This window comes from Buteo buteo, chromosome Z (genome assembly GCF_964188355.1).
Source record: "Buteo buteo chromosome Z, bButBut1.hap1.1, whole genome shotgun sequence".
Classification (NCBI taxonomy): Eukaryota; Metazoa; Chordata; class Aves; order Accipitriformes; family Accipitridae; genus Buteo; species Buteo buteo.
The window spans coordinates 45,595,904-45,740,082 of record NC_134204.1 but is presented as its reverse complement, the minus strand read 5'-3'; the positions used below and the strand labels follow the sequence as shown (position 1 = coordinate 45,740,082).

The 144,179-nt window shown below is 38.5% G+C and overlaps 3 protein-coding genes across 13 annotated transcripts in view; 2 read left to right on the top strand and 1 right to left on the bottom strand.

Annotated features, from left to right (window-relative positions):
• GOLM1 (golgi membrane protein 1) overlaps positions 1-16,487 on the top strand; it is a 35,336-nt gene extending 18,849 nt beyond the window's left edge. For both annotated transcript variants that reach the window (XM_075020539.1, XM_075020540.1), the window contains 7 exons: positions 549-603; positions 921-1,023; positions 6,343-6,481; positions 10,359-10,488; positions 11,737-12,024; positions 13,408-13,521; positions 13,826-16,487. In XM_075020539.1, coding sequence (XP_074876640.1) covers positions 549-603; positions 921-1,023; positions 6,343-6,481; positions 10,359-10,488; positions 11,737-12,024; positions 13,408-13,521; positions 13,826-13,887 — 891 coding nt within the window. In that variant the 3' untranslated portion in view covers positions 13,888-16,487. The remainder of the gene's footprint in view (positions 1-548; positions 604-920; positions 1,024-6,342; positions 6,482-10,358; positions 10,489-11,736; positions 12,025-13,407; positions 13,522-13,825) is intronic.
• Positions 10,523-44,025, bottom strand: NAA35 (N-alpha-acetyltransferase 35, NatC auxiliary subunit). Of its 3 annotated transcripts, none has more exons than XM_075020535.1 (23): positions 43,894-44,025; positions 42,276-42,431; positions 41,257-41,290; positions 39,667-39,781; positions 38,479-38,553; positions 37,036-37,203; positions 36,170-36,236; positions 35,412-35,455; positions 34,757-34,807; positions 33,831-33,914; positions 31,978-32,092; positions 31,289-31,467; positions 30,133-30,192; positions 28,956-29,062; positions 28,642-28,708; positions 27,258-27,356; positions 25,748-25,926; positions 23,918-24,054; positions 22,500-22,567; positions 22,114-22,254; positions 20,252-20,374; positions 19,062-19,142; positions 10,523-18,407 (listed from the first exon to the last, which is right to left on the bottom strand). In XM_075020535.1, exons 2-23 carry the CDS (start codon positions 42,397-42,399, stop codon positions 18,348-18,350), a joined length of 2,178 nt encoding a protein of 725 aa, XP_074876636.1. In that variant the 5' UTR covers positions 42,400-42,431; positions 43,894-44,025; the 3' UTR covers positions 10,523-18,347. The 3 variants fall into 3 exon arrangements, with proteins under 3 accessions (XP_074876636.1, XP_074876638.1, XP_074876639.1); XM_075020537.1 differs by having other exon boundaries at positions 42,276-42,417; positions 43,894-44,016; XM_075020538.1 differs by lacking the exons at positions 39,667-39,781; positions 43,894-44,025 and having other exon boundaries at positions 42,276-42,342.
• A 5,159-nt stretch (positions 44,026-49,184) lies between these two features.
• On the top strand, positions 49,185-128,626 carry AGTPBP1 (ATP/GTP binding carboxypeptidase 1). 8 transcript variants are annotated; one of them, XR_012649117.1, is made up of 28 exons: positions 50,267-50,362; positions 60,801-60,932; positions 61,964-62,034; positions 68,788-68,918; positions 69,442-69,509; positions 69,925-69,988; positions 70,353-70,499; positions 70,770-70,901; positions 72,825-72,918; positions 74,344-74,381; positions 75,934-76,142; positions 76,613-76,790; positions 78,964-79,061; positions 80,105-80,221; positions 80,851-81,560; positions 85,072-85,155; positions 85,435-85,521; positions 85,617-85,765; positions 87,306-87,393; positions 88,089-88,233; positions 97,808-97,961; positions 98,725-98,905; positions 100,330-100,459; positions 100,823-100,954; positions 102,570-102,746; positions 108,168-108,328; positions 122,219-122,343; positions 125,081-125,213. XR_012649117.1 is itself a non-coding variant. In XM_075021490.1 (27 exons), exons 3-27 carry the CDS (start codon positions 62,003-62,005, stop codon positions 125,256-125,258), a joined length of 3,684 nt encoding a protein of 1,227 aa, XP_074877591.1. In that variant the 5' UTR covers positions 49,185-49,905; positions 60,801-60,932; positions 61,964-62,002; the 3' UTR covers positions 125,259-128,626. The 8 variants fall into 8 exon arrangements, 5 of the variants coding, with proteins under 5 accessions (XP_074877591.1, XP_074877592.1, XP_074877588.1 ...); XR_012649118.1 differs by lacking the exon at positions 122,219-122,343 and adding an exon at positions 106,549-106,691 and having other exon boundaries at positions 125,081-125,100; XM_075021490.1 differs by lacking the exons at positions 50,267-50,362; positions 122,219-122,343 and adding an exon at positions 49,185-49,905 and having other exon boundaries at positions 125,081-128,626.
• The last annotated feature ends 15,553 nt before the right edge of the window (positions 128,627-144,179 follow it).

The window sequence follows — 144,179 nt, the reverse complement described above, 5'->3', positions numbered from 1 at the left end:
GGAATGGATGAAGGTCACTCCAGCACTTTCTTATCAAAGTGAGGAGAGGATAGTTAGAAAAGTGATACAATGCAAGGGCTTTGTGTTGCTTTCGTAGAGTTCCTTTTACGCTCTATGACTAATACTCATCCTTGTGTACCTGAATGCACATGTATTGATTCCTTGGTGAAAGGGTAGTTGATAGCAAGCTGTGCTATGCTGTATTCTTCCTTCAAGGGATAAATACAGTAAATCTGACTGTGACTGCAATTGTGAGATTAAACTAGAGTAAAGCAGCAAGCAATCTTAGTAGCGGGTTCTTTAAATTCCTCCTCTTTTTATTTAAATGCAGTGATATCTTCCCCCCGTTTACTGGGTTAAAATGAGTGTTTGTTGTTTGTAATAGTAAATCTCTAGAGCAGCTAAAAATTTTTGGGTTTGGCTGTAACCCAGCACTTTGCAAAGAAAAGATCTTGTTACATGTGCTTTGGTTGATTGTGTAATATAATATTAATGGTAACACAGGTCCTTTGCAATTAAAACATTGTTTTCCATTTTGCTCCTTCCAGGCAGTGCTGATGAGTAACATCACAGTAAATGACCGAGTGATCCAGAGTCTACGAGGTATGTTGTAATACCCCTCAGAGGAAGGGTTTGCAAACAAGTTAAGAGTATTCCTTATGAAGAAAAGGAGGTCAAAAATTTATGCTACACCATTTTTGTTAGTACGTTAGGCTGAAAGGCTATTCTTACCCAGTCCTGTGCATCTTTGATGAAAAAATTCAACAATTATTTATGAATTTGTATACAAAAAGTGAGCATGACAGATGGATGAAGTTAGTGTGCTTACTGTCGATCTGTTGTTTGATACTTCTATTGTAATATATGTAGGTATATATGTGTGTGTATTTTAATATATATTTTAATCCTGTCTTGGTCAGAAAACTTGAAAGAGTTACAGACAGAATATGGAAAGCTACAGCTGGATGTTTACTGGTTTCAGAAGAACCAGACTAACCTTCAGAGGAAGTTCTCATATGACCTGTAAGTATATTCTTTCTAAAAGATGGCTTCCAGAGTTGTAGGTGACTTGATTATAACACAGACTATTCTTGTGATATCTATAGCACTGTTAGTAAATATACATTTTTAAGGAGAAAGTAACACCTGACACATCTTCTAAAATTGCTCACAGTTGATCTTGGAGAAGAGTGTAGACCTTGCAATGGTTGGCATCTCAGTATCCACAAACTTCTCCCACACTTCTTGATGTTCCTTCCTTTGCAGGAGGAGAAAGGTAGCAATATCCTCATTTAAGAGTGAGGGGAAAATGGAAACACAAGGAGGCTAAATTCTGAAGAAGTTTAAGAACTAAGATACGGGAATACCCGATGAGAAGCTGTACCTCATTGACCTGCCACAGGTCTCAGAAAATTTCTGGTGCACTTATGGTCAGAGCCATGTGTTCTGCATTACTACTCATACCTAGTCATGTTTTTTGTTGAGATTTCCCACTGAATTATACGGCATGGATAACTGAACACAAGTGCTTATCAGTATCCTTACACTAAATATATGTTTCTGGTATTTCTAGGAATTTCTCCTGGGTTCTTATGTATCAAGTACACTTTGCCCAGTGGAAAAATGCAGAGAGAGTATTATTGTATAATTGAAAATGTTATAAAAAGATGACAGAAGTCAAATGCCTTTTTTAACTGCGTACATTGTAAATTACTCTTTTTAAACAATCAAATATTGAACTGTAGAAGACAGTGATAAAATTGGTTGTGCATGTGGAATGCATAGAACAAAATTTGTTAACTTAGAAGGCACAATAGTAATTGTTTTTTCTCATGCCCAAGTCTTGAAGTTTCATCTTAGCATTTTTTGGGGCAAGCTTAGCGTTTTCTGCACGGAAGTCAGCAGGAGTTATGTGAGCTTACTGGTATTATGTGCAAAAGGAGTGCACGTTCCTCAGCAGTTGACTTACTGAGATACCCTTGGTGCACACTGTGGCCAGTGCTGTCTGCTTGTGGTAGAGCTTGTTCAGCAAAGACTGACTGACAGCACTGACCCTTCTCTCCTGCAGCAACCAGAGAGAAACGGAAGCCTCTGGACTGATCTTTTGAAGATATTTCAATATTCAGATGCATTCTGATTCCTAGGAGCTTTGTTTGTTATGTAGCTGCTTCTTTGGAAATTTTGCTACATGTAAAAAGTCTGACAGTTAGTTTGGTATTTGTAACCCTGACAAGTATAAGAATGTGAGTGCACGAGTAATATTTTTTTGGCAGGGATGAAAGCAGCTGATGATACGTGCTCCTGGAGGACAAAGGTGCTCTGTTTCTTATGGTGCAGGCAGGGGAAGCAAATTCAGCAGCCTGGGAGGGGAGAGGCTGCCCACGTGTTCCCATGCATGCAGAGCACACCTGTATGTGGCCAAGTACACAGGTTAACACGGACACACAAACCACTCGCATGAGCACGAACAACACCGGTAGCCTCCTCCCGCTCCCTGAGGGTGGGGGTCCGCTAGTGCAAAATGCGCTTGTGTACATATGTACTTGCTGGCACCACTCCTTGCGCCACCCACGCGCAGCCCTCCCGGCCCGGTCTGACTCCAGTTGCTGCACTCACACCCCCGTACATGGACACACACACACACACACACACTGAACAGAGAGTCCCTCACCCAGGAAAGAGTTAAAAAGGCATTTAATAAGAAATGGGACAGACTGTGGTGATCAGGTGCAGGGCAAGGCCAGACAAGCGTACCGACCAGCAACATGTTTATATGCGACCGACTGTTTATCGCCTCATCTCTCTCTTTTCTCGTGCTTGTTCCTGCCAGAGATCCATCCCTTTCCCTGCGTTTGATCCCATAATAAGTCTTGTGCAATCCTGACATGTTCTAACCCTTCATCCCATAATGTGTCCCCCACCCTGAGCAGGAAACACCTTGGTCTCGTTGACTCATCTTGATGGGTTTTAAGCCTGGACACAAGGTCTGAGGCTGCTCTGAGACAGCATGGGGCTGTGGGGTGGTGTGGACAGGGTGACCCTTCTTCTGAGTCTGTAATTTAGGCTCCCTGCTGCCCTTGTGCCTCTATGCTCCTTTGGGCTCATGGAGATGGGCCTTGGATGGGCTGATGGCTTCTGTGATGGGCCTGGGGGCAGCTGGGGAGGCTATTACTTGGGCACCTTTGTCTGTGCGCAGGTGAGCTCTTTATCACAGAAACTAACTCTTTTTGACCTTGTGATAGAGAAAACGTGCCACAGACACTGAATTCAAGAGCACTGTTTTTGCCCATTTGGAGTATGTCATGTTGATGGGATGAGGTGGAGAAAACAGTGCTGTTCTTGTTCTTCGGAAGTTGTTGTATGCATGAGCAGAGTATTCAAATCTCCAGAAATCCCTTTTACAAGAAGGGAATTCCTTCACAGATAATAAATTAAAAAGAAGGATTTGTCACAAATGTTAAATGAGCTTTATTTTCATGTGCAGTGTGGGATGAAAGAGCATTTGCGAAAGGTTGGTCAATCCAGCTTCAGGCTGTCTGTATACCACATCTTTCTCAAGCTTGCAAACTGAGGTGCAGGGAATGCTGATGTTCTTTTATTTCCTAGAAATTAGTGAATATGTGCATAAGTCAAGCCTATATTGTTTTATTGTCTCTGATGTTCACTGACTTAGGAAGCACTGCTTATTTTGATGACTCTTCCATGTATTAGCATTAGCAAAATCAGACCTGAGAATAATGTCTAGTCAAGAAGAAAAGGTAATACAGGTAATTGATTTGTCAGTTCATAAAGGTAATTAATTTGCCAGTTCATAGCATACCTGTCTGCCACTCTTCTTCCTTTCTTGGTGCAAACTACAGAACAGATTTTTTGCTTTTAAAAAGTGGGGGTGGAGAAGGATGAAAATGCCATAAAATGAGTGACTTGCTGTCATAGAGGGCATGTGCCCTGAGAATTCCTCTGGATTAGGTAGTAGCTTATTTGCAGCTTGAAAACTGGGATATACCTGTCTGAACCAGCTGCAGTTACACCGGGAGTATTAACACTGCCAGTGCCAGGCTCAGAAGAAATTAATCCCCCTTTCTGTCTTAGTGAGGGGGAGATAAAACTTGCAGCATGTTGACCAAGTTGTTATATGTACAAAGGATGGCAAGAGAGGTTTTGCATGCAGGAAGACATGTTTGCAGGGTCTGTAGCTAATGGTATACATTGAACTCAAATTTACCTTAGAGTGGAAAAAAACAAAGAGGAGAGAGAGAAAGGAAACAAAGGGTTAAAAAAACCCCCAACACACTCCTTTGCCACTGGGGCCAGCAGGGAAGAGAAACTGTGTGGTCCCCAGCCAAGCCTCTTCCTTGGGCACACTCTCCAGTGCAGTGGGTGCTGACAACGATGATGATTTTTCACATTTTTCCCTAGCATAATGCACTTCTCATTGGGGTCCACTCAAAACCACTATTGCTTGTTCCTGTTGGGATGAAAGCATACTTGGGGTCATATGATGACTGGTTTCTAAGCCCTCTACATGTGTGTTATGGGGTAATGCTTATGTCCTTTGTTATTCACTAGATCTTGGTCGTCTTCTAATATAAACCAAAAGTTACAAAACAGGTTATGAAGAGAGTGGGGGACAAAAGGTGGTCTTGCCCTGATGGCAGTCACTTCCCCTGAGAAACCCAGCTTGACAACACTCCTGGGGTTTGCACAGGATCCTCAGCACAGCCACAAAAGGGGAAAACACTGCCCTGGGAGCTTCAGGAAAAACACTGCTGCAGCAGCCTTGGGCTTACCTTGAAGTTAAGGAGCTGTGAGGGAAAGGCAGGCCACAGAACTGCAAACAGAAGACCCCTGGTGTCATGACGGTTTATGGACTAATGGCACTGTGTAACTATTGAAAGTGTGTAAAAGATATACAGTACTTGCATCTTGAGGAAATACTCCTTTTGGAACTTAGAGTAGTGTCGTGGTTTAAGCCCAGCTGGTAACAAAGCACCACGTAGCTGCTCGCTCACTCCTCCCCCATGGCCCCGGTGGGATGAGGAAGAGAAAATACACAGAAACAAGGTCGCGACAAGGACAGGGAGGGATCACTCACTGCTTATGGTCACGGGCAAAAGACAGGCTCAACTTGGGGAAAACACAAAATCAATTTAACTTACTACAAATCAAAATAAGGATACTGACAAGTAAAAACAAACCTTGAAACAATTTCCCCCACCCTTTCCTACTTCCCGGCTGAACTCCACTTCTGATTTTCTCTACCTCCTCTCCCACAGCAGCGCAGGGGGACAGGGAATGGGGCTTGCGGTCAGTTCATCACACCTTGTGAGGGGGAGGACTCCTCACTCTTCCCCTGCTCCAGCGTGGGGTCCCTCCCATGAGAGACAGTTCTCCATGAACTGCTCCAGCGTGGGTCCTTCCCAGGGGCTGCAGTCCTTCAGGCACAGACTGCTCCAGCGTGGGCTTTCCCACAGAGTGCGGGCCATCTTCAGGGGCCTCCCCTCGCTCCGGCGTGGGCTCCTTCCCGGGCTGCAGGTGGGCATCTGCTCCCCTGCTCCCCTCTACGGGCTGGGGGGGGACAGCCTGCCATCTCACCACGGGCTGCAGGGGCATCAACCCCCTCCTTCCTCACTGACCTCGGTGTCTGCAGAGGGGTTCCTCTCACATCCCACTCCCCTCTCCACTGCAGGTTCCCCGTCTTAACTCTGTTCTCCCAGAGGCGATACCACCGTCGCTGATGGGCTCAGCCTGGGCCAGAGGTGGGTCTGACTTGGAGCCGGGGAAGCTTCCAGCAGCTTCTCTCACAGAGGCCACCCTTCCTCCACTACCAAAAACCCTGCCACACAAACCCAAACCAAATACCTGCTGATGAACTCCATTTCTGTAACATATGTTTTGTAACGTCTTGCAGCACTGCACTTTGGTGAAATGCTGAGAAAGGGTGTTCAGTTTGCTAGCAGTAGCTTACACCTGTTTCTTATTTCAACTAGTTCCTTGCTGTTTTCTCTTCCTAGCTGAAATCCAAATACACATTTCTGTTATCATACTAGAAATGCTTAGTGGAAGACAAGAAAATTCATGTAGCTTGTTGAGCTGTCTAACAAAAGCAGTTTAAATTAATTTCTTCCAGTATAACTTGGACCGTCTGCACCATGAATTTGTCCTTAGGACGTAGGTTAACACCCCATTTTTTCCTACTGAGTTCTCAAATGTAAGCACAGATCGTAGAACTAAGAAAGTAATAAAAAGAGGAAGAAAATAAAAAAAAGGACATGTTACAAAAGAACTTTTTAGAAGAGTGTGGATGAAAGTTAACTGCTCACTTGTTCATGTTTTCTCCAGGTCACAGTGTATCAACCAGATGAAAGAATTAAAAGAGCAATGTGAAGAAAGCATAGATGAGCTTACAAAAAAGGGTAGTGATATACCACAAATCAAAGAAAACAAAGACTTCTCAGAAGATTCAAAAAGGAATAGCCAGGTATGGTTTGGGTAATTTCTTAAAAATCTTTTTCTTTGTAATTTCTAAGGGGTTTTTCACCTTTCTGCTATCTCCAACTAATATTAGCCCATCTCTGTAAGTTTTACACTGCTTTCTTTCACATTTGTTGAATGTTTCTGATCAATGGGAAATGGAGCAATTCTGAGGACAGAAGAGGCAGAGGTCCTGCAGGATACTCAAAATCACTGTGTCTCTGAGACAAGCAGAATTTGAGAGGTAATGCTGAGAGTGGTGTGGAGCCCATTAAAGAATATTTACACTGCCGAGATTTGGTTCACAACTCCTTTTACCTTGTTAAAGGACTTTTAGTTGCTTTGTGTGTTGAAGACGTGTTAAAAATGAGGATAAATTGTGAATCACATCAGAGTAGCAGCAAGCCTTGAATATGATATTGTAGTCCAAGGGTCTTTGAGGCCCATCAGCTATGAATTTTCACAGAAATCCTAACATCAGCCTTTTACTGTGGGAATGAGGGGAAGATCAAATGTGCTAGCTGTTTGCTTTTGGATATTTTGAGTCAAAGAACCACAAAAGGTGTTGCTATATGTGTCATGAGAAGGCTTACTAGGATGGGGCAGGCTTGCCACATAGGGTGGCTGTGTGCCAGCTGACTTTTCCTTCCTAGGGTACAGAGGGCAAGAGGAGATTCTGAGAAAAGGTAATTTCAGATCATCCTGTTGTGTTGGCATGTGAATTACTGGTGCTTCTTCAGTGAAGGAGGATTTGGTCAGGAATAGGACTTGATTGGTTAAGCTTGATACAGATGGCCCTGGAAACATGCAGTGAAGCTCCTGGGTGAGAAGGCAACTGATTTATTTCTATGTACTGAAGTAGCCCTTCTGTCAGGACTACAAGCCCAAGTTACAGAAGTCACATTTTTTACATGTGACTGCAATGGGACCCTTCCCCCCAACTCTCATTGCAAAGGCAGTGGGGATTTGGTGGTGTATGCCCTTTTCTCTTTGGCAAGGAAAAGGCTACTAGAAGAAGCAATTTGATGACTTAGAAGTGGAAAGGGTAAAGCAATGAGGATTGAAGCTGAGTTTTGCAAAAAGCTGGAAACTGGTGGGAGAAAATGGCTGAAACATCTGCCTAGAGACCCCTAGGTGTTCAGGTAATGGTTCCAGTCTGTGTCCAGTCCTTTATGTAAAACGGTGGGAGAGAGAACTGCTAAGTTTGTGACCTTTTATCCTCGGAACCTGCATTGTACGAAAGCTGCAAAATGACTGAAGCATTAGAGACAGGAAATGCCAGCCCATTATCCCTTAAAAAAAAAAAAAAAAAAAGTGAAAGCTCTTGTTTATCAATAGTTTTTATTACAGTGTCAAATAAGTAAATAAAAAGTAGTAATAGTAATTTTACAGTGAAAAGTAAATTAAAAGCCCATCATTTGAAGAAGATATATTTGTTTGTCACACCAATGTATCTTGTTTAATGTCAAGGTGTGAAATACTAACTATTTGGAAAGTTGATGTGGGGAAGACGATGAGGTGGTCAACTTAATTTCTGGTGTGGCTTTGCAGCTGATTTTCATTACAGTTACTTGCACCAGATGCTTTTTTGTTTGTTTTGCAGTTGTTTTGTTTTTTTTTTTTACCTTTTTGTTTGGAAGGAAAATCATCCCAAAAGGAACCTGAGGAGTTTGGCTGAAGCTCCTCTGCGGGACAATTTCAGTCTCCTGCAACAAGTCCCATAGCTGGAGGCAATCTTTACTCAAAGCAGGCAGTAGGTTAAGCAGGGCAGGTTACCCGTTTCCTTTTAATCTCTAGAGGGGATAGTCCCAGATGAGATAACCACTAATATAGCTACAGTCTAAATAAATTCTGTCTGCTTGTGTTCTCTAGCATCTGTGACCGTGTTTCTTACGTCAAGCTGTAACCTTCTCAGTTGTTTGTTTGCCCAAGGGTTGCAACTTTTTGCTTGTACAAAAGCTGTGTTATTTATCATTAGTGCAAGGGGACCCTGAGGAAATCTGTATACGTTTTTAGCTGGAATAATTCCTGTTTGTAAGATGTACATGCTTATGTAATGGGAAGGTCAGAGTTAAAATAAAACAGAGAAAGAAAATGGAGTGTTGGTTGGTTAATAAACAGCTTTTCTTACAGCTCTGTATTTTAAGGAATGATGTATACTTCTTGGCTGAGGAATACACAACATGTTCCAATTATTATCTTTTTATCCAACCACTTCAACTTAAAAAATTTTCAGCATACACCCTTTTAATTTATTTGACACCATCATTAAAAATTGCTGACCTAGAAATTTAAGATAATATAAGCTAAGGGCTTTTGCATATTTAATTAAGAGGTAATTTCTTGCTAGTAAGTGCAGGCTTAGTATTTTTACAGAAGAATTCATGCCCAGCATAAAGTGAAAAATAATCTTATGTTCAGTTTCTTATGATTTCCACTGTAGAGAGTGACCTCAAGAGGCTGAATTATTGATGAAACAGAATAATTTTTAAATACAGCATTTTTGTTTTCATGACTGAAGGAAGATGGAGTTCTTCTGAATATCCTTACTACAATAACCAAATATTCTGTGGTAATACTTGTTTCTCAAGCTTTCGCAAGAGTTAATGCTAGATTATTTGTTGTTGATGTTGGACTTCATGGTGTTAACCTGACAAGGTCTTTAGTTCTGCCTGCCTTTGACTCAGATTAAACATTTTCAAAACAGCCAAGTAATCATATCCTACAAATCCTCTACAACTTTGGCTTCTTGGTTATTAAACCATTTATTTCTGCAGACATTTCTCCAAAAGACTGCATGAACACTTGACAACCTAGTGTTTTATTGACCTGCTTAGAACAATGGGTAGCTACAGTCTTACCAACATCACAGCAGAAAACTTTGTTGACTATGACTTCCTATACCATAAGGTTTCCTATTCATATGTATAGTACCAGGTGTAAAAAGATTTATATCTCTAAATGTCTGTATGCTTGTTCTTTCTCTGTGTCTTTCAATTTTTATTTTTTTTTAAACAAAACAAAAAAAATGAGCAAAAAATCCCCATAGAACAAACAGTTCCATAATGGTCTGTTTTTTTGTGCCAAAGCTGGAATACACAGCACGGGCTCCAGGCACATTTCATGTTCAGTGTTTGTGTAAACTGAATTGACATAGCTTTCAGCCAATAAAATGCCAATATGAGTAAAAGTTGTACGTGGAATTTTAATTGCTAAATTGGAAGATCTTCAAGGTGGTGTAGATCTTAGCCATTAATCTTTAAGCAGATCAGATGCTGAGAACAGTCTAGTACCAGCATTTAATTCATTCTTAAGTGAGCTTCATCATGTTAAACAGATACTGTTGTCTAGTTGATTGATTTGTGTTTTTCTTATCTTAATCCTGCATTCAACATAGTTTCAGACCAGTTCTGTACAGGTTTGCTTAATTAAAGTCTTATTATGCCCAAACTCAGTTTACCTGTCCGTGAAGATTACTAACAGTAGTTAATGCCATCTGCTTTTTTTTTCTCCACCAACGCTGACATCGTAGCAGGGCAACAGTAGAGAAATGCGTGGTGTTACTGTTCTGTGACCCTCAGAGAATAACAGGTAGTGTTGTTTCTTGTGAAACACTAACCAAGAAAAGTAACTTTATTGTTAGCTGCCGTTACAATAAAGGTGTGTTAAATTCTCCCAATGTGTTGTGCTGTTATATAGAAGCATCACTGCATATTCAAGATTGTGTGGTACTTCCATCACCAATAAAAATTACAGTCCAAATATTTCCAAGTTTGTTAGGATTTTTCTTCCCCCACTAAATTCTTATCTAACTTCCACTTCCCTTTCCAAATCCAGGAGTAGTTACATAGACCAATGCTTATCTGTGTACATTCACTTTATAGGTCAATATTCAACTACCAGCCTTGAAGCAAACCGAGTTCAGGCAGACTGACTTGGAACAGCAGAAACCCAATGAAGATGTGCCTAAAGCAGTACCTACAGTAAAAAAGATAGACTTGCTGCAGGCTAAAGGTGAGATGGAAATCACTCTCTTACTAGCAACTGGTTAAGAATGTTTGTAATTTAATTGAATGCTTAAAAAAACCATTTTTGTACAAAAGATTAAGATGGAAAAAGTGACACCAGCAGACTGAACTTTATTCAAATTTCCAGCTGTGGAGAGGTATAATATCTATTCAAGCATTTTTATTACTAGCATTTCTACTGGTTTAGTTTTGTTGTAATTGACATGTTGCATGTAAATAAAAATACAAATATTTACAATTCTGGGATCACATTCCTCATCTAATACAGAGAAAATACCCTGCTTTTGGAAGCAATGATTTTCAAGCATGTTTAGTATTTGCTTTCTTAATAAGTTTGATACATCTAGCCTGCTACCCGACCCTACGGAATAGTTGCAAGTTAGGCTTTAACAAAACAGACATGCATGCTTGCCATGTGTTGTCAATGAGCAAAATGCAAGTAAAGGAAATGATACATAGGAGATCAGATTAGTTAACCTAATGGTTGCTCTTGGCACTAAACTCTCAGAAACTATTAATTTTAATGGATGTATCTTTGTGTGTCCGTCTTGCATAGTACTGTTTGTGATAGAAATTAAATTTCCTATTTAATTATTCCTACATGCTATCTTAAATTACAATCCTGGGAGCATGCAACTCTCATCTCAGAGAGCTAGCAACTGAAGACAACATCTATGTATAGTTTATTCAGGCAAATTTTATTGTGATTTTTTTCAGTAAAAATAGAGATACACAGGCAAAAAGATATGATAATGTCTGCTAAAAGTAATAGCCCTCCTGCACTTCCTCTTCATATTTAAAAATAAGAATAGCCTTGATTTACTTGCAAATATGCCCATGTGACTGCTTTGTCCTGAGCTACTTTTGAACACCAAATCAGTTTTATTATTAGTAATGAAATGTAACACACAGAAACCTGATGGTTATATAGCACACTACAATTTTTATTTAAACTGCTCTGTTTCACCTGCCCAATTTATTAACTGCACATACCAAAATTTTAAGTAGGTAGAAGCATGAATCTGTTGACAGTAAACAAAGTCTCATCCTTTAGCTGTTCCCAGTAGGAAAAACATGGGTTGTCTTGGAACTGATGTGGTTGGAAGATACTTTTTCAGAGAAAAAACAAGAATTGAATGAGAAAGATAAAGCAGTATTTATTAAAGGTTTTTAACTTGTGCCACCACTGAAAGGCATTAAGTTTTTTCCTCAGAATCATTTTTATTGCTTACAGAAAGAATAAGCGGCCTAGCTGACAGCAGAAGACAGGAGCCTAAGGCAGAAGAGGAGAAGCTTTCTAGTCAACTGAAAAACCCACAGGATTCACTCAAGGCTGCTGCAGGTCATAAGGAGATGCTGCCTGAGTCAGAGAAGGAGCTGACTCCATCTGAAGATGAAAAACATGTAGCTGGGCAAGATGCATTACAGCTGGCAGCAGAGCAGGCTGCTAGTGAGGAAATCGAGAGGGAGCAGCTCCTAAATTATGATGCTAAGCAGGATGACTCACCCACTGGAAAGGCTGGTAGGTAGCATGTCACATATTGTTAAGAACACTAAAAGAAATGAAAGTGTGGAATAGGGCACAATTTCTGCAACAGTGGTGGCAGCTGGCTAGACTTAGTATAAGGTTTCATAAAGGTTAGTGTGAGATGTAAAAGGTTAGTCGGTCCCCAGCAGTCTTCTACAGTCCATGGGTAAAGACAGAGGCTTCTGTTTGTGCAACATGGAGCTACCAGGCTGGGTTGTTCTGCATCACCGTAGCAGTCTTCCTGTCTCTTTCCCCATTGGCTGTACAAAGCATTTGGGGAAATCAGCCCTGAAGCTTTTAGGTATTGAGGCTCTATAAGAATATGATGCATTTGAAAAGGATGAGACGTTAACCATCCAAAGCATTGATGAGTAGAATGATACTAAGTATTGATGTTTTGCCGATAGTCCTTTTACAGTGTCCATGTGTAAATGCTAGCTATCCCTATTTCAAAATAAGCTAGCATAAATAAAACTCGACCTAAGACTTAATGTATCTAAAGTTTATTATTGTGAGTCTGCAAAATTGCAGATCAGATATTGCAAAGGTGCCAGTTTCTGGCATCTACCACACATGACCCTGAACCATGTGCCTCCACAGCACCGAGCAGCAGAGTATTGATGTGCCCAAACCTGACCAGAATCTAGACATCCTTCCATCTATCTTGAGGAACTTGGTCTCAGGTGGACCCAGTAGCCCAGAGTAATCAAGAGGAAGCCTTATGGCAGTCAGAGCAGGAATTGACGCCCACAAAAAATGCTGTTTATGCTTTTCTAGTAAATGCATTCATAGAATCATGAGTAATGATGTTAACACTGTTGATAACTTGGCAGGGATAAATAATCTCATCTGCATTGCTAAAGTAGTATTTTTCCAACTGCTCCAAAAAGATGCTGGCCAGAGCAAGCTGTCCCCCCAAAAGATGTGAATACAAGTTACCTAAACTGCTTCCATTTCAATGGAAATAAATAGCAGAAAGATTAGGTAAAAAAAAATCATCCAACCATTAGTGCAAGAAAAAGCTCTGCCATGTAGCCAGTGAAAAGCCAGGGTTTTCAGCATTGCCTTCAGGCTTTACTCTTCCTTAGGCTGTCCTTTAATGTATTCTGAAATTGTTTAATGCTTTTCCTTTCTGTCTGTCTGAGCGCTGGCTGAACCAAAGATTCTGTCTCTTATGTAGTTCTTTAGATAAGATTTACAGCAAAAGCTGCTCTGAAATTTAACACTCCAAAAGGAGAAATAATATGAAAACCTACACTAAACAGCAATTCATTCAGCAGCCAAGTAAATTCTGTGGAAGATTGCTACAGTAACTGTTTCTTGTGCAGATGACCTTATGGTATAGCATAAAACTAATTAATTTTAACGCTTTTGCAGACAAACAGGAACATGAAGCACTGAACCAGGACAGGGATGTTGCTTACAATTTAGATGAGAATGAAGCTGAATCAGAAATGGACAAGGAAGCAGCACTTGCAGGGATTGAAAATGGTAAAAAAGAAAAAAAAATTAAGATGATATTTTGAATGGTATCCTGTAGCAGATATAGCTAGCTAATTTGTTTGTTCTTTGAGCTTTCCCTCATGTTGACAGAGCGACCTATTTTACATATAACATCACTGAAGCTATTGTTTAACATGTGGTGGGGAGGGACAGTATCTGTAGCTTTTACTGTACTATAAAGTACTTAACAGTCCTTTCAGAATTTCTCCTGCTGTGTTCTAGATTGTTTTCTAGATGAAGAACTATCACTTCTGCCTCTTAAAGAGATTTCTGTACCTTTTTTCCTAATTAGTTCAAAACCCTGAAGATATGAAGAACCACTTATCTGTGCATGATGAACGACAGAGATTGTGAGCAAAGGAGGTTCATCATGCGACCTAGTCACCTCTTCATATAAATGCAGCAACGATGACAGCAAAGTGATCTGAGAATGTTTTGATTATCTTCTCAAGTCTTCAATAAGGGCCCAAATGAAGTAGTATTTTCTTGTGAAGTTTTAGTACTGTTTCAGTGGTGAAAAAAAATCATCTTAAATCTCTGGAGGCTTGTTTTAAAACATCTTGACCTCTGCAATGACTCTTTCCTTCCTACCACTTCCAGTATTGAAATTAACTAGCAATAAGTGTAGTAACTTTGCAGTTAGCCAACTTGTACAGTCATACTGCAGTAACAATATTTGCAGATTGGTATAGATGAAAAAGAGTCCTCTGCCAAGGATGACTCACTCCCCTGAGCAATGCAGTAGAGAAATCCCCAGCCTAGTTCTACGAGGAGCTTAAGACAAGCTGACTTAACCTTGACAAAACATGGGAAGGATGAAAAATGGCCCATGGTGCCTATTCTGCCACCTTTTTACTGCAATGTAGATAGACTCAGAAAGTGTGATTGTAGTCGTCAGATATTACACAGTACGATATACTTTCCTGGGCCTTCTAAATGAAATTGCTAGCTTACACTGTCTGTAACCAGGCTGAAACACTATCCTGGTTGTGTTCTCAGTGTTTAGGTTAAAAAAAAAAAGGATTCTGACAATAGTGTCTTCTCATTAAGAGATTAGTCAGGAAGATTTTTCTGAAAGCTTTGTTGGACCCCTGTTCACAAGATCAGTACTATGGTATGGTTCAGTTACCACTAACTTGCACAAGTTTAAAGTGTAAAAATTCAAACTCCTGAACTTTTTGTAACAAAGCCATCTGAATAGCTGTGCTAGGACTGCCCTTTACTCCACCCAGCCACTATCTTCTGCTAAAAAGTAGAAAGGCAAATGCTTGCCTTGTAGAACAGCAATCATCTCAGCTGTTCAAAGTGACTAATCTGCTCTGCCAGACTTTTGAAGAAGGTAGACCTGACTGCATTTACCACACATCTCAGTGGCTCCCACAGGTGAAGCTGTAGTTGGTGTGAAGTCCTAAGTTAAGCACAAGGTATAATGTTGTTAATGTTCTGTAGTCTTTGTCTTTTCTGTAACTTGTTGAATGTAAACTAGAAACTAGTTTACTTGTGATAACTTAGAAATACCCTCTGCTACCACTAAGGCACCCTTAACTGCAGTCCAGCCTGCATTGTGTCTAGTAAAAAGTTCTGAAGATTGTGTCTGTTCTCAAGACCAACACCTGTGTCAGGAGCGATCTTTGCAAGTATGAACCAACCTCTGTTGAGGCAGCATGGGAGCAGACAGACATGACTGACTTCCCAACCAGCAATTCCATTAAAGAAAATAACAAATTTGTCTTGACTTTCTCTTAATGCACTTCATTTTGTAACTACTTCTGTGGTGTGTCATTCCTCAGTCTACTAGTTTACAGCTCCTGTACCTGCAGATGTCTAAATATGCAAGCGGAAGGTTGGTTCTTTTGTGTATGAGTGTTAGTTATCAGAGTGAAAGGGAGAGCTCAAGTTAAATGGTGCCTCTTAAGCCTAAATACATAAACAGTTCATTGATAGACTTGCCATGTGTGACTTGAATTCTTCTAAGAAAAGCACTAACTTCCATTACTGAATTCTTGGTTACTCATTTTTTTTCACCACTTAAGTCAGACTTAACTGGTCCGAGCTAATACAGTCAATATAGCAGGGAAAACAAATGCCTGTAAGCAGGAGAGAAAAGGAAGTATAAGCATCTCTTCTAACTGACAAGCATTGGGCAACTTGGGCTATTAAGGTGGGTGGGGTTTTTTTTTCAAATAATGGCATATTTTAAGATCAAAACGTTTACCCATATTCTTAGTAGAAGGGGCATTTTCTTAGGACTTAATCTGTAGAGAATTATATAGCTGAGATGAAGTTAATCACAAGTTTAATAGTGATTGTTAAAGAGCATATATTCTAACAGTATAAAATGTACAGTGAAACACTGTATTCAAGTTGAATGAATGGCTTTAACTTGATACTGGTTAAATCCCAAACAAACAAACAAAATCCATAAGGTAATTAGTATATTGCCATAGAATTCTTTTAAAAATGAATTGTTTTGGCTGTATTTCTGTACACTGCCCAAACCTGACTGGGCTTCTTGCTAATCAGCTAGATGTTGTCCTCTCCATAAACAAGACTACCTTTGTACAAAGGACACTTGTTACACCTCTGACAGTAGTGGGTCTGAAAACCTGCATAAGAGCAATGTTCAAAACCATGAATGAATGCAGTCTTACTCTCAACAGCTTCAAGTGCTACAGGAATGTAACTAGGGTAGTAGATTGCTAGTAGACAAGGGGCCTGTATGTCTACTATACAGAATTAGAATTTTAAAATTAAAGGACTTTTAGTTGAACAAAACAAGAGATTAATTTGGAACTGTGGTTTACATAGTGTTGTCTTTCTCTAAAATTTTTAGTTGTGCAAGACAGGGAAAGCTTCTTTGCTGTAATCATCTTGGAGTTAAATTAACACTTGTCGTTGATGTTTTTTTAAAAACTAAGCCTGATCATATTTTAAAATAAAAATAATCTTCTCTACTCTGTATTCACCTTATTCTCTATACTTCATCCACTTTTAATGTTCATGAAAATGGGAAAGATGATCATTCCTGTTTTCTTAGTTCTATAAGTGACGCAGAACTTGGTTTCTCTTTTACTTGCTGCTTCCTTTGGAGAAATACCAAAGGCTGTCCTTGAGCTGCTGTCATGTAGTTCAAGATTTTTAAGACAGGAAAGATTTTTGTGATTGTTTACAAGGCGGCAGCAAAAGCCAGATGAATTCTCAGTGCCTTACACTAGAACCAGTTTGCCATGTTCACGACTACTTTTTAGTTTCCAGGATTTTCATTCCTTTGGCAACAATATAGAAGCATTCAAGCGTATTAGTCATGATGATAAGCAAACATATAAAATGGTATGCAACCTCCTTGGCAAAGAAATCAGGAAAAGCATGTATTCAGGGCAGTAATTCTGCTTCTTTCAAGAAGCTGCAAATTGCTGGCAGACAAATGGGTGTTCCACTTCAGAGTTCCTTCACTGTTTTCCAGCTCTAGCTCAGCAGCACTGCTGCTTAGGTGATGGAGTTGAAGTGGTATTATTCCACAGTACAACCACATGTTAGGAGAAACACAACTGTCTTGCATGGTCAAGAAAGAGTTACAAGCTTATCGCTATGGAGGAAGCCATTTTGCACCAAAATGAAGAATTGTCCTGTCCAACACAGGCAAACCTGGAGGATTTGCTTTTATGGCCCAGGTTAAGACTTGGCAATATGGTTTATCAAAGAGCAAGTCAGCTTTTTAAATGTTTTTTGTTTTTCCGATCTTGTAGCGGAAGGTTGCTCAACACATCAGCTAACCTATTATTTCACATCTGGAAGCACAAGAGGAAGACCTGTTCCAGGAAGAAAAAGGTAGGTTTGGAGCTCCTCCTGCCTGGGATTTCTACCTGCATCAACCATTAAAGAAGGCAGTAGAACCCAGCAGCAGCATTGCAGTCAAAACAAGAGAATAAAAGTCATGCAAGAGTTGACTCAGCAATGGAACAAATTAACAATCCCTCCTTTGCAATAGCAAAGTAACAACAGGATTGAAATAAAGTTGCAGAGTGGTTAACATACACCCCTACTATCTTATGTTCCTGTGTTGCTAGTGCCTATTACAGTATCAGCTATGCAGATTCTCCAGTACCATGAAGAATAAAGACAAAGAAAGAAACTGCAACTAGAAGTAACTTCATTTCTCACTGTCTTCAAGGACTTCTACATTTAAGACAAAATACCTCCTAGATAATTGACTTCAGTAAAACAAATATTGCTGAATGCAGTGCAGTAGGAGCTAAATGACTAGTTTTCATCTGTTCTTAATTTCTATAAAGATTGGTTTAGCTTGCAGGACTGGGGAAGAAAAGAACCCAGTCTTTCTACTTGCAAAGTGAGCAAATTTGATGCAATTTAGGTAAAAATATGGAAACTTGGAGTCTTTCCAAGTGGCTTTGTCCAAAGCAGAATTTCAGTAGCTCAGCTGTGCCTATCAGACATAAGGCTCTACTGCATTGTTCAGTCCCAAATGTTACTAAATCCCTAAACCACCATTTTCTGTCAGAGCTCATTTATAAAAATGATTTATGATTAAATCTTTAATAAAATCAACCAAGGTACAACATTCTTCAACAATACAGTTGATTAAAATCAGCTTCACCCATAAAGCTTTATACAAACCACTTTAAAACAGCAGTTGTCATTCAGATTACGTAAAGAAGGCAGACTATATATTCCATGTAACAGTACTTTTATCCTAGAGATCCCTCTCAGTCTGGGTACAGCACTAGATAATCCATCCTACAACTGGTATCTGATACACAGATTATGCTTCAGGTATCCTAACAATAATCTGTCTTTCAAACAAGCTTCACAACTGGAAAATATTTATGAGGGGAGAAGTCAAATTCTGGAGGGACCTAGAAAGAAAATATTTAAAACATTACACAGCAGTACTACTGAATTTAATATTCAAAATGACGGATACCCTGCAGAGAGAAGAAAAACTTTTAAACAGCAAAAGATTGAAAAAAGAATAATCCTAGCTATTTAAATTAGTATCTGAAAAATATTCCAACCCAGTTCTGGATATGCCAATCATTCTCCAGTAGTGATGGGCACAGAGCTGTAGGGTGCTGGTGTGCCTCTTCAGCGTGCTCCTTCATTCTTCTGTGCTTAGCTTCTGGCAGGAAGTCTGAAGGCCCTGTCCTCCCTCTGAGCCATGTGGCAGCCGCTAATCCTGACAGCCAGCACTCTCCCAACTGTTCACACAAGCTACTGATACACTGCTACCAATTACTTCTTCTTGCTCTTGAAGAATACCCATATTTGTACATGTCATCCCACATGCACTTCCCAATTTTTTTTCCAAAACATTTAGAAACGAGAGTTTTCCATATTTAAGTAACTACAACAAACTATTTCCAAGGGAAAAATGGATTAAGTTACTTTCCCAGTTCTTTTAAAAGTTAGTGTAACTATGGCCTGAATCTGCTCATTCAGCTGCAAGAGATCTGTGGTAGCACTGTGTGTAAGACTACATTTCACATCCAATTCAGTGGGCATCTTCTTACCTTAGAGTCCTTTTTGTGGCCTCCTGCCAGCAGCTTCATGACCACAATATTGGGTTTAGCAACTTTTAGAATTCGATTGACCTGAACACAAAACAGCAAGAAGTTTTCAAGTGAAAGCATATAACCTCAAAATTATTCCAAAGATAATACTCAAATTCTCGACATACAAAACAGCAGTCCTCTTACAGTATCAACTGAACAGAGATCAAGGTGTTTTGGATTTGCTTTGAAGTGTAACAGCTGGATTAATGAAATTTAATGAAGGGGGCATTTATTTTAATAGTCACTTTTTTTATTCAACAGACCATAGAAACCACTGCTCTCCATGCTTATGTTCAAAAATTGTTAAACTATGGCAAGTTCAGAAGCAGTCATCCAAATAAAGGTTTAGACAGACTCTAGGCATCTACCCTCCACACTGTGACGCGATGAGAAGGGGAAACTCAAGTACCAAACTGGTGGTTTTTTCTATGGAAGTGCTCTGGGCACACTCAACCTACCTCTACCTCAGTTAGCCTCAATCAGATAGCTCATGCGTGAATACCACCAGGATCCAGAGAACAGGCAGGGATTCCTAAATTCTCAAGAGAACCTAATCCCGTAACTGTTCTTAACCTGCTCAGATGCAACAGAATAAGCATCCTCCTTCCCCCAAAATACAGTCACAGACACTTAGTTTTTAGGCTATGGACAAAGAGGGAGAAATTCCTACCTGTGTTTACAGCCCAGTGCTGAGAAAACCGCTCCAGGAAACAAGTACTAGACTCAATCCTCTTTTCAGCCTGATGACATTGAAACCTATTTTTCCCGCCTTTCAGGAGTACATGTGAATTACCAGATTCCAGGTAAGTGAGGCAGGCATGCATCACCTTGTTAAAACTGATATGCTTTTAGAACAGGGCCAGAAGGCAACATGCAAGAAGGAACTAAACTGCTATCTAGCATCTAAGATAGTCATCAGGGAGAGGCTTTGGAACAGCAAGCACAACCCTGATTAATGTTATCTAACATATTAAAACAGACCACTGAGTAAGGTGCCACCACCCTCCTCTGATTAAGGAGTGGACAAAGTACTCAGCTTTGCTCAGCATTTTGACAAAGTACACTTTGGATCTCAAGCAGATCCAGCTGAAAACAAATACTTATTCTATTATGAGCAAATACTCCTTTTTCCAGTGTTTCAGTCTTACCTCATAGTCTGGATTAGGAATATTCTCAAGAATCATTTTAGCTTGCTGGAAGTGTTTGCTAGCTGCCATGTAGAGATCAGATGACTGAGGAGGTGGGCTGTACTTATTTAAATCAGACATTTCCTAGCGTGTTACAGAAATATAAAAATATACATTAAAATCAGTTGCCAACAAATTGTATATTTTTATCACCTTAAATGAAAACAAATTAGTATATTAAAGAAAAAAGTTATGTTGACTAAATAATATTTTATGAATATATACTGAAGATGAAAACATCTATTTAAAATGGCAAACACCAAGCAGCAATACAGTGCTTAACAATTATTTTAGAGTGCTGCAGAACGTGATGAACTTCTCATACTTTTTAGAAAACAATCCCTCTCCTGAATAAATTAGCATTCATTTGCTTTAATAGAGCCATGCAGCAGGGTGTGAAAATACAGGAAAAATAGGAGAGAAAAAAGTATGTGATATTGTTTACTCAAATCAAGTTTACAGCAAGTGAGATACTGACACTGTTCAAAACTTCATTTTACATAATTTTGATACTTCCAATTTTATTTTTTTTGTTCCCATTAGGGATAAAAATCTTCAATTGACAAGGAAGAAGCCATGATAGCCCTAATCTCCACTACAACTGTTCATAACACTAAAGTAGTAAGAGTGGGTGGCATACAAAATAGTACAGTTTGAGTTCAGACAGACCTTTAGAATCTTGAAGCCTGGCCACCAAAAATCTAAGTTCAACAAGAAATGCCCAAACTTCTGCACCTGAGGCAGAATAACCCCACAAATCAGTAGAGGCTGATAACCGGCTGGATGAGTAGCAGGGTTACTGTGAATACCAAGTTGAATACAAGCCAAGAAGGTGCTCTTAGTACAAATAAGACAAGCCTCATACGGGACTACACAAGCAGGAGTATGGCCAGCAGATCAAGTAAGGTTATCATCCTACATTCATTATTTGTGCTGTAACATCTTAAATATTGTGTCCAGTGTTGGATCCACTGAGTTCAAGAAAGATGTGGAGATGTGGAGATGGCTGGGGGCCTAGAGCACGTGACCCGCAAGGAGAGGTCAATGGACCTGGACTTCTTCAGTTAGACAAGAAGCATGCTAATGAGTAACCTTAATAGCAGCCTACAACTACCTGAAAGGCAGCTACAAAGTTGTCAGAAGACAATACTCCTTGTTAATGGCAGACAATATAACATGAGGGGAGAGACCACAAACTGGGGCTTGGGTAGTTCAGACCCGACATTAGGAAAGAAGGTGAATAGTGTAGCCCTCAAGCAGGTTATCCAAAGACTAACGGACCAGAAAAAGTAGTTGGATCAGGTTAACTAATCTTTGCCCTTCTGATTTTTTCAGGCTTGGCTAGACAAAGACACAGCTGATGTGATCTATAATGGATCTATAATGATCTACTACTTTAAGGAGAAGACTGGACAAGACAAGCCCCTGCTGGTCCCTTCCAACCAACACTTCTGTGATTTAACACTCAAAATTACTTTTGTTTCATTTTCCTGTTTGCTTGCTGCAGTGATATGTAAACCACAGACAAAAAGTCTGTCAATAGACTCTCAAGAGATTTTATTTACATGCAAACCAACACAAGTATCTCAAACTGCCACATCAGACCTATTTTTAAACATCTAAGGGTCTAATTTTAGTAAGAAGCCAAAGCAATATATTTTCCTTGCACACAACTAAAGCTAGAACTCCTTGCCATTTTGACTCATGCTTCAGTATTAACTTTGAGATGTCAAAGGGTCTTCTTACAATGACAACAATGTCTAAAGCAGGTGAGCAAACTACCTTTATAAATGCACGTGACACCGTGTTTTAAGATTACTCACTTTAAACTGCAAGTAGTGCACTGGGGGTGGTGTGATAACACTGTTGAATGGAGCAAACCTGTGCTCATATCGAACTTGTTCACTATCCAGTTCAAACTTAGGTTTTCTTACTTTGCCATCCATGTCAAATGCGATCATTGTCTAAAAAGGAAAGGATAAATATAGTGAAAAGCATTAGCTTTATGTCAGATTTTGCTGTGAGCAAGATGAAAGTTATGATTTAGCTATAACAGGAAGGATAGAAAAATAGTAGAGAATTTACCATATCACTTTATAAACTTGAACTTAATTTCCAGGCACACTAAAAACAAAGGCGGCATGCAATGTATGCTTGATTCCTATTACAAAAAAATTGAGCCATTGTTCAGCAAGCACAAATAAATTACCTTGTACATCCCAGCACACATATTTTGGTATGCTTGACTCATGGTGATCTCTCTGCTGAGAGGGCGAACTGCAAATTTCACATAAAAATATTTTTTTTTACTCAACATACGTACACATTTTAATTCCAGATCAAAACAGTTCTTTCAAGTTTTCAGAAAGTGACACAATTCTCAATTATATTTTAAAATAATGGAAGAAAACTGAAGCACAAAAAGCATGGTCATGCATTTCTGCTCACCTGGCTCCTGATTACACAAAGTATCTCAAGACATAGTTAACAGTCACATGAACATCATACTGCCATCAATGAAATAAACTGGTCCAGACAGTCAATGGTATTAACATGTCACTATACAACACTAAACAATAGTCTAGAATTTAAAGCTTGTAGTTGAGAGGCCTGTTTGCTTAGTTAATGGATTTTTTTAAACTTTTAAGACTAAAAGGTTAAAGTATTTTTATCCTAGTGAGAAAGATTTTTGTCCTGCTAATACTCCTTTAAGCTGCTCTCTAGCTTCCAGTGTTTAACTAGTGCCAAATTATCCCACACTTGGCAACTTCTTAAAAAGTAAAAAATACAGTAGTAATTTTCTGAATTTCTAGACACAAAGGAATTTAGTTCATATGACCTTGATCTAATTGCTTGTTCCCATTGAAAAGAAGACAAAGATAAACACAGCAAAAAGAAGGAATAGCAAAGAACAAAAGTGAGCTTCTGCATGGTGCTTATTTGCAATGTTAATACTAAGATAACTCCAACATACTACAATCTTAGTAGCCACTTAGGCATGGCAAATATGTATCAGATGCTCTTTAGACACCAGTTTTGGATGCCTTTTTGGTAGGAGGCTTACAGTCCTGACCACAGTGCCAGACCTCCCATATAGGAAGGGAAATTCTCATTTTCTCTCATGCATATACACCAGAGAAAGCAAGAGTTTCTAAAGGGGCTTTTGCACAACAGTACTACCACTGAATTGAAATGGCCCAACTCACCATTGTAAAATTAAGAAACATGCTTGAACACCTTCTGAAGCCAAAGAAAAATTGCACAAATACACTGAAAGTTTAGTCTTTGACTCCACCTACAGTCACAAAACCCCAAATTCTGCAGGAATTATAGACTGCAGAAAAGTAGTATTTTTCATATTTTTAATTACATCTCACAGGATCCAACACATAACACAACTGGTGAAGCTGTGAATATAAATGAGTTTGGGTTTTTTATAAAGACCTGTTTAAAATTAAGTAAATAAATAAATGGGAAATTCTTACACAGCAACTGACTTTTTAAAAAACTTCAGGATGTTTTTCCTGCCCACATCAGTGTTGACCCTATAAATTTTGAATTTTAATTCTACATGGCTGCATGAAGGAGAAAAAAAAAAAGTCTGAGTTACAGTCTACACCTAGATACCTTTTTTCTTTTTCTTTGTCTTCTTACTACTACGGCCTTTCTGTTGTTCTTCCATTATTCTTTCCTCTGCCATTTGAGAGCTGTCAGCGCGGCTCAGTGTTGACATCAACCAGGCATAGAGGAACTCTGATAGGTACCTACAGTAAAAACAGTACGTAGCTGTTACATACTGCAGTGCAAAATGTATTCGTAATGCACACACCTTCACTGAATGCCAAGTTGTTTACTCAAAGAACTAATAGTAAAGGACAACTTTTAGGGCAACTAAAACTCTTTGTTATGCATGGCTGAAATCAACAGATTAATCTGTGCTGGTTTGTTTAAAGAGACTACAGATTCAACCATAGACAGCTCAAGGAATGCAAATTTCTTATACGTTTACTAAGCGAAGTCTAACCTTCTTATTATTTCAAAACCCATATAAGATCAAATTTTTCTAGAATTTTTCCCCCAGCAAATGAAGCATTTTTTAAAAAGATACCTTTTTTAATTTTTTTAGGAGTTACTGTTTTGAGAAACAAGGTTATTACTGATTTTTTTCAAGCATTAAAAAGCCAAGCCCACAGGAACATGAGATCCACAGGCAATTTTTTAAGATTTAAAAGAAATCTTTAAGAATTATTTAAGAGTGATTTCTTAGGAAGTGGGTCCAATAAATCTCTTGACTGACCTCAAATCAAAAGGAAGAGGGGATAAAAGAGAATAGAAATTACAGATCTGGAGCACATGAAGAAGAAATAATACTTCGTAAGAAGTCATAATTCAGAAGGAAAAGTACTGAGAAAAAATTATGAGTTTCATTTGCACATTTCCCCTCTAGAAATTTCCTCTTTTTTTTGTTCTTCACTTACAGTAAGGAGATAAAGCAGCTGACATACCAGTTCCAATTAAGAGTGATTTTATTAAAATGGTGAGAGGAAATACAGGTGGGTAAAAAATACTGTCTTACAGGTATTACTAGGTATTACTTATTGAGGTATTACTTAAAGAATACTGCCATCTTCAGGTAACTATCTGGAGTATTAATTTTTCTCAATGCTTAATCCACTAACAGCATAGAAATATAATGAGATGCATTGAAGTTCAAGTCGTTTGAACTGGTCTAATCTCTCAGAAAGAAGGCTTACAGCTTACCTAATAAGAATTCATCGGTAGCTTTACAGAAGAAAAAACACCATCCAAACCCAAAACACCTAAGTACAAAAGCACTTTAACATAGGAAGGTTCAACATCAAATTTTTAATGCTGAATCAAAAATGAACCATCTAAAATCATTTACCTTTTGGAGCAAGCCATCAGTTATGAAAAATAATTAATGTGAACAGAAGGAGAAAAATAAAAAGTATTTTGACTCCATATATTGCAATCATTTTCACTAAGCAGATGTCTCTTCAAATATGCTCACAGAATAAGATGTTATTTTTACCTAGTCAACTTTCAGATTACCATCACAACTTGAAACTTCGCAGATCTTTTTAAAAATACTAAAGATCAACAAGACAGAAAAGAATAAAGGAAATTGCTTTCCTCTTGCATTCTCTTGTCTGCCAAAATTGGCATATTTTCCATTCATTATCATTAGAAGACACTGTTTTAAAAAGCTAGAGACCGAATTACTATTTCAGGAAAAAAAAAAAAAAAAAAGTACACTATTCAGTAAGTCTAGAAAAGAGACCAACAGATTTTTTTTTCTCCACTTGTGATTTTATGAATAGGTAAACTAGATACCGTGTTGAGCATGCTTGAGATTAAAAAATCATAGTTGAAGTCCCTCCTTTAAATATTTGCAATTATAGCTCTGTGGGAGCTGTCAGTAACGCATCCTCTTACCAATATATGTAGTAATATTCATGCATACTGTAAAGTTCCAACTCAAAGCCACTCAGAAGATACTGTATCATAATACGAAGGTTATGATATAGGACCCAGGTGCCCAAGCAAGCCAGATGTTGCCTTTGTGGTTCCTGCTTCAGTAACATACTATGAAGTGCTGCATCTACTTTCTCTGCCTGTTGAAAAACAGAGAAAAGTAACAGGGGAGGAAGAACATTTGACTGAAACAGCATCCAACTTCTGCCAGAAATAAAATCTTAACAGAATTGGGTCAGTAAAGTCATGCTCCAGATTAAAAGACAGAAATATGTTTTTACAGATTTTGGCACCTCTGTAGTCTAAAATTGTCAGAAAACTGGAAACTTACTCACATAACTGTAAGTAAATTCTGCTGCACAGAAGAAAAAAAAATATTCTATACAGTAACACAGCAAGAACATTACATTTTTTTAAATTCAAAATTTTAAGAAGTATTTGTATATACATTTTTAGCAGTCACGTGAGCACTGAAACTCAGAACCAATTACAAGCTGTTACACATTTTACTATATTGGCAATAATTACTTTTTCTTTTTTTTTAAAAAAAAACTAGCTGCATTGAAAAGTTAAATTTATGAGCTTAACATGCAAGAAACACACTGTGGCCCACCAGAGAAACTAAAATATTGCTGAGACCAATTCAGTGTTAAAAAGTAATTGTATGAAAGACATGAAGTCTCCCACAGTTGGAATATTATCAGTAGTCCTGAACAAATCAATCCATATAATCTGTTACAAAGTGAAAAATCAGTCTGTGTCAGCTGCAGTACTGCAACAAAGTCTCAACAAAACCATCCTGAGAGAAGCTAGAGCACACAAAATCTCCCCCTCAAGTCCAAGTTCCTCGACTGCTCTCCTTAGCCCACATCCTGGAAAATATTACTTCCTGCCTCTCACTGCTGAAGATACACATTTCCAGGAAGTGAAAGTATACCTTGACCTATCATCTTTCACTCCCCATTCTTGAGAAACGGTCAAAATCAGTTGAAGCACATATTTTTAAGAGTTATTATTTAATTCATGAGTATTTTTTAAAACCTTTATAAAATTTTGCTGTTTACATGTTACATAGCTGTAAGACCGAATTGTCAAAGGTGTCTTGTAAACATGGCTCATCTATCTCTCCCTGGTTGCACCTTGCAGACTGACAGTTACAAGCAGGATAGAGACTACAAGCAGTGGAATTACCATTAAATTCTAGATATCACAGCATGTTTCCCTGAAGTCTACTTATTGGGCAAAGTTAATCTTAAAAAAATGTAGTAACTTTTTGTTCAACAGATGTAACAGAAGTCTTTGGATATATCCCACAGACTTTCTGGGCTGCATTTTAGGAATCCTTGTCCTAAAGATTTTAGGACAAACAGAAAGGTTGCTTCATTCATCTAGAATCTAATACCACATGCTCAACTCTGGTAGGAATGTACCTGGAAAGAAAAGTTTGCTGGTCTGCTGCCTAGGACATTACCTCATCCTGGAGGGTGGCAAATTCCTCAAGAATGTGACCTAGTTTATCTCTCTGACGAGCTCTATTGTGTCCATGGATTTGAATCAGACTACAGAATGGCTGAAAGAAACAAAGTGTAGTTTTAAATTTTCAATGTAACTTTGAAACCACAGGAGAAGTACTATGATGTCTAGGCACCCCTTTTATACATCTATATCAGGAGGTGGGTTCCTTAAGGCTCCCTACAGAGTGCAAGCTAGCAGGCAAGCAAGCTCTCTGGACTGATGCAAGAGCCCTTTTCTCTGTAGACAAGTCAACATGAGATTGAGCGAGCATCCTTTAGGAATCTGATCAGAACAGAATGCTTGGGCTAAGAGAGATATTTCTTATGCCTAAATCCATGTGCCCAGGTGGCCAATAGCATCCTGGCCTGTATCAGAAATAGTGTGGCCAGCAGGACTAGGGAAGTGATTGTCCCCCTGTACTCAGCACTGGTGAGGCTGCACCTCGAGTCCTGTGTTCAGTTTTGGGCCCCTCACTACAGGAAAGACATTGAGGTGCTGGAGCGTGTCCAGAGAAGGGCAACGAAAGCTGGTGCAGGGTCTAGAACCAGTCTTATGAGGAGTGGCTGAGGGAACTGGGGTTGTTTAGTCTGGAGAAGAGGAGGCTGAAGGGAGACCTCATTGCTCTCTACAACTGCCTGAAAGGAGGTTGTAGTGAGGTGAGTGCTGGTCTCTTCTCCCAAGTAACAAGTGACAGGACAAAAGGAAATGGCCTCAAGTTGTGCCAGGAGAGGTTTAGACTGGATGTTAGGAAAACTTTCTTCACTGAAAGGGTTGTCAGGCACTGGAATAGGCTGCCAGGGAAGTGGTCACCATCCCTGAAGGTATTTAAAAGATGTGAGATGTGGCTCTTAGGAACATGGTTTAGTGGTGGGCTTAGCAGTGCTAGGTTAATGGTTGGACTCGATGATCTTCAGGTCTTTTCCAACCAAAATGATTCTATGGTTCTATGATTTTCTTAGATTTTCATTGTGCTGCATTCAAAACCTGAATCTTTTAAAACAATTTTTAACATTTTTAAACTGGAGAGAATGTAAAAATAATTTTGTTTATAGTGCTATGCATTTGCTTGGTGACATGAAACTACCCTATAAAGGGGTAGTAGGTGCAGATTTCTAATTAAGTTAAGTGTTTGTGAAAAATATGGAAGCATAATACAGGAAACAAACAGCAGTAATTCTACTGGCTTTTTAAAAAGTGTTTACCATTTTAAGATGGCCAACTTCTGCAGTTTTGCTTTCACATTAGGTGTCTAAAAAAACCTGGTCTCATTTTCAAACATAAGCAAATCTTGAAAGAGCTCATATACACATAAACATACTGTAATTGGAATGAACACTTACCCGAACGCAATGTGTGACAAAGGAATCAATGTAGTCCTTCGCCTGGTGATTATTATAAAGACAACACCTAAAAGGCAAATATCCACCTACATACACGTTTATAAACATGACCAGTCTATGTAGCACAAAATTAAAAAAAAAACCAAAAAAAAAAAACAACCCGAAAGCAGCAACAGCGACTGACTTCTTCATACATAAGCACTAATAAGTACAAAATGTGTATGTTCTTTACATGTCTGTCCTTGCTTTTGTAAGCAGAAATATTTTTTCATCAGACATGTAACCACATACAAGTAAACTCGAGATCCACTTACTTTGGAGAAAGTACTGGAGGACTGACAAAAGACCTTAAAGCATCTTTTACCATGTCTTGCATGAGGTGAGTGCCAAACACCTTCTTGTTATCTACCAGAAAAGTTGTCTGAAAGTGAAAATGTGATTTTAGAAACATGTTTTAAGTTGAAAGTAATGCTTTAGAAATTACTAATTGAAAGCTCTTACAGTACCTGTATTATATTAGAAACTTGAAAGACTGCCTTAAGAATTAAAATGGTTCGGCTAGGTACAAGGTTACAGGCTCAGAAACAGTGGCATATTGAGATCTGTCACTTCTGTGGTATTCCCATGACACAAAATACAGTTCTATTACTTTCATAACACAATGCATGCAAAATGATTTTATTTCTTGGCTTTAAAGATGATTAATCAGACAGATGTTTCTGAAGATTAACATAAAATAGGTTATATGGTTTCCCTGTGCTCTGTCCCTTTCTTACATGGTTCTTCAGCAGCTGGAGAAAAAGCTCTGCTGTCAGGCACTCAGAGACTGCACAAATGCATGTCGTGGAAAGTCAGAACACACGCGCTATGAAAACATTTTACTTGCCAATAGTTATATTTGATCAGCTCTATACATGGTTTAATTGGGATCAAATATAAAGGAGTTCTGATGTCCAGGGACACCCTATTCAAATCAAAATGTCCTATAAGGAAGTATATTTTACTCTTGAGTTAAGGATTATATAATACACATTAAAGGTAAGTGAAGCAGTGAGAAGAAAACTAGTAGCCTGTTCTGCCCTAACCATCAGTTTTACTGTTCTAGCAATAGAGGCAGTCTATACATGAAATTCAGTCCAAACAGGGAAGATGAATGAAAACACCAGCCCCAAACAGAGACAGCATACAGAGAACAGCATAAAGATGCATGTACAGGCCCAGCTTTATGGCAGAGAAAAAATTTTAGCACTTTCTGTTTTAATTAGCATGTACTAACATGATCTAAACAACAGTATTTAAAAATGTTTTAAAAAAATAGGTCAGAACATAAGCCTCCATATACCTAATACTTTAGTATCTCCAGAAAATATTTTACCACTTATATATTATTAAATGATATGCAAATACTTTAAATATTTGCAACAAGAAGATAAATCCATATTTGTAATGAATGCAGAAGTATTTTATTCAAAGACATAGATTAGGACTTGCCTGTAACAGGGATCTTGAAAGAACACACGGTGATTGCTCACTAAACTCACAGAAAAAATCCTAATTTACATTTAGGAAAAAAAAAAAGACAATTCAGGTTAACATGCCAATTTTTTATATACACACATATTTACAATTTTATACACAAATATGCATTTGCATTTTTATATAAACATATACATAAAATTGTGTAAATACACCTATATTTTGTACACACAAACATAGACATAGCATGGCTTATACAACTTGTAAGAAAGTAAGCATGAATCATTTGAGCAAAACAGAACATGAAGCTAAAATCTATTTTTTCTGCAATTACTTGTTATTTAACAGAATAAAACGTTTCTGAATTTTCTTCTTCAGATACAACAATTAAAAGGATAACAGTATAGAAAAAAGATACTGCGAAACACCTAAGATCACAACATAACTGAAGCAGGTATGTAACAAAACTGCAATGTTTAACTGGTACCAGGTGCTTCATGCAAACACTGCTTTTATTCATTTAACAGGAAATAGGAAGACAAAAGATTTTTGCTTGATCTTTGAACTGATGTAACTGTGGCTCTTTTCTCAATGAATGCATGTACTGTAAAAAGTATTTAAAGCATTTAAGCGTCTTCTAATAAATGTAGGCAGTAACTGAGAATAACATCACTTATTCAAAAAAGAATATAAGCAGGTGCTTAACTTTATGCCTATTCAGGGAATTACACGCTTAAACAAACATGTATTAAGTGCCCTCTTGTGTTATAGGCACATATGCAGAATACTGCTTAATGAATTTGAAAAAGTCAGGAATATAGAAAGGATTTATGTTCTGCTACTGCAGATGCAGCTCTTCAACCAAAGAAAGAGTTACAAGGAAATTAACTTGCTTGGGCTCTGCCACTAACATATATAATTATTCAAGAAATTATAGGAAAAATGGGAAGTTTGGCAGGAGAAAAGGTCTTTGTCAAAAAAAAGAAAAATTAAGTATCAGGAAAGACAGCAAACTTTGAAAGTGTACACAACAATGAGAAACACCAAAAGATTTATACATACAGCTCAGTTTTTTCTCCAGTGAGCAACAGCATGCCTATATGGAATGATTTTTTGCAAGTTACATTTTAAGATCTTACTTTGGCTATAAATAAGAAATATTCATGCTTACCAGTATACAGTGCAAATTAGTTAAGTTGACTACTTCACATACAGTTTTTATTCGGTCTATTAGTTTGGAAAAATAATTGACCATTTCTTCCCTTTTAATTATTTTTGCATATCGAGGGAAAGTTGGTGGCAGCAATCTCTGATTAACAAGGGGCTCAAAGCCCATCATAATAGGATGATCTAATGAAGGAGTGGGGAAAAAAGAAAGAGAGAGAAAATCTGCATATAAGCTGTTGGTTCAGAACTCACTTCAAATTTGAAAGTATAATACAAATTATTCAATTGGCCATAATGAACTTTTTAACTGACAGTTAACTTCCAGAGACACTAACTACCCAGCTGAGACAATGAGTACTATTTAAAAAAACCCAACCCTCAACAGCTCAGCATATACCTGTACGGTGAGGTGGTGTTCCCTATTTTAAAATGGCATATACACTGATTTGAAGTACAATGCACTAACAGAAAGTTCATATTATCTCTGGCTTTGAAGTGACAGTATTGCTTTCAGGAGAACCATCATTTAGTGAAATAAAATTAAGATCAAACAATGCAAATCTGTAACAGCTTGTATTACAAGTATTATTAGTTCAAAGTAAATAGTGATTGTTTTTAAATACACATAGATATTAAAGTTTATCAAGACAGCATATTTAAGAAAGGGGAAAAATGGCAAAATCTGAGCCATACCTCCTTTAGTGGTATCATTCTGTGCCTGGATACCATGATGCAATGAATTGTGGATGGCAGAAAGCAAGTCAGCTGCCTGAGTCATTAGTTTCTGAGCTTCTGCAACAGCACTTGTCTGAAAGGCAGGTAACAGTTATTCACATTACGAACCAACATATTTTGACTACAGTATCAGAAGAATGTTCGTACAGATTTTTGTGCAATAAAGTGTTCTTTATATTTTACGTATCTATGCCTACATTTAATACTGTATTTTTTGCTATATAACATAAGCCTTAACAATAGTTACAGCTTCAAGTCTAGTATACGCTACATGCAAGTCCTTTACTTTTGACTGGCTGGGGGGGAGGTGCAAAAAAACCCCACAAAACTCTTCTGCCAAATGAGGCAGAACTCCAAAGGGGAAAAAAAATCTCCTATCATTAGAAAATGCAGAATTCTTAAGAATATAGACAAAATACAACCTACCAACCTTAATGAAATCACTGTACACATCAGAACATTAAAAAATACCAGAGGTCCATTAGAAATCTTGATTCATGATCTGCTGACATGCTGGATTTTCTGATGTCCTGTGAATCCAAATCTGTTAGCAAACTGGGTACTATTTAAAATAGCTCTCTAAAACCTAAAATCTTCTTTTAAAAATACTGGACTAACAATCCCTGATGGAACTTCAAATATTTAAAATCTCAAGTCAAATTGAAACTTGACTTCTTTCAGAAAAAAAGATGTTTAAAACCCCCTGAAGATCTAACAGAAGCCAAACAAGATCTGTAGCTCTGCATAATGAATGTTCACATATTATAGCATCCACAAATCTACTAAAAGAATAAGCTAAGTAGATCTAATTGACATCAAAGTAGTCCATGATGCAAATATCTTATGCTTTAAGTAATCAGACTTTAGCGACACTAAGATAATCTGATTTTGCACAGATCATTAACTCATAGCAGTTAACACAGAATTTGCTTGTACATCAATGTATATCACTTCTGTCACAATTTGATTTCTGATATAAATAACGGTTATACTCAGAATGTAATTGTTCGCAACTACTTGATCACTTTTTCCTCAACACTGATGTCTATCAATGATACTTACACATGACTTTCAATTTAATCAAGGGTTTTTAGATTGTAAAGTATGCAGCTGCTCCAACAGCAAAAATATGCGGGAAAGACTCCATGCCGCTTAAGCAAGAAGCTTGTTTGTTTCTTTATGAAAATGGAAATAACACTAAGCAATAGACAGATATTCATCCCTGTATAAACAAAAAGCTATTCAGACAAAAAGCTTTGTCTTATGTGACATGCCATTCTACCCTTTGCCCTAAAACATGCAGTTCCTTCCCTCCTCAACAATTAGGAAATCTCGTATTCAAAAAAGCAGGCAAATTGCTTGGAAAGCTGTTATATTCCTCTTCTCGGACCAAAGAAGTCTAGATACAAATTCAATATCACATGGAAGGAAAAGCTTACAACGCTCTAAAGATGGACAAAACATTGCTCAATGCCAGGTAACTCCACAAAACTTGAGAAATAAAAGTTTTGCTCATGTGTTTGAAAAGAGTAAAACAAAACCCATAAATATTTTTCTTCAAGTGTTCTAGAATGGATATTCTGTCTCTCTGCAAGGCCATAATAGTGTCAGTTACTATCTTTTCCTGTGTTTTCTTCAAAAATGAGTGAAAACTGAATGGTTGCCACTGTAAGGCTTTATCCAATGTTTTACCTGCAGCAACATCAGTTCAAATCTGCAGAATCTACAGAATAATTGCTTGACCTTAAAGAACGAAAAATGAGTATTTCACAGGATCACACTGTGAACACAGAAACACCAAATGAACGTACCTCTTTTTTGGTAAATGCTATTAGAACAGTCAGTAGTACCCGGGTAAACTTGACTCTGCTGAACACAGCTAAACACTGTTGATGCTGTAATAAAAATATACTGCAAATTACTAAGCAATATGCATTAAATCCTGAAACTTATTAAAAAAAAATTTGTAGATTCATTAAAGTATGCTCTCTAGTCTTAAAAATATGGTATCTAATATGATTCTGAAGAAAATTTATGGGATTTATAGAAGAAATCTGTACTGCTGTCAGAAAAGCACTAACACAAAAATTACTAAGATAATTTGGGTAAAGCACAGCCACTGGCTGCATAGCTATCTCCTAAGCAAATAACATTCACATCTCAGCTTAAGTGAACAACCACAAATTATTAAACAAATTTTCTGTCCTTTTTGCTGAAGATCTATGTTAAAAGTTATTTCTGAAGAAAATAACATTACTGGGAAAGGAAACTCACACCCTTCTAAATCAACCACATCAACTACATCAATTACCACTTTTTCCTGGAAGGAGCTACACTGCTTTCATTTTCTCTTTCTACTTTCTCCCTTGACAGTGAGGCTGCCAGCAGCAGTAAAAGCTGCTCGGAAGGAACTGAGGGAAGAAGGTACAGGATAGGTAAGATCACCTACTTTGCTAATGACTTTTTCTTGAGAGGTAGGTGCATAAATAGCAGAATTGCAGCAGCATCACTATTCTGCTGTTGGGATTGATGCAGAACTCTACCCCTTCAAAGCGTAAAAGCCTATCTGCTAGCCTCAGATTTGCTCAGGGCCTTGTTTACAACAGCTCAGATATGACAGTAGTAGCAACACTGGCGACACACATTTCTCACAAGCTGTTAACTACTGATTAAAGTAATGAGGTACTACTAATCCATGAAATCCGTTAAAAAAAAAAGAAAGCAAACAATTCCTTACTTCAAGTTCAACTTCTGGATCTCTCTCTTCTCCTTGTCGACTTCGAGTACTCTAGAAGGTAAAGGAATTTCAAATAATTTATTAAAAATTGCAAAGGGAAGCTACTAATAAAATTCCTTTACCCTCTCCAGAACATCCATCTGTTAAATAACCCTAAAAATCAGTTTGCAATTTCAAAGCCTCTTAATATAGAATCTAGGTACCTGAATGATCCAAGACTCTGCTATCGTAATGAGACCTATCTCAGTCCACTCTGCAAATAGGCAAGGAAATGGAATGAACATTTCATATTGTAAACTGTGGTAAAGGAAGATTAAGTGATTTCTTTAACATCACATAGTGTATCTGTGTAAAAGCCAGAAATTCAATACATATTTTCTGTGCCCCAGCCCAGTATTATCTTCTACATCACAATTCCACCTATTACTAGTGAAGCAACTATTAAAGAGTTTAGAAGAGTCTGAAGACTTCAGCATCTTTAGCTACAAGGCAAACTACCACCATGTTATGCAAACCATTATGGCAGTTCTCCAGAAAAAAACAGCACCGTTTAATGACGCAAAACTGCCACATTCTTCATAATCCAAGTCCCTCCCCCAAACCTATGTTAAGTACACTTTAAGTATAATTGACAAGGCAAACATGAGAAAAGTACCTTCACTCGTCTTTGCATGTCATCTTCTACATCTTTTAGCATACCTGGAAGAGCCACAGTACAATTAAAAGCTGAGAAGCATTCCTAGGTACACCTACACCACTCAGGGGAAAAAGGTTTTGAGAGGAAATCAAGTTTTGAAATGCTTTACATACCCATTAGCCAAAGACTAGACAAAAAGTATTGTTGCGAGGGATGGTGGGGATTCCTCGCAAGAATACATAAATCAGAGTATAAACTGACTGATTCAAAGCTAAAGTGTTCACAAATTTTCTAAAAATGAATCAATGGAAAGCTCAAGTGCATATCATAGCACATCGAAAGGCTTACTCACATACTTATGTACGTACCTAATAGCATGCGTATTCATAGCTTTAGAACTACCAGATTGCTTTTTCCTCAAAAGCAATCTGTTCAGATCACAACAAATTGTGAGGCAGAGAAACAGAATTCAAGCAGTGCACTTTCCAATGGTTTGTGTCTGTCCCAGACCTGGATGAGCTTGTACCCAGGCACTTGGCTGGCACATCTAATAGCACTTCTTTTGCTTCTCATGCATTTAATAAAAAAGACCCTTGAACCTTCTCTTCAAGGAAAAATAATTTGATCTGTCTTTTTACCAAGCCACTGACTTTCACAAGACTAATAAAAAAACCGTTACATTTGAGGTTCCTACTAATTCATTAGGTTTGGTTGACAGTAACCAACATGCTCAAAAGAGGAGACTGATGGAAGATACACAGAGGCACAAACTGTACCTGTAACTCTAAGATCTGTCACACTGTTGGCCATCTTAAATCCATAAGTCATTGACTGAAAATCTTCCTAAAAAATAAATATCAAAGAGGCAATATGCAGTGAAATGTAAACAGTAGTAGTTACATTTTCAGGTTAGGGTTTGGTGTTTTCTTTTTGGTTGTTTTGTTTTTTTGGGGTTGTTTTCTTGTTGTGCTGGGTTTTCTTTTGTTTTAGGGTGGTTTTGTTTAACATATAAAGTCCAGTTTTATTCTGCACAACTGGATACACCCATGGTTTGGGTGACTTTCCTGCCCAAATCCAGCTTGGGGTAGTTATTTTCTGCATAAATCCTTAGTAACAATATGCCCTTCATATTTTCATCAGGTGCCACCCTATCAAAATGTTACAAGAACTATGGATACAAACTTAACCAATTTTAGATATAATCAGTAAGAAGTGACTCATCCAAACTCAGAGGAAACAAAAATTGCTATGAGTTCAGAAAACCAGACTCTGATTCCATTGCTACATGGACATTTCAGACAAAAGACAATCATGGTTATTTAAAGTAGAAAAATAAAAAATTAAACAGGAAGATAACCACAAGTAAAACTGATTTCAAATTGTTAGCCACAAGGCTTGCATTGTGTAAAATATGTGACTCCAATACTCCAGCAAAATACAGAAAAGAGCATGAAACACCTTCATTGAAGAAAACTGCATTTTAAAAAGATCAGGTCTAATACTTTTAGGGGGATGAACTAACGCTCCCACAGTATCCCCCAACCAAACAGTAATAAATTTCTCTAATATACTGGGTTTTTTGCGTTATGGAGCCTATGCATAACGTTACATATTTAACCATAGGAGATATTGAAACACATACCTCCTCAAAAACAGCTGCTTTGTTAACCTTTTCTCTGGCAATATCACAGATTTTTAGGATCCCTAAAGCAAAAGCCTTCATAGCAGGATCTTCTATAAAGTCTGGATTATGAATATAAAGGCATGTGAATACGGTCTGTGCCAAGGAATGTCCCTCTAACCATGTTATCTAGGGAAAAGAAAATTAAATGTTTTACTCATGACAGCCAAGTCCTCATTTTTATATTTCCATTCTTTTTCCATCTTACTGTGCTTCACTGAGTCACTAAGGAAGTCCCTATCATGGCAACCTTCCATCTAGCAAAAAAGGGCAAGAGAAGGTCTCCGAACCTTTAACCTTTGTTCATCTGCTGGCTGTGGCAGGCAGTAAGTTACTAAACCCTATAACACCATCAAATTCTGGTGTTGGATAAACCTCTTCCACAAAGTTCAGGTCTAATCTCTATGACTTACACATGACATTAAGTTAAGAGACAACCAGATTTAGAATCTTCCTCTATATAAATACTGAATGAAAAGTGCAAGTGGCTATGAAACAACTCGGCAATATTCTGCATGTTCTCTTCTACAACTTACGGTTTCTTTTCACAATTCCCTCTTTCTACTACTTTCATGCTGCTTTAAGCTACAGGGAAAGCTTCGGTAATTTTAACAATTATTTTTATCTTGAAATAGTATAAGCCACAGCAGGATGAGATTTTTAACATGACCACTGTCCCTTTTCAAAAAAAAGTCAGTATTGGTGGGGGCGGGGAGGGGAAGAAGACAAATTATGTTACACAATATCAAATATACAGTGACCTTTACATGTCTTTTTGGACTAAAGCAGTTTGAAATGTTGTTTTAAAAAACAAAGTAATTTTACTGATGTCATTTTAAAGAGTAACTGAAAATAATTTCTATCATTTACTGAGGAAATTAAGACATACATAGAAAATCACAATTATTTGGTAAACACAATTACCAAATAACTGATAATTCACTTATTTCCTCTAAATGGATTTCAGCATTTTCTTTCCTTTCTTCAAAATGCCCCTGTAAGCTCAGTCAATATTGACTGTACAGAAATGAGCAACCAAGTGCTGTAAGTTACTGCACACTCACTTTCCAACACAGTCAAACACCACTATGCAGCAGGCAGTCAGATACCATGCATTTAAAACACACAAATTATAAAACCTTTTTACTTGATTCAAAATACTACCAGTTCTCTTTCATAACCATTTCCTATAATAATAAAAAAAAAATTAAAAAAAAATCAAAATTATGCCTCTTATAATAGCCAGTGCAAGTACCTAAATGGAAATTAAAATACTAAGTACGTATTTTCCACTTGATGAATCTTTTTTCTCGAGTTCTACTGTTTTTTCTTATTTTAAACTGGATTAAAGGATTATATTTTGAAAGCAAAACCATCTAACTTTAAGAGCAGAGAAATGCTTACCAAACAACAAAAACATGTATCCATTATTCCTACCAGCTCAGGTGAAGTGAGATCCTTTATTTTAATGGTGCCATCCTTAGAAAACAAAGAAAGAAAAAAACCTAAAGACTATGGAAGACTATAGGCAAAATACAACTTATTATTTGTATAGCTGAAAAGGAAACTACAACTTGATCAAAACTTCAGGATATTTGTATACCACTAGCTTTATTGATCAGCTTCATAATGTGCCTCAAATTCGGAAAATCTTTGCTTTCCCATCATTGTGTTCAACGCTGATCAAACATAAAGCTATTCAAAGAGTAAGCTAAAATAAAATTTCTGATTTATAAGTAGCCAATAGAAGTTTAAAACCAGATAACTGCCAACACTTAAATCACAAAACAATACGTACAATCATAATAAAGACTGAACAAGGAATAATATGCAGGACCCATTCTTTGAAAACTGCCTTTTATGCTGCAAGTACCTGTAGAATTTTATTGCCTTCAAGGTCAGGACCAAGAAGGCAGCAAACCTACTTCTTTGATTTTATTTGTCCTATGTATGCAATTCTGCATACATTCTACATGACTTAGATGGCCAATATTTTACACAGAGTTCTTTTACTCCATTCAAAACAAGGTCCGTGGTAAAAACCATTTCTTCCTCTGAGTGCATTATTTTTTCCAACATAACAGAAAGTCTTTCAACCTCCATCCACCAGTCTATCTTGACCACACATCAAAAGTTAATCATTACTGTCAATGTTGTTAAATTAGCCAGCTTCTGTTCAATGTTAATGAACTGACAGTCTCATAAAGTGTTAATTTCCAGCTTTTGCAAGAAAGCTAGTTTCCATTCAGCTTAAAGAGGGACTAACCAATACATCTTCATATAAAAGACACATTTTGGGGAAGCACAGGGTGACTTGCAAAACCATTTCCAAAATTTATTTATCTGAGGTATCAATACCCAACAATTTCACAGTACTTTTCACTGCAAGAGTTAACATCATTGTGTTAATGTAGGTAACAAAAGAGGTAAACATCACAAGCTATTTCTTATTTAACTATCCAAAATAAAAAAATTAATTTTAAGTAAAGATTGAAAACATTAATTATGTTGAATTGTGCTTAACTGCAATTTGATAAAACTATATTGCACTTTTACAGACAATGTAGGCAAAACCAGGAAAGTCACACAAACCTTAATAGCTTGCTCAAAGTTAAGAACCTTTCTATTAACTTGGTTTCCAATCATACCAGCATCCATCTTGGGATCCATCATTTCAATGGCAGACATGGCTTCAAAAAGACCAAAACTAAGAATACCAATAAAAAAATGTTCTAAATGTAATTATTTTACACAAAACAGTCTTCACAAACCAATGTAAAAGAACATACAATAACAAACTGGGTACACTGTATTCTGACTACAGACAATAAGGTAAGGTATGTGAACATTATTGCCAATCTTCAGAGATCATGGTTTTGAGGAATTTGAGGATCTCGCAACAAGTAGGTAAGAAAATGGAAGCCTAAAAGTAAAACTCTTAGCCTTTTTTTAAAGCTGAAGAACATTCCTGAGCCAAATATCCCACTACTAAATCTATGCACACTTGCTTCTAGACACCTCATACTGATAAAGCACCTTTTTAAAATCACATAATATGTGATAATATGCTGTTCTTTATTATGCTACATCCAAAACCCCAAGTAACATATGTCCCCCACAAACTAATGACAATATACATGCCACGTACTGACAATAAAATACATTGAATATACCAACTTTGTTTAAAATGGGCATGTTAAGAAAACTGACACAAAAAACTCCAGCATGTGACAATGGATCACCTGTAGTCAAGGCATAAAAGCTTGCAGGAGAACCACACCAAATGAAGACTGCCCTATAGAAGAAGGGATATAGTGCCTCACCTTTGGTATATATGATATTCATCAGAACTGCTGCACAAGCCTTTATTATATAAAAAAGGTTATTGCGTGTGGCACTTTCTAATTCTGAAAAGCGTATGTGCTCTGAAATGCTCTTATGTATAAAATTACACCTCAAAAACGTGCTTCGATTCTACTCAGTAACTACTTGGTGACATCCTTGCACATGTTTTTAAGCAGCAATATATTTAATCGTGTGCTTCCATTTTCTGAGCTATTAGTCTTAAATAAGCACTTTTTTCTTTATGCAAGTGAACAGACTCGTGTAGCTAAACAATTTACTTCTATCTTTAAAATATTTTAATCTTGCGTCATTCTTTAATGAATTCAGCAAGATTTTAGCACATGCTTTTTTTGAAGTATATTTTTTCTTAATCTGTAGACCTCTCTATTTCTGTTTTACCATGTCATTTAAGAGTTACGTTAAAGCACATGGATTGTTTACCGTAAACTTGTTAGTGACATTTGAGGTAACCAAATTCAAAATCTTAAAGTCTTTCTGGCATTTTTTTATAAAAGCATGTCCAATAAAATAGTTCAGTAGGTTCAGTAGTGTCAGCACCACTGATCGTCAGGTGTGCTATAAACTTCTAAACTACATTGATTAACCGAAAATGTAATGTTATACTGGTATGACAAGAAACATTCAGCATTCATACAGGTGCATCATATACATACTGCTGAAGACAAATGATATTCTAAATACTATTTTATTTAAAGTAAAAGTTTAAAAAAGCTTAGTTGATACCAACTTGCTTATTATGACTTGCTTATTAGTGAACATTAACATATTTGCATTAATCCTATCTAAAAACCTGAGCTATCTCACAGGCATACTTACAGCTTGTCATGAAGCAGTTCTCCTAACTTCAGTTCTACAAAGGAACAGAATAGGAAAACCAATTACAATCATCCTTCTAGCACAACTTTTCCAGGATAGTCTTGCCACCCACCAAACTGTCTTATGCTAAGAGAGAACAAGTTGTTCAGAGTCTTTCCTCATCCCTTTCTGTTATTCCAACAGTTAAAAGGGTTTTACAGTTACCAAAAAGTAGCATCTGAATAGCCTGGAACACAGGACAGCTGTTTTATGCAGATGTCTGATTTTCTCCAGGAGAGTTTACTGAAAGGCTTGCTTTTCCTCATTACTTTTAATGAAGCCTTTAGATGTATTTGATAGGTACACAAACAGTATATGATTAATATACAGGAATTATTTGACGGCATAAGGAAATTGTGTTTATTATTATGTAATATTGTGTGTGGTAAGTTGCAGTTTTATATTTATTATTCCATAATGTCATCATAAAATCAGCTGAAAAAATAAAGTCATCGTCATAGTAACCCAGCACTAATATCTAACAACAATAAAGGCACCGTTTAAATGGAAGCAACAGCTTCCCTGTGACTGGGATGCACTGCATCTCCTCAGAAGCTCAGCCTTGTTTCAAAGGTGAAAAATGATGCACTGACCAATTAAATGAATAAATCATTGGACCCTATAGATCCAAAAATGTACAGGAAAAAACCAGACCATTGATTCTGCATGGATGAACAAGGCTTCCATTTGGCAGAAGAGAGAGGAAGAAATCTTTGCAAAGAAAAAAGCGGGTGCAAAAACACGTAAGATGAAAAAACATGACTGAAAAAAGATATTTATGTAATCTGGAGGAAGAAGCAAGGTGAGGTTCTTCTGATATTTTCAACCTCACAGTTAAGTTAAACACAGGGAAACACAGGTAGCTGCATTCATCTGGAGCTCGAACCTGGGTCAAACTATTGCTTAAAACACCTCATAGAACTATGCTTAGTCCCCCAAATGATTCCAAGTTTTCTCAGAATACAAGCAGTACGACTGACCTCTACAAGCTTCTTCAAAATCCTGGGTTATATCTATCCAGCTTGTATTACTCTTTTCCATCTTGTCAGGCACACCGAGTTCCCATCCTGAATCATCATCTTCTACCGAAGCTTTCATAACCATGATACTGCACCTTTAAATCTGTATCAGAGACACTGTACATTATGCATGAATTAGAAAAAGTGCTTCATGGGAGTAATTCCCCCCCCCCCCCCCCAAGAATCAGGTGAGAAAGGAAGACTAACTAACCTGATTTCATTTAAACAGCTACCATTACATAAAACCAGCCCAAAAAACTTATTAATAAAAATTCTTTTTAAAAAAATGTTTTCTTATTCACTGTTTCTCTACAACTAGCTTGTAGGCTATGAAACCTCAAAAACTAAGGACACCAAAACTTTAGCAGTACAGAGCCATAATAAAGAGTGTACTATCAAACTGGAAATAAAATGAGAAACAATGTCAAGAAATCCTCTTACAAGAGATGTAGATATCACAAATTTTTGTTGTTGCTTTACACTATTAGAAATACCTATGTCCTCCCACTGCTCTGTGAAAGGAGTCAAAAAGAGGGAACTGTAAAATAGACCACACACAAGTTCGTTATTCACACAAAGCGTGTCCAAACGAATTTGTGAAAATGGGCGTATTTCCTCTGACTTCTTCAGCAGAATGTAATATCAAGATTATCGCAGCCATGTTAAACAACTTCAGACCGGAATATAATTTTTAAACGCTACCGACTAGTTATTTCGAACTGGTTTTGTGCTTTCGCAATCGCACCACACGCGAGGCAGCCCAGAGGAATTTTATGTTTAGCCACTCAGTCTGCCTTTGAGATATCGGCAATGCTAAACCTGCCCTTATCTAGTCGGAGATCTTGCACGAGACACCTACCAGCCCGGCGAGCTCTAAACAGCTTCATCAAAAGCCGCCATGGAAGCTTTAAACAAAGGCCCCCGTGGCATGAGACCTCCCAGGCACCGGCAGTTAACAAAAAAGGGGTGGGGGGGGGGTCAAACGGAATTTGAAAACCAGTCCGGGAGTCCCTTCGCCCGAGCCATGCTTAGCGTCCCTTCGCCCCCTGTCAGTACGTGACTAGCCCTCAGGCGGCCGCAGGGTCTACCAGGCTCAGTGGTCTGGGACGAGGAAATTACGTGGGAAACTAATTAAAATAAATGGAAATCACGCTTGAATGTCAGGTATTAACGCTAGCGCAGCCAGACCCTCCCGGCGCCGTCTCGGCCCCGCTCCTTGCGGCCGAACTCCCGCCGGGCGCCGGTCGTCGGGCGCGGCGAGCGGCCGCCCGCTGACAGGCCGGTCGGCTCCTCCGCCCCGCCGCCGGGTGAGGGGCAGCGCAACGCTCGCCCGCCCGCCCGCCCCGCCGCGGGGCACCGGCGCCGCGCCCACCCGCTGCCGAGGACTCCCTTCCTCCCTCAGCGGGACCGGCTCTGCCTGGCGCCCCGGCGAGGCAGGCGAGGCAAGGCAAGGCAAGGCGAGGCGAGGCGAGGTGAGCCGAGGCGAGGCGGGAGGCAGCAGCGCTGCCCCCGGCGGCGGCGCGGCGCGGCACACCACGACCCTCCCCGCACCCTCCCCGCCCTGGGCAGGGGGCCTCACCCGCCGCGTCCCGCGCCGCCGGACCGCTCCTTTCTCCCCTCCAGGACCGCCTGAGCCGCCGACCGCCACCGCCAGGAGCCCGCGAACCCTGCCCCAGGATCCCAGCGCAAGCGCACACACACACGACGGGACTCCCCCCGCGCCCCTCCAGAGAGGCGCATGCGCTTACCACGGCTCGCGGTGCGGGGCGGGGGTGGGGCGGGGGGGATGGGCGGGGGTGGCGGTGCGGGCAGGGCGAGGAAGAGCGGTGGCGGCGAGCCCGGTGCCGGCTGGGGCGCGGGCAGCCGTTGAGTCCGCGCCGCGGTCTGCGGGAGTGGCGGGCTGAGGCGGGTGCGGCAGCGAGGGCTCCGCCGAGCTCGCTGCTGGGGAGGGTGCCCTCAGCCCCGCGTTGTGTGGGAGAGGCAGGGGGGAGTCCCGGGGGGAGCGGCAGGAGTCCGCAGACCAGGGGCGCCAGTACGCCTGGCCCGGGCTGGGGAGGAAGAAGACTTGAGAAGAGGCCCGAGGCCTGGCGGCATGTGGAGGCTGTGGCGGCACGGGCACGGGCAGGGGCATGGGCGGGGGGGAGACCCTGCCGCTTAGCGAGGGCAGGGAGTCTCCGTCTCTACTGCCCCAAACGGAGTCGGCGAACCGCTGCCAGCGATGGCCCGGTTCCGCCTCTGCAGGTACGCGCGGTGCCCGCTCTCAGTCCAGCTTCTGGCGGCCCCCGCTGCCCGCCCGGCGGCCGGTCGCACCCTGGTGCGATTGGGAGTTTGGGGAAGGCGCGGTGCCGGCTGCTGGGCTTTGGGGGTCGTGGGCTGAGCGGGCGGCGTGGCTCAGCCACGCGGGTCGTTCTGGCGGCTTTCCGGATTTGAATTGCCGAATTGAAAGCAGACAGACTTGAGGCGATTTTTTTTTTTTCTTTCCCCGTGTCAGCCGCTTCCTCCCCTTCCTTTTGCCCTGTCCGTTTTAATGAACCATATCTGCTAGAGATTATGTAACTGCGTTTCTCTGCAGCGTTTACTCACATGTGCGGATTATCTCTTTTGTGGGGCGGGAACCAGCTGGCATGTCTAAGGGAACTACATTTTTAGAGCCATTTACAGTGGATTTGATCTTTATTAAACTGAATGCTTCCAATGTTTCTGGCAAAGATCATCAATGTAAAAGACAGTGGCTGATGTGCTTAACTAACCAAATAGAGGCTAGCTTAAGTAGATTTTTGCCTCCGATGTTATGAGGAAGTGTCTTAAATCCGTCATGGGAGGAGAGGTCACCTGCTGCAAGTTATTTTCAGTTAGCTTTCCCCCAAGAAGCAGGTATCCCAGTAATTTTCAAAGATTATTCTTTACCTTTTGCCTTGCTTAAAATACAGCTGATTTTTCAGGAACTTACAATTGCTCTGGATGCCCTTGTTAGTGGAAGTAGTTGGTGCAGGGAGAAAAGGAAAATGGAGATATGTGAAAGTACACAAATGTTTTCGTAAATAGAAAGAAGGTGACCTTAAGTTGGGCCAAAGTCTATTTTAATTCTTGCTGTTCTTTAATGTGCCTATATATGAATGACTTTACTACAGGCTGTTCCAGATTAAAGGCCTATTTAAAACCAAAACAACCTTAAAAACTGCTTGAGTTTGCAGCTTCATAGTACTTAGGTAACAGCTTTGTCCTAATATGAGCTGTCAAAATCTGGTGCACTGATAACAGTAGTCAGGATATGAAGAAGTAGCAACATATTGCCCTCAGTGCACAAATTAAATGATGGGCATAAATTTTATCTTTTTAACTGTGAGTATGGAGGTTCTTGTTTGACTTAAACTCATGAGATTCACTCTTGCTTTTGTTGTTTGGGCATGGGTTTTTTTTTTTGCGTTAATATCCTGCATACATAAATTAAATGTGATTGTCAGAAGGCATGTGGAGAAGAGTGGCTGACTTGGTATCAGCCTTTGAAACATGGTGCATTACTTCAGAAATTTGTCCCCTTCCTGCCCTGAAAAACAACACCCACTCCTTCCCACCCTCAATCTCCAGAACACTGAAAATGAAAATATCCACCAGGGTACAAATCTATACGTTCTGAATTACTCTGTGCAAAGACTATTCACGGGTTATTTTATTTGTGGTATTACAGAAGCAAGAGTAGCTGAATGAACCACAGATGTGAAGTTGAACTGAAATGCTTTTGCAGGCATTGAAATACATAGCAGAGTACAAAGGATCCTCTCAATGGTGAAAAAGAACAGCAGCTACTTGGAAAAGTACCAAGTGTTCTAATTGTTAGGGAGGAATGACATATCTAGAGATAAAAAAAACAAAAACAAATTCTCCAGTGTGTTTGCAGAGACAAGTCTTGGCTTTCAAATGAGGGAGTGATTGTTTTTCAGAGTTGAGAGCTGGTAGCATGTTTGTTATCTGGAACTGATTTGGTAAATTCAGTACACAGGAGTACAGAAACAGGCAAGGCCTGTTAATAAGGAACAATGAGTAGCCAGGTGGTAATTACAAAGGAAGCAGGTAGAATCTAATAATGCTTACATATTGCTACCCATTAAAGTATTTTTAAGACCTTTTTTCATATTCTCCTTGCTTTTCCTGCTCCCAGAGGGGATAATGATTAACTTTTAAAATTATTTGCGATTATGTTAGCTGTATGGTCTGAACCTGGAAGTCATACTGTACTGCTTACATAGCAGTAAATGTTTATTTAATAGACTATAAACATGCTGTTGGGAGTGGGAGCCTGTCTTTGAAAACTTTGGTCTCTACATAAACATCAGCAATCTGTCACTCAATTAATTGCTTGTATTGCCTTGTCAAAAATAGTGAATGAATGCAGTGTGATTTGTGTAAATACATAAGCTGTCTTATTAGCTTATGATGCTGGACACCTCTGATGTACTTGCGTTTCCACACTGTGTGTAGCTTGACATGTATTTGTTACTTTTTTCCTAAGTGCTTGGTTTGTCCTGTATAGTCCTATGACTGAATTCCCCACAAATACCAAAATGAGACTTAATTTTGTGTGGAAGCTGTTCTGCTCCACAAGGCAATATTACTGTTGCTGCTATTTTCAGAGAAGGAATGCCTGTCAAGCTTTCACCTTATTTTCAAAACACCACAGGTGTATTATTTTCTCTAAGTAAAATGTTAGTTGTTTGCAATAGTCTTGTATGCCTGTTAAAGATTTTACTTGAAATGTTGTAAAATTTGTGAAATCAAAAGAATAATGAACCATTATATTGACTTCATAGCATCAGATAAATGTTTAGAATTGTATTCTGTTTAATGTGATTTTTAAGTATATCTTTAGAAAAGATTCAGTGGATAAACTATTCACTTTTGCACACAGTAATGTGTTCAAAAACAGTCTCATATAAGTAAACTGCATCTGAATTGGTCTTATTATGTAAGAACAGCAGTGGCCTGCTACTGCATTTGTACACCAGAGTCAAGTTTTCTAAAGGTGAACTTGTCCGCTGTAGAAGTAAATCCTGAACGTGGGATCACTTTGGCGGGGGAGGGGGTGCGTGGTGGAATCTAGGTTCAGTCAATCAATGACCTTTTAACTTCCCATAAACAGATGTTTTGCTAGTAAAAATAGGAGTTCTGCACAGAACAACTTTTTGAGTGAAATAAGATAAATGCAGGCCTGCCCCCCCCCCCCAAGCTTTTATCTTCTGCATTCTTTGTTTACATTAACAGTGAGAAAAGTTAATGGGCTTCAGTAACTAATACAAGTATTTGTATTATTACTGTAACTTATTCTTTCTTAAATGAAATTACACTTTTTCCCAGTCTTAAATTAATTGGATCTACTGCTGTGTCCTCTTTCTTCACTAGAGAATTCTCGTATTTTTAACTAATTCATTTTTGTCATGTGCCAGGACACATACAGAGCTGTTTAAAAACATTCTTTTCTCAACTAACTTAAGTAAACTGACTTTGACTTCAGCTTTAAAAAATCTGGGAGATATTTATCTACACCCCCCCTTATTTGCTCTTTATGTGCCAGAGCCTGCCTGACACTATTTTTGTCTCTGCCTGAGTCATACTTGAGTTTATTCCACATCTTCCGCTTTACTTTAGACAAAGTTATGCATTTAAAAGAATTCCATTAATAGAACTTCACAGAAAACTTGTAGCTATACAGTTTGCTGTTGAAAGTTTTCTCTCTTAAATCGTCGTCCAGTGTGACCCCTTAAGGAATGAGTGAGACTGTTCCTACCGGTTGCCAATGTGCTGCTAAATTCCTGCATGCTGAATATCTGCATTCTTCTCATTCATGCTAGGTGACTGGAGAAACCTGTTAAGGTAGGAGATGGGGGAATCTCCTTCCAAATACATGTGTATGTTCCAGTTGTAACCCATAGGTTTACAAGTCCTGGGAAGCATAATTAGTGTTGAATTATTTGCTGGAGGAAGACCAAGTGAATAATAAAATCAAAGGACAACTGATTATGTGCTTTAATTACTCTTATCCATTCATGTTAATACTGTGGGAAGGGGGCTTAAGAAAACGTAATGAAGCATTTATGCATAAATTATATGGTAATGGACTAAAGAATGTTATACCACTTTAAACTTGAATTAACTTCACCAAAACTCTTGTTGACTTTCCTGATTTAATGGGTAGAAATTAGCTGATGCTAGTTAGCTAGACACCATGCATTTAACCAGGTATCTCCCATCTGACACAGCTACGCAGAAGTAGTCCCCTACTACTAACCTGTGTGGCTTCTGCTGACTTGCAGAGGCTTGCAGCTTTGTTCTGTGTCCGGAAGGTATAGATGTGTATGTTCTTGTGCAGATCATATGTGGACTGTTGCATGCATGATAAGCAGAACTTACCTTTCTAACACTGTAATGCTGTCTTGAGTTAAAGGAGTGACAAATGGTAACTGTAAAAAATTCAGGTGAATCAGCCCTAAGGAAGAGTTGCTGACTGTCACCGGCAGTAGAATGCGGTGCTACTTCCTAGGCAGTAGAAAAGTCTTGGATATCTTTGTTCCTGTCTTCGTGAGTGGAATAAATTATGGTGTGTAAGACAGTAGTTGCAAATCCTGTAGCCAGGTGTATGTATTTTGTAAGGCAAGATGAATAAAAGTGTGTACAATTTAAAGGATCTGAAGTCTTGCTTTTTAATTGATTTAGAATTGGAACAGGTAACTCCATGTTTACACGCTGTTACTGGGAAATGAACCTTGCATATTTCTATTAGGGATTGTGCCTTTATCATTAGCTATTACTAGCAGAAATGAGATTTGAACTGGATGTCAATTTACCAGCCTTCACTAAAGGGCTGCTGCTTCTTTGCAAGTTTTTTAAACTGTCAGTATAAAGATTTGACCTCGGAATTCTTAGCAGTTTCCTTTCTTTGTTTGAGGAACTTCATGAAGAAGGAAATGTTACTTCTGGGTTGTTACAGATCAGCAAGTGTCAGAGAGGGACACTAAACTGCCCACTTTCAGAAGTCATCAGTGACACCGAGTGGCTCACAACCGGGCACACAAGAGGTTAATTTACCGGACAACGTAACTTTTTTTTTTTTTTTTTAAGCTTAGGAAGCATTATTTCCCTTTTGCAAAGACCTGAAGGCGAATTGGGGGGGGGGGGAGCGGAGAATGAAGCCTTTGGCTTTTAAAAGTCACTCATCTTGAGTTTTATTACTTGCTTCAGCGCTTCCTCGGTGCCGTGGGCAGTCGCGATCTACGGCTTCACCTGCCGTGAAGGGCCGGGTGTGGAAGTTCCGCTGGGCCGGGGGGAAGGGCACCGGGAAAATAAGGAAAGCTGGGATGCCAGCGGCCGGTCCGAAGGGTGACGCTACCGGCGAGGCGGGTTCACGCGACTTGTCACGCTGATCCTGCAACGGTATGATTCCCACGCGCCTCCCGGTTCGTGCAGCCGCCGCCTGAGGCGGCCCGCGCCCTCCCTCGCCACCCGGCCCGGGCCACCGGCGAGGCGCCTCAGCGGCCGCTGGGAAGGCCCGCAGCAGCACCGCACCGAGGCGGGCCGGGAGAAGGCAGCCCGTGGCCAGGTGAAGGACCTTCCCGTCTTCCCCTCGCAGCCGCCGGCTCCGCTCCTCTACCTCCGGGGCGACCGGGGCCGGGCGCCGGTGCCGCACAGGCCGGGCACGGCGCTCCCCCCGGCGGCGGCGGCGGCGGCGCGGGGCGCCTGCGCGAGGCCGGGCCGGGGCGGGGGGGGCCGTGACGCGCTGCGGTGCGGGCAGGTTCCTGCCGTTGCCGGCGCTCGCATGAAGACGGCGGGGGCGTAGCGCGGAGCCGCCGCCCCGGCGCGGCACGGCGCCGCCGCCCGAGCGCCGCGGGGTGAGCGGCAGCCTCCGCTCTGTCCCTCGGGGGGGGAGCGCGGGGGGGGGGGGCTGCGGGGCAGCCTCAGCCCTCGGGACGGCGGCTGCCGCAAAGGTGAAGCCCCGCGGGCCGGGCATCGCCCTCGGCAGCGCGGGCCGGCCGGGCCGCAGCGAGGACAGGGCCGAGGTGAGGCGAGGCGAGGCTCCCGCGGGGCGGGGCGGGGCCGGGGCCGGGGCCGGGGTCGGGACCGAGGCGGGGCGGGGCCCGCCCCGCCCCGTCCGCAGGGACTTCTCCGTTGCCGGGCCCATCCCGGTGGCGGAGCGTCGGGTGCGCGTGGGGACGCCAGGCCTCGGCAGCTCTTTGCGGGAACGGCGCCGTGCGTGTTCCCACCTGCTGAGACGGGTACGTGCCCTACGGTGGGAGCGGTGCCAGTTTTCGGGGCCTGGCCGGCGGGGAGGGGCTGGAGCCGGTGGCTTGGCGGCGCTGAGCCCGCCGGTGACGGCGGGGCGCGCTTCTTGCTCCGCGCCCCACACTGCGGTGCGTGGCCCGTTCGGAGGCGCTTCCCGGCTCTGCCGGGCGGCGTTGCAGCAAAACTTCAACGCTCCGCGAAGCGGAAAGGCTGTGGGGGGTGACCCCCTGTCCTGCTGGCCTCGTAACGCCGTGGCTCCGTGGCCCCTGCCCTGCCCGGCGGGATGACCTGGCATGTGGGTATTGGGTGGAAAACACAGCGGCTGGAGTAACACTGGCTTCATGAGCCATGAGGCATGGCCTGCCGAACGTCCGTTTAACTTCACGCTCCTTGGGTAGGAGTTCATTAATATTTTGGGGTGTTTTCCTGCCCCCTCTTACGGTTGTGGAAATCTAGCATAGCAAGTGTTTCTCTAGGTGTCCGTTCAAATGCTTGACAGAGAGAATCTGAGAAATAGGCTGCGTATCGGGGGGGTGGGGTGGTGTTTTTCTTGAGCATAAACTGTTTTCAGACACTGAGCTTTGTCAGATGTTTAGGGATCCTGGCCTGGGTGAACTTTTATTTTGTACACTTAACAGCTGTAAGCCTTCCGTGGTATGCTATGGGCAGAGATGAAATTCTTCTGTGCACCTGTATGGTGTAAAAATGCTGTGAAGCCTCTGTATAGCCTTGTGGTATGAATGTTGATTTTTGTGTATTTATTTTAGCGTCATGAGGGAATTAGCTCTCCAGTGATGTTCTTTTAGAGAAATGCATGTGTGCGCTACCGTTACAGGTTAGATTTCATGAAAGGGCTTCCCTGTTTTGCAGGTAGCTTTCAGTGTGTGTTTTGCACCTGCTTATAATGATGGGTGACAGGATGCAGCTGATGGGATAGCCCCACCTTCTGGTTAATCCTTCAGTGAAGTCATACTTGTGACCTAGGAGTTTTTCTGGAAATTATACCTCATGATGTGCATTGTGAGTGCAAGTGCAAGTCTGTGTTGGGGTATCTATTTATTTTGGGGGCTGGGGAGTGGCAAGATAATTTCCTTTTCTGGAGACCTTCCTATTTAACATCAAGATAATTTTATCACATGCCCCTATTTCAGCAGAACAAATTTTTGTTAGTTTCTGATGTCTCAATTCACCACTGTGACCTTTTTTTTTATACGAGCATAAAATAAAGGAAGTACAATTTTTTTATTTGAAAGCTTCCTAAAAATAAGTTTCTCCTTTTTTTTTTTTTCAAAAAGGGAGGAAAGGGTCCCAAACCAACAAGTAGTGTGTGAAGTGATACCTGATCTCAGGCTTAGCTTTCAGTTCAGGTTTTGGACATGGCAGTGCTCATAGTTAATATTCAAGCAATTCACAGGTTGTCTTCCAAATGGAAGCTTTTGAATTTGAAAAATATTCAGTTTTCTTGGTAGTAGATGGTATCACACAATCAGCTGATTTATATCAGTTAGCTTACTGCTGCTGGGAGCAACTTCCCTGAAATTATGCGTGAGAAGCTGCAATTAGAGAGGGAGAACTTGGGAGAAGGCTGTCTGAAGTCCTCTTGGCTTACAGAAGGAACTTTCTATTTCACCTCATGTTTAGGTTTTAGTCTAGGAAAGACAGTCAGCTTGTAACTCAACAACTTGTCAGCAATGTATCTTATGATGAGAGACTTTGCAGTCTTTAAAATTCATGGTGATACTCTGCTGGACATATCTGGGAACCACCTGTTTTTTGGCTCTCAATGTGTTACTTGAAACTTCTCCTTGAATTCCAGTATCTGTGAGCTGCTTGCTCTTAGGAGATTGCTCCTGTGATATGAATTGCTAATGTCCGAAAGAACTGAATGCTGCTCAAGTCATCCCGGCCCTGGAGTATAACGGCAGTAATTGAAGTGTTTGAACTCCTTAAACAACTGAGAGGGGAAGTCAGGTTTCTTGGAGTGAGTGTGAGAGTGCTGAACAAGGCAGCTGCTTGTATGAGTGCTTAGGAGGGATTTGTAATGGCAGTGTATCTCTGGGTATGTTTTCAAGCTCTGCCGCTATCCACAGCTTAACTGTCCAATATCCTGTGCTAAGCATCAAGAAGATTATGAACTGTTCAGTGTGTGTCCTGGATACGTGGACAATTCAGCATGGTTTACATTTGGAAATACAGTTTTGTAACAGTTAAACAGAGAAGGGCTGGGGAAGGGGAACACCCAAATATCCTTCCTTTCTTTTGCAACAGCTGCAGAAATGACAGTCCTGAAACTGTCATCCTAAAACCTTAATGCATTAAAAAGCACATATAAGTTTTCCCCACATTTTTAAAAAAACCTTATAACTTATGAGAAGCAGGATGCCTAGGGTTTTGTGTACTGGAGGTAGGTAATACTGTTTTAATTGCTTCAAGTATAATTCATAAGCTAAATGGTACAAATCAAGGTTTTGAAAGCGAGAATGGTTGCTGTGAGTTTTACGAATTGCAAGATGATTGTGTTTCTGCACGCTAATGAGGTTGAAGGGCTGGAAGTGTATTTGAGTAGATAAATCTGTAGCTCCATGTTGCAGATTTTTTTTTTTTTTTCATTTCTTCTTTTTCCTTCTGGGTTAAAAACAGGCCTGAGGATTTGCTTTAACTCAGCTGGTGAACTAGCAAGTTGAGATGTTTGGGTTGGTGTCTTCACAGACTGACCTTAGCCATCAAGGAGCAATCACTGGGTAAGGTGCTGGAAACCACCTCTGACATTTAGCACTATATCAATGAAGCATTTCCAAGAGCTAGGCAAAGTTACTGGGATTCCAGTTCTTGTTCAGATTTTGGTGTAGGGAAATGCTTAGTTTCCGCGATGACTGTCCTTTTTCTCCTGGCTATTTTTATTGTCCCCCTCTGCCTCCATGTGCCATTCACCTTCTACGTCATGAAAGGATTATGCTAGCTGGGCAAGAAGTAGCTGACTTTTGCAGTATTTCTGTGAACTTAAATCATGCAAACTTTGATTGTGTTACTCTGTGAGCCTGGTGATGGCAAGTTTGTCCTGTCTTGAGGAGTAGCCTTATGCTTGCCATGCAGGTAACTTTCTAGGATCTTCTTTCCAGGCAAGAAATGAAGTACTGTTTTCTTATTTTGCTCTTTTCCTGATAAATGCTTTTTTTCTTTTCTTTCTTTCTTTCTTTTTTTTTTTAAAACCAATCACCTGTATCAGATTTCGTTTTTACAGTTAAGTGGACTGGTGGTAATTGGCTGCATGCCGCAGTTTGCAAGCTGCTGTACAAGGCTGTGGTGCTTTGGTCTTCTTTGAAGCTTTATATATGTCATTTTGAATGTCTGATTATGTACTGCAGTTTATCTAGTAACATCAAAAAGTCCGCACTTTGCTATAATGCAGCAATGGGTAAACTAATCAGCTGGCTTTTTTGTTTCCTGCTGTAAATATTTATAGCAAAGGGTGCAAAGAAAAGGCAGTAGTTTAATTTCAGAAGTATTTTTTCTTTGACTAGTAAAGGTTGTTAGCCTTTCCAATGTATTTTGAATTTGAAAATTAGATTCTTTTCCACCAAAAACTTAAGATTTTTTTTTTCTACTTAGAGGAGTTGGTTAGCTTTAGTCATTAGATAAAGGGTTATTTTATGCCATTTCCACATGAAGTCTTACATCTAGAAGAAAAGTACCTCTAGTTTTTTATAGTGTCTTGAACAAACTTTTTCTCATGGAAGAAATACTTTTAACGTACTCTTAGGTATATTATTATTTTTTGATGACACTTAAAGCTTTTTGTACTGCTGCGCATTAAAGTTAGGAAGAGATAACTCTTAGGAAGAGATAACTGTTTAGTGTGTACTCAAAGTCATTCTGTCCTAATTGACACTTTAAGAAACAGCTGTTCCTGAAAAAGTCTCTCTCTGGGCTATTGACTAGGACTTTAATTCCTATGAGGCTTCCACAAAGGAAGATTGGGGATGGGGTGGGAAGTCTATGTTTTTGTTTCCCTATGCTTGTAGAAGAAGGTTTGGGAACTGGGCTAGGAATAGGCAACTTTGGAAAACAAATTTTCACTGTCATGTTAGTTGTAACTGTTTATGCATATGGGTTCTGTTTACTAGATTGTGGTTGAGTACAATGTAGGATTTGCCAACTTGAAACTTAAATTGTGAAGTGTCCTGGTTTTGGCTAGGATAGAGTTAATTTTTGTTTTAGTAGCTGGTATAGTGTGGGTATTTTGGATTTAGTATGAGAGTTATGCTGATAGCACACTGATGTTTTCGGTTGTTGCTAAGTAGTGTGTATAATAACTGAAGGATTTTTCAGCTTCTCATGCCCAGCCAGCAAGAAGGCTGGAGGGGTGCAAGAAGTTGGGAGGAGACACAGCCAGGGCAACTGACCCAAACTGGCCAAAGGGGTATTCCATACCATGGGATGTCATGTCCAGTATGTGAACTGGAGGGAGTCAGCCGGAGCGGGGGAGGGGGTCAGGTCGCTGCTCTGGAACTAACTGGGCATTGGTCTGTGAGTGGTGACCAATTGCATTGTGCATCACTTGTTTTGTATATTCCAGTCCTTTTATTATTATTATTATTATTGTAATTTTATTATTATTGTCTTCCTTTCTGTCCTATTAAACTGTCTTTTTCTCAATCCACAAGTTTTACTTTTTTCCCCGATTCTCTCCCCCATCCCATTAGGTGGGGGGAAGTGAGCGAGCAGCTGTGTGGTGCCTAGTTGCTAGCTGGGGTTAAACCATGACACAAACTTGAAGGATTTCCCCAGGTTTTCAATCACTAGAGTTTTAAGTTGGATTGTAGATAACCAAAACCTTTATGTGTTGTACTGTGGATTGAGCTTTCAGGGTACAAAGCAGTACAAATAACTGTGGCATCTCAAAATAGTCTGTGGGACTTTTAATCTAACATTAGGCTTTATGTTTTTATTAAGGAAATTGTTCACACCCAATAACTTCGCTACTTTGTATGGCTTTAAAATAGAAGTGTTTTCTGTCAAAAAAAGTTTTGCAAAAAAATACTAGTGGAAGTTGTCACTTGGAGTACTGGATCGGGAAACAATACGTCATGTGTGAATGAGTAAATGATTAATGGCCAGAGGGCTTATTTAAGGTATAATTGCTAAGCACTTTGCAAAGGGACAGTCGTGCTTATGGCACAAGAGATTGAGACTGTGGAGGTAGCACCGCTGTATTGATAGCAGTGGCCAGTTCTTACTGCTGCCAAAGGAAGAGCGCTGTGCTGTCCTGGTGAATGTTTCTTGTGTAATCTCAAGTAACATACTGCAGTCTTCCATATTGTGCAGGGGTATTTGTGGAGTTTTGCTGTACTTAGGATGCTGGTTATCACGGTGTTGACCTGCTCTCTACAAGCATTCTGGGTAGTTTGCTTTTTGGTACTGAGACGGTGACTTTTGCTGTCACATGTTGCTGCTCATCCTAAATTTTGAACATAGGGCCTATTCCTACAAATGTAAATTTACTTAAGTAAATAGTCTGTTCCTGCAAACAATTTACTTCTATGTTTATAAAAGTAAGCCACAAGTAGTATTTTGGAATAAAGATTGCCTAGAGCACAAATAATGCAGTAGTCTTTTTATATGGTTGTGTTTAAAAAGACTTTTTCAGTGTCTTGAAAAAGAATATTTCAGCCTATGAACAGCTTCTGAGACTCTGGGGTATGTGAAATGATATACTATCAAAGGCCAGTTTGCTTCTGGTTTAATTTGCACTGAGACTGGGGGGACCTGCAGGTACTTCTGTGAGAGGTAGAAGTGTCTTTTGGAAGCATACCCCAGAATGCATTCACCTCATCTAGTGGAGGGTTTTGATTTAGCTTTTTTTCTGCCTAGCATTTATGAAATTTTAAATCATTACATGTTTTCTCAGTTCATACCTAGGGTTTCTCTGTTTAATTTTTTTAATTCATTGCTTTTCGACACAGTCCTGTCCTCTGAACTTTTGTATCCCTTTCTTTTTCCCATGCTAGGTTGGTTTTTTTTTTATACTGTAACATTTACAAAGATTTTGCTCAGCTGTTTGCTTCCACTATCTGATAAGTACACAGCAAAGAAATGACTTATTAGCTGTGCGCTTGTTAATGGTTGCTTTTTTTAACCTTTCAAATCAATAACTCTGTGATGAGCATAAGTGAAGTCTGACTCTGGCTTTGAAAATACTTTGGGATGTGCCTAGCTTTGGATACAAAGCAAAACATGGAAATATCTGTATATGAACAGTCTTACAGGTTTTGGAGACTTATTATGATAGATATATACAATAAAACTGAAGCTTTGTTTTGTCTTTCCATGAATATGATATGTGGTTTTTGCAACTCATGATAAAATGTCCTTTTTTAATATATAGTGAATAGACTCCAAAAATAGGCCTGTCTTTCTGTATAAAGTATATTAGTTAAGAAGATGAGTTTCTGGAAAATAAAAATACAGAAACTAGAATATACTGCAAGTAGAACAGATTTAATAGTATCAATAAACTATGTATATCCATAGTTGGTTTTGATTTTTCTAGTTTTTTTCATGAAAAGAACTGTCGTCTTTGGAATGTAGTTACAAAGTACTCTGCAAGGAAGTCCTGGTATTAACCAGGGTAAATTTCAGAGGTCTCTGGCTTTTTTAAGAAGTTTATTTTCTGGTTGTTTTTTTTGTTTGTTTTTCTTGTGTGTGGTTGTGTGTGGTGTTAGGGTTTTGGTTTTGGGGGGGGGTTTTTGTTTGGTTTTTTTTTTTGGCTTGAGTTGGGCTTTTTGGGGGGTGGGTGTGGTTAAGAAAAGAAAATACAGAGATACTTCAAATTTTTTATTTACACTTATCCTTCCAAGACAGGCATGTTCCATGTTAAATTATTTTGGTCAATTGAAGCATATGAGTTCTGTATGTAAACTCAGAATGCCTTCCCGCTTCAGCAGCAGACATTATCTTTTATTTTCCCTAAGAGAGAGTTCTAATAGCAGAATTTTAGCATAAAACCTGTTTGTTTGGTTTTTTTTTTTCACTCTCCACAGTCTTGAGAGGTAGGTGTTATCTGACATGCTCTGTACATATTACTTCTGAGCACTGTTGTTGTGGCGGAGTCATTTTGCCCTGTCTGACTAATACAGCTCCCTTTGCTTGCCAGTATCTTGCCAGATACAGGTAGATTTGTCTTCCATGGCAGTCATTTGAAAACATACTTTTGGGGGAGATTTTCTATTGCAAGAAAATGGGCTTGATAGCAAGACAGTCTGGCATAATTCCCAAATATAGATACATATTTTAAATGTATGTGTAAAAAACGTCCAGTTTCAGTGGAAAAGAAAAAACAAGCAACCATGAAAGCAGAGCTGCTGTTGGTTAAAATAAGAGTTTTCAGCCTCAGATGTGAGGTTACTTTTTGTTTAACATATGAGAATTTCTTTCAGATGTGATGTTAGCAAAATGACAATGAAAGTGCTCATCACTGACATGTTGTAATGGTGACTGTGCATTTTTTCTTATTATGATTGTAAATTAGAGTAAGGATTAGAGTTTGGTTTTATGTCTGCCTGCTTTACTGTCCATTAGTAATTAATGGGAGATAAAAGGGAAAACAATTTAGAGTGAATACACTTCACTGCTGGTTCTGGTGCAGTTGAGCCATGCATTACTGTACTGAGTTTAATTTGAATTCTTCAGTTTCATTTAAAGATGGCTGTTCAGAGTGTGTAGAATTCCACCTGGATGGCTTGCAATAAGCAAGGGGAATACTCACTTTCCCCTGAAAGACATACATTAGTTTAAGTACCAGAATCTTAAAGAAGATTCAAGAAGAGTTTTGTGACAGTGCTTATGAAGTATTTGGTTAGTAGCATTTACTTTTTCTTAATTCCCTCTTTCCATTGTTAGGTAGATGATGGAGAGTAAATCTGATGATTGGGTAGCTTTCTGCTGTGGTATGAAATTCCTGATACTCGCGTGAAAATGAAAAAGAATTCCTCTAAGAGAGAAGACAAACAAGGGAAGTGGGGCAGGCACTGGCCTGATTTTAGTGAAGGGGATTTTTATTTATTTGCTTATTTTTTGAAACAGATAGCATTTAGGTTTCTCTTCCCCCAAAGCAGCAGATTTAGGATCACAAAAGTAAATGAATGCATAAAATGGGAATGAGACACTGCTTTCTGGAAGAATCAGGAGCCAGTTTTGACTGTGTATCAGATACAGATAGGTGAGATCAAGGAAAAAAAGAGGGCTTTGTTTGGTGTCCCAAATGGAGAGTTTGGACAAGAAACATCATGTGTCCTTGATGTGCGATCTTCAGGGGTTGCAGTAAGGGAAAAAAACCTCAAACCTGGCAGTCAGCAAAGAAAAGCCCAAATCTAGAAGTTTCTTCATCCCCAGGAGAAGAACTGGGCCTCGGGCTGTTTATAAAAGAGGGTATCAACATCTGGATTCTGTGATCCTGTTCATAATACTGTTATGTTTTCTTGCAGAAGCCCTGAGGTCCAGTCACCTATGCTAGCAGAATGGTGTTAGTATTGAGCATTATGAGCGCAGTACAAGAATTACGAAGTCCCCTTTAACCTCCCATGCAGGTCACTACCTAACTTGTGTCAGTGGATTTTCCTCTGAATCCTGTTACAATGACTGACCAGGATTATTACTGGCTTGGAGAATCTAAGCATCTCCGTGTTGTTCTAACACATACAAACCAACTTGGTATTCAGGAAGATGCTGTCCTTATGAGTTCTCTGTAGTCTAACAGGCACTCCCAGTAATGCCTAATAGACACACCTGAGTGTGAGTTCTGAATGAAGTGGTGCCAGTTTGTTTCTTTAGCTGTTGTTCTGAGCAAAAGAAAATGCGCTTTGTGATAGTGCTCACCATTTTGTGCAGTAGCTTTGTGGTTAGAGTATTTACCCAAGAAGTAGGAGCCTGGGTTCCATGTTGTTCTGTTACGTTTCAGCATGTGCCAAAACTTACATGAAAGGTAAATTCTGGGTGGGTATCCTCTGCCCTTTTGCGTGAACTTTACCAGTGAGTGGCGAAGCTTCACAGGGCTGAAAAGATGGATCAGTGGAGAAGGTGAGTCAGTGGCTCAGTGATAAAGAATTCACCTGGGAGGGAGGCAAATACATATCACATAAGACATGTCTTTGATTTTTTGGGGAGAAAGGAAAAGGTGAAAACTATATATAACTTTTTGCAGTCCATTTACTTTATCTTAGTGTTGGTAGCATTATTACAGTGACTGCAGCTTTCTGATTTGGAACTTCACAATTTTGGAGAAATTTCATATGAAGAAGCTGCCTGTTTTACTGTTCAGGTGGGAGGATGGAGGGAATAACATTCCACAGACAATGTGAAAAGGCAGAGTGAGATTGCACAGGATCCAACATATCATCCTGAAGTTTAATAAGTCAACACTCCCTGCTCTCCTCTGTTCCCCTCTAACTTGAGGCTTTTTTTAAAATAGTTGTTGTTGGCCTTTTCAATGCAGAAGAACTGATGCTAATTTACCCTCTGCTCTGCTACCACTGGTAGGCAGGTGGCATTAAATGTGTTTTAAAAGTATGTTTAAATTGAGATTCATGCACCTTCTGGCTTTACCCTTCTATTAATCCTTTATTCAAAATAATCATAATATTGAAAGTTTTAAAAATAGTTTGGAAGTGGCTTTTTTGCATAACCTAGTGTAAAATGTTAAAGAGAGATTTTGTTACTCTAGTGTACATAAATGTTCCACCACAACTCTCTGGATTGCTGATACGTGCTTTTCTATCTCTTTTCTTTTTTTCCATGCTCCTTGTCACTTTTTTTGGGAGATGTTCTTGTGCTTTTTCTTATCTGCTTGTCTTTTACCCTTGACCTGCAGCATTTACACATTAGTGCTTACTGAAATACTTTGTGGTGAATTTAGAGCAAAATAAATTAAGACCTTGCAGTTCAAGATAGTCGAGCTCTGTAGCTGGCTCTACTTGTACAGCAGTTCAGTACACTATAATATGTAGACACTATTGGCACTGGCAGACTGTTCATCATCTGTCTGACAGCAGGTCAATGGTGTAAGCAAAACAGCACTTGGCTACTTGAATTCAAGAATCGAATGTTTTCCCCCCAGTAAGACCTGCAACCTGGTTCAGATAATCCAGACCTTATAATTTTTGAAATTGTCTGCAGTGGTGGACACAGCTATTCTTTTGTAACTATTCATTTTCTTTAAAGGAAGTCAAGATAGTTTGCACTTGAAGGGCACTTGGACAAACCTAGGACACCTGTTAACTTGAGTCAAGCTGGAATTTGTGTGAAAAGCTGAGCAGTTGCTTCCTGGCTGCTGGGAAAAGATTCTGCTTTCAGGTAAGTCTGGAAATAAGCTTGCTGCATACTTCATCTGCTTTAGGCTTTTACCAGTTGCAGAGTGGAATTTACCAGTAATAAAAACCTGATTATTGTATGTGCTGAACTACAAGGATTTTTGAGAGGTCTTACAAAGTTCTCTTGAGGGGGCAGGGGGTGGGGGAGGACTGTTTGTGTGTGCTTGACTGAATTTCTTGCCTGCATTTCCCAAGAGAACAAGTGCTTCATCTTCTTCATTCTCACCACCCATATCTTTGAACATCCTTTTTTCCCTTTACTCTGTCTTCTACCTTAAAACTAACCACTGTGCCCTTTGCACACACTGGGTTTTTTTTCACAGTGGGAGTATTTGTCGTTCCTACTAGATCTCAAATGGAAGTACTGAGGTTCAGTTAATGGTCCTGTAGACTGCAACCTTAATTGCTTGGAGACACCATTTGAGGAAGCAGTGTACCCTGAGGACACTATGTCCTTAAAAGGATAGGAAAATTGAGTCCTTAGTACGATGTGGTTTCTGTCCAAGAAATGTATTCAGGTCTTGCTTAAATAAGAACACCAAACACTCCATGTTTCTCACTGTGCCTCTAGTACTAGTTATCCTATAGATACATGAAATGGCAGTCAGAATTAAGTATTTGTGGCATCTCATAACATTGTCATGTAAGTTTAAAGAAGTGTATTTACTGGCTTCAGCAAAAGCTTTGTTCAATAAAATTCTGTTATGGATATGACAATATTATCTATTAGGTAACTGATATAAATTTCTGTTTTACTATAATCGGATGCTCTCAGCTTTGTAGGACTGAATTATAATGCAGAATCATACTCCATACTTACATTGCAATAGTTTATTTTAAAAGCTGGATCGAATCGATTGAAGAGAGAAGAGCTTGTGACAGTGTGGAGAAATGCAGTCAATGCAAATTAACTTATTTAACATTTCTAGTGTAGAGACATCCAATATGGCGGTAGCATTTCATCATTAAAGAACAGATGATGTTGATAATTTGCAGTTATTTAATATCTTCCAGGTTCTCAGGGATGGTGATTTGAAGAATCAGGTTTCCGACATGAACAAAGTAAAAACATCATCTGAAAAAAGGTAAATTTAATACTATGGTGACTTCTCAACACCAAGCTATATGAGATTTGTGAAAAAAGCAGTCTATATCTTAATTTAAGATAGATAAAATACACGTTATGGGTCCCTAGTAAGTATGTGTAAAGTGATGTCCTGAAACACTGAGGGAGTCAATATTGATTAGCATAAAGTAGCTTCACACTTAATAAATAACTTCTTAAATTTAGAATTTTCAGTTAGTGTTAGACATGTTCAAATATAAAATGTACATTAAATTTCATTGAAACAATTATCAGTTAATTGTTTCATGCAAATATTTGCAAAAAATAAAATGATTTCTGCTGAAAGAATTAAAGGACAGGTTTATAATACTATATAAGAAGACATGAATTTCTCATAAAATGCATATCATTCTCCAACAATCCTGCAATCCAACACATAGCTAGGATAAACAAGAGTGAGATTACAGAAGATTTCAAGAGCTGAAAACTTGTGTTTGTTATTTTCATTGATAACTTGTTTTAGCAAATATCTGAAAAAATTATGAGATTATCTGTGGAATGCAACATGTCTGTTAAGCATCAGGAAACTATGGAAAGGTGTTCAGTCTTACTCTTTTCTTAAGCAAGCACAGGTTAAACCACCACATTAAAGCAAACCATCTAATCAGATTTAAAAAAAAAATTGTAAAGGCGTCAAAATAGGGAATTCTGGCTTCAGTCTTGGCTCTCTGAAATACTGATTATTGTCTAAATGAGTGGATGAATTTGCATGAAGGACATGCTCTACTGTGGATTAATTTTATATCTTGGAATGGATTTAAAATTTTAATTTAAATGGTTGCATGTAGAATAATATTTGCTTTTGCTGACCTTAAGAGTCGAATGGTTTGATATCAGAGACTGGCTGTTCCTGTTTGTGTGAGAAATGGATCAAAAGAAATAGAGAAACTGATATGTTTTCTACTGATGGTATATTAGTTCCTTAGACGTCATGATAAGCAAAGTCATACTCTCTGTCAGCAATGGGTTTTCTTGGAAATACTACCAATTATAATACGTAAAGTATGCAAACACAAAGAATACTAGATTTTTGCAGAGTGGCTACTCAAGTACCATTTATTCTTCTTTAGTTATTGAGTTAAAATGGAAATTTCCATTCCTGCAGTTCAAAACAGTTGTTCCCTAAGTCGTGAATAAATTATGGTGAATTTATTGTACAGAGATAGCTCTGAGCTAATTGGAAGTATCAGCTCTCCAAACATTATTTGGTAACGTGGAGGTGGTTAAGAAACAAAGTAATGTGGAAATGGTTTGCATTGGAATAAAATGAAAATAAACTCATGAGAAGCCTGCCTACTTCAAAATAGTTTTTAATGGGTCGCTCTAACATGCTGAACACGGAAGACCTGTTTGCTGTGGCGGAAGAAGACACTCCCCGATACGTCAGTGTTCTGGCTGACTGCAAACAGCAGCTTCAGAGGAAGTAGGTACGGTTGGGAAACTGAAGGTTTCTGGTGACTTCCTTCATTTCACCATTGTCTCTTGGAAGGCTTCTTACAAGATGAATAGCTGAAAATCATTCTAAGACAACTGAATTTTTATATGCTGCCGTGATAGCCATTAGCATTACCTTTCTCATTGTGAGCAGACACTTAGAAAGGTGTAATGATGTGTTTTAGCATTTGCATAGTGAAAGTAGCGTGCAGTGAGTAATGGAGAGTTGTGAATCTAGCACTTCCTCATAATTAAAGAATGCTTAAACCTTTTGGGAATTGGGGGGACTGCAAGAAGTGTCCCTGCAGTGAGGGTATTTTCTTTGCTAAGATGTTTTCTTGTTTGAAAAAGAACTGCCTTAACATGAACCCCGGAAGTCCTATGTTCCTCACTGTTGGGGCAGTTGCTTCCTTTATATCTACTCACAGCTTTCCTAACCAGAGAAGGAGGAAATGCGCAAAGCTTTCTCGTTAGCTGAGTCATGCTGTACGCTTTGGGAACAGTTGAGATGACAGCAAGATTGTTTGTTCATGCTTCTTTTCTGCAAACAAGGTGGTGGTGTGAGGGGCGTTCTGAGCTGTGGCATTTGAACATGGGATGGAGAAAGGTTTTCCTGCCAACGGAGACATGCAGTGTATGGGATCAAGTAAGCCTGGTAAACTGTACCTCAGGACACTTAAAGAAAGTCTGAATCCATCCCACTATAATAATTATCGGTTGTCTTCAGAACTCATGCAATTTGGGTTAAATAGTGAAAGACAGAGGTGGCAAACCTAGTGGTTGTGTCTGTGGGAGTCAGGGAGCAGAAACCGAGTAGCTGTCAATCCACCATCTCTTTTTTTTTTTTTTTTTTTTTTTTTTTTTTTTTTTTTTTGTGCAGAAGGTCCTGGAAGAACTAACCAAATGGATGAGGCTGCGAACAACCAAAAGTGGTTTGAGTTGTCCTTGAAAATACATCTGATTTTTCATGTGTGAGAGTCACAGATCCCATGAGCACAAAAGTGGCATTAAAATACCACATACATGTTTAAAGCTTTACTAAAATAACCACTGCATGTGATTGCTATCAGGAAGCTAAGGCAAGTGCTCTGGAGTAGAGCACTGACAGGATACCAGAGCAGTGGTAGTTGAATGCTGTCAGGAGGAAACAGTGCACAGTTTGTTTTTGGATGTGGTCTGTCTTTCTGTTTCTGGTTACAGTTAATGACTGAAAATATTTTGAGTTTTGACTAATGATCTGAAAGAGAAGAAAGAGTTCTTGTTAAAATTGCAGACAACTTCAAGCTGAAAAGATCTGCAAAAATATTGGAGTACCAAATGATTTCAAAATATTCTTGTCAAATGCAGGAAATGGTTAAGAATATTGATGGAAATATGTGCAAGGTACTGTGCTTAGGTATACCACTGGAAAGGATAAAGGACAGTCACATTTGTAGTGAGGAGAGCCAGAAATAGTAAGATTATCCTGCAGGGAGAAAAACTTTCAAATGAAGGGATACAAAGTGTTAGAACAAGGTTGCCTTTGTTATTGAAAAAACATTTTTGCAGGCCGTTATGGACTGGTTGGGCATATGTCTGTCACAAAAAGCAGCTGTGGTGTTCATCCAGCTCTGAAAAGAATGGTTTATATGGCCTTATGAACTTTCTTCAGGTGCTCTTTAGTCACAATTTTTATACCTAAAGGTAGTAGAGACTATGTAACCCTCGGTGACTACAGAGTGCTCTTGTGAGAAGGCTTTAGAATGGGTGGGGTGAAAAATGTCTCTTTCAGTAACAAGGGTTCTTCACATTGTGGGAAAACAAGTTTTGTATGAAGGGCTGGCCACACTGTTCAGGGTATTCATGTGCAGTTCTGCAATGTCAGCAGCTTAAGAGGAAATCTAGCTCTGACAGGATGCGGTTTTTATTGTGCCATTCTGACTATTCCCTTGGTTTACCTACCTGTTGGATTAAAAATACTGAATTCCATGGTGCCTCTCTGTTTTGGAGAGCTGTCTTGTAGATTTGGATCCTGAATGGTTTGTTGGTCAAAATGTACATATTTGGATTACAAGTATCAGAAAGAGTCCCATTGTAAATTGGGCTTCAGTTTGGCTTGTAGTTCAAATGGGTTGTCACAGCAGTATTACGTACAGGAGCAGAGTCAGTCAGGCTGGCTGTCGTAATTCCTGTCCTACAGCCTTTTAGATTTACTGTGCAGACATTGAAAGCCGTCACGGTGTTATAACCATGTCCTGGTTTCGGCAGGGATAGAGTTAATTTTCTTCCTAGTAGCGGGTACAGTGTATTTTGGATTTAGTGTGAGAATAATGTTGATAACACACTGATGTTTTATTTGTTGCTAAGTAGCACTCATCCTAAGTTAAGGACTTTTCAGTTTGCCATGCCCTGCTGGCAAGCACATGCACAAGAAGCTGGGAGGGACCACAGCCAGGAGAGCTGGCCCAACTAGCCAAAGGGATATTCCATACCATAGAATGTCATGGCCAGTATATGAACTGGAGGGAGTTGGCCGGGAGGGGTGGATCACTTCTCGGGCATCTGTCAGCAGGTGGTGAGCAATTGCATTGTTTATCACTTGTCTTTTTCTTGTGCTTTATGCTTTGGTTGGTTGTTTTGGTTGGTTGGTTGGTTTGGTCCTTTTCATTACTATTATTATTATGTTTTATTATTATTATTGCTAGTATTACATTTTATTTTACTTTAGTTACTAAATCGTTCTTATCTCAACCCATGAGTTTTACTTTTTTTTTTTTTTTTCCAATTCTCCCCATCCCACTGGCAGGGCAGAGGAGTGAGTGAGCATCTGCGTGGTGCCTAGTTGCTGGCTGGGCTTAAGCCCAGACAAACCACTATGTATACTAGTGTAGAATATTAATAAACAAGAGTACAATTCTTGTTTTAAGAAGAAAACTCAGTCATAGCTAAAAGGAAATCAGGACTTTAATTTATATTTCAGCGTAGACTCTGGGCTGGTGTTATTTTCAAGAACACTTTTTTGGGTATGCCGAAGACGTGAAGTTTATTTGGCTATATTTCTGTTGGAAGACTGCTTGTAAGATGAATAGCGTAAAACCATTCTGAAGATACCTCTTTAACCGCTACAATGAGCGCTCACTGCCCTTGATAGAAACTCTGGCCCCAGGAGGAGATTATACCTCTAAATCTTAGGGCTTAAATTGTTATGCCACCCAGTAGTGAGAATGAATTACCCTTCCTAAACCTTTTAAAACTTTTAGTAATTATGGAGAAATTAAGTTAGATGCTAACTTTCTGTACCTGGTATATTACTTCCATGTGCCAGTGTTGCTTGAATTTTGCAAGCTGCAGCAGTCAAAAATCAGCTTTGCGCTGAAAGTTTAATGCCTGTAAATGAGTTTTGTTCTTACAAAAACTTGTATTTTCTTTGTTTTTTTGTTCCTAAGGATCATTTTTGCTTTCTTGGCTTGTTTCCAGCTTTCAAACTACATCCACTTCATTGTGAGACCAATGATACACCACAATGGAAATTAAATACATGTGTATACAGACACACACACATTGAAGCAGCAGTTCTGTTACACGTTGATTTATATGTGGGTTGGCTGGACTCTTACTTGTTTTGATTGTGGAGCTGGTGAAGATAACATCCTTTGGAAGTTTGTCAGTTTGTATAGCAGATCAACAGAGCTTGTGGATTTAATTAAAATCTTGGGTTTATTTTGGAGTATTTCCAGTTCAGTGGATAAATGGAGAAGTAGAAGTCAACAAAACAAAGCTTATGCAAGTGGTAATGGCTTTATACTATTCAACCTGGGCTTAGATGATGAGAAAGGATTGGAGGGATTATGATTTACTTATCCAAGGAAAGTAATATTTCAGCAACCAAGGCAGATATATTTCAGATCAAAAAATACTTTTAAGTCAAAGTCTAGCAAGTAACTGGGAAGGTGATATACTTACTTCACAATATAAAATTATTTTGATTTAAGCTCTATAATTAGTATAACCATTTCTTACTACTGATTTTAACAGCTTGTAAGTATCATCTGTAACCTGAAATTGTTTTTTGGTTATGCTTCTCATTTAGATGGAAAAATGGAAGTGGTAGAAGAAGTTTCCTCAGCAGTTTTTATATCAATTTGCTTTCATGACAGCACAACCATTGCTGTCAGCTACATTTTTTCCTTGATTTTAACATTTTTTTCCACATCTAAACAAATTATTTTAGTAGAGTTAACTGTGTGAAACCTTTTCACAGATGTAAAATAAAAATCAAGGAGTAATAATTCCTTATTGTTAGAAACAAAGCTGACAGTATTTATAAAGCCTAATGTTATATACTTTAGTGTTATTGCAGATAGTCAGAACAGTATGTGTGTAAAATGAATTATTGTTGATTATTGCGGGACTCTAATGTTACAAAATTGAAAAGTCAAGGTAGTTAATCCTTGGAAATCATCATTTCCTGTAGTTGATTACATGACTATAATTCGAATGTTAACCATTTGTCTAAAAATTACTTTCATGTGGGAATGTGAATCTCAAAACTATTCTGAGTAGTTGTTATCATCTAAAACTGGAAAGCAAATAATTTCTAGACTGACTATTTTGAATACTATAAATATTTAAATTTATTGTTTATCTGTAATTTGCCTATCTATATGAATGCCTGGTTCAAAATTGTTTCTTATATTAAAATATATTTTCAAGGCAATTTTATGATGTCAGGCCAAAATACCCTTGTGTTCAAAATGAATTTAAACTGATGATAGCTTTGGACACCTTCCAAAGTTTTTCTTTAAAATTGTGTTCTTCAGCTGGTGGGTTCTGGCTTGCTCACTTCATGAATGATAATCTTTTCTTTCACCTCCAAAACACCAGCTCTCTAAGACAAACAGTCTTTGGGACTGTTTGTAGCCAGTTTTTCCTTGAATAGCAGGTTTGATAGAGTATCCTGGCACTTAACATAAACTATATTAAATATAAGTTACTCTAATTGACATAGATAAACAACATTTGTACCTATATCTGGAGTTTATTTGCTGCAACCAATTTCCCTGTTCGCAGTTGCTCTTGGAGATGCTGTTATATATAATCAGTCTGCTGCAATGCAGGCTTTGCAAAATCTGTAAATTTGCCAGAATTAAGGAGAATTAAGAATGTTTTTCTATCGAGAGAAAATATGAAGGTGAATTATCCACTCCCCTTACTCTGACATGGGATTTCTGTTGTTAGTATTTTTTTTTTTGATCTGGTCTAGATGGGAAAAGTAAATGTAAAAAAATCTTTCTTGTAGTGTTTCTACCAGTTCTCGGACTACGTCGCTGCTGTCACAGCTGGAGAAGATCAATTTGGACTCTGTGTTAGGAGAAGCAGACAATGCTAGATACGTTACCTCAAAGATCCTTCATCTGGTTCAGAGTCAAGGTAAATATCTAAGTTGTGTGGGTTTAGTAGTTCTCCTTTAGAGCCTTCCTCCTTGTATTTCTTCCTTGCTGGACTTTTCTTTGTTTCTTTTTGGTGAACTTGATTGTCTATACATTTTTGTCCCTGATTGTTGAAAGCACCTGTTTAAGGCCCTGTTTAATGCTATCTGGTATAGTATTGGTTACACTGAGTGCGTTTTGATACAGCTATAATTTCAGTAACGATTCACAATAGATGTATGTGTGTGTGCATATATATGAGAAGTAGAAGTATCTGGAGGAGGGCTTTCTTACAGATTTTTTTCTTTACAGTTTCTTTTCTAGGGCGTGACAAGGTTGTTGAACAAGTAAAAGCAAGAATGAGTGTTAAATCACTTAAATCTTTTACTTAGTTTTATATACATATATGCAGTTTTAAATAGGTTTTATTATTAGCAGTGTAGATTTTCTGATCAATCTGTATGTGATCACAGGTTTTTTTCTGCAAACTAGTACATTAAAAGTGGTCTTTTTCTCACTGGCAGAAAAAACCAGGAAGGAGATGACTTCTAAGGGCTCTACTGGAATAGAAGTTATCCTGTCAACGCTAGAGGTAAAACCTTTTAATCTGTGTGGTTAAGGGTACATAGCAAGTTTTCATTTTATTATTGGGCTTTGTATTATCAAATATGTTGTTATCCTAGCTAGTCTCCAAAACTTGTGTAGGACTGTAATGATTAGATATGGTCTTTAAGTATCATAACCTACATAAGAATTTCTCCCCCTTATTTTTAAATATTCAAGAAATTATTTGGCAACTATCAGTTCTAATTAATATGCCATACTACAAACTAGATTTTAATTGGTTTTGTGGTTAATTCAGGTTGCATAGTGGGATGGTTAGCTGGGTTATTACATCTTAAGTTCTGTTTGATTTAGTGGTGGCAATTTCTCTGAGCTTTAACTATCTAAACCACTATATCAGACTTCCACATTAAGCAAAGAAATCTCTCTGGTTTTCATTGCAGAATACAAAAGATCCTCAAACTATTCTAAATATATTGAATATTCTCATCGAGGTAGTCTCCGTTGGTAAGTTTTCATTAAGGAACAATTTGTGATTTTTTTTTTTTTATTCCTGTATTCTTCTGCAGACTTTGGGGGTGGTTTTTTTGTTTGTTTGTTTTCTTGGTGGTTTTTTTTGTTGTTTGTTTCTGACATTTGCTAAAGCTGATTTATATGCAGAATAAAAACCATAAGGACTGAAGTCACTTTTCAAATAATCATACACAAATAATTTATGTTGCTGCAAGTCTTAATTCCAGCATGTTCTTGAATAGTGCAGTCACACATGAAGAAAATATTGCTCTTCTAAATACTTTCTTTATGATAACTGTAGCTTAGATACTTAATTGTTCTTTGGCTTCAGAGATATCAGTTAAGTTTTAATTTCTAGGTGGTGGTCGGAGAGCCAGCGTCTTAGTCACTAAAGGAGGGACACAGATCTTATTGCAGCTGCTTTTGACTGCCAGCAAAGACACTCCACCAAATGAAGAATTAATGGTGCTTCTTCATACTCTTCTTGCAAAAATTGGTCCAAAAGGTGATAATGATATACTTAAGTAATATGGCTTAATACTTTACAGTTTCATGACTGAAACTTAAGAAAAATTTTCTTACTATTATTGTATAAGCATCCATGTACTCAGAACTGGTAGAGAACAAAAGGAGGAGTAAAACAGAGGGTAGGATAGAATGGTGAAATATAGATAATGCAGAGTTGACATTATCAGTAGAAGGAATTCACAGTTCACTTATTTTTTATAATAATTTCAAAATTAGTTTGATTGATCTTGTATTTCTTTGATGTCAGACAAAAAGATTGGCATGAAAGCAAGAATTAATGGTGCCCTCAACATATCATTGAATTTAGTGAAGCAGAATTTGCAGAACCACAGGCTAATACTGCCATGTCTTCAAGTATTAAGAGTTTACTCAACCAACTGTAAGTATTGCAGATTATTTTCTTTCCCATGTGATATTTTATCTAGGTAACAATTAAAATACCAGATCTAGAGGCTTGTTTAATGTTAGATGTTTAAAATAATTATTTTTATCAGACACTTTGCTTTTTATATTGCCAAATCGCTTAAATTCTAATAAAAACTGTGAAGCATATTTGTACTTCTGTCTATCTTTGGTTTTTGTTCAGTGTGTATGATTATATATACATAAATATATATATAGTTGGGAGGGTTTTAACCAGTGCTATTGGATGTGTGGAATTTTGAGTCATCTGGTTTGCATAAGTGCTGATGATTTAAGATCTAAACCAGAAATGCTAACACTGTGCTTGCAAAAGCACTTCAAATTAAATAATTATTCTCTTTATTATACATGCTCATGGTTTTTTTGCTTTTTATTATTTTATTTAATTCTTGATTGCTAATTTAAAACTTGGTTCACACAGGACATATTTTATTTCTTTATTTAACCTTTCCCTTATTCCTTGTCTTGAAGTGCCCTACTATTGGACTAACATTCTTTCACAAGAGCCTAATTAATTGTTTGGGCAGGCAGTAGGAAATTGATAAAAATAGTGTGGTTCTTCCTGTGTCTCTACTGTTGGTTAGATGCTCTTAAGTTTTTCCTTTGAGCTCAAAATGGCCGTTAAACCTCTTAAAGAAGTGCGAGAAAGTGAAAACTTAACCACATTCCTCCAAGAGAATTGATTTGATGATGATCTATGAGATCATGTTTTCAGGACATTAACATGAGCACCTATAATTCATAAAGTCCCAATATTTTTAAAATGTGGAAGCTTTATTTCTGTTGAGCCGTCTGATAATGAGGTAAAATGTTTCTAAATGGAAGACTTTAATACAGATAGTTACATAGCTTCGCTGGAAATTTGCTTCATCCTGAAAATGGGAAATTGAACTGAGTCTTTAATTAGGATTCTGCTTAGATCAATTGTATCTTTCTGTATTTCCCACTCCTTATTAGCAGATAAACTAGTAGTTTATTACACGTAAATGGGAAGTACTACTTAAAGTTTGTATACAGTTACTACCAGCATAGAATCCTAACTTAGATTCTAGCGGTGTAATGTTGCTGCTAATAATGATGAAATTGCAACTTCAGTTCGAGTACTAAATTCTACACTAATAACAGCATTTGTTATGTTGAAGTCAATTCTTAGTTGCTGTCTTCTACTTTGTTAGGAATGCATATTGCTAAACTCAGTTGGGAATTGAATTTCTGTGCCTCTTTCAGCAGTTTGTATTTTCAGTGGGCGTTGGGCTTCAGCCATATATTCATCCAGTGTGCATTTCTTGAATGTAGGTCTTAGCATAATTTCTTTTAATTTGCTTCCTTTCAAATAGATGGTAATTTTTTTTTTTCTGAGAACATACATGCATAATGTGTAGCTCAGGAAAGCTTATACCAACTGGCATTTCTAAATTTTGCAGCAAACGCTTGGCTTTCAAATTGTGGTGGACATACCTATCTTCCCAATACTGAAGGATAATAGCAGGTCATAGGACTTGTTAGACTTAAGAATTTTAGAAACCCTGCCATTTTGATAAACTGTGAGACTTTTTTGGAAGAAAAGTCTTTTTATGATATATCTTAATAACAAAGAAAGCAGAAGCGTGCATTGGAAGTAGTACATAATTTTATTTGTAAATTAATAATTAATTTTTTCCTTCTTTTGCAAGTTTTATCAGGATTGGATTATCACACTAATTATGTAGAGAGTTACTGTCTGCTTGTCATTGTATGTCTTAAAGCCCAAACATGTTTAACATTTTTTGTACTTCAAAATTAACTTGCATGGATTTTAGTTTGAGTATATTGATATATTTTTTTTCTTTTGCTTTTCTTATTACATGATCTTAAAATGGATTGTTTTTAACTCTTCCAGCTGTAAATGCAGTGTCCTTGGGAAAGAATGGAGTAGTAGAACTGATGTTTAAGATCATTGGCCCTTTTAGTAAAAAGAACACTAGCCTTATGAAGTAAGTACGGTCTCTTTAACATAGTATGTGGAAAAACCTGAGATAAGTTTTGAAACTTACTTGTAAATGAAAAATTGTATTAGGGAAATCAAATGTAACTCATATTTGAAATGAGGTGGGAAGGAGAACCACAAATCTGACAGTTTAATTTTACCCAGTAGAGTAAAACAAAATATTTGGATGTCTAGTTACAGTACTGGTAAAATAATATAAATGTTATTTTTTGTCTCTGATATTCCTGTGTGGAAACTGTACAGGGGTTATCCCCAAATCAGGACAAACAGATCAAGACAATCCCATCACTTTTCAATTTTTTGAATTGGCTCCCACACCTCCTTTGTGGTTTTAGAGTCACTATCTATTTTGTTTTGTAATAGAATTTTCTTTCTGTTTTACTTCAAAGCAATTACAGACTCTCAGAGCAAAAACATAAAACACAGTAGTAAGCACCAGCAATGTCTGTCTAGTGGGCTATTGTGTGTTTAAAAAAATAAATAAATTACTGCATAACCTTAAAGTGGTGACTTTAGATTCCCCACCCAGTGTATTTTTCTCTTTTTTTTCTTTAAGTGAATTTAGGGTAAAAATAGATAAGTGGATCTAATTGGAGAGAGGCCTTTCTTTATATATTACCACCTTTTTGAAGTACTTACCTGTGGAAAACTGAATTTTTCATCTGGTTAGCAAAATAGTAATCTCATGTTGTTCATCTTCTAACTTCAGTACAAAAAAAATAGTGTTATGTTATCTAAGTTTGTGGTCAGTGGAGTATCTTGTAAAAAAATGCTCTGCCCCTTTTAAGCCCCAGCTATAATTAGACATATGAACTTGCTATTCCATGATGTGAGTAATCATGATAGCCTTGTTTATAGTTTAAGATCAGATGCATGGAGTCTATCTTTGCAAAGAGGGTAAAAATAAGTATATACATTTTCTAGTTGTACATCTGGAGTTAACTGAGACAAGATCTTCTTGTACAAGAAAAATCTTACACTGATGATCTTGTATTGTAGTACAGATTGATGAGCATTACTCTTCAATATATTCATACACTGCCAGTTTTGAGCTACAGTTTTCTAAAATGGTGTCATTTGCTTTGTAGAAGTACTTGTTCTGCTACTGAGTATGGTTCATAAACATTACGTTGTCATTTATGGTGTCTTTTTGCAAAGGCTGAAAGTTTGAATAGCCATTGCATTGCTATTTTTAAATTTCACCATCAGACTTCAGATATAGCAAATATGCGTGATATTTTAGTAAAATCAAATATTTAAAAGCAAAGTCTGTGATACAGTGCAACCAGGAAGACATGAGGATAGATGCTAAATAAATCTGCTAGCAGTAAATATTTTATATAGCTTTACAGTGTTGTAGAGTAAGCTTGCTGGTTGGTTGCTGTTTTGACTTTTCTTGTTATGTTGACAGGGTTGCTTTAGACACACTTGCTGCATTGCTAAAATCAAGTAAGTGTTTGACTACAAAAATCTGTTTGTCTAGTTGAGATATATATATGTGTGTGTATATATACACAGAGTAAAACTAATATTAAGTCTGTGGCCAATGCAAAATCCAGGCTAGAAAATTTAGAAGTAAGGCTACAGTTGTATCTGCAGTTTCTGGTGCTTTAGTATTTGTATGGTATATATGTATATGTTTACTAATTAGTTACTGTTTCTTCAATTGCTCAGCAGAAAGGCTGTGCTGCTTCTGCACACCTGGTCTGGATCCAAGGTGGAGAAATAGCCTTTTACAGTCATTCATCTCAGGCCTTCAGTAACAGATATCTGTAACTTAGCTCCTGTGCATCTTCTTTATATATACATCTGAAAATATCTGTTGGATGGCAGGGGGAAAATACAGGGTTTCTTCAGGTACCTTCCTGACTAATTAGGTCTTGGTTCCTCATGACAAGTCTGTCAGTGATGCTCATGAAGTGGAACCAAGGGTAACGAAACAATGGTCTGTTCCCAGACATTGGCTGTCTTAGCTGGCAGAGGTGGATCCTGACAAATGTCATCTGTGCAGATTTTGTGTCAGGATTGTAACTGACAAGGAATTAAAAACTCATTCTCTCTAAACAGTTGTATAAAAGCTACAGCATTCCTGGTAGTTTTAGTGGAGTTGGATAAGAACTGAGACGTGATTAGATTTGCAGAAAACCATTTCAGGCAAATGACAGGAAACGTCTGTACCGATTATTACAGGGTGCTGAGATTTCTCATGTTTGATCTGTGTGATACCTTGGTCTTACAGATTTGTGTATTTACTAATATTGGAATTTCTCCTTAGGATGTTTAGGGAAAAAAAAAAATTCTGAATTATTGTCAGTATTCTGTTCTGTAAATTGGCAGTTAAACTTTAATGTTGGGGAAAGAAATTAAATGTTGAAAAGTTGTGTCTTTAAAAAAGGAGGTCTTGTGCATTTATTTTGAGATGTCTTATTCAGTCCTGAGGGCTTTGGACATTGTAACTTCCTACACTTTGTACATGTAAATCTTTTCATAAGAACACTAATCTCTGGTGTGTAGAGTCCAGTTGTCATACTGATTATCCAGTATTTGGGTAGAGGTATTTTGCGTTTATCAAATTTGAGTGATAGCTGCTGCAAAACTCTATGGATTACAAGCAGTAAGAAGTTTGTTTCAAATCTTCTATCTGTCTACATAGTGTGTGTGGATAGAGATAGATATGCTTTATATAAACTTTTTTTATTTAATTTGCTATCTGACAGTATCTTACAATTACCTTTTAAGCGTAATGCACACTGTTCTTCTGGTAAACCATGAAAATTACATGCAATGTTATTCTGATGAATGAAGTGTAGACTACTGGCCTGAGTTATTCAGTCATTTCTGTTTAGGTTGATGTAAAACTCCGCTAAGCGTGGCTAAAATACTGCTTTAAATGAAACGATTCAGTTATTTGGGTAAAAAGAATACTTTTAACACTGGCTTGACAATAATATTGAAGTCATTGGGCAATTTTTAATTTTCTTTCCTAACTTTTTTTATAAAGAAACAAATGCCAGGAGAGCAGTAGACAGAGGATATGTGCAGGTGCTTTTAACAATTTATGTTGATTGGCACCGTCATGATAGTCGACACAGATACATGCTGATACGTAAAGGAGTTTTACAGTGCATTAAAAGTGTTACAAACATCAAATTGGGAAGAAAAGCATTCATTGATGCCAATGGGATGAAAATTCTTTACAACACTTCACAAGTAAGTTTATCTGTGTTGGTTTTGTTGTTGTTGTTTTTTTACTCTCCAGCTTTAAAAACACATCCTGACCTCAGATTTGTCATAGTTCTCTTATGATATTCATGGTCATTACTGATTAGGGGGTAAGGATTATTTTCTGCTGTTGACTGAAGTGGAATGAAATAGTACAGAATTAAATTCATATTTGCTGTTATTTGGCTGTGACTATCCCTGGGAGGGGCTGTTGAACTTAATTTTAAAAAAGAGGGAGGAGGGAAAAAGCTTATAATTTTGAAGTTTGGCTTTTTAAAAAAGTTGAACTTAAGTTGGTAGAGGTTCTTCTGGCCTTCACAGGAGGCATTAGCAAAATTTATTGTAAACAAAATACTTTGCTATTAGTGAATTCTAGAACTCTGTAGAACAAATGTAGCTTGACTATTAGTTTGAGAGAGACATTTTTTTTCTTGTCTTCATTATTTTCCTGTTAATAGGAGTGCCTTGCAGTAAGAACTCTTGATCCTCTTGTCAACACATCCAGCCTAATAATGAGAAAATGTTTTCCTAAAAATCGTCTTCCTTTACCAACTATTAAAAGTGCTTTCCATTTCCAACTCCCAGTTATTCCTGCCAGTGGTCCTGTGGCTCAGCTGTACAACTTGCCTCCTGATGGTATGGTAATTTTGTAATATTTTGTCTTTAAGCATGTCTTGCTTTCTGTAAGGTGGAATCAATTGCAGTTGTTTGTGTTCTCCACTAAAACTTGGACGCTGAGACTCTTCTCAGCTAGCAAAGGGTCAGTGGCTGTTAGTGCAGAGCACCAATTTCTAATGTTAAGTTTTAACTGATGATAATCTTGTCCACACATGTGGTTATGTTTCTAAGAGAAAAAAAAACCAGGAACTAAAATGTGATGTTCATCAAACTCTGAAATATAAAGCATAGGCTGTACATATTAATCTACAAACCTACATGGGCTCTCTTTTTAACTCACTTATCATACACATTCTCCTATGTGAAATGGAGTGTACATGGTGTTTTACGGGAGTGTATATTGCTTGATTTACTTCTGTTACTCTGATAAACTGCTTGTAGTGAGTTTAGATTAATGTGCCATTTGAAGCATTATTTTTTAAATTATTGTGGTTATTCCTTCATTTGCACGATGAGAAAAGTAGAGCTGCTTTCTTGGACTGTTGGAGCCTTTTAGGCAACACTTGTCTGCAAAGCATTTTTGTATCGTGTTTTGTAGGAAATAGATTTGTCCCATTGTAAACACCTTTCATTATTTTTGGATGATTAATATTTAATGCATTTTTAGATATGGTGAAATAGCTTGATAACTGGGTAAGCAACTAATGAAGTTGCTGTCAGAAAGTTTCTCTAAAATGAAGAGGCAAAGTCAGAATTCTTAATATCTTCTTATTCACAATATTCTTGAAACAAAATGGGATCATAATCTGAAAGAAGACGGCTATCTGATTGGGGTTCATATGGGTCAGAATCAAACTGCTGGAGTTTAGAGTTTCTTTGTTTTGTCTTCAATGTAGAAAATAGATTTAGAAATATGTTTCAAAATTCACAGAAATTAAATGTCTACTTAATACAGTATGTTGAAGTAGACTACTGACAGGTTTTTTTAAAAGGTTTGTTATCTGTACAAAAAAGAAGTGAAAAACTTAGGGAAATAGGATACATAGGATTTTCTTTTCAAGGAAAAAATTCTGTATTAAAAGATGTGTAGAATATTGGGGTGGTTACAGCTCTGAGTTTATTAAAAATATAATCTTGTATAGTCAGCATTGTAAAAGTAATACATGTAATCATTCTGAATACACTAGAAAATCAGTATAATTTGTAAACCTCTGAGTGAGAATTTTACTGACAATCAGCAAATTTCCTGCATGGAAAACACTCTTTCAGAAACATAACAAAAAAACCCCCAGCATCAAACTTCATGAGATTTCTAGAAAAAGATCAAATTTGCCACTAGTAAGCTAACGCAATTCTCATTAGTCAATTAGTTTGCTTCCTGTTGTTTTTCTTTGTTATGAAAGGAGGAGGTCATAGATCCTTCAATGTACTGGGTCTCTAACTCAAGTAGAAATTAGTCATTAGTATCCAACTAGTTCCCCATCTCTAAAAAATAACATCTTGCTGTACGTTTTGAGGGTAAAATTTAGTTCCCAACCTGTTCATGCTAAGCAGTTGCAGTGACTACTCTCCTTGAGTATTATCCTTACTGGTTGAATCTCCAGTGATACACTTGACTTTTTTTTTTTCTTTAATTGTTAGGCCCTATTTAAGCAAGACAAAAATGGTAAAGGGGGTACTTTGTCCCACCGTTCCCTGATATGGGATCAATACTAGGTGACATGACTAAAAGCTCCTGAGACCTTAATTTTTTTTTTGGGTGTGGTCATTATTACTTTGGGAAAAGGTTTCAGAGTCATCTCATTTTGTGCTGACCTCAAGCCGTGCTGAGATGTTCTTGGCCCATCCACATTGTAAAGTATTTCTATGGCCATCTGCTTTCTTGCTGGCGTTTTTTTGGGGGAGGTGGGGTAGTGGAGTGGTTTTTTGTTTTGTTTTGCTTTGTTTAAACCAGAGATCTTTGTTTTGACTTAAAACTGGATAGAAATGTGATAAATTGAGTCTGCATTATTGTCAAACAATTACTTTGTTTCGTAAATCTGGTCATAGTAATTAGTGTTTACTAGTTGGTTTTCACATTTTTTCAACTGGTAAGTAAAAAAGAAAATAAACCCAGAATACAGAAATTTTTTTGAGCATATGTATTGGATTAAATGTATAATCTGCCTAACAAAACTCTTTTGTACCGTAGTGGATGATGTAGTAGATGAAAGTGATGATAATGATGATGCTGAAACAGAATCAGAAATTGAAACCGAAAATGATGATGACAGGGACCAACATTTTAAGGTTGGTATGAGACAAAATTAACAGGCAAAAATCAGGCATAACAGGTTTTTAAATTTTTACAGTTTTTTTTTTTTTTAAGTTGCTTGAATCATGTATAAAGCCAAATGTTTTAAGTGTTAAAAGGACTTTGAGGCGGTTTTCAGGGCAGTTTCTAGAATTAAAAAAAACTCCTGAAACTTAAGGAGGGTGTGTGGTGCTTGAAAATATCAACTTTTGTTGTTCAGATTGCTTACAGATTTTTGTCAAAACCTGTTTGCTTCATATTTGATGTGTCTGGAGTACAGAGGAACCAAACTGCAAACTCTTTTAGCACTGTTCTGCTCCCAATTTGTATTTCCCTCAGCTCGCTCTTCCCACCTAAGCTGCTTAGTGTGTAGGAGCTGCTCTAACTTTTCCTCTCATTCTGGACTGGGATTGAATAGGTCAGTGTTTCAGTAAGGTAACTTTGAAGTTCAGCCAACTGTAGAGGTAGAGATCAGACCTCTTACTGTTGTATCACTTTAGGAAGGTCTTGTTCTGCTCTCCAGCTGCTAGCCATGACATGAAAGGACATTTGGCCAGAACTGCCTTATTCTGTATTTTTATGTTACATATGTTCAGGAGTTAATCAATTGTCTGTCCACAGACTGCAATGGCAAATTTTATTCAAGGCTCTCATAAGCCCCAATGAAGGGAGTATCTTCCATAGAAGCCGTTACTCCTTTTTCACTGCAGTCAGATGAAATCTCCACATTCCAGGTTGCAATAGTTGGATTATGCACAGATCTCATGTAAAGTGTATTCTGATGTCTGTGCGTAATACATTTGGATGAAAGCAAGAAAATTGAGATATTTGTAATATTTCTGTTGAAATGAAGGCTTTGACATACTAATAAAACTGAGCAGCTTAAAACTTCATGGTGAAAGGTGAGGTTCAGCTAATTTTAAAATAGTGCTATTCAGCTCTTAAAGCATGGCTGTGTCAGAAGTAAAAGGTACATGTAATTATTTTAGAAGTTCATTATTTCTGGATGTAAGATTAATTTGTTCTGGTGCTCTTTCAGAATGATGATATTGAGACTGACATTAATAAACTGAAACCTAGACAGGAATTGGGAAGACCCATAGAAGAACTGAAAATATATGAGCAATTCTTCCCAGAACTTTCAGAAAACTTTCAGGTAAAGTGTATAATTCCCAAGGCATTACTTGTCATGAGGGGTTGACTCTGGAATACACTTTGACATTCTTTTTTGGGTGGATAGTTCCCCTAGCCAAAAAATGAGTCTGCAGTTCTAGAGCTACATATGAGTGCTGTATAGTGAATTACTTAGTTAAATGTCATAGGTTACTTTAATCTGACTGAGAAGGGGATTGTGGGTGGATATAAAGGAAAACTGTTTTCTGATGTCTGATTATTACACACAGCGGAAAGTAAAATAGTAAGAAAGGACATGACATTTGTGACGAACATTGATTGTATTAGGTATTTCCTTAAATGCTGTGCACCTCTTTAAAGTAGTTGGTGAAAATATCTAGGGAATTGCATTGACTTGATAATTTGTTGTTGATGAACTACTTGTTTATTGCTTTGACGCTATCTTCTTGTGAAAGCTGAAATTTCATTGCTATGTTTACATAAGTTTAAAACTTAGTAACTGTTGTCTTTTAAATTACACTTATTTTGGATTATTGCAAAATGCACCTCAGGAACAATGAAGGAGAATGTTTGTGTCTAATAGAAATGAAACTTTAGGAACTCTGTACTTTTTTACAATCTCTTTATTTTTTTTTCCTTTTATTTTTTAAGGAATGTGACTTAGTTTCCAAGGAACCAAAGCCTTTTGTACCTGATGCAAATCTGTGTGGACCTATTGTTGTTCCTACAGCAGGAGAGGAGCACTCTGCTGAAGCAAAACAGTCAATGAAAGGAGTTGTTTTAAAGGAGAGCAATCCTTTATTGGCAGAGGAATATAACAGAAGGCCAGCCTTTCTGGAGCTACCAAAGAAAGATAGTATCAAAGACAGTAGTTTACATCAGCAAAATGATCAAAGAAATCTGCTTCCATCATGCCAGTGTCTAAGCCAAGATATTGTGAAGGGCTTGGACAGAATCAGTCTGCAGAGCAGTGCAAAAAATGACCAGTATTATTCTACAGGATGTGTAATAAAGAAGGGAAGCAAAACTAGCCTTACCACACTTGCTTGTAGTAAACCTTGTGAACATGTTTCACCCTGTGGAAGCAGCCTCTTTGAAGGATCATCTGTCCAGCTGGGAAAACTCTGCTGCACTGGAGTGGATTCAGAGGAGGAGGATTCCAGATCTAGTTCATCAGGGGAACAAGTCGTGCTTGAGGTTTCTGATGTATCACCAGTTCATGACTGTGATCTTTATATTGAAATGGTAAAAACCACTAAGTCTATTCCTGAATATTCAGAAGTGGCCTATCCAGATTATTTTGGCCATATTCCACCCCCATTTAAGGAGCCTATTCTGGAAAGGCCATATGGCGTGCAGAGGTGAGTTACCATACTCCTTTTTTTGTCATTATTTTCCTTGCTGTGAGAAACTATCTTTAGGATGAGATTAACAGGCACATATACAATGTTTACTTTGGTATCTAAAACTGTTTTCAGTGAAAAGCAGTCTGAAGGTAGATGAGTAGGCATTGATAAAAGCAGAGCCATAAACAAGAACACAGTCTGATTCTGTAATTGCTAATTCTGTAATTCAGTTTCTAAATACTGTTTAATTTATAGTCTCCCTTTCTGCCTTCCCACTGTCCCCCATCTAAATCTTGTAGTTTGCAAAAAAACCCAGAACACCACACAAAAACACCCAACAAACAAACAAAAAACCCCTCTTGAGTACTCCCTTCAGGTCTTAGCAAAGATAGGAGAGTTAGTAGTTTAGAGATACTTCAGCTTTTCTTTTTGTGCTAACAAAACTATCTTTCAGGAAAATGTAGTGGCAAAAATTAAAAAATTAATGCACTTAAGTGTTTGCTTTTTTAGTGTTTGCAGTAGAAGAGTATTTAGAGGTAACAAATGCTGAGGATGCAGTTTGAGTTCAGTCCTCCAGAATGACACACAGTAAATGCTGAATGAAAAGTAAAACAAACCAATAAAAATGAACACATGAGCACACACATTTATTTCTTCACTGAGAGATATTAGAAGATGATGAAGGGTGATGAGACTCTTAAGAATAATTTGCAGAGGTGGTATGAAGAGCTGGCTCATATGCATAGTAAGTTACTATAAAGACAAATGAGCATGTTAGCAGAACTTGTAATAGTAACTATGAGACCTTGCCACTTGCTTAATTATTAGATTGAATGCTTTCAGCTTTATACTTTAACCGGTTTCATGAGTCTTCATATTTACATTTAGATATTAAAATGATTAAGAGATTAAGTGTCTTCAGATTGTATAATTAAAATCCTTTAGCTGTTTCACATGTGTCATAAAAAGTGATCTTTCTAGTGAAATGACCAGGTGTTGAAACACTAATGATGTAATGAATATACTGTTACTAGAAAGCACTGTTCAGTGTTGAAGGAAAATAATCTTCCCTACAAGCTTGTTTTTTTAGATGCATTCAGCCAGTTTAGAAGGGAGATAGTCTTTAGTCAGAAATCTTGTAAGAACTGCATTTTAAGAAAATCTTGCAAATATTCATGGATGTTTTTGTAGTACTTAATAATTCTGAATTTTATCTGAGTAAAGTTGAGTGAAGTCAGATGAAATTTTTCATTCCAATGCTCATTCTTCTTAGCTATAAAGTACTGTATTAATTCTGACTTCTAATAAACAAAGCTACCTGTGTGGTTATACATAAAGCTGATTTCTAAACCGTAAAGGTAATTCTAGAGTATATTTTATTTTAACTTTAAAATGTTTTATTTTTGTTGTATTTTCTACGTTGAAAGTAACTTTTTTAGGTCTTGTGTGAAACAGGAATGAATATCAGGTAAAGTTGCTAAACTTGTATCAAAAATCCTGCATCACCTTTTTAAGTAACACCGTTGTAAGAATTCAGTTTTCTACAAATGACTTGGTCTTGCTACTGCAGTGTAACAAATTTCTGAGAAGGGAACCTGTTTAAAAAGGGCTTAAACTTTTTTGGAATTTATAGGAAGGTGGTGAAAATGAATTTGGTAGGGGACAGGGGAAAGCTTTTAACTCTTCTACAAAGCTGTGTCCAAACTCTTTTGGTGTTCAGTGGGAGTTATGTTCTCCTTAATGTAAGCAGTTAGTTGCTGCTTGTTAGCTAAGTCTTCTTTAGAAAACAAATAGTTGTCGTAATCCATCCTTGTAATTTAAGAAAATGTTGTGGAGGGCTGAGCTGGGGAGTTAGGGTTTTCTTTTTACTTTTGTTAGACAAGCGTGTGGGGTTTGGTGTGTTTTTTTTTTTTTTGTTTGGTGTGTTTGGTTTTTTTTTTTAGTCTTGCAATATGCTGGGAGATGCACTGTTTTTGAATTTGTGCTTTGGAGGGCTTTTGCTTTTTTTGTTTATATTTAGTAACTTGCAATTTTCACCAAATGTCTCACCAAATTATTATTGCTTGGAAAATGTCATTGAGAATACCTGAGTGTTTTATATTATTCTATGTTTTAGGGAAGAAAATTATTATATAATTCAATACCTTATACATTTGGGTTTAAATTCCTACTTTTTTCCATTCCTTAAAATTTTAGGGTTTTTTTTGCTGTACACTTCAGTATTTTGTAATCACTTTATTTTCTAATCATCTGACACTTAGAAGTGATCATCAGGTAAATCAAGATCCACAAAGGACTAACCTATAAACATAGAGCTCCACATCACCAGTGTTGGTTTTATGTTTTTTCCTTTAATTATCTTAAAATAGCTCCTCTTTTGTCTTGATTTTTTTTTTTGAACGTGAAGATGTCTGCTACTACTTCTCCTTTTCATGTGCATCTTGAATACCATTTCTTCTTTCCTTTTGTCTACATCGGTTATTACTATGATCTTTGAATGCCTGATATTCAGTAATGGATTTTGTCTTGGCAAAACTGCTGTGATGATAGCAAGTATTGTGACCCTTTAGAGCTGAGGCATACTGAAAAATCTGTGGTTCTGCCTTGAACTGAACCTGATCAGATAGATTGTGGTGAGTCAGCCTCTTTACAATTTTGTCAGTACATTGGTCTTATGACTTGTTTTCTTTTCCAGTTAAATTTAATAAAAGGCACTAGAGTTGTGCGCTCTACCTTCTTCTCATCAGTTAACAGTATCTATTTTAATAAAATGGAGAATTTCCAGCCTGAACATACTTTACTGCTCTGTTCCTGTATTGTTCATTGTTAATCTGCCTCCTTTTCTTCTTATTGCAGGCGCTTTGCAAGCTTTTCCACACAGCTCTGCCACTATATTTCATTCTTGAACTGCAACACATTCTTACTTTTCCAGACCAGGACCTAGATAACTGCCAGTTGTGCAATGTTTTTTATGATCTGGATAAACATACACCTGACATTTTGCTGACATCACCAAATTCATTCTTACTTGTTACCTAGTTGATAAATGAACCTAGATCTCCAGAGGTGAAAAGCTAATGCATTAACACGCTCACTGCATGACCTACTCTCTAAAATGCTTTAATTTTAGTTATGGTAGGACTCATGTAAGTTACTAATGTTATCAAGTGCTGTCCTGGATTAAAGCATTAACATAAGTAATGTTTGAGTAATTCCTGCTTCTACTATAGAGTATGAAATGGTGCATTTTTCCCATAAGAGAAAACCCAGTGGGTTGTGTGCATGAAAACTCAGCTCCCTCACATAAAAATACTGGACTTGGTCAGCTGTGAATGCAGGTGTTAAAACTTAAGTACACTTACAGTTTGCCCACATAAGTGGGGATGAGGCTGAGGTCTCTCTGAAAACCTGTTCCACTGTCTTCATGTCAGCTTTGTTAGTTTTCATTGTTGTATGAGGTAATTCCTCTTTTGTAATTGGAAACAGTATGGAACAACTTAAATGAGAACTCTGCTTTTTATTTTAGGACAAAAATCTCTCAAGATATTGAAAGACTGATTCATCAAAATGACATTATAGACAGAGTTGTGTATGACCTTGATAATTTGAGGTGAGTTTTCACTGTTAGGAAAACAATATTCAGCGAATACCCTAAGCTTTTTCTACTTTTTCTGTGATATGATTTGCAATACTTAACGCAGTACTATTATGACAGACTTCAGTGAAAGTGTCATCTGGTGTAACAGTGTTTCTGCTGTCCAGGCTGCATTTAGAGGAGGGTTCAAAATAATTTCTGGATTACCAAGTGAGGACTAAAATAAACTTAATGAGTTTGTTTTAGTTAAGTTTGCTTTATTCATTTTTGTCCCTTTTCTTTTTCTACTCATAGTTGTTCAGTACCAGAGGAAGCAGATGTCTTGAAGTTTAATTCCAAATTTGAATCAGGAAATCTGCGCAAAGTTATTCAGATCAGAAAGTAAGATATTTCAACTTTTTCTTTTCACGCATAAGACCTTTTATTTCTGCTTTTTAACAAAAACAAATCAATCTTTTTGTTTTTTTAATCTTTAGAAACGAGTATGATCTAATTCTGAACTCGGATATAAATAGTAATCATTATCATCAGTGGTTTTACTTTGAAGTTAGTGGAATGAAAACTGGCATTGGTTACCGGTTTAACATCATCAACTGTGAAAAGTCAAACAGTCAATTTAACTATGGTAAGATACATTTCCCATATTTTTAGAAGAAATACGTAGAAAAATATCTGTACTAGACAGCTCAGCTCTTTCCTTCTCTCTGCCCCAGGATCAGTAGTATTTTCATGTTGTCAGATCAGATTCTTTTTTAATAGCATTACTAGAAAATGTTTTGACAAGTTTCAGTTAAAATGAAAAAAAAGTATCTTAAAATGTGGGCTGTCAGTTTTAAAATGAAGTCTTCTTGTAAGTGAGGCCAAAGCAGAAGGAATTTACTGGTGGCTGCAGCTAAAATTTGTCCTAAGACCATGGTGGGGGACACACCACCAAAGCCTGTTGATCCACATAGGTGCAAGAAGAATGACAGGTGTTGTCATTAATCCCTCTCTGAATAGAGGTGTTATTTTCAGATGCGAAAGTAAGCGGAGACATTCTCAAACAGTTTTGTGTTATTGATGGGAAGAGAGGCACATTATCTGAGAAGGAAAAGTAAGTCTCCTTTGAAATGCTGGGCTTCGTAGGTGACCCTTGCAGTCTCCAGTGAGTCGTGTTTGCTGCTTGTACCTCATCCAAAAGCACTGGCTTACCGAAGAGGCCTTTCTTGGACTTGTTGAGCGGGGGTTGGTGTGTCATTCAGCTTAAAACCATTTGTTTTGTTAGGTTTTTTTTTTTTCCCTGCTGGATTTTCTGAAATTCATCCTGTAAGAAGGAGGAGGAGAAGTTCCATACCACACCCCCCCACCCCCCCCCCCCCCCCAACTCAAACTCTTGGAACAGAGTAACATCATATTCTTCTTTGTTGTAATTGTACAATTCACATTGTTAAAATCCAAGAGTACCAGGTAGTTTAACCAGTAATAAGATGCTTTTAAATTATTTACTGATCTTCATCAGTAACCTTAGATCTTCATTCATATGTTGCATATACTTAACTGATAGTTATGTCCGTTTTTAAGTACGCTGACTGAATCAGTCAATGTACTTGGCTAATTATCTAACTAGTAAATAATGTTCAATTAATATGTATTATTTTCTACTCTAACTTCATATTAAGTATTCAACTGAAGTATAGCCTTTAAAAAATATAGACTTTAGAGTTACTGTTTAAAAAAAATTAAATTTGTCCTGAAACATCAGTTATTTTCCAGCTATCCGGGTGAATGGATGATTGCATCAATTTTTTGTATTCTCTTTGAAGCTTTTTTGTAATGGTGAGCTGGATGGAGTGGGACCAGACTTCTTGTAGATTACCATTCATGCTAAACAGCTTTCATGTAACATTTCATTTTGGTCTTCCATAGGTTTGATTTTTTTTTTTCCCCTTTAATTTGTAATTTGCTGAAAATTAGGACATAATAAGGGGAGAGGGGGGAAAAATCTTTTGTCACCTTGTTAAAAGAGTGTACAATACCCAAGCATTCATGAAAATACACTGTATGATAGTGAGTAAATGAGTATAGGTAGATTGGAGATTGACGTACAAGTGTCAATGTGGTCCATTACTGCAAAGATCTTGATGTGTAATGTTAAGCATTAAAGTGAGATGCATTTTGTCTTTAAGGTATGCAGCCCCTCATGTATTCTGTTCAAGAAGCATTAAATTCTCGACCGTGTTGGACTCGTGTTGGGACAGACATTTGTTACTATAAGTAAGTAGACCAATCAAACATACAGCAAATCTTACACTGAAGATTAGCATGAGGTACAATTTTTGAGAAGAAATGTTTGCTTCTGAGTTTGATAATTCTATTTTAGTAGTTCTGTTGTAAACAATTTTCTTCCTGAGTTACTATGGGAGTAACAGAAGTGATTGAAATAGATAGGGTCTTATTTTGTTAGCATACTGCTAATATTTAGGCTGTTCATCTTTTACACTTTTGTAAGAAATTGCATACTGTTCCAGAGAACCTTTTAAGGGAATGTATATTTGCATACTTACTTGAAATCTTAATAGTGACTTCCAATAATACTGATCATGTGGTGCTTGTGATTAGGCTCCTGTATTCTATGGTGCAATTATTGTAGAGCAATCCTGGAACACAGGATGAGATGGTACAGGATATCCATGCATTGCCCTTCTTGGTCAGAAGTTGTGTGCTTCCTTCTTTTTGTTTTGTTTTGTTATTTGTTTACTGGCCTTTTCCCAATGTGAATGAATGTGTATCACTGTTATAACAAAGTATTTTACAGATAGTGGGAACCAGTGGTTTTTAACCTGGATGTATGCAGAAGAGAAATACAATCACTGAAAATCTTCCTGGCTCTTAGAATGTGTGTTCAGGAATAATCAATGATATGAAAAAAAATTATTCTAATGTGTTAATTGCCTTCATTTTACTCTTAGGAATCACTTTTCAAGAAGTTCAATTGCTGCTGGAGGTCAGAAAGGAAAATCTTACTACACAATTACGTTCACAGTGACTTTCCAACATAAAGATGATGTTTGCTACTTTGCTTACCACTACCCGTATACATACTCAACTTTAAAGGTAAGAAGATTATGATCTGTTACATAGATAAATATTTATACTTTCGGACAATGTGAAATGTAAGCATTCATGAGTGAATTCTTTTTATTTCTTTTTATGAAGTTCAAAATGCTCCTTCAAATGGATAATTTTCATAAAATATTAGTGTTTAGACTGGTGAAGTCTGTAGGTTGTTCTAAAGAACAGTCCCTGGAAAAATAAAGTTGATACTTGCAGGCTAAATGGGTTTTCTGGGAATGATAATCCATAATTGACAGGAAATGATGCTAATTGGATTCAGTATTTGTGTGTTAGACAAATGACTCATATCCTGCTCTTCTACATATACCTCTTCATAACTGATCTATTTAAGTTACTATATCTAAGATAATTAGAGACCTTTTTAGGATAATGAATTGGCTGAAGGAGTGTTGTGAAGCTTTTGGTACTAAACAAAGCTCTTGGCTAGAATCTCTGTTGGTTGTTTCTATCATAGCAATAAAAGCGAACTTGGGGACTCTGTGGCCAGTATGTAACAGCATTGAATGAAGCTTTTTACTAAGCCCTCCTTGCTCTTGGAAGAAGTACCTGTTAAGGGATGTTATAAGGAGCTACTGCCTCTAGCAGCTCTGGGGCCTGGCAGTTCCTCCTGCCTGGCTGCTGGAACCCAGCAAAGGGACCTGCAGGGTCTCTGTCCCAGGCTGATGGACATGGCTGCTGCTTCCCTGTTTGCTTGTAGGTTCAACCACTAGCGAGTATGAGTGTGTATCCCAAAAACAGAGAGAGACTCTCACACACACACACACACTTGCACATCCCCCCCCGGTTTTTAGCAGGCTACACAGACTGGCACAGACAACGTGCTGCCTTCAGCGGCACCCATGTGTAACACTACCAGGACTTGCTTAAAAGATAACTGCAGACACCCAATTCCCTTTTGTCCTCTCTAGCTGGTAAGGATTGCTGTTCACTGGTAAAAATACACATCCATCCAGTCTCTAGAATCACATGCACATTTGTGGATGACTGGCATGGCCTATCCATGCCATACCCCTGCCTGGATGCTGGGCTCTCTTACCTGCTGTGCAGGCCTCCAACTTGCAGGCTAGTCCAGCCTGATGCTCACTAGCAGACAGATGCATGCACTTGCACGCTCTTCTCACAGGTACTCCACACTTGTAGTACCCCCAGATGCCAGCATGGACTCTGCCCACCTGATACCCCTGCCTTGGCCTGGGGCCTCATACTCACTGGGTAGCCCACCTCGAAGTTTGCTAGCAAATCGTACATGCACCCCACCATGCACACTAGCTTCAGGGAATATGCATATGCTTGCCCCCTGTCCCCAGCAGCTGGTACCAGGCACAGGGGTTCATAACCCATGTTACTACTCTAGGTGCTGGCACTAGAGGGGAGGAGACACCTTCCCTTCCTTCACTCACCCTTATCATTCCACTAGCTGGTTTTGGGACACATACTGTTCTTGCCCCAGTGACTGGACACCAAGACCCTTACGCACTCCAGTAGCTGGCGCTGAGACCCCCTCTCGCTTCTGCTGCTGATACCACGGACCAAAGGGTGCCTACGCTGCCTAGAGCTCCAGCTGCTGGCACCAAGTCCGCTCACTTCGATCCCAACAGTAGCTGGCACTTCGGACACAAAGTCTGTGGTGCCCACAGAGATGCCTGTGTGTGGCCTTTCCAACTACTTGCTGATGCTGAGACCCTTGCTCACTCCAGTTGCTGACCCCAAATGCACTCACACCTGTCTTGTTAGTTGCACCTAGTCCACACAGCATTTGCATGCATGGGATAGAGAGTGAGGCTGCACAGAGAGATAGTGTTGTCTGAAAAGCAGATTTGTTTCCTGGTGTGCCACCACCCAATAATCACACACTAGGGAAAAACATTAGTTATTTCATATTTGTGTAAAGATGGGTGCTAGGTGGTAATTCCACAAAGCTAGGACACCACGCCAAAGAAAAACAATGTATTTATTCTGTTACATGATTAGTAAAAATCCGCCTAAAATCACGTTCATTGGTTAGTAGTCACCATCTCATCTACTGACTAGTTATATTTAAATTAGCCTCACTTGCTATGTAGATTAGCATGCGTTTTTCTCGTGGGTGTGTGGGGCCAAGTTTTTCCAGCCTGGAACTGAGTTGGTGGTCACGATCTCCCCCTGCCACCTTTACCTTTCCCCCAGTTCATGCTTCTTGTCAATCATCTGGCCTTTGGCACCTTCTGGGGCAGGATGTTTCTTTTTATCAGTCACTTCCTACATTTCTTAGGTCCAATTATCTTTCACGTTTCTTTTCTCTCTGATGAACCTTGAGTATTCTCACCAAGTGGGCAAGGCACATGAAACATCCTCAAAACATCAAGACCTAATTGTTCCAGGGTGTTCTTACTCTATGAATGCCAAGTGTGTGTTTTTCTGATTACAGCCTTACTTGTTAATTTGATATATACAAAATACACCTTGCACAAAAAAGACTGTTCTAATTCTCTGAGTTATTCTCCAACAATTCCTCCCTTTTAGACTTGTCTAGGGGTATTCCTTAGATGAGTCTCATTTCTGCATCAAGTTGCTTGCTGCCAAGCTACACCTACAAGTGCATTGTAGAAGTACATGTAAACACACAGAAGCTAACAAGATTACTATCAATAATGTCAACAATCTCTTGAGCCATAAGCTTAAATCAGGGTACCAGGAAGTTAACCATCTCCAAATCTCTTCAGATCCTAAAGGTGTATCATCTTTCTGAATTTTGTGTAAGATCTTAGTTTGTTGCCAAATTTCATTCAAATCAGTAGCAATTCTTCCACTCTGATCTACATATATACAGCAGCTGGTGTTAATTACCGTACATATACCTCCTTGAGAAGCTAACAACATATCCGATATCATGCTGTTCTGAATGGCTATATTAGCAGCCTCGGACATCTCTTCTTGTAGAGCCTTAATGGCATCAGAAGTCACGTTCCCTATTTTCTCAATAAGGGCAGAAATTCAGTATTGCCTTCAAGTTCACTAACTCCTAATGAAGGGAGGAACCATCTCGCAAATGAATGGAAGGTTGTAGGGCAATTGATTAATGGGTTGTGGCTTCTTCAATGTATTTTCATGTATGTTCATACCCATAATCCTGCCTTGGTCTCATTTATTACTGTTACATTAGGAACAATTGCATCCAAAGTGCAAGTTCCTGACTGATAGGGAGGTGGGGCCTTTCATGCTTTATTCCCACATAACCAATACCACCCACTACTTTTTGGAATATCCAATAGCCACCCTGCTGTTTCTTCCTTTGTAATTGTGTTGACCAGTCACAATACAGGTAATGTACTACTGCAACATTACTAGATGACCTAGTCTTATTTGTTGTCACACATTTAACATCTAAAAGATTGGGATCCCCTATATCCCAAGTTTGAAGGTCAGCTTCATTCTTTCTTGTGAATTTTGGGTTTAGCCACAGATTATTCCAGGACGTATTAAAAGGAATTAGTATTCCCACTAAGTGTACTCCCCTATCACTATATTCCAGAAAATGGGTGTATACCCAGGAACTTGTTTGATTAGCTGCTACTCAGCTTTTTCAGTCATTTTCAAATGAAGATTATGATTCCAAGACTCAGAGCATCCTTCCTGGTTCCCATTAATTGTCTGATTCAGGAAGATGAGAAAAAATAACAACCATATTTCTTTCATCGCTAGGCTTTAAAAAAGTAGTGTACCTGTTTAAAAACCATAAGAACAGTATTACTGCTATTCCTAAAACACAACCCAAGAAAATTTTTCATTGTATACACTCTGAATGTAAAACTGATCTAATATGAATCCAAGTGTCTCTGCATATTTTAAACTTCAAAGGTTGTATTTGTTCAACTTCCCATATCTTTGGAGGGGCCACCTTTATTCGGGTGTAATGAATCCAGGAATCAGTTCCTTGAAGTTTCATAGCAGCATTTGTAGTCAGTAGCACAAGGTAAGGTGCCCTCCACTTTTCTGTCAATGGCTCCTCTTTCCAGGTCCGTAGATATACCTGATCTCTTGGCTTAAATGGATGTACAGGTGAATCCAAAGGCACAGGAGCTCTCAGTTGGATGTACCTGTGGAGAAAAGCAAGAACTCTTGCCATAGACAAGAGACAATCACTTAAAATTTGATCACCCTTAAGGTGCTTCCGGGTTTCTTTTTCCTGTTACGTTTATAGTGTAAGGTTTCCCCATACAAAGTTTCAAATGAACTAATCCCTTCTCTAAGTCTAAAAATTATTCTAATTCTTAATAATGGTAGAGGTAAAACTTACATCCATTTCATCTGAGTTTCCTGACATAATTTTCCAATCTGTCTCTTTATTTTCTGATTCATCCTTTCTGCTTTTCCACTGGACTGTGGTCTCCATGGAGTATGTAAATCCCACTTAACTTGTAAAAACCTTGACACGTCTTGAATTATTTCTGCAAGAAAGTGAGGTCCTCAATCTGAAGAAAACCCTTCTGGTACCCCAGATCTTGGTATAATTTCCTTCAAAAGAATTTCTACCACTTCTTTTGCCTTACTGGTGTGATGTGGGAAAGCTTCAGGCTATCCTGAAACAGTATGAACAATTACTAGCAAACACTTTTATCCATTACAATTAGGTAATTCAGAAAAATGAATTTGTTAATATTCCCCAGGCATAAAACCTCTTCTTACCTCTCCGGGAGGGAGTCTCCTTTAGATCTTAGGGTTATTTTTGGCACAAATCTCACTTCATTGTGTTAACACTTTTGGCAATCAGCATCATATTAATCCCTACAGCATATCTCTTCACTGTTTCAATTAGAGCCTGAGTCCCCATATACGTACCCTTATGTGTTCGTTCCATTAGTTCCTTCATTATCTGTGGAGTCACAACACATTGTCCAATTGTTGTTACCCACCATCCTTTGGCAGTCTTTATACACTCTAACAATTCAGCCAGCTTGTTTTCCTTTTCTGTATATTTAAGAGTGTCAATTTTTAAAATTCTTTTTCAAACTAGAGTTGCCATTGTTGCTGATAGAGCAATTCTTTTTGCAGCCTCATGTGCTTTTCAGCTTCCTTTAATCACATCAGTTGGTCCAGATTGATGTGCTTTGCAGTGTATTACTTCTGTTTCTCTAGGTTTATAAACTGCTTCAAGAAGATTCATAATTTCTTTGCTGTATTTTACAGGGTTTTCTTGTGAAGGTAACAATCCTCTTTCTTTCCAGATTGCACCATAAGCATATATTACACCAAAGGCATATTTTGAATCAGTATATATATTAACTTGTTTTCCTTCGGATAATTCCAAGGTTCAAGTTAAAGCAATTAATTCAGCCTTTTGAGCAGATGTATTCACTGGCAGTGGTTTTGCTTCTATTTCTTCTTCTAAAGTAACAACAGCATATCCAGCCTTCCATTCTCCTCTCACAACAAAGCTACTTCCATCAGTGAATAGCTCCCAGTCAGGCTCCTGTAAAGGAGTATCCTTCAGGTCTGAACGACTAGAGTACACTTGTTCAATAGTTTGCAGACAATCATGTGCCAATCCCTCCTTTTCATGTAGAGGTAATAATGATGCTGGATTCAGGGCACTGGACACTTTCATTGCTATATCTTCCTGTTTGAGCAATATTGCTTGGTATTGTACCATCCTGCTTGGAGATAACCGATTATGTCCTTTCTGTTCCAGCACTGCTACAACAGCATATGGCACATAAACAGTTATTTTCTGTCCTAAAGTCAATTTTTGTGCCTCTCATATTAGCAATACAGCAGCTGCCACTGCTCTCAGACATCCTGGCCATCCAGAGCTTACCTTATGTGATTGTTCTGAAAAGTAAGCTACTGGTCTTTTCCAGTCTCACAAAGTTTGTGCAAGCACTCCCAGTGCCTCCTGTCCTCTCTCATGTATGTAAAGTTCAAAAGGTTTTGTTAAATTTGGAAGGCCTAAGGCAGGAGCACTCATAAGGGTGATTTTTATTACATCAAATCCTTTTTGGCATTCTGAAGTCCATTCCAGTAACTCTCCTGGTCCCTTAACAGCTTCATACAAAGATTTAGCCATTAAACCAAAATTAGGTATCCACAGGTGACACCATCTGGCCATTCCCAGAAATCCCCGAAGTTCTCTTTTGATGGGGGCGGGGCTGGGCAATTTGGCAAATTGCCTCTTTTCTCTCAACCCCTAGTTTCCTTTCTTCTTGGGATATTTCAAATCCAAGATAAATCACATTTTTCCGCATAATTTGTGCTTTCTTTTGTGACACTTTATATCCTGCCAATCCTAGAAAGTTCAATAAATCAATAGTGGTCTCTTTACATTCTTCAGCCATGTCTACTCCCAACAAGATATCATCTACGTATTGTAGCAAGGTAGTGGTAAACTTTTTACCTTGCCAGCGTTCCAGTTCTTCTGCCAATAAGTTACCAAAAATTGTAGGACTGTTTTTTGAATCCTTGAGGAAGCACTGTCTAGCATAACTGCATTTTGCATCCCATTACAGGGCTCTGCCACTCAAAGGCAAACAGTTTCTGACTTTGTTCATCCAATGGAATGCAAAAGAAAGTGTCTTTTAAGTCCAACACTGTAACATAAACATTTGAATCAACTATCGTTGTTAACAGAGTGTAAGTGTTAGGTGCCACTGGATGTACATCAATCACTATTTGATTAGTAGTTCTTAGATCTTGTACTAACCAATAGTCTTGTGAATGTGACTTTTTAACAGGCAAGATCGGGGTATTGCATTCAGACTGACACTCTTGCAACAGTCCATATTTTAAAAACGTATTAATTATAGGCTCTAGTCCAACCTGAGCTTCCAATTGCATGGGGTATTGTTTTTGTCTTACCGGCTTCACTTCCAGTTTCAGTTCCACTTTTACCAGTTCTGCTGATTTGGCTCTTCCAGGTTTCTGAGTTGCCCAGACAAAAGAAATCACTGCATTCATGATTTCAGAGGGGGCTTCAATTTGTCCTTCCTTATTTTCAACATTCTTTGTTTCTGACAATTCCTGTAACATATATACTTGTGCCTCCCAGGCATTATTTTGTGGAATATGTACTTAGACTTTATTTGGATCAAAAGTTTTTTGTGCTCCCAATTTATTCAATAAATCCCTTCCCAATGTAGGGAACATTCTGGCATATACAAAAATTCATGTGTAAGTACTTTGTTTCCACTTTCACACTTAATTGGTTGAAAGAAAGGTCTGATTTCCCATTTTCCTGTGGCACCAATCACTGACATAAGAGAATTTACTCATAGGTCCTTTACAACTATTTAGTACAGAATATGTTGCTCCTGTATCGACTAGAAATTTAACTGTCTCATTCCCCAGCTTAACTGAAACCAGGAGTTCAGCTGGGGAAACTAATTTCTCAACCCCTGGTCCCTGTCAATCTGAATCTCCTGTACTATTTATAAACAGGTCTGCCTCCAGAATGGGTACAGATGGGGGTGTCCTATTAGTTAGTTGTTTCTTTGAACACTCTTTTTTCCAATGTCCCTTTTCCTTACAAATTGCACTCTGATCTTTCCTCAAAGGGATTCTACTCCCTGTGTTTCCTCCTGCTCTCTGTCCTCTGTCATGCGCTCATCCTCTCAGAAAACCTCTTCCCTGAAATGAGATTTGCACTTGGGTGAATACGGCTGCCAAAATTGCAGCATTTTGCTTCTGATCTTTTAGTTTCTCCTTCTGTTTTTCTTTTTTTTCTAACTCTTCTCTGTTGTTATACACCTTATAAGCAATCTTAATCAATTGAAATAGTCATTCCTGACATACTATCTACCTTGTGCGGCTTCCTTCTTATGTCTGCTGCTGACTGCCACACAAACAAGGTGGTAAATGTTACTTTGTTAGCTGCCTCCTTTGCATCTAAATCAGTCCATTTCCAAGCCATTTTGCACAGTCTTTCACAAAAAGCAGATGGGTCCTCATTTTTACCCTGTGCTACCTGATACAGCTTTGTGAGTTTTTTGGGTTTGGGGAGTCCATGTTTCACTCCATATAAAATCAACTGTTGATACTGCTTAATCATTAGCCATCCCGCTCCAAATTAGGATTGTAGTAATGTTCTTGTGTCGGCATAAAATGTTCTGGACTGTCTCTGTTATTCAATTTCGTATTTTCTTCCTGAGCTTTTTCCAACACCACTCTCTTTTCCTCAGGGAGAAGTAAAGTATTAAGAAACAGCTGTATATCCTTCCAGTCTGGGTTGTGATTCTCAATTATCTTTTGAAATGTCCGATATACGTTTTCTGGATTTTTTTCAATATGATCCAGCAGACTCCTTCCATTTCATTAAATCTGAGGTTGAAAAAGGGACTTTCACATACACAGGCATTCCATCTGGCCCCACCGCCTGGCATAAGAGAGCCTGAATCACAGGATTCTGCTGTGCCCAAGTTCTACCTGCAATAGGACTAAATCCCTAGCTTACTTCACTGCTTCTCTCCCTATTTTCAATTACACTGTCCTGGTCTCTTCCTGGGGAAACCATCAATTGCACATCCTCTTCTTCACTGTCCACTTTCAAACACCTCTTCCCAATACTATGGGCAGAACAACAGCGAGGCAATTTCTTTTTATCCTCCATCAGCATCAAAACATTTGAATTGGATATCAACGATTTACACTTTTTTTTCTTATTTTGTGATCATTTCTTAAAGAAAAAAACCAAATCCACATATGGGATCTCCTCCCATTTATCCTGTCTTCTGCAAAATAACATAAGTTGCAAAATAGCATTATAATTCAAAGCCCCCATCCCTGGCCATTTTTCCCCATCATCTAGTTTATACATTGGCCACCATTGACTGTAGTATTCTTTTAATTTTCTCTTTGTTAGGGGATCCCCACCAAACTTCTTCCAGTATTTCAGGATGCTTCCTAATGGAGAGCAAAGGGGAGGTTCAGACTGTCCTGCCTGTCAGACTGTTCTAAATCTCTGAGTTATTTTCCACCAATAGCTAAAGGCAGACTGTAGGGATCAGGTGCATAAGTTTTGTATAGTCCCACAGGCCCTCCTTGAATATCCCACATCCTTGTGTTCCTCTTGTTTCCTCCTTGTTCCTCAGGTGGCCCTCTCCAAAGCTTTGCCTGTAGATTCTTAATGGCCTATCAGTTAGAGAATCAGTTAAGAGACTTGAGACTTTGGTCTTTGCTATTGTTTCTGTTATGTTTCATCTACCAGGATTGTTTGTTTCTTCCTGTCTGTTGCTTCTCCCTTTGGTATCTCCTTTTGTACTGAAAAAGGTCCCTGATCAGATAACCTTAGTGAAGCAGAAGTTCTTACCTTCCACATAGCCTTACTGTATCATCTGGTAGAAAAAAATGTACCCTCTGTGCCTTCATCTTCCTTGAAGCAGGTGGAAAAACAGACTCTTTATAGAGAATTATTCAGTCAGTCAGAGATGTAGAGAATGGTATTTCATGGTCAAAATTATGATGGAAACTTGAACATTGTTTAGAACAACAAAAAGAGAGATTGCTTAAATAGTATTTGTGGAATATGCTGTGATATGTGACTGCAAAAGATTTTAAGTATTTTTTCATTAATTTTGGGATGAAGATGCATCTTCAGAAGCTGGAATCTATGCACAACCCTCAACAGATATATTTTCGACAAGACGTTCTCTGTGAGACCCTGGCTGGCAACAGTTGTCCCTTAGTCACTATTACAGCCATGCCAGAGTCCAATTACTATGAACATATCTGTCAGTTCAGTAAGTAAGACTTTTTTTTCTCATGAATGGAAAATAATGTAAAACTAACTAGTTCTTTATGAAAAAATATAGTATTAACTGTTGTACATTGTAAAAATAAAAATGTAAAATAAGGTGAATGAATTTCCTGAAATTAGGAGGTGTCAATGTTCAGGATTTGCTTTGTATTAAATAATATTTAATCCTAAATATCCTAAATAAGGATATTTATATCTGGATATATAAGAGTATTTATATTCATATATTTTAACCTAGTTGCTAGATACTTTTCTGTGTTACATTTTGCAGACAACAATTCTTGAAAAGAACACCTGTCTCCTGACTAAGTTTTTTCTCCAAATGCTCAGGTTATTTGCTTGTCAAAAAATCTTTTATAAAGCCAGTATCTAAGCTACTGCAATTTGAAGTGAACTTTAGTTATGACAGCATTCCTAGTTTGTTCCTCCACCCCCATATTTTTCTTGCCTATTGGAAAAAAAAACATCAAAGTCATCATATCATAATTGCTAGCTCAAACTAGTTGTGACCACGTAATTGTCTGATTGAATTGAAAGCTCCAATGTGACAGTTCTGTAATGAGCAGTCCTTATAGATCTTGCCAGATTATGATTATCAATAATACTGATACTCAATAGTACTCAACTCCCAAATACTGTATTTTGCATTGTAATAAATGAAGCTGGCTATTGCCTCTTTTTTCAATTAACAAACTGGTTACTTAACTTGAATCATATTTTGCAACTTCTATGCATGCTTCTTCTAGGGAATCGTCCTTATGTTTTCCTATCTGCTCGTGTACATCCTGGAGAGACTAATGCAAGCTGGGTTATGAAGGGAACACTGGAATACCTTATGAGCAATAATCCAAGTGCCCAATGTTTACGAGAATCTTATATTTTCAAAATTATTCCTATGCTCAATCCAGATGGTGTCATCAATGGAAAGTAAGCATAAGTTTACTCACAAGTATGTAATCTGTACTTCTAAGTCTTTGCATCTGTTATCTTAAAAAACCAAAAAAACCCCAAACCTAAACTATCCCAGAAACATACAAATGTAATACTTAATATGAAAAAAACCCCACCAAACCCAACACTTACAAGTGGCTAGGACTTTTCAGTTTTTTGGCTTTTTAAGGGCAGACGTATCGTTCCATGAATTTCAGTTTTATAAAAAGTATTTTCAGTTGTTCATGGATGATAATCATTCCTAGGTGATTTGTCATGGCATTTTAATTCTTTGAACTACAGTCTTAGGTGTCCAGTGTTATATGAGAGCACAGCTGCTTTTAGGAAAAGCTAAACAAGTTGATTGTTCTCATGAAAAAGAACAGTCCTTGTATCTCAGGGAAATGGCTGTTGTCAAATGTTATTTTAAAAGGGGGAGAGTTAATAGGTGTGCAAGAGAAAGGGTATGAGTATCCTGATTTCAAGTTAATGATAGTAATTCTTCCACTTACTACCGCTTTTCTTAAATTTATTAGGGTATATTTCAGAACCTTTTGATACTGCTATGAGTAAGCATTCAGCAGTCTATATTTACAGGAAATTCATATAAAATGGAAATTTTGGTATGGTGATTCTACAGTTCCTTCTTTCCTAGATATGGGTAGTATTTTAAAAGGTTTTGTAAATAAAATAATAAAAAACAAACCTATTATGGATTTGAGTAGAACCCTGTCTTTTTTATATGTAAAAGCATGTATCCAACAGAATACCTGGAATTAAATAATTCAGAATACAAGTGAAAGTTTAATAAATGGACAGTTGAGAAATCTGTCCCAGCAGACACAAGCTAAAGACAAATGCACTGAAGATGACTGCATGAACATGAATTTCTGCAGGTTTAAAAGTTCTTGCTGATAGTTGACAGAATACAGAGATGATCAATCTTTGTTTGCTGGTTTTTTTTGATTGGTTTTGGTTTTTTTGTCTGTCTTGTTTTTCTCACAGCTACTTGTCTCCTAACAACTTCATGTTTCAAGTCTCAGAATTCTGGTTGACATTAGTCTTTATATTACAGAAGTCAAGACACCGAAACTGTACAGATACAATATATTCAAAATTACTGATTTTGAACTAGCATTTGAATAGGATCATAAGCCTTCAGTTTCAACAGCAAATAAGCAAGATTACAGTTGACTTTCTATAAGAAGCTACTTTAACTTATTTTTAGTTTTTCTGTAACATAACTTAAAAAACCCCAAGCACTTCTATTATTTGGCACATTAGAAAACTGAAGTTTGTTTCTTACCAGACTCCTTCCAAAGGAGCAGTGGTGATGAGGAAAACTTGAGGTGGGGGGGAGGCTTATTTAAAAGTATGATAATACAGACTACATCATGCGTTTTTCCACCCCCCCACAATAGCCACCGTTGCTCTTTAAGTGGAGAAGATTTAAACAGACAGTGGCAAAATCCAAATCCAGATCTGCATCCCACTATTTACCATGCTAAAGGGTTACTGCAATATCTGGCTGCTATAAAACGTTTACCTTTGGTGAGTATGTGTGTGTAAGCAATTCTGAATCTTTTTAACCTTGCCTATGTAGCTAGTCTGTAAAGTAAACATTTTAATACGGTCTCATAAACTGTGTCACACTTAAAGTTGACTTGGAGAACTGGTCTTCTGCAAACTTTTAGATGTAAATGTTTCCTTTGCTAGGGTAGAAAGTTAAACCTTCCTTAGATGAATCCTACGTTTTTTGTCTTAATGCACAAGTTAGTTATATAAGGCGTTGTATTTCCCAAATCTTTGGAGCTTTCAATGGTACAAATAAAAATTTTTGTTTGTCCTTCTATTACTTTTATGAAATGTGAATTCCATATGCCTTGGCTTATTTTACCAAATGATTTGTTGTAGGTCTACTGTGATTATCATGGTCACTCTCGTAAAAAGAATGTATTTATGTATGGCTGCAGCATCAAAGAGACAATGTGGCACACAAATGTTAATGCTGCCTCTTGTGACCTGATTGAAGACCCTGGTTACAGGGTAAGTTTGGTATTTGTGCCTTTTTCACTTGGCATACTTTTCAAATAACTTTCCGATATTATTCTGGGCACATAGTGACTTTAAAGCATAAGCAGACTTATTTAGAATGATCTCTTTTTAGTTTGTGAGTGTACTTCAAAGTATTTTGAGAGCTTTAATTGTTGTATACTAACACAGCAGTGGAGTGTTTTATTTTTTGGGGTCTTCGTACCAATACATGCTTTTCTATGTCCAACATCACCATTATAGTAAATACATGGAAAATATGCTTCTGTGCATTTATAATTACTGGATGAAAAAAGAGTCATTTAAGCATGGCAAACAATATTCTAGCAACAAGAAAATAAAAAATACTGAATTGCTCTGAGAAATACTCATTTTTGTGTATGGAAATAGGCAAAGTTCCTCTTGTAAAGATGTGTAGTTAAGGCATGTGGCCCTAATAAATATACATAATAAACTTGCACAAACAGCATCCACTGCATTGTATAAACTTTCAAAAATTCCGAGAGATTTAAGGAATTATGTTCTTTCTTTTGTGTAACTCCACTGCCGCCTTGTGGCAACTGCAAATCTGTGCAGACTAATGCATCCAGACCCCGTGTTTTTTTGAGGAGATGCAGAGAGTTAAGCTTGAGAAGCATGTGAATGCAGGACAAAACGGTTGTTATGCATCCGTGAGTGTAAATGAGTGCAGATTTTTTTGGATTTTTTTCTCAAATTTCCCTCACTTAAAAAAAAATAATTCTATCTTTCCTTGATTTTCTTGTGTGGATTTCCTGGATGCTGAGTTCAATGCTGTTCATGCCTGCTGCTCAACACGTTTTTATGGGGTTTTGTTACTTCAGCCTGCACTATCATAGCACACAGAAGACTAGTCAATAAGAGTTGTGGGAAAAAGCCTTTTGGTTTCAAAAAGGCAAACTGAAATGTTTGGGCAAGCTTACACCAATAATTGTATATGTACTACTGAAATAGTAAATTCAAAGTGTTCATGTGTTTTGGCTTAACTGATACAAATAAAAGCTGGAAATAATGTAGTCATTTAGCATTAGTCAAATACCTAGCTGTTTCTTGTCTTTTTCCAAAGCTGTTATGTAAACAGTTATATTGAACTTTGATTCACGTTCTTGAAGTTAAACGTGCGCCTACTGCTGTGTTGAATATGAACGAATTTTATGTATTAATAAAATAGTGCCTGTGTTAGGTCTGCAGATTGGATTGTTGAAACAATCTGAAACTGAATTAAATTAGTTATATGGTGTATGTAGTATACTTAATTTGAGCAAAGTTAGCTCGATGAATTAGGGGATGGTGATCACCTGAAGAACTCTTCTGTATCCTGTTTCTTACCCACATGACTAACAATTTTAGTGATTGAGTCTGAAAAAGAGTGTTTTAATAAGTAGGAAATAGCAAACCTGTTGTCACTTGAACACACACTGGGTTTTGAAAACTCAAGATGGAGAAATGCTTTCATTCTTGTTCTTTGAATTCAAATTGCAGCAATTTTTTTGGTAACAGTTTGTGATTGTATATTTCCCGCCCCCCCCCCCCCCCGCTTCCATAAGTGAGATAAAAGAATCACTGTATTTCTCAAATTGCTGTCCTGCAGGCACTGCCCAAGATCCTGAGTCAAACTGCCCCAGCATTCTGCATGGGCAGCTGCAGCTTTGTAGTGGAAAGGTCCAAGGAATCAACAGCGAGAGTTGTTGTCTGGAGAGAGATAGGAGTACAAAGGAGCTACACAATGGAAAGCACATTATGTGGATGTGACCAGGGCAAATATAAGGTAAGAAAATACATCTGTCCAATTGTTCTTGCTTCATAATTTCTTCCATTTGCATTGGTATCTTGTTGTATAACCCCACTTGCTTGCTTGCTTTAAACTTCTAAAACTCTTCTAAGATCTGTGTACACTAATGTTAGAGTGAAATTACGTAATTTACAATATTATAGGTTGCGTAACAGTCTTCATATGTCACTTAACACCCCCCCCCCATATGTTATGCTGATTGGCTGTTTTAACAAGATTAGTATTAATTATGGCTTGTAATACATGTGCATGTATGCATGTAATTAAAAAAATCAGAACTGTTCTTTCCAGTAGATTATTAAAATTGGGTAGTAATAAACGCCAATAGTAGAATAAAAATTTCCTTTACAAATGGCAATTTCAGCTTCACCATGGCACTACATGGCTCTTCACCAGATACTTAGTAGTGTCCCTTACAGGATTTTCCTGTGTAGCTGCAGAAACAGGCTTATAAATCAAAACACTTTCATGTCAGATTACCAGAACTACAAATTACACATCTCTGAACTCATTGTAGTTGTTTTTGACTTCTTGACTTAAAACTTGTTGTCAATTTGTCTCCTTCAAAAGTGTTAACAGGGCTGGATATTTGAAAACAAAAGGTGACCCTGTTCATAGTTTCTCACTAACAGAAAACTTGCTTCAAAGAAAATACTCATGGGGGAAAAAAAGGAGAACCACCACCCTAACATCTGATTTTCAACTTCTGTCACTGGGTTAAATTTAGCTACAAATTGAAGCAAGTTCTTAGAATGAACATTCAGGAAAGAAGTCATGGTTTCCTATGCTTGAAAACAGAATTTAGGAATGCAAATCAAGAAAATGACCACAAGCCTCACATAAGGTGCTTGACAAAGAGGATCAAGGCCAGGGAGGGAGCAGGAACAAAAAAAATAATGTTGGAACCAGGTATATTTAATGTATTAATATATGCTCCAACACCCATGCTTATCTCCTTATACAGAAGGAAAATAGATTTTGGCAGGAATTTCACTAGGTCTGTAACTACTAAATGAATGAGTTAATTTTGTCTATTGATAAAATTATTCCTGCTATTGTCAGAATATTCCATTATTCCTCAGATGACATCATTATGGAACTTTAAAAAACAGTAACTTGTCCAACTTGCTTATTTTGAAACTTCCAGAAAATTCTTAAACATGAACTTCATGGCTTTAGCAGTGTTGCTACAAAAGTTCTTAAGAAAGGCGAATTGAAGGTTCTTTGTGGACAAACTTTCAAGATGCTTAACCTGCAAAGCCCTTCTTCAGTAAGGGTGGAAAAAAATGGCTGAATTCTGTGGAAAAATCATTTACTCAAAAGGGAAGAGCATTCCTCTCTGTAGTAGAAACTAGCTGATGAGATCAAATTGCTGTTCTGTCATTTATTTTATTTGGAATAAAGCAATTTGTGAGGACTTAGTCATCCTTTGAACATAGGGGAAGATTCTTCATTTTTTCCTCACTATGATAATGCTCAGACTTACTAAGACAATGTATCTAAAAGGTGAAGGTGACTAGACAGAACAAGAAAAGAGCAACATTTGTCTAATGAGAAGGTCAAAGAGATAAAGGCTCAGTCATCCTTTTTTCGTGTGTGTGGAGGGAGTGGGGCCAGCAACTCTGTAAATAAACTTGCAGTATAAATTAGCTGACATATTTCATAGTGGGTTATTTCAAAACACAGAGAGGAACTAAACTGTAGAAATTCCTTCCCTTCCTACTTCCCACCCCAAGGGACATGACACTTTGGATCTGAGAGACTGGACTGTGTGTAGTGTAAAGGTCTGAAGCAGTTTTCCAGTCTTCTGGTTTGGCATCATCACTGAATCTTGTTCAAAGCACAAAGAGGATTACTCAACAATTCTGTTCTTTGTGGAAGAAATGCTGAGTCTTTGCCAAAGCTGGGGAATATCAGAACTTCAGCTTTTCTTTTTTTACTCTTTTTTGTTTTACTCGGACAACAGTGATGCTACACTATTGCCAGCCAGGAAGCTGTTGAGCTGAAGTTAGCAATTCTTACCTGAATTTAGGATCCCTGGTGACAGAGTTATCTCTGGAACCAATCTTGTTTTAACTGCTTTTGTGGGGTCTTTGTAGTACACTGAGAATTAGTGCTGCAATTATTGCTCAGTCATCTGTGATTCAAGATACTGAAAAGCAAATGTTCAGCTGAAAAGATGCTCCCAAGATCTACTGTGGAGGATAATTAAGATGCCAGACAAAAGAACAATTTCTTCAACAATTCAAACCACCTGAAAACTGAAATCAATCCCTTTCCTGATTGGAGATTAATAAGTTTGGGAGTATTGCTTAATTTTTAAGTTAATTGAAAAGACTTCGTTATCTTGCAATTTTATGGTGCACATAAAGAGAAGACTTCAGGAGATAAGGATTCAGTCAACAAACTTGGTCAGTTACCATGATTCTTCAGTCTCTAGATTTTGAGCTATCAGAAATAATCACATTTTTGTAGCCTCTGCTGAATAAGCAAGCAGAAGAACAAGATGATGTTTTACTGTCCAACTGACTTCTCCAAATCTTAGTATGGCTGTTTTCAATTTATTAAGTACATATTACAGGAATATTCTTCTCAGCTTGAGGTCGCAGTCCATTGTGCCTTTGTTGTGTATCTTTACTTTCAGGTAGCAAAGTTCATCACCGAAACACTCTATTCATGTAAAGGTATTTTCATGATGTGCTTAGTAAGGAAGACTTCAACCAGCCATCTAGAATGTTACTGTCTAGAAGAAACAGTTGTATAAAATGTAAAGAAAAACAAATGAAATTTGGTGCATGTTTAAAAAAAAAAAAAAAGGCAGTTACTTCCAGGTGGCTTGTGCTTCAAAGCAATGCTTTAACATTTAAGGAACTTTAATATGCCACAGTTAAAAGTGCTATAACAACAGTTGAAGGTGATTAGAAGATCAAGAAGAGGAATGTAATGAACGCTTCCGTGAAAATGGACTTCACCTTGGGTCCATTAGTTAGGGCAACTGCTTGTTATTATTTCCTGAAACAGACTTTGGGTCTCTTGTTTCATGGAAATTAAGAGATTTGGCTGATGAAAGAATAACTATGGCTTAAGAAATTTGGTATTTGGCAACTGTGTGGTATTGCATTCTCCATTATGATTTAAAGAAATGGCAGAAGCAAATCTAGACTTTGGCATGAACTTTTACCACAAGAATGTAGACCCTTCGGTATAGTAAGTTCAGACTTTATTGTTCAAACTTTGTTTCACAGTTATCCACCTTCAGTCTGATCTGTTTACGTCTGTCTTCGGTTATATCCTCTTTCTGCTGTGGTGATAATAGCAGCCGTGGAACATGCACACGCTATTTATCTTTCTAACAATTGTCTTTGCACTTTCTTTTATACTGTACTCTTGTCCATTTTCAACTTAGAGCACTCCTATGATACTGTCTTATAAGGAATCTGCCAACTAACTGTAACTTCTTCAGCAACAGATGTAGACAATGATTGGAAAAGTTTCTGAACCATCAAGCTGTGCACATTAGTAACCTGTGTAACAGTGAGATTACTGTTACCCTTCTCCTTCCTCTTCTGCATACTTGTTGCCTCTTGTCCTTAATGTTATTTTAATCTCTTTGGGGCAGGGACTGTGTCTTCCTGTGATTAGCATAGTGGAGCCCCAGCTATGATTGGGGTCTTCGAATGTTACTGATGTGCAAACAAATACAAAACAAAAACAAAAAATTGGCCTCTGTGGATAAGGTACTGCACTGGGAGTGAGGAGAACTGATTTCTGTTCCCAGCGGGGTCAGTGACATGCTGTGAGACACTGTGCAAATCGCTTCAACCCTCTCTGCCTCCATTTCTCCATCAGTAAAGTGAGGATAATTCTTCCTTTATTAATAAAGTGCTTTGAAACCTACAGCACAAAAGCATTATAAAAGAGGTAAGTAGTATTACTATTAACAATAATACATACTCAAATATCCAACTCTTGTTCACTGCTAGCAAGTTTCTGTACCATTTGGCTGGAGGATGGCACTGTTTAGTGAATATAGCATTAGTTTTCTTGTTACTAAAAAGCACCTTGTTCATGAAGAATACCAAGGGGAAAAAACAGAAGTCGCAAGAAAAATAAAATCACAATCTTTCTATTTATTAAGTGTGCGTATGTTCAAAACAGAAGTACATGAAGAATGTGCGGACTGTACCGTTTCTGGAGCAGCATAACACTCTTTTTTTAAACCTTGCATTTTAAAATACAGTGTCAGTGTGGCAACATACACAAAGCTTGTGTGTGTGGTTTTTAGCTTTTAGTAAAAAAAACCTTTTACTCCATTCTTTTTGCTTCATGTGTTTTCCTACTTGATGACTTAGCTTACCACCAATTCCTGGTTCTGCTTCCCTGCTTGTTTTTGTCAAAGCTCCTTTTTAACTACCCTTTACCTTAAGAGGCTTAGAAGACCCAAACTAAAATCCTTCTAAATTCTCCTGAGGTATGGAAGTTGCAAAGGGGTAGATTGAGCTGGCTTGTGACATTGAATTTGTTAGTGTATATACAGTCAGTACTAGCCAATTCCATAATTGTTAAGGGTCACACTGGATTATCATTCTTTTCATAAAGTAGTTGAGGTCAGAGGTTCTGTCCCTACATACTGCACTGCTAAATTAAAAATGTAGAATTATCTGGTGGGAGGCTTTATCGCATATGTAAACTCAGAGAATATTACATAAGTTCTACGCAAAGAGGAAGATGCCTTGGTATATCATTCAAGTTAGAAAACAGCTATGGCTTTTGATACTTTGTTGTTTTTAATTACTAAAAGTGTGAATAAATGCTTTCAGAATTAACACATACAGCCTGTCACTTATAGGAGGGGAAGAGGTGTTTGTGACAAGGAGTTACTTTGTTGCCTTAAATAGTCTTAGTTATGCATCAGAACATAGCAATGAACTTGATCACAGCTAAAGTATGAATTCACTCATTTTTTTCATTCTAATGGAACTTCTGTTGAAGAATCTTGTATTTGAAATCTTAGTATTTGGAATTCCTTTTTATAAATTCTGTCTCAGGTTTTTAAAATAATTTATACTTATAAACGCGGACATGATCTCTGTCTCTCTTCCAATGCCACTGGGTAAAGTCCTGTTAATATTGATGTGCTAGAAGTGTAGACTAGGAAGCTCCCAAGAAATATGGTTGTGTCCAGAAATGTCTGTTCAGCCTTAGAGGAGTCATGTAGTTATTGAGTTTTCTCTGATACTCTTGTTAAGTGTTTACAGTTCTTATTTGTTCTGTCTTTAGAGCAAGAGAGTATATTAAATAAAATAATGAAATGTGTTTTAAATAGTAATTCTGCAGTATGTGTGGGTCCATCTGCGTGTACCTATTTTGAATATTTAATTCTTATTTTTAAATTAGGGATTGCAGATAGGGACAAGAGAACTGGAGGAGATGGGAGCAAAGTTTTGTGTTGGCTTACTGCGTTTAAAAAGAATGGCCTCACCTTTGGAATACAATCTGCCTTCTAGTCTGTTGGATATTGAAAATGAGCTGATCGAGTCAAGCTGTAAAGTGACAAGGTAGTACACATTTATTACTTTTACTTTTTTTGGGGGGAATTGCAGTTTCTCAAATGATGTAAAGATTCTCTCAAAAATGTTCTTTCGCTCATACAAAACAATGTTGATGTGTTTGACCTGTTAGTGTAACAATAATCTAAATATATTGGAGATGTATTTTGTTAATTCAATTACTTGAAGCTTTTAAAGAAAACAATAAATACAGAGTTAGACTATATGTCATATTTGTTGCTGGGATAAATAAAAACTGGCCATTTTAATGTCATCGGGGAGTTACTATATGCAGTAAAACTCAGTAGGTCTTAGGTCTCAATTGTTTCTTTGAGAGCATTTTTTTTTTCTTTTTTATTACTGGCTACAGTATTAAAAATGTATTTAGACAGGCTTAAAGTATGTGAGTTAAAGCACTCTAAGAACTGCAAGTTTTTCTTCCAATTTCTTTTTTCTTTTTTCCTCTCTGGTAGAGATATATAACAACATTTAAAGAACTTAAAATGTGTGAAATAATGTTCGGGTCACAAAAGAAACGTATCTGCTCAGTAGCTAGCTTATGAAGTTGCCAATTCTTAAAGCTCTAGATAGGCTTGCAAAAGTATGCATACTAGTGCATATTTCTATTCATCTAATTAATTATTGAAGTATGCACATGTACATAGTAATTGCGGATGCACAGTAAATAAGTGATTTCAAATATACAAGCATCTCTTTCTGAAAATCTGGTTAGAGATTAAATAAAGCAGAGTTGCAGAATTCCAGACTTCAGAAAAGCATTAAATTAGAAAGAAGTAAGATTTACACACTATAATGTTACCACTTGGCATACTTGGAGCCAAAAACGTTTTTATAGTGGCCTTGGCTGTAGCTCCAACTTAGCTAAAGCAATACAGTGGAAATTTGGTGTCAAATAAAATATATTGTTGTTTTTGTGCAACTGCAACAAGGGGGTTCTTGAGACTAAGACTTTCATTAGATGCTAGACTGATGAGCAATTTGTCTGTAAACCATGCAAAACCAGCAGAGATATGGGAGAGTATCTGTGGTACCCTGTGGAAGGGGAAGATGATGTTTAGTTCCAGCATTTAAACACATGAGTGTTATCAGAATGTGGACTACTGAGAAAGGCTGGAGCTTGTGTTCATGCTTAGCATTTACACATAGTAATGAAAAGTGAAGTATAAGCTAAAAGGTGATAAGAACAATAGGCATAACAATAGGAGAGTGTCTGAAGGAAGTGGTTAAAAGTATATGAAAAGCAGCTGTGATGTATAGGTATCTGTCTCTCCAGTGACAGCTGGATCTGCCAGTATCATTTGCTCACTAGTACAGTTTTAGCATGCTTGTAATGGCCAGATTCTTACTGTCAGACCAAGTTTTGTGCTTGGGTAAGGCCAAGTTAGTGATTACTGGAAGAGATAGGATCAGAAGGTGGCTTTGGAGTAATCCACCCCCACCAGTGTGTAAGCCTCACTGAAGTGCAGGTAGGCTCACTGGGAGAGAGTCATATGGCAGATGCTGAAAAAAGCAAACAGTGCTTTAGAACTGTTGGAGTGGCATTAGCATGGTGTCTCCAGTGCAGGCAAAATGCAGCATTTTAATTGCGAGGAATGCCGCAGTGTTTTTTACTGTACTAATGTAACAGTACCAAAACAATGGTAGCAGCACAGAGCAGCACTCGGCATTTGTAACATTACTGTTCAATGTATCACTCAAAATTTTCACTTGATGTTATATGAATTACTATCAGCCTTGTAAGATATAGTTTGAAAGTATAAATAAAATATCAGTGTCCTTGGTTTTGCAAGCGTAAAACCATATTCTGCTATCTCTATAGTGTGTTTAAAAAAAAAAAAAAGAGCGGGGGGAGGTAGGGGTAAACTGTGAAGAGTCTTGAACTCTTTTTCTTTTATTCCTTGCATTTGTTGAAAAGTTGGCCATTAGAATGAATTAATGTAATTATCTGCTTTGCTCTAAAAAGTCTCTTACTTGTCCATTTGTGCAGCATAGTAGTCTAATGAGCAATACTACAGGGATGTTAGCACAGAAAATCTGCTTCCACTGCTGTTATGCTGGGGGGCCGAGATAGCTGATCATCAGGTAACTATGGAAAGCAGCTCTCTTGTCCTAAGCTTTTGAATTAGGAAAACACAGATTCAGTGGGTTTTGTCTCATGGACAGGGACCAGCTTAAGGAGAAAAAACTTTATTTGCTTATGTATTGTTTTATATGTGTTGCCAGGGATTCTGGATATGTATCGTCTGAAGGTAAGTAATCTGTTCAGAATTCTTCTTAAATACACGAGGAGCTTACTGTCTGATAGACATTTGAGTTGTTCTTTGGGATGAGGTGTAAGCATTGACAAAAGAGACCAGAACTTGAGAAGTGAAAAATGTTAACTGGTCAGGAAGTGTGTAGATGCTTGAAAAAAGTTCTGTAGTGCATCTCAGATATATTCCTTGAAATAAAGCTGGGGAGCAAGGGGCAATGTTTTATACTGTAAAGCTCTTGAGAGGAATTACCAGATAGAATTCCATCTTTATGATAGAGCAAGTCTTACTACAGCAAACAAAATTAATCATTTTGATTACAATTTTCCTCACAAGGCTTTTATCAAAATTAAGAGGAAATCTAGGGGATGGAGAAGGAGAAAAGAACATGACACCTGCCTTCAAATACGAGAAGACAGACGCAAAGAGTCTGTTCTCTCTAGGGCAGACAGGTCCAGGAGTAATGGCCTTAAATTATGAGGAAAAGTCACTCTAGACTTTAGCTAAAAATTCTATATGGCAAGCAAAAATGAAGTTCTGGAACAGTCATCTGTAGCAGTTGCAGAGTCTCCACAGGAGATTAAGAATAGTATAGGCAGGCTTCAGTCTAGAATGGCAGTGGGAACAGCTGAATTAGCCTTAATGCACAGAGGTACACAAAGGGGCTGTGGGAAACTTATTCACTAAGTATCATACTTAAAATAAATTACTTATTCATAAATACTAAATGGTTAAGAGTCACTTTGACTCTCCTCTTTAAAGCATTGCTTTACAGCATTCTCTGAAGCATTTGCATGTAAGCAAGGAAGTGCCTGTGAGGGACCATATGGAAGAAACCCAGACCCTTTCTGAGAAATAAGCATGCTGCGGTGCCTCTTTGAGGTGCCTGCATGCTAACGCATGCAGCATGGGGAAAAAATATGAGGAATTAAAGGTCTGTGTGCAGTTTCATGGCTGTGATCTTGTTGGGATCATGGAGATGTGATAGGATGCCTTGCACAACTGAAGTGCTGCAGTGGAGGGATACAGGCTGTCTAAGTAAGGATAGGCTGGGAAGATGAAGAGGAGGAGTTGCCCTTAATGTGACAGAGCAGCTGGAATGCATGGAGGTCTGCCTCAGGATGAATGATGAGCCAACCAAGAGCTTATGGGTAAGGATTAAAGAGCAGATCACACTGTGTGACATGGTATTGGGTGTCTGCTGTAGGCTGCCTAACCCGGAAGAAAAAATGGATCAGGCCTTCTATAGATAGCTAGAAGCAGCCTCATGTTTGCAAGCCCTGGTCCTTGTGGCAGACTTCAACCAACCCAATATCTGCTGGACGAACAACACAGCAGGGCATAAGTAATCTGGGAGCTTCCTGGAGGGCACTGATGACAACTTCCAGACCCAAGTGATACAAGAACCAGCAAGGAGATGTCCTTTGCTGGATCTGGTACTCACAAACAAGGATGTGCTGGTTTGGATGTGAATGTTGAAGGCAGCCTTGGCTGCAGTGACCAAGAGATGATGGGAGTTCAGGTTCTCAAGAGGAGGGAGCAGGGCAAAGACCATAAGCCTGGGCTTGAGGAGAGTTCAGGGATCTGCTTGGAAGAGTCCCATGGAATAAGACCCTGGAGGGAAGAGGGACCCAAGAAAGCTGGTGGATATTCAAGGACCACTCCTGGCAAAACTCAAACCTGTAAAGGTGTTGTGGCTTAAGCCCAGCCAGTAACAAAGCACCATGTAGCCGCTCACTCACTCCTCCCCACCCTGCCGTCCGGTGGGATGGGGAAGAGAATCAGAAAGGAGAAAAGAAAAAAATGGAACCTTGTGGGTTGAGATAAGGACAGTTTACTGGGACAACACAAGGAGAGAAGTTACAACAACAATGGTACTATTAAAAGAATATACAAAAGTGATGCACAGTGCAACTTCTCACCACCTGGAACCCAACACTCCGACACTTCCCACAGCAGGAGGGAGAGCCCCTGGCCCTACAGCCTGCTCCCCATTTATATACTGAGCATGATGTCACATGGTATGGAATAGATCCTTGCCTAGTTCGGGTCAGCTGTCCTTCCCAGCTTCCTGTGAAGATTAACTCTATACCAGCCAAACCCAGGACAAAAGGAAGTACGTAGAAGGTGGAAGCAGAGACAGCTAACCTGGCAAGAATATAGAGACACTGTCTGAGTACGCAGAGACGTGGTTAGGAAGGATAAAGTCCACCTGGAGTTGCATCTGGCATGGGGTGTTAAAGGCAACAAGGAGGGCTTCTCTAAGTACATAGGTAGTAAAAGGGATACTAGGGAAAATGTGGGCTGACTGCTGAATGGGGCAGGAGCCCTGCTGACACAGCGCATGAAAAAGGCTGAGGTACTGAATGCCTTCTTCACCTTAGTCTTTGCTAACAAAACTGGCTTTCAGTAATCTAAGGACCCAGGGACAAGGGAAAATCTGGAGCAAGGAAGACTTATGCCTGGTGGAAGAGGAACAGGTTGGAGAATACTTAGGCAAACTGGGCTTGCATAAGTCTGTAGGTCCTGATGAGATGCACCCAGAAGTGCTCAGGGAGCTCGCTGATGTCACTGTGAGGGCACTCTCAATAATCCTTGAATGATTGTGGTGATTGAGACAGGTGCCTGAAGAAAAGCAAATTTCATTCTTATCTTCAGGAAGAGCAAGAAGGAAGACCTGGGGAACTATGGCTGGTCAGCCTCACTTTGATCCTTGGGAAGGTGATGAAACTAATCCTGGAAAGCATTTCCAGCCGCATGAAGGAGGAGGAGATTGTGAGTAGTCAACACAGATTCACTAAGGGAAGTCATGCTTGACCAACCTGATAACCTCCTACAATCAAATGACTGTCTTGGTAGACATGGGGAATGAAGTGGATATTGTCTGCCTTGACTTCAGTAAGGTTTTTGACACTGTCTGCCATAGGATCCTTGCAGAGAAGCTGATGAAGTATGGGCTGTATGGGCAGACAGTGAGGTGAATTGAAAACTGGCTGAACAACTGGGCCCAGAGGGTGGCTATCAGAAGCACAAAGTCTAGTTGGAGGCCAGTAACTCGCAGTGTACCCCAGGGCACAGTACTGGGTCCACTGCTGTTTAACATCTGCATTAATGACCTGGACGATGTGGCAGGTCCTGTCATGGTTTAAGCCCAGCTGGCAAAGTGTACCCTCAGCAAGTTTCCAGATGACACTGGACTAGGAGTCGCTGATCCAGAGGGACCTTGACAGGCTCTAGAAGTGGGCTGACAGGAATCTCATGAAGTTCAGCAAGAAGTGTGAAGTCCTCCACCTGGGGAGGAACAACCCCAGGCACCAGTACATGCTGGGGGCTAACCATCTGGAAATAAGCTTTGCAGAAAAGGCCATGGGAGTCATAGTGAACACCAAGTTGAACATGAGCCAGCAATGTACCCTGGCTGCAAAGAAGGCTAATGGTATCCTAGGCTTCATTAGGACGAGTGTAGCCTGCAGGTTGAGGGACATCATTCTTCCCTTCTCCTCAGCACTGGTGAGGCCATACCTGGAGTACTGTGTCCAGCTCTAGGTTCCCTAGCACGAGAGAGACATGGACATAGTGGAGAGAGTCCAGTGAGGGGCCCCTAAGATGATGAAGGGATTGAAGCATCTCCCATAGGAGGAAAGGCTGGGGAGCAGGGACTGTTAGTAAGGAGAAGAAAAGGCTCAGGGGGCATCTTATGTAGGTGTACAAATATCTGAAAGGAGGTTGTAAAGAAGATAGAGCCAGGCTCTTTTCCAGTGGTGTCTGGTGACAGGCTAAGAGGCAATGAGCACAAACTATAGAGGAAATTCTATTTAAGCATTATATATATATATAACGTGAAAAGGGGGAAATGTCTTTAAGTCTGTCCTCAAAAGACACTTGAGTGCTGGTGTTGTGGGCCTCTTCAAATTGGAGTCCTAGTTTAGGCAATTAGAATACAAGGTTCTAAAATCACAGTCTAGTTGCATTTCTCTCCCTCAGAACTTTCACAGGCAAGCTTCTGATCCTTTGACATTTATGTCACATACTCTTTAATATTTTGTAAATATGATTTCTTCCATAAATACAGGCTGGCTGTAAGGCAGTTTCACTTGACAGCTCTTGTGGATGGCCTCTAAATGATAGTCTTTCAGCAAGGGCATGTGTTTGTTTCTTGAGTTCCTTGTGTGCATTGATGCAGCATGTTGAACTGAAAATTTAATACTGACATGTTACACCTACTCATCATACTTTACAGTTTTTTAAAAGTTTTACCTTTTTTTATCCATTTGCGGCTACTATTATGTGTTAACGAGATTATAATATTTTTCCCATCCATAAGTGTTATATCGTTGTCAATTTTATTAGAACTAAGCTTCAGTATAAATGTATCTATTTGAAATATTAAACCTCAGTTACAGCATTTTGAATCAAGATGTGGTTGTAATTAATTATTAAGGTGCCATTGAAAAAGAGCCCCAGATGTCCACATAACTTTTTATTAATAACTGCCTCAGATATAGAATCTGTATTTTATATTGTCTCTCTGGAGAAAGTTAGCATCCTGGGTCACAGGTGTGCTGTGCTTCGGAAAAAAATTATGTGCTGGATTTCTCAGTTTGTTAATGTTACTTATGATGGAGTGGCCTTAAAACAGCACCTGTTGAATTGGGGAATGTCATACATAAGTCACTCCCCATAGGATCTGCTGGAGAGCTAAAGACACATCAGAAACACTTTAGTATCGGGATGGGATAAAAAAAGGTGAGGAGTCACGTACCAGCCAGCCTTCTAACATACCACTTTGCATGAAGACATGCATAAAAAAATCCAGTTCTGAAGCTATTTGAAGGAGGTGAATAAAAAAAGAAGCTAGAGTTCTTGACCTTCTTCCCAGGGTAGTGGGGGGAGAAACAACTGGTTATGCTTTACCGCTCTGGTTAAGCTTTTAACTGATCCACAAACTGTAGACAATTAGGTGCAATTGTGCTAAAGAAGTAGGGAAACTGTTGTCTGGATTAAATGTTGGTGCTAGATGTCAGCTTAAACTAAGAACAGGGTTACTGCTTTCTAATATTGCTGAAACTTTTAACAGATCAGCACAATCATTTATTGAGAGAGATTTTCTTGTTTTGGTGAAATTAAACTTTACCGTAAAGGTAATAGTTATGGTCCTGATTCTGGAATAGGATCTCCGTAGTTAGTCTGTACACAAGTTGATCAGCTGCTTTGAAAGCATGTACAAGCATAAACACAATCCTTTGGACTTAATGGTTCTTCCATTTTGGACTTTTAAAGCACGCTGTTTATGATGGGTATGGAAGTGCCTCCAGTGAGTAAAAGTCTATTACTGCTTTCTGTTTGATAGCAGACTTGAGTAACGCTAGATGAGAAAAGGAATAAATGGGAAAGTGGGTTGTTTTGACGTTATGAAATAAAGCAAATCTTGGAAAGAGGTATGTGAACAGACATGTATAGTTTGAATTTCCTTTCCTTCTCCAGATAAAATACTTCATTAATCCAGCTAGCTCTAGAAAAACCAAAATGAACTGCATGTAAAGTGCTGGGGCAGCGGGAAAACTGCTTCTGACTTGATTTACATTTTGTTGGTGGAAGTAAGGGGCATGGAGACTGTTTTATACTGGATTTTCTGAAAGCACTAATGAAAGACTTACTGTTGCAAAAACACAATGTAGCTGGTTTGGCACATGTGAGCATAGATGAAAAATAACATGAGGCTCATAATAAGGTTAATATTATTGAGACTGTACATGGAAATATTTAGAATCCTTTTGTGTGAGGAAGGTAACTGGTACTCAGGAACTTCAAAAAACAGGAAGGTTCAGTCTCCACCCCAAAAGACTGGGTCATGAAAATCACAAAAGTAATTGTACTGCAAGACAAAATTTTAAGTTGAGAGATGAATGAATAACTTCATTCAATGTTTTGAAACTGAATTTGTATATAGAAAAAAAAATAGTTTCCTAATCCTGACCTTTGGCTACAGATGGTGAAAGGTAGTGACAAATGCTTCTGCACTATAGAAATTAAGGCAGTAGAAAAAAAAATCAGATTCTGTGCATGTTAAGAGTTACGATTTTTATCAGATAAGGAACATTGGCATAAGAAATATTGAGCTTTATTGGAGAGATCTGTTAACAACTGTTTAGATTTTTCTAATGTCTGATGGCTTTGTTTCTTAAATCTATTAAATGTAAATCTATTAAATGTAAATTTACTTTATAATACTAAAATAGAAAAATATGTAGCATGAAGTGAGAAAATAGGTACCTTGCTCTCAGTGTTCATTTAGCAATACTGTGGATCTATGTGAAAATCTGTGGTGAAAAAACTAAATGTGTAAATTCCAAGAACTTGTCTTTAAAATGTGGCATTAAGACTGAAATATGTTGTGTATTTGTACCTGATTCTCTATATGTTCTGAACCCATCTTAAAAGTGATTTGATAATCATAATTATTTATACAGAGATTCATGTCATTGAATTCAGTGGAAGTGCTTTTTTAAAATGTTGAAAAATATTTAAGCACATAATACTTAACCTGGCAAGATGTTCCTCTAGTAAACCTAGAACAATATGACTAGATTTTGTTTATTTCTTAAATTATAATTCTGTTATCCTTCTGAGACAGGAATGACCCATGTCTATGCATGATAATAGGAATTTTCTATCTGGATAACTGAGTTGACTCCTTTTTATTTTTGATAGCTGTGCTGTGTGCCGTAGAAGCCATGTGCATACATCATTTCTGCATAAGCAAGAAACTATAATTTTGTTCACAGTACCTCCACTATTAGCAATGAAAGTGCATTATAATAATTTACGTTTTCATGTTATTTTTTTCATTCTTTGCTGAAGGGATTAATACTGCCATAGGTGGAATTAAGAGATGGGCTGATTTTTGTTTCTGGAGGCTCAGAAGCCATGTTCTGCCATATACCTTAGGCCATCAGACTTTCGCCTCAATTACTTGGAAAAGTCTGTCCAGAGCAGAGCGATTTTATTCTGCTCCCCAACAAATATGCCCATATGACAATTGGGCCAGATAGCCTTGGGGCCCAAGTTTTCTGTGTTTGATAGCACTCACCGCATGTGTCAGTAGAAAGTTCAAAAACCTGTACTGTTTATCAACGACAATACTCAAGGAGGAAGTCTCATGTTATTTATTTTCAGGGACTGCCTCATCTTCAGAACAGAAACACATACTGTAGAACAGGTTGTACTTAAAGGTCAGCTCTTTTATGGGATAATGAAGATACCGTGTTCTTCTATTTTGTATATTATTTAAAATAGATTTTAATATCTTTTTTAATGAATTCTATTGAAAGCCACTTTGTACTGTCTCGGGAAGTACTGGGCGAGGGTGTAATAGATAAGTGTTGATGAGATCATTCCTCCTCAAAAAAACCCAACCAAACAAAAAAAAGTCAAGGAATATTCAGATTTTAGCAGCTGAAAAAAAGTGTGGTTCAGCATGGATTTTCCCCTGGTCTTTCATAATTTTGGTTTTGGTCTTTTGGGGGGGTTGTGGGGGTGGTGGTGGTATAGGTTCTATTTAAGCAGTATTTTTGTAATGATCACTAAATGAGTTTTCAAGACTATGCTGTATTTCCCTTATACAGTGAAATAGAAGACTGGACACTGCCTCAAGATGTTGCAGTTCATTCAGATTCCATAATCGTAGTTTTTCTTGTCATCTTGGTGGTGTGAGAGGCATGCCAGAACATTGGTAGAAGGCTACAACTAATTTACATAGATACAATCTGAAGCAGCTGCTGGTGACACCTCTGATGAGGCTCATCAAACTCTTGAGCTCTCCTTTCCCCACTTCCCAGTCCAACGATAATGAAATGTAGAGAAGCCCATGGCTGGTATTTCTAAGTACTCTTCTAGCTGCAGCACAGGGGAGGTGAGCTCCCTAGCTGTATGAGACCTCACTGCTGTTTGGAGGAAAGGTTTTCTTTGTATGGTTTTATTTCTTCCCCTCCCAGCAAGGATCTGGCTACTTTTCTGTGCAGCAGAAGTCCCTCTCTTCGTAATTATCAGGAAATAGATTTTCATTTATTTTGTTTCTATTTCTTGGTGAAATAGTATCTGTGAAATATGTTGTCCATTTGTCCTTTGGATCAATCCTCATATCCAAAGTGCTGAAGTTTTAGCATTTCTGTACAGCTCTAGATGAGTTATTAAAAATATCTATCAGCTGAGATACCTGTTCGTTAGGTATCTATTCAGTTGAGTGCTGGAGATACACAAAGAGCTTCTATTGAGTAAAATTCATAAAGCTAATTTCTATTCAGCTTCAGAGGCAGTCATGGGTCAGAAGATAGTAGTGCTATTCCTTGCTTTATATGCCCAGACTTCCATTCCCATTATTCTATTCTAATAAACGTACTGCTTATTCTTTCCTCATACTTACATGATTCACTGCTCATTTCTTACTATTAGAGATGAATGAGAAGCTACCTACAGAAAATGCAGGTAAAAAATTCATGAATAAGAAGCATATAAGAGAGTAGTTTTTACACAGCTATAATATCCCTGTGTAGTTAGAGGAATGAATAAGATTGTAGTTATTTCCTTTGTATTTTGGATATTACTGGTGTTACTTTTTACAAAACGACAGTTTCAGTGCTTTAAAGGATAAATAGGCAAGTTTAAATGTTCAAGTCTAAACACACAGAAGCACTGCTTTTATTTCTTGCAAATGATTTTGAGGGGTTTTCAAATTCTTTTTGGTTTTGCTGATTGTACTTAAAATAACCAAGTAAATGTTAATATTTTAAAATATACCTCCAGTATTTCATTACACATAGGCTCAGTTTCCATGAGTTCATTTTGAACCATGTCTGAAACATACTTGACTTAAGAAAATAAAGCAGTAAGTAGATTTATTTCCCTCTGGCAGTGCACTTTAACATTTTAAGTGATGAATTAAACACTTTATTTTTCTTTAATTATTTCAGACCCATTTGCCAATGTTTCCCCCCCAGTTCCAAATGGAAAAGATTAGACTGAATGTAATACTGATCTTGTAGTAAGAATTATAGTTGTTATGCTGACAGGTTTGATAGAGTCTGTATGCAATGAAACAAAAACACATGACTGCAGTCATAACTGTTAGGACTTACTGGAATTATCCTTTGCACAATAACTTCAGCTGTTTTTGGAAGTTCTCATCGTTTCATTGATTGTTTTGAGGCTCATTAGTATGTTCTAGAACATGGTGTATTTTTGTTTGTTAATTTAATTTAATTATAGCAGAGAAGCAGACAGCTTTTGGGACCCAGCATGTCTAGAAAATGGTAGAAAAAGTAGACTGCCAAAAGGAGCTGTGGGAAAGAAAAAACCTGATGCAAAATCCATTTCCTGCACTTAGCCTTACACTTGAGAAAAGACATCAGACTGGTAGGGCAAGGAGTGAGGGGTACATGCAGTGAGGATGTGTCCAAGACTTTCTTGTAAAGGGTCTCTCTCTAGCTGCTAGAAGGAAACTGGATTTGTCCTACTTTATTTCCCTTCCCCTCAATAACTCTTAAACTTTGCCCAGACAATTGCATACTCCTAATCTCTATCACCTGGGAGTAAAAGTGTTTCCCTCCCCACTCTCCTGCAGCATTTGAGCTTTTCTTGGCCTTTCTTCCAGTACCTTAGGAGTACAACTTAGTTAAAAAGAAGGCATCTTATGCTGCAACTCTTGTCATGTCTGTGCCTTTCAGAAGGTTGGAAGAAAAAGGTATGAAAGATGACACTCAGAATTTCACTGGTGGGCCTGGTGGCAGTGCCTGTGCACCAAGATGCTCCTCTGGCCTAAGTGAAAGTGATTGCTTTTAATTCTTTGTAGACTGTAGTGTCAGAGTACTGTTCATCTTCTCTAGGGCAAAATAAGGAAACTAGTAATCTAGGAAAAAAAAAAAAAAAAAGTATGATTAATAGGTTATATTCTTCATACCATTTTTCAAGCTTTTCTTCCACTCCTGGTAGTATGATCCAAATATTAGTCAATGATTGTTGAATCCAACTAATTTAATCCAGTTTTTAGTTTCACAAAATGTATTTCAGGGTGACAGCACAAAGAAAATGTTGAGATGAATTTTTATTAAGCTGTGGAGTGAAATTTAGTAACTCTGAGGATATTTAAAAACAAGACTTAAATGGGATTTGGATACCCAGCTTCTTAGGGCTCAGAAAAGAGTGAGACATGTTGTTCTCTTTAGCCTTGGAAATTCCCTTGAGGAAATATCCTTACTACTTGGGAAAAACACATACGTGAAGAGGTCCTGAAGGGGACAGCACGTAGCTGCATGTGTGATGTTGCCTACTGTAGCAGCATTGCTGATCCCTAGAAGAGAATATAGACCCTAAAGGGAAATTAAAAGGAAAAGTATGGAGAAACGATTCCTTTGTGATACCTCCTGACTCTTTCTCCGCTAAAATTTTCCCTCCCCTGGCAATGCAGTTTTGAAAAGAATCATTAGTTCTTCAGATCTTTCTCTCCTTCCTTTCCCAACTCCCCAAGTAGCTGCAATTCTCCATAGTTTGGCAGGGAATATTTCTTATTTTTTTCTTCTGAAGTTTTAAAATGTATACACTTCCCCTGTAGTCTCAGAAAACTGCTGATCTCCATGGGGCTGAAATTGGTAATGGTTGTGTCTGGCTTGTGGATTAATTTCTCTGTAATTGAGTCATGTGGATAATAAAACATCCAAGTATAGCTTTTGAGGGACAAATAAAATTTTAGTTTGAAAAAATACACTATGTTAGTGGATAGGTTTATTTTTTAATGTTTGGAGCATTAATGTAGATAAGAAAAAACATAGGAAGGTGTTGTCATTAAAAAAATAATAATTAAAGTATGTTTTAGAAAAAAGTTGTATTCATTCCTAAATTCAGTGTATACAATGGCAGGTGATGTAGAAAATATTTTTTCTTAAATGAAAGGGATATCCTTAAAGTTCTTCATAAACATGAAGACCACAGTATTGTATCAGGTACTTCGGAGTTCATCTTTTTACCCATAAAATGTTGTTTAAGTAAAATCTGCAAAACTTCAGGTTTTCATGTAGTATTCTCTTTTAACTGCCATGACTTCAAAGAAGATACACAGATTATGCTATTCCTTGAGTTACAGAACTGTAGTTGTGTGATAAACAACCTCTGCTAACCTGAGAAAAATAATGGTTTCCTTTTAAAAGGAAAAGCGGGGAGGTGTGGGGGTAGAGGAAGAGGGATTATTGAGCAAGTTAATTAGAAAAAGCCCAAGGGAAAAGTTAGGAAATTAAAACGCATAGAATCAGCATGACAGCAGCTAAAAATATATTGTCACAAGATATGCCAAGGGTGGGGAGCGGCAGGGAGGCAAATAGAGAATTTGATTAAACAGCAAGAAATTTTTTCAGGTGTTTTGGTTTCTACATTTCTTGTGACCCAGCCTCAGTAAAACAGCAGAGTAATAATTACATTTTGCAGATTCATGCTTACCTTTAGAATAAGATTGCTGAAAAGTTAAATATCCAAGATTAACATTTGCTATATCAGAAGAAAACATGCCATGGGCAAAGCAAATGTATGTGAGTGGTATGTGACACGGGTTTTTCCTTTGAATGTTTTCCTTTGAACTCAGATACCATTTTGTGAGGAATGAAGACTCAAGAAAGGGAGAGTGAAAAAATAATCTTAGTAAATACAATCATAATATTTATTTTCAGTAATAAGTGATTGAGAAGCCATGGTGCATTGGCCTGGATGGTAAGTAGAAAGCTAAGATTGTTATAAGGCAGACTTCAGAGCCAGTTTTTATGTTAAAAGTTTGTGTACCTTTGAAAATAAGATCTGTTCATCTATTCTAATGGTACTTTTTTTGAATCAAGTAATTTATAATGTTGATTTTATTAAATGGGAAATGTCAATGAAAAGCATTCCTCAGTTTCGGATGAGAATTTTGAACATACACATGCCAGAGCAAATGTGTTACATCAGACACACTGACCTGAAGACTGCACAGTGGCTGAACTTCTAGAAGTTAGGGGCATGCCTACATGCTTACACATACCTAAGTAAAATACATATATACAAATATAACAAAAATAGATATTGAATACATATACCTGTGTGTTTTTTCAAGACAATATAAAATAGGACATATTATATGAAATGACAAGCCACTTCTAAGAGGTGAACTAAGAGGTAGTTTGCTTGTGTGTCTAGTTTTGTGTTTTTTTCCTTAAAATAGGTTTTGTTGGTTGCTTTTTTTTAATTGGATTAACTATATGAGTTTAATTTCCAAATAATGACACTTATTAAAAAGAGTGGATAGAATTTTTTAAGAGCTTTATTATTCTACATTATACCTCACTAACATGAATTTTTATAAGTGCCTGCTGTAATGTGTTAACATCCCATTGTCAGTGGTTAGTAAAATATGTCATTGACATAGTTCATTGTAGTTTTCTGTTTCAGTATTATTAGTTAATATTGGGCCAACATTCAGATTTAATGGCTCCATTTCCTGTGAATTGAATTACACAGTCTATCCTGCAATTGCAGTGTGGATCCCTTGCATACGAAAGCTAACAAATCATTATCTGTGTTAAGTGATTAGAAGCAGAAGTTGCAAAAAAACTGTGCACTGGTTGGAATGTGATCTATGTGGCGAAGTTCCTTTCATTTTGTTCTTCAAACAAATGAAACAAACTCCCCCCCCACCCCCCAACTTTTTTTCCTTAGAAGAAGTGTTGATAGGTAGTGACTTCCTAGGAAAGCGTCACAGGACAAAAGCACAGAAAAATTACATTCCTTTTGCTGGTTCTACCACAGGTTTTTCATGTAAAGCGTGTATCCTTATGGTATGTTGGCTTACCTACCTGTAAAATGAAAAAGGTATCTTAGCAAAGATAGTAGTTATTTTCCTCACTCTTTGTGTCTCCTAAATGGAAACAATTTTGTTTTAAACACCTAGTTCATTAACCAACATAGTGGGTTGTTCCCCTGGTTATGGCTTAAATAATCTCTAAAAGTATTTAGTTTTGTGGAGCATTCCTTTTTGCATGGCTTAATGAGTATGAGCTTGTTTAGTGAACCATGATACAGATTGTTTTAAATGTAAATCCAGACACTGTAGCTAAACTGAATTTTTGATAATTTATTTTCTTACTATTTTAGGTCTTCTGTCCTTTTTTTCCTTAAGCAAGGATTAACAGTTCTTGTCATTTGTTCTTCTCCCAATATTTAAATTGAACTGTCAACAGTATAAAACATGACAGTGTAGCATGTCGTTGAGGCTACAGGTAGAAGAAGAATACCATGAAATTTATTTATATTGAATAGAGATTGCATTGCAGATTTCAGGTGGTTCACTTAAGCTCCTAAGAGACCTTTAGAAAGCAGTGATTAATCCTTTTAATTATAAAGCCACAGCCAAGCTAGGCTGTTGTGTGCCGTAAGACAACAAAATTCATCAAAATTAATATGCAAACATTGCTACAAGTACCCTGTGATCTTTCTCAGTAAGAATATTCTCACTGTTTTGTATTAGTTCTGTGTGACTTGATTATTAGGTAAAATGCATTACAAAACCTTCATAGGACTTCATCTGAATATAAAATTACTTATGAAATATTTAGGAATACTTAGTGCTTTTAAGCAGATAGCTTTTTATGTCCCAAGGTGGGTTAGGAAAACTGGAAAACACTTTTTGTTTTGGTGGTGGTTTTTTTTTCCCTCCTCTGTCCTAGGGAGGTGGGAGGATCAGAAAGTTGTCTTTTAACCTTTCTCCAGTTAACACTAAAGGTGTTAGTCCTCTTATTCTTGGAGGCCATTAGATAAGGGCATAGACCATTCTGTGGGCAGTGGCTCAGTTCCTTAAATCCACTGCCTTTTGAACAGCAAGGCTTAACATACAAACTTTAACTACGTGCGAGTGTGTGAGGACCTGGTATGAGTCAAGTGATTCATGTGGTAACTTAATTCTAGGCATAAACTTGACTCCTTGTTTTGTCATCTCTGATATGTACTGTGTAATTGTTCACAATGCTTTTCAGCAAAATGTGTGTTCTAATAAAATACAGAGGTTTCCCAATTGAATTTTTAGCGTCTCATCTGTTTTTTAGTTTGTTTATACCTTATAGCAACTTCTGTTTCTTTATGTAGTTGTATCCTTCTGCAATAACCTCTGATAGTGCTATAATTATATGAAGTTCTTAGAGGCCATTAGTTTAAGTCTATAATGTGTAGCTTGTTTGTCATGGCACATTTGGATAATGAGTTGTGTATGACTGACTAATTAGTTCAGGGTCTTACAAACATGGTTTTGGCTCCCAGTTGTTTTACATGCAATTAAAAAATTGATACTATTTCGGGTAAACAGCCCCTTTCCTGAGGTAATTTTTGGATTATTTTATGTCAGGATAGGGACAGGGCATGTTCTGAATGTATTGTTTCAAGCAAAACTTTTAATATAATTCATATAACTTCTTGTTCATTATAGCCCCACTACATATGTTTTGGATGAAGATGAACCTCGCTTCCTTGAAGAAGTTGATTACAGCGCAGAGAGTAATGATGATCAAGACATTGAATTAGCTGATAATGCAGGCGATTATGAGGCAACTAATCAAGAAGATGGACTTTCAGACTCAGATTCAACAAGGATACTCCTTTCTTGAACCATCTTTGCAGCCAATAATAGGAAATTAATTTCCTGGATTTTCATAGTCAAATACTTCCTCACTGTTGTCTACCAAGGGGATAGGCTTAAGGAAACAGAAATAACTAGGGCCTGCCTAGCTCAAGGACAATAAATATTTCTGATTTCTGGTAAACTAGCATTTGTTTTGTTTAAGGAATTCTGTGTTTCCTTTTAACACTAAATAGATGAATTTATTTACCGGTTCATTTTCTACTAAATAGAACTGCATGGCATTTTGTGTCCTTAAACCCTATCTACAGAAAAATGAATTATAATTTGTGGTGTGTCAGAGTACAGAAACTAATTCTTCATGGTACGGTTCTTCGAGTTGCTTCCCGAAAAATACACATGTACAGATTTTCTAAATTAATTTGTGTATGTATGTGTATATGCGTGTGTGTATCCTGAGGTGAAGAGGTTATTTTTCAACATTATTTCAAAGATACTTGATTGTGTTTGAAGTAATGTAGTGCCTGCTCCGGAACCATTCAATAATTACTAAATTAAAAATGAAAAATTGATGTATGAATTGTTGCACTTGTTTCTTGCTTCTGAGGATTATATTATATGGTTTTGCCACAGTACTAAGTGAAAATATATTATGTCTGTTCACAGTTCAGGAATTTTGCACAGTGACCAATGCAGCCTGTGCTTACAAGACCTATACACTTGTATAAAACTCTTTCCCATAAAATAGGCATGTTTTAATATGAAGAGAGTTTTTGTTAAGTGTACATGACTGCAAAAAGTGGTTAGTTGTGTACGCTGTATGTATGTTCAGCTACCCAGTTGCTCAATTTTTCTTGTTCAATATGCACGTTGATAAAAGAGTTCACTTTACTGCGGGCACATTAGTAACATACCCAACTCAAATGCTTTAAGAGGGAAAGTGCATTTTGGTTTAAACATCTTTTGCCTGGTCTCAATCCAGTGTTAACCCTATTGTGAGAAGGAGATCGGGCTGTAACTTCCTGAGGTCTCTTCCAGCCTGAATAATTATTCTGTGATTCTGTATTCTTCGTGTTTAAAGTCAAGCAGTCAGGCATGGGTTTTACACTTCATCTTCTCCTGTCATCTACTAATTTTTACTGCCTCTTGCCTCTGCTTAGAATAAGAACTAATAGAGAAATGAAGTTGTATGCTGCTGTTTATAGAACTGACATGTTTTGCAATGAAAAATATTTTTCCAAAATTATTTTTACTTGATGTGACCCAGTTGTGGCATTCATTTTCCACTGCATGTTCAAGGGCTTTAAGAGCATAAAAAATAACACTTCTACGTTACAGCAGGTTTTTAACTGATGAGAACTTTATATATGTTTACTGTTGCAAATAAAACTGTATTTGGAGGGAAAGGGTGCCTTTGGTAGAAGGATAAAAAAAAAAGACTCAAGACAATTAACTATATCAATGATTCTCAGTTGGGAGATGGATTTTCAGCAAGATCTGCTGTTGCAAATACAGCATTGTTTGGTGATGCCTTTCCATACCATCCTGATTCTAAACTGAGGAAGGGTTTTTGATTTCTCATAATATGCTGCTGTATTTTTGTTTAAAGGCTTGAATTTATATTAATAATCACACAGTTTTGAGATGTAAAGGTATAATGGAAACATTTACATTCTTGTTCTTTTATAAATTTCTCTCTGTAGTGAACATTATCATTCCTTGTGTTCTGTGAACTACATACTGTAAATAAGAAAGTTTATTTAATACCCTATTGAAGAGGAGCCCTCTGCATTGAAATTGTAGAGGAATTTGGGAATTTGCCAAACAGAAGGATTAACATTGCCACAGAATTCAACCTATCTTTAAGTCAGCCTAGTGAGACCAGTGCAGAATGCTCATATTGCTGTGTCAGTCATATACTAGTTATCTGCATAAATAGTTTTTCATTCTTAAGGACTTGTACTTCAGTACTTCACATAAATAAGTCTGACTTAAATTTCAGGAGGTGCAGGATGCCACATGTTAGTTAACCCCATTGTGCATTTCTCCTTAGTTTTCATATGAATCTGTATTAATCCTGGAACACTATTTTCATACTACAGGCAAGACTAGAAATGTACTCCATCTATTTAGAAAGAATTGTGACTTAGTAGTACAAAATCATCTTTTCATCCTGAGTAAATATGCGTATATGTTCTTCTCGTGTCTTCTACAGCTTTTAGTCTGTGCAAAGAAGGAGTTATGAATGAATTATGTAATGGCTCAGGATAACAGGCACTTTCCTAAAACAATAATGTTGTAGTTATACATTAGATTCTAATGCACTTGCGCATTAGATTAGATGTATGTGTTTGATTAGATGAGATGTCAGTCTGGCAGTTGTGGGTCTGCACTTCTACCAGTGCAGTTCCGATGCAAAAGTGAAACTTTGTTCTTACCTTACACATTGTTGAAAATGGAAAGGCTGTTACCTCTTACATGTTTTGTGGCGCTGCTTAACACCTCTTCTGAAAGGCTGAGTCTCCATTTATGCTCACAGGGGTGCCAGTTCATGGGAAGAACTGCTGCAGTGGTAGCTGCTTCACACTGTTTATCCCTTCTCTACTGCATGTTGCCATTGTTGCAGCAGTGTTGGCAGACACATGCGGATATCCCCTTTTATCTGTTTTTGTGGGAATTCTGGTGTTCAGCTGAAAATGGAATAGCTGAGACTTGAGCACATGCTCCATTCTGTTACTATGGCATTCACCCCGAATAAATGAGCAGAATGGATAGCAAAGAATGGCAGCTTCTTGAACTGTCACAAATCAGTCATCTAGCGTGGCCTGTCCCAGACGATCTGTGGTTTACGCATTGGCATTCCAATGTGTTTCTGGTTTTAAATGATGCTCTTTGCTATTAGTAGGACTGATTCTGTATAGGAAAAGAAGATATTCTTGCCTCTTTTTCCAGTCATAACAACAGATAAGATTATAAATGATAATTATATCTGTGTTATTTACTGTCTTGCTTCTAAATAATTGCTGGATGATTAATTACTTTATTCCTTTTCCAGGTATAATTCAAGTTGCAGCACAAATTTTGGTATTGTGTCTTCACTGGTGACATCCCCTGGTGTAATGTTACTTGCAGCTAAGATTGCAGTTTGTGCCAAAATCTTGCCTGGTCATTTTTGGAGGTGGATTGCTTTATCAGCCTGACTTATCAGGGAGAATCGGTTTGAATCCCAAGTAAGACTGCAGTAGCAGTAAACACTGTTCACAAAATGCAAAAATTCAAGGTTTCAGATAGTTTCTATTGTAATGCTGTGATAGATATAATTGTTGCAGTGTTATTATGCATGCCCCAAATAACAATACTTAATAAAAATACATAATAAAGAATTAATTACAATTACTTTGCTTCCCTATTATTGGTTAGAAATGTTTAAAGGATTTCTCATCATAGCATTTGCAGCAATGTACCTACCTATAGGAATTGGTGTGTGCTTAGCATTTCAAAAAGGAGGATATTTTTGTTCTTTGTCAAGTTAAAGTCAGTGTGCTGCAGGCTTAGACTACCATTTGCATATTAATAGACTGAATTATAACTCTCTTAAAAAGCTTAATATTCATCAATGTATGTAAAACTTAGGAAGACTTTGGATGAACCACAATGAAGGCCATTGAAGAGCACACAGAACGGGAGAGTCTTTTGGCAAGAGTCCTTCCCTCCTACACAGCCAATAGACTTTTCATCTGATCTAAGAAAGGCACAGGTTTATTCCTCAGTAAGTCATCCATTTACAATTCAGCTCTTACTGCAGCTGAGGACTAAGTTATTTTTAATATTTATATTTCTGCAGTAGCAATTTTAAGATTTGAGACAATTTTTTGAGGGAAAGTTTAAGATAAAAGCAGATCTTCTAATTGTATGGAGCTGTCTGAAAAGAGCAAGTGGTTACTAGGAATCATCAACGTTACTTTTGCAAATGCATACGCAGTTTACTTAACTATGTCTGTCATGTTAGTTTAAGTTGAACAACTTCCTTCACAAGCTGTGTTGTCCAAACTGTTATAGGGTGTAGAAGAGTTGCAGTGACTCTTAAATTAGTCTAAGGTTATCTTTCTTTGATCTTAATGTTTCTAAGGTTGTCAGGATGTAAAGCATTTGAGATGTGACCTTGCATCTTGTTTGCTTAAATAAACTGTAGATTGCTTTGAGAGAAGCGCTTCAAAATATGGAATGCTAAACAGCTTTGACACCTAGTAAAAATTACATTATCTTAAATTATGGATGACTTCGCTATTTTTAATAGTATTATATAGAGAATTTGTTTAGTCCCTGTAAAATACTTTATAAATATGAAACACACACCCTTAATTCTTCTGTTATTGGAAAAAGTTAGGTTTCTTTTTTTTTTTTTTTTTTGTAAAAAGCATGGTATTGTTAGTGCAGCTTTTGAAGCAGTTCAAAAAGAATTGTTGCTGTAAATTATGGGTTTAGCAGCAAAGGAAACAGCATACCATAGGATTTGTTGATCCAAATTATGTGGTTACCAAATGCCAACCAGCTGCTGCTTTTTGCTGCCTATGCAGCATTCTTATCATGAGATGTTTGTGCTTAGTGTGTGCCCTTCTTTCTTGGAATGGGGTTATTTAGCATGCATCATTTTTCATGGTAGATTGGAAGAATACATGCTTAAACTAGTAGCATCACATAGCACTACTGTAAGTTTTCAGAGGGCTGAATGCTAAATAATAGAAGAACCCAAATAACCAAATTACACAATAGTACTCCATACATGAAACACTGCTGTTAAAATGGAGTGGGGAGATTGACTTACAGTGACCTGAAATAGAACTGCTCTTTGCACTGTCCCTCCAGACTTAGAAAGGTAATGCAATAAATGTACAAAAGGATCTCCACAATTTAGTACAAACTAAGACCTTTTTTCCAAACCCCAGACTACCCTTACCTATCTTTTGTCCTACTCACTTCAGAAGAAAAAGGTCTAGAGTTGCTTGTTGTGTACTTAGAGAATAACTCAGGCTGTTACTAAATTCCCCAAAAAAGGCAACTGGAGTCTAAAAATGATGTAATGCTACTGTAGGAGTCTTCATACAGCTTAATCTGCATAAGGTCTCTCAATTTAAGGTAAGTTCTAAGCTTGTTAGAAAAGCTGTCAAGGTCGTAATGAGGTTTGCCCCACAACAAGTAGGTCCATGGCCCAGGAATGGCTGAGATGGGGTTAGCTTTTACAGAACAGTCTTGCTTCCCCTCAAACTTGAACATGAAACAAAGGTTATTTGCCTTCCAGGCTGCTGGGAAAGGCGATGCAGGCTAAAGCCAAACCCCAGGTCACCCAGCCCAAGTTTTATTTGCAGCTTGCAGTCTTCTTGGAGTTAACACTGGCACCTGAAATGGCTCTGGGAGACTACTGGCTTTTGGGATTGAATTGCTTTGTACTGGGGTGGTCTTTCATCATTTGATTCATTGCAGATTGCTCTCCTTAGCAACCCTCACTTAGCCTTTCAGGGTTAAATCAGAACTGTTGTCTTCTCTGGCTAATTATTAAGGCAACATAAACCACTCTCAGATGGCAGCATTGCATTTGTGCTCACTTTGTTCCCAAAAGAAAATGAACATGAAAATATTTCGGCAGAAACAAGACATGAAGCATAGAGTAAGGGAAGACAGATGATCTTTAATATTTTGTGTAATATTTGCTTAATTGTACCATACTTACATGAATCTTATTAATGACGCAAGCAGTCCAGCTGACCCACAGATTAAAATGGCTCAGTTGTACATTTTGTGAAGACAAACTGGAACGAGGTGTCTCGCACAAACCCTCAGCCAACAGTCTGCCTTAATACTTGGCTTTGATCCAGCATCCCACTTAATGCAGTTTAGTACAATACACTGCCAAATGAAAAGTCCTAAACTGCGCCAGACAATATTCCAAAATAACGTATGCCTGGGGGTTTTTGCCCTAGGAAGACTGTTGCAAAATTTGCAGATTCTCCGCAATAGTCATCCTGCTGTTACAGTGCATGTATAATCACAAAAGGGACAAGTTCAATTTACGCAGAGCTTGTGCTTGTGTACACTTGTACATGAGTTCAATTTAATCCACGTCTGGTCTAGGTTACTTTGTTCTTTTAAAGCATCCAGTCAGGTCAAGGCAGTTCTTTAGCTTAAGTGATCAGCCAGTGATGTTTCTTTCTTCCTTTGGGTTTGACCTCACTGTTGACAAAAGCCTTCTGTTACGAATCACGTCAGTCAGGATTGCTTGAAAACTCTTGTTACCAAACGTACACCTTAAGTGTGTTCCAGAATGAAAGAAGGAGCCCCAAATCATCTGTTTAAAGACAGTAGCTCATTACTCAGTATGTCAGGTACTTGTTCCTTTTGTCCAAAGACTGAATGCCTAGAACAGAAGTAGATTCTATTTCAAAAGAGTAATTTTTCAGATCTATGAGTGAATTCAGGAAGATATTACCTATACAAATTCCTTTATGCTAAGCACCTGGACCCAAATTTTAATAGGGAAGTAGATCAAATCTGATGTACTCAGGCAGGGGTGGCTCCTGGTCAGGTAATTCTATAAGGAAGCCGAGTCGCTTGGTGTTCCCTCTCACACAGCTTCCTGCATTGAGGAGAAAAAGCTGTCATTCATAGCAGAGGAAGAAATCTTCACCTTAATATTGTTCACCTGGCTGTGTCTGCATCACAGACCTTAGAGATTTGTGGGGCAGATTTTCCTCTGCCTTTGAGCTGTGCTCTGTGGTATGGGGGGAGGGAGAGAAGAATAAATTACAACTTGCCAGTCACAAGGGTCACATAGGCTAGTGCTTAAGAGCAACCACCCTCATCCACGACTTCTCCACCAGGGTGAAGTGGCTATAGGCAAAGCACCTATTGGCAGTGAAAGGAAATGGAGAATTAGACACAGGAACTACCTGCTTTGTTTCTAGTCTGTGGACAGCAGAGGCAAATAGGGCCTGAGGAATTCCTCAGCCGCCTATGAAAACTCCCTCCCCGCAGTCCCTGCTGTGAACTTCCCCCTATGCCATGGCCAGGTCTGGGTGAGTGCTGGGGGGCCTGATGGAGCATCACTGCTTGACCTGGGTCCAGGCTACTGGCACAGCTGTGAGAGCATCCCCATAGCAGTATGAAAGGCAACACTGGGGGCAGAAGCAGGGTTGTTGAGATGGGACCATTGATGGGTCAAGGATTCAAGAAAGAAAACACCAGCCTAGGAATCTTAGGGGAAAAGCAGAGGGCAACTAGGTGGGAGTCACTGGGCTGAGCTGCCAGTGCTAGTGTGTGGGTGGCAGGTGCCTCTCTGTGGGGCTGAGCATCCCATGGGAGCTCACCTTGCCTGTGGGACCAATGCCTACCTGGCCCCCAGAGCCTTGCTGGGGTGGTCAGCACACTTACAGCTTTGCCTAGCAGCTCACTAAATCCCAGTGAGTAATTGCTTTATGCTTTTATGTTGTGTACATCCTGCTTGCAGTGTCACTTTGTACCTAGAATAAGATGTGTGAACAAACAGACCCAAAAGAAGGGTCGCAACATGTCTTACAATGACTGATCAACCCACTTGGGTGAATTGTACAGAATTTTGGCCCTTCAGGAACAGAGCTGCGAGTCTGCAGAAGCAGGATCCTTGGGCATATGGTTCTGTGAGCAGGAGAGCCAGGGATCCCAAGTAATTGTGTATTTCTAGGTTATGACTTGCATGTTCTATCATTCTCTCTCCTATATTCTTACAGATTATTGCTAGCTGTATCATTAATATCTCAATCTGAGAAAACGATTTTGTTCTAAAACAAGCGGACATAAGTGTTCCCTTGTAGCTTAAAATCATCAGCTTAAAACCAGGATCCACCTACAAAGTTATTCCTGTTAAATTTAAGGATATATCACAAGGATTTATGTCCACCCTTAGCAGGTGTTCATGTGAATGGAATAATATAAGCAGAGTACTTCAATAAAATTGAGAAGTGTTTTTCAAATTGGAGGGTGGAAAGAACATGTCTGAGATCCCAGCCTTATGTGCGGGAAGCCTTATAGGTTGATTGAGCTCTGGAGTTTGCAGGAAGAGATGTTTAAGCCAAATGTGTCTGCTGGAGGCTGAGTGACTCTCAGGAAATTTGGTAAGGCATTTACTCATTCCCAGCTGAAAGGCTCTATATGCCTCTAAGTGCTAAGGATTTAAGCTGTGCCAAAAGAGGAAGAGAAGAGGTTATGGTATTGCAAATTAAGGGGATGGCAAAGAGGTTTCAAATAGCTTAAATGTACTTATTTTCAGTGCCTCAAAAAAAAAGGGAGAGTGGGACATGACACAGTTTAGGTACAACAAATTCTGCAGTCACTAAAACTCTGAATTTCTAAAAGTCAGGTTCTCAATTCATTTTTAAGCTAATGAAATTTCAGTATTGTCTTGATAGGAAAGAAATTTTTCCTGGTATACTGACAGAAGAAGCAGTACTGTTTCCTACGAAAGACCACCTGCCACTTCAAGGCTACAGACATGTATAGCACAAACCCAAGCCCATTCTTTCTTTCTTTTTCTTTTTAGTGATGTCCTTTAAAGCCTCATTCATAATGTAGGTCAATACTGTGAAAGAAACATACCATTCTCCAGCCCAAGGTTTGTAAATTGGGAAGGCCAGTTAATAGTACATCATGTAAGGATATAAAATATTGATTTCTATAATAAAAGCTGTGATAACTGGTAGTACACTTAGAATGCATTGCCCGATAGTGTTACATATGTAAAAGATTCACATTCCCATGTGATGCCAGTTATTAGAATAATCCCTTGGGGAAGCTTGTAAAGAAGTGAAAAAGCAGTCCATATGGCATTCAGCAGTACAGCATGCTTCAAAGCTGCAAGACTGTTCTGAGGAGAAGCTGTACCTTATTTTTACATAGAGTTCCTGTTTACACATCTTAAATTTCATTATTTTCACCATACACATCTGGCTGCCAGTTAATTTCTTGCAACCAAATAAACAGCAGAAGATTGCACACCATAGCTGTGGAAGTGCTGGAGGAGAAAAGCAAATGTTGCTCCTTGTTGTCAGGCAGGAGCCTTTTCAGGCAGCAATATGAGTGACAACTAAGGGTGATGTTTATACTGTGTTTCCCAGGTGACTGCTCTTATTGAATGGGTGCCTCTAATGATGAGACAGGCCTTGGCCTAATGAAGTGGCAAAGGAGATGTCCTTCAATAGGTATGGGCCATGAAATGCTACCAGGAATCATTAAAATAATGTTTTCCTGTACTTTCTTCCTCTGGTTTGTTTTAATTTATGCTATTGTCTTGTACTTATTGAATAGTCAGTGATTAACCTATGAATGAGATGGTACTAGTGGTACCTACATAATAGAAAAAATATCCAGTATGTTTCCATATACTGGCACAATTTCCAGGTTAACAATTTTCTTTTCTTACAGACTGGAAAAGACATAGGGCCTGTGCTACTGAACCAGAGAAAGGGTTGGTGACCTCATCTCTGCCATCAGCCAGTGTTGACAGCTCTGGGAAAGAAATGAGGAGCCATTTATTGGCTAATCTAGCCAGAACAAAATTACCCCTAACAGCCAGAGGTTGTTTAAAACCCTGCAGCAAAAGAGGGGGTTTTTCCCCTTCATTAACTGACCATACTTATCCAGTCTATCCAGATGTTGCTATTTTCAATATTGTTTAGTATCTTCACTTAAATGAAGCACTGTGACAGTTTTGTCCCTGTGAAAGTCTCATGCCACAATTTTTCTATCCTATTGAATATTCCCTGTTTGCTGTTTCTGAGACCATAGATGGCCACAGTCCACGTCTTGTATTTCTAGGTGGAAACAGCTACAGTCACAAGCCAGTGAAAATCCAGGATGCCTCTTAAGACTTACTGGGTGTGCTAATGATGCCATTGAACTATCATCATGAATTCAGAGTTACCAGGTAGGAATCTAAGCAGGTAAAACAACAGAAGAGCAGGACAGAAGCACTCAAATAGTCTGACCTCCAAGCTGGTAGTAATGCTCACATGGAAAGAAACGACAGCTAACATAAAAAATCTGTTCTCCTGCCCTTCCCTCCTTTCTGTTCAAATGCCTGAAAGTTCTGTGAGTTTCCAGTTTTTGGGAAACCTGAAAGATCTGCATTATTCCATTTTTTGTAACTTTTGGCACAGTGGCCTGAGACCATGCAGTAAACTTTCAAAAGAGCTGATTCTGAAACTACTTTTAAATATAATTCATATGATTTTCTTGCAAGTTAGCAGACACTTTATAGATTTTCAGGAAAAGAGATACCATTACACCTTATGCTCATTAATGCTACATAAAAGGTCATCAAGCAGCTCCTGTCTCAGGCTGGCCAGTGGTGGCTGAGAGCAGTACTTGTAGTTCAGCCCTGAATTAGGCTCTGAGAACTGCTGAGTCCTGAGGAAACTTCTTAAATTGCTAATTGCTTCTGAAGATTGATAAGGAAAAATCCCATTTTCTAGTTACAGTGTATCTAGCTGTTGGTATCTAGTACTTGACCTCACTTTGTCTCTGCCTGCTTCCAGTACAGAAATCACTAAAAGGAAGTCATCCTTCAATCTTTTCTTTGTTGAAGTGAGTGGACTGCACTTCTTCAGCCTGCTTTCCTGTAAAGCATCTTCCTAAACTTGGATTCATTCTCACAGCTTTTTCTGAGTGGTCCCTGGGTCACCAGCTCCTGTTCAGCAGTGGTCATCAGAGACCGTAAGGTAACCCTGCGCTGTACCCACAGATTCCCTGATGCTGCGGGCAGCAGTACACCAGTTTTTCCACTTCCACTAAGCCTTCTCCTGGCCATACATCCAAGTATATCATTGTCTCTGTGCTGAGACTTCACATAGTTTATCTGCCTTGACTCTAACCTCTTTGTCTATGTTACTGTTTCCCAAAACTATAGTCACTATTCCAGAACAGTTTTTGATTTTTCAGATGTCTGACCTTGAAAGTCTGTGCAGGAAAACTTGTGAGCTCAACTAATCTTGCAATTTACTCTGTGTTCAGCAGGTAAGCACTCTCATTTTGGAGAATATACTCTCTATTCTTGCAAAAAGTAGAGACTTATATGGAGATTTCTAATTTAAATGAAACTTTAAAAATTCACTGAGCATAATTTTCCATTTTAAAATATGCCTGTTTAAAATTCAATGTAAACTTATGACAATCTAAATTTAAGCTGATTGTAGAAGCAATTTAAAAATTTGACTCATTTACTTTAGTGTTTAATGCCTATGAAAACTATGGACTAGTGATGTAGAAAAGAGTTAGAAGGTCATAAGCAAGCCCAATGTAGGTAGGAAGGCCTTCTCTCTGGTGACCATAGGAGTTTTGTGGCAAATACAGCACAGATCAGTCACCAAAAAGCCTCAGTTGTTAATGCCAGCCTGAAGATCTAGATTTGGTGTTGTCATGTCCCAATTTCTCAGGACGATGACTCAGGTTTGCTGATTCCCAGGTCAGGATTAAAGTGAAATGACACCAAGGATCCTTTAACTCACAAAACTCAACTTTCATTCGCTCAAAACAAGAATTGGCATGCTCATAACAAAAATTGGTATGCTCACAACAAAAATTGGCATGAAACTACATCAGTAAAGTGTGTAACATGTGCTAACCATACACCACCAAATACATACTACAGGCCTTACTTATTTGGGGATCAGTTCAGGGAAGACAATAAGGAGAGCCCTCCTATTGACTCACGAGGTTCAGAGCGGACTCCCTTGCTTTCTAGGCTCCTTCTCAGAGAGGAGCTCAGGGGCAGCTGGATCCACTCCCAGTCCCAGACTTGGTCAACAGTTTATGTCTAAAGGGATGTGGTGTAGGGATTACAGGAAAAAAGAGAGAGAGAGAGAGAGAGAGAGAAAAGAGTATAATTTCACCAGTCCTGGGTCCAGTGTTGGCCTCGCCAGCCGAGGGGTCCAGTTCTGGAGGGTGCGAGCACCCGGGGCTTCAGTTTGTGTCCTTTTATGATCTCCTTGCCCCTCCTTCAGGCAGGCACTCAAACTCATTAGGCTAATTAGGTGTCATGCTCGGTTTGTGCTTTCAGAACCTTCGGGAAATGGGTTGGTGGGCTTGGCGGTCATTTGGGCAGTAACTTCTCCCTCCCTGCAGGCATGACTGTTCTTTGATCTTTGGCCATGCAGGGTGAGCTGCCCCACTCAGCGGGTCAGAAGAGGGAACTGCGCACCCTCTGGCACAGCACGGCACGGCCTCCGTGCCCTGTTGCTGACTGACTTCTCACCTGCCTGCAGGGTTCGTTGTTAGGCAGAGTGTGCCGTTGTGCAGAACTTGCCCCACCACAGTGTTTGAGACATTAGCTCCTTCAGTCTTTGGCAGTTATCCACTGCTGCCTTTGCTTTGTGGACTTAGCCAGGTCCCTGCTCCTGGCTTCTCAGCGCCTGGTGAGTGTCAGTTTCTGACTGCTTGACTTGAGACCGCTGGAGCACTTGCTGAAACTGGTGGGAGCTTGTTCTGAATATATGGAGTGTAATGCTTCACATTTCTCATAGGGCACTGAGCATTTGTAGTTACTCTGCACCTTAAACTCTCAACACTCCAGATCCCAGCTAAGAAAATGGAGGAAAACCCCCACTCTCTTACTTAAACATTTTGAGTTTGCTAAATGGTAATACAGTGATGAGCATCACTGTATTTCAAAAAATCTGTTTCTAAGAGTCCTGTGAGGAACTTCAGGATTTTGGTTTCAGAATACTTGGAATAGTGTGAAGTTAATAAGGCAGAAGATCACACAGTGAACAACAGGGATGAAACAGCATATCAAATAGTTGCTCGTTAAGGGTAGTCTCTTTCATGCAGTGAACGAGGCACAGATACATGGGGAAAAAAGTTTATACCTAAAGATTGCATCACAATTTGTAAGCATGTGGGGCTGAACAGAGTCTGTGCAGGTGACTTTGGAGTTCTTGAATGCAGCTTTATTACTACATTAATGCAATTTTTTATGGAGCATACAGTTGGGTCTTTCGCTGTGGTCCAGCAATCAGTAAATGCTGTTTCAGTCTCACTGTCTTCAAATTATTCCATCAAGTTATACGTGTTGAAAAAAGAACACAAAATCTGACAAGAACTTTCTCATCTTTGTATTGACATATGTAGAGCACATAGATGTTTTGACAGGGTAACTGTAAAATATTATTAGTTTATTTACCTAATAAAAAAGCCCAAAGTTCCCTAAAATAGCCCCATGCAAGAATTCAAACACCTGTTTTTATCTTGTGCTTATTTTCATAGCAAAGTATGCAAAATAATTATGTTTAAAGCAGAATAAAAAAAGTAGCTTGCTAAAAGCAAACCTACCTCCAATGTTAAATCCTTGACTTGCTCTGAACATAAATTGCTTTTATTTTAAAGGTTTTTATATGGGCTGTTATTCATACTCTTGTTTGTTCTTTATGTTAAAGCAAAAAAGGAATAATTGTTCTTTCTTAGACCTTGGAAGACACAAAGTTCTAGAAAGCAGAAGCTTGAAGTTTGTTTTTGTTGTTTGGCATCATAATTGAGATTATGAAAGATCACATAGCTCTCTTGAATGTCACAAGTAGTGAAAAAAAAAAAAGTCACTCAGGACCTCATTAGCCTAGAAATGGACCACAGAAAAAATTAAGCTTGGGATGTTTGTAATGTGAACAAGCAAAATGAAATCCTTATATTCCATCTATTTTTCCCCTGCAGAAATTGCTAAAAATACCAGAGAATTATAGAAGAAATACAAATATGAAACACAGCAATTTGCTGATTCAGCATGTCCAAAAATCAAGACTGGGATCATTTGTGGCTTTATAACAACAAACCGCAACAATTGCTCTCCTCAACTTTTCCCTTTGCAGAGGATACAAGATCCTGTTAATGGTCTTCTGAGTGGAAGCAAAATAAAATGTTCTCTCTGAACTTAGGTCCTGGACAGAACTTATTAAATCCTGTTTTAAGAAATAGCAGTTGCTTTACTTATGTGGTCTTCTGAGACATAATGGATTATAATATAACTAGCCAGTATAGGTAAGAATTGAAATCATGGAATCTGTGAAGTGCTCAGCCTGTTTTTCACAGGGTAGATGTTCCGTGATCAAGTTCCCGCCTTTAAGATACTTGATTTAGTACACTCTTTACACACACACAAAAACAAAAAGAGGAAGAAAGCAGGTTCCCCTGGATGAGGGATGTCAATCATGCTCTGAGCTGTTTTTCACAGCGCAAAGCCAAGTTCTTTGTCCTTTCACCCCGGGGATACCCCAACAGAAGCTGTCCAGTGCCCCAGGGGCGGCTGTGCTGAGCCCAGTGCCATGCTCCCACTGTCCTGGCCCTCCAGACAGATGGCATCCCCCTCAGGAGAGGACACGGCAGCCATGGGGCCACGATGTGGAGGCCATGGCACAGAGGACAAATGCTGCCTGCCCACAGTCAGGTCCTACGCCCAGCAAGCTGGGCCTGTGGAGAGAGAGAAGTGTTGGGAGAACACGTCCTGGGCAGCTGGGATAGGGACTCTGGAGACGGCAAGGTCCTGACGCCAGGGCCACAGGGGATCCTGCATGCCTCAGGCACACAGCAGGAACCTGGTGAGAAGCGGAGCGGGGTGAAGCTCTGCGGGCAGGCAGGCAGAAAGCAGTGACAGCAGGCCAGGGCCCACCGCGCTGGGGCTGCACGGGGGGCTGCAGGTCTGCCCTGGGAGGAGAAAACAGCTGCAAGACAGGGGCTCTCTCTGGAGACCGCACGATGCAGGAGAGCAGCCACCTTTGGTGGGGGGTCTCATGGAGTTGCCCTGCACTCCTCCGGCTCAGGAAGAATCAGCTGCTTTCATGCAACCTGCTTCAGCAGTCTGACACAAATCAATGACTTGTTTTGGAGGGGGGGTGTGTCTCCCCTTTTATTTTCTGCTGGTTTGAGTTTTTTTGGTTGGGGTTTTGGGTTTGTTTGGGTTTTTTTTACCAGTTTCCCTCTCAGTTTTGTGGGAAAGGTCAGGTTAATCCCAGCCAACTACCAAATGATGGCAGAGTTCAACTGGAATTGCTTTTGTGACTTTTGCCACCTTTCCTCTGTTGGATCTAAGCAGTCCACCAAACATGTATGTATTTTTTGGCTGCAGAAATTGGGTTTGAAAGCAAAACAGAATAAGCAAATAGTCAGATTGAAACTACAGAAATTATGTCAGAGGCACAAAAATCACAGGGCACCTTTTAAATTACTTTTCATACAGCTGTTGCCTAATAGATTTTTGGATAGGGGAAACAGAATTTTTATGCCACCTAACCCCTTTGTAATAGCTTCCAAATATAAGGAGGCACACTTCACAACAATAACTGTTTCAGCTTGCCCTACAGCATACTGCCTAGAGCTTTGATGATGTCCTTGAGGTAATGTGTCTTTAGAGTGCTTTAGTCCTCTAGAATTTTTCCCTCTTCAGACATTTCATGTTACCTGTTTGCATAAGCTAGAATGCTGGATAACTTTTCTACCTAAGCACCATTAATGGATGATAATGTTTTAGTGAAAGATCATTCAATGCATCACAGAATCCTAAAATAATTTCGACTGGAAGGACTCCTGGATGTTTCTAACCCAACTTTCTCCTCAGAGCAGGGTCAATTTCAAAATTGCACCAGTTTGCTCAGGGCCTCATCTGCTTTGGAAACTCCCCAAAGAGAAAGGCTCCGCTGCTGTTCTGGGTATGTGGTTGATGTGCTTAACCTCAAGGTGAAAATTCATTCTTCTTATGTAGAATCAGCATTTCTGTTGCTGCAGCTTGGGGCCATTGCCTCTTGCCCTCTTGCCACTTGCCTCTGCTCTGGCTCCATTACCTGCAGGCAGCTCTAAGACCCACCTTAGTCTTTTCTTCTCAAGGTTAAACCGGCCCTGCACCCATCGCCTCTCCTCATTTGCCATGTGTTCTATCCCTCTTATGAAGTGAGTGGCCTCCACTGCACTTTTTCCAGTTTGCCAAACTCTCTCTTGCCGTGGAGGAGCCCAAACTGATCAGAGTACTCAGAAGAGCTGCTTCATTCATCTGTATCTACTCTTCAGCAGATGGTGGCTGTTGGTTCCCCAGCACCCCTCGCCATCACCACCACCTCCCCATTGTGCAGTCTCTGCAGGACGTGCCCCAGGCCAGCCCCTCTCTACTGCAAGTGAATCCTGCAAAAATGGCAGCAAGGTTCAAAGGTGTTTTTCATTTGGATGGCATATGCTAGGATCCAAGGATGCCACTGTTAAACCTGGGGAGTTACACATTAGCTGATGACCCTTGTAGGGAACGCATATTTGGAGAGCAACGTTTCATTCCTGTTCATCACTCCTTTGAAAGTATTTCCTTGAAGAGGGAGGTCTGTCCTGGAGATCTGCCTGCTGGGTCTCTCTGGTTGTGCAGGGGTGTGTTGGGTGCCTGGAGGGAAGCCTCAGGCTGTGATAGCTCCTCACCCAGCTATAGCAGGTGTCTCTGGGGCAAGTCGAGGTCTGCAGCCAGCCCTGTGTGTTTTGAAGTTGTTCATGCTTGGTGGAAAAGGAGTGTCCTGATGTCACAGGAAATGCTGAGAGCCAAAGATCAGGCATGTCAGAGTAGCAGGAAGAGCACTAAATCTCCTCCTAGTCTATTTTGGGATATGCAGCTGAATAATCCTCACCATTTAGAGCAGTCTATGAACCAGCTCTAAGTTCTTCTCCTCACAAATATGAAGCATTTTAAAATCAGCTTTCCTTGCAGGAGAACACAAGCAGGCAGTCAGAATGGTATCAGGCTGATAGCATACTGTAAAGCGTGACTTTATGATACAGATTTGGGTTTTCTGCTCAAGTGCCACATTCTCTCATTTCCCATAAATCTCACCACCTTCATAGATTTTTATGTTATCAGCTCAGAGCCATGCATTCTCAACACCCATTGAGTGTATCTTTTCTTATACTTACACTGGCCTTTAATTAATTATTTTTCAGTTTACACCCTAGTAACTACTTTTTCACTTCTTGAAACACTTCCTTGTTTACTGATTTTTGGACTTAGCATTGTAATGGGGAGAACAGCACAGTGAAACCTGTGCACAAGTAATGTGTGAGACAACAGCAGGTGATTAGAATTTCAGTGTCTCTGATTGACTAGAAAGGATGCTGCAGAAAGACTTTGGTTAACCTAGTAAACTTCCAGACCTGCTATCTGAGAAATAAACCCTATTGCAAATGCTTGATAATAATACGTGTGAAGAAATTTCAGGTTTGAGGATGATTATATTGCATAATGAAATATGCTCTGGGCCTGAGCAATATCCTGTAACTCTGCCGTCTTACATTAAGCTTTCTCATGAGAGCAGAATTTATTTTACTATCAGTTAGCAGACATTGTAACATCTGAGTCATAATTCATAAACCATCTGCATACAGCAAGAAAAACAACTTTGGTTATTTGCAACGTACTGCAAAATGACAATTGCTTCAGTTTGCTCTAGACTCACTCTAGAAAATATTTTTCAGGACTTGCTGAAAGTACGTGTATTTTGAAAAGGATTATCAAGGTTACCTCAGCTTTTGTACGTCTATGGAATCCAATTTTCTCTATTTCACATAGCTCCATAAACTATGCATACATTCTTTTGAACACTTAGGACATGTATGTCCTCATTAACTTCCCTGTCTTCTTTCCTATCATTCCTGCTGCATGTGTTTAATAATCTTTTTTGTAATGCTTCTTCTCCTGACTGACTGATGCAGGATTGCTATTCTAATTTAACAGTAAATATAGGAAAGTCACAGGTGCTGGTTGTCACATTGCAGCTGTAAGCATTTGGAAGAGCAATGAAAAAAAGAAAAACCTTATTCCTTTACAGACAACATTGTAATTATCTGTGATGGATAAAATAAGTGGGTGGAAAGGCTCTGTCCCTCATTTAGCAGCTACTTTAATATTGCCCTTGGGACAGGGGTTTCCAGAGCAAACCATATCTGATGCCAGGAAGGAGGGACTCACAAGTTTTGAAGCAGAGGCTGGCTGTTCCACCTGACCATTTGCAGGATTTCAGTGCAGATGTGCAATCCAGTGAGGTATGTGATCCATTCAGTCTAAAACTGACAATGCAATTACAGTTTTGATTACCACCTAACATTTAGGTAAATTGCTATTCCTTTTTGATGTTTCCCTATCAGCTCATGAACTGAACCCAGTGATTACCCTTCTTAGCTATGTAAACCCAACTGAAAAAACTTGCAAGGCTGAGTTTGCTAGGGAGCGTTAAAACTTGTGTGGCAATAGTTGTAGCCTACTGTGCACCAAAAATTCTCCCTAGAACTATTTTGTTACTCTTATGGTAAATGGAAGGCAAACATTCCCTCAAATACTTGGGGAAAAAAATACCAGAATTACCTATTGCTTGTGTGTATGTGATGATAAGCTGCCTCTGCAGAGACCAACGGGAGCTACAGCTGCTGCCTGTGTTCACAAAGGCAAATTCAGGAAACTGTAGTCTTTAAATTTTCCTAAGAGCACAGCCTTGATCTCTCTATGACATATGCTGGTTCACCTGAGGTCAGACTAGGTCTGTTATGGGTTACTTTCTCATTCTCTTGGGCTTTTTGATAACCAGGGGATTGACAGCACTACTTGGCAAATGTATGCTGCAGCTGATTGATCTTCTGCTCTAATTATGATTCTGCACTAAGAATGTCCCCCAAACCAAAGGATTATCAGTGGTCGTCATTGTTAGGTTCAGATACCAATACTAACCTTGCTTTGTCTCAGGACTGTAGATCTTGGCAACCAAGAGAGTCTTCAGAAGTGCCTGCAACCTCATTTTTGGATGGGTGAGGTTGGACATGTGTGCAGGTGTGAGGAGAGCCAATAAAAAGGGGGTCTGGACATGAAAACAAATTTGGAAGTTTGAGATCCCAGATACAGCTGGCTAGCCATATACCTGACACA

Coding starts and splice junctions, on each gene's coding strand:
- NAA35 (XM_075020535.1), bottom strand. CDS start 42,399: ATGGTTATGAAAGCTTCGGTAGAAGATGATGATTCAGGATGGGAACTC. Junction 27,357..28,641: donor TTGTCACACATTGCGTTCGG/GTAAGTGTTCAT, acceptor TGTTTCTTTCAG/CCATTCTGTAGTCTGATTCA. Junction 25,927..27,257: donor TTGCCACCCTCCAGGATGAG/GTAATGTCCTAG, acceptor GTTTTTCAACAG/GCAGAGAAAGTAGATGCAGC.
- AGTPBP1 (XM_075021490.1), top strand. CDS start 62,003: ATGAACAAAGTAAAAACATCATCTGAAAAAAG. Junction 68,919..69,441: donor TCATCTGGTTCAGAGTCAAG/GTAAATATCTAA, acceptor TCTCACTGGCAG/AAAAAACCAGGAAGGAGATG. Junction 80,222..80,850: donor AACTTTCAGAAAACTTTCAG/GTAAAGTGTATA, acceptor TTATTTTTTAAG/GAATGTGACTTAGTTTCCAA.